The sequence below is a fragment of the Coptis chinensis genome, chromosome 6 (genome assembly GCF_015680905.1).
Source record: "Coptis chinensis isolate HL-2020 chromosome 6, ASM1568090v1, whole genome shotgun sequence".
Taxonomy (NCBI): Eukaryota; Viridiplantae; Streptophyta; class Magnoliopsida; order Ranunculales; family Ranunculaceae; genus Coptis; species Coptis chinensis.
The window spans coordinates 84,958,146-85,102,324 of record NC_141461.1 but is presented as its reverse complement, the minus strand read 5'-3'; the positions used below and the strand labels follow the sequence as shown (position 1 = coordinate 85,102,324).

At 37.2% G+C, this 144,179-nt stretch overlaps 3 protein-coding genes and 1 pseudogene across 4 annotated transcripts; all 4 read right to left on the bottom strand.

Annotated features, from left to right (window-relative positions):
• Positions 1-73,763: 73,763 nt before the first annotated feature.
• Positions 73,764-99,984, bottom strand: LOC147494999 (uncharacterized). The gene is made up of 14 exons (XM_086569494.1): positions 99,656-99,984; positions 98,089-99,191; positions 97,919-97,973; positions 82,788-94,495; positions 82,420-82,695; positions 81,500-82,197; positions 81,294-81,365; positions 80,743-81,204; positions 78,188-78,472; positions 77,193-77,299; positions 75,787-75,826; positions 75,354-75,593; positions 75,095-75,254; positions 73,764-74,046 (listed from the first exon to the last, which is right to left on the bottom strand). Exons 6-9 carry the CDS (start codon positions 81,504-81,506, stop codon positions 78,462-78,464), a joined length of 552 nt encoding a protein of 183 aa, XP_086425620.1. The 5' UTR covers positions 81,507-82,197; positions 82,420-82,695; positions 82,788-94,495; positions 97,919-97,973; positions 98,089-99,191; positions 99,656-99,984; the 3' UTR covers positions 73,764-74,046; positions 75,095-75,254; positions 75,354-75,593; positions 75,787-75,826; positions 77,193-77,299; positions 78,188-78,461.
• A 12,044-nt stretch (positions 99,985-112,028) lies between these two features.
• On the bottom strand, positions 112,029-125,684 carry LOC147494997 (F-box/kelch-repeat protein At3g23880-like). 2 transcript variants are annotated; one of them, XM_086569493.1, is made up of 4 exons: positions 125,436-125,684; positions 116,104-117,222; positions 115,359-115,410; positions 112,029-112,411 (listed from the first exon to the last, which is right to left on the bottom strand). In XM_086569493.1, exons 2-4 carry the CDS (start codon positions 117,211-117,213, stop codon positions 112,407-112,409), a joined length of 1,167 nt encoding a protein of 388 aa, XP_086425619.1. In that variant the 5' UTR covers positions 117,214-117,222; positions 125,436-125,684; the 3' UTR covers positions 112,029-112,406. The 2 variants fall into 2 exon arrangements, with proteins under 2 accessions (XP_086425619.1, XP_086425618.1); XM_086569492.1 differs by lacking the exon at positions 125,436-125,684 and adding an exon at positions 115,776-115,884 and having other exon boundaries at positions 116,104-117,231.
• LOC147494998 (uncharacterized) lies at positions 119,431-120,873 on the bottom strand. Its single transcript, XM_086568296.1, has 3 exons — positions 120,584-120,873; positions 120,230-120,501; positions 119,431-120,179 (listed from the first exon to the last, which is right to left on the bottom strand). Exons 1-3 carry the CDS (start codon positions 120,871-120,873, stop codon positions 119,431-119,433), a joined length of 1,311 nt encoding a protein of 436 aa, XP_086424422.1.
• Positions 125,685-136,734: 11,050 nt separating the features above from the next.
• On the bottom strand, positions 136,735-139,775 carry LOC147494996 (ruBisCO large subunit-binding protein subunit alpha-like; annotated as a pseudogene).
• Between the last annotated feature and the right edge of the window lie 4,404 nt (positions 139,776-144,179).

The window sequence follows — 144,179 nt, the reverse complement described above, 5'->3', positions numbered from 1 at the left end:
AAAAGATTCAATTCTTTCGCCAGCACCCCTAGGAATCCTTTTCGGAAGCATGGAGTATATTTACTGATCTGCTTCTCGAATGTCCCCATCATCAACTTGACACCGCTGTATTAGTCCGTTCATTCTTTAATAGTCTCTCTGACCATCAAAAGGAAACCTTAGATATCTTGAACGGCGGTTGTTTCATTGACAAGGGCGCTACTGAAGCATACAATTTTCTTGAGAAACAAGCTTCATGAAGCACCCATTGGGGAAACACTGATTCTTCTAGATCTTCTAAAGACACTCCTACCAAAGTTACGTCTATGTTCGAGGTCAAACCCGATCCAGAATTAAAAACTCTAATCGAGTCCCTAAACAAAAAGGTCGATGCTCTTTCGGTACAAGTAAATGATCAAAAACCCAAACAAGTCATGGCTGCTAACGCTTCCCCATGTCCTCTTTGCTTAAGTCTTGAGCACGCCGATTCTTATTGTCCTTTGGTATACGAGTGCCCTCCCCAACCTTCTGAAGAGGCTTGTGCTTTCAACATCCCTAATGCACCTTGGCGACAACATCCGAATTTAGCTTGGACACCCCCTGCTCAACAACAAGCTCCTCCGGGTGTCAACAACGTTCCTTTACGACCACCCGCGAACTACAATTCCTATCGTCAAGGAAATCCTCCGCAAGTCCAGCAAGGGCAAAGTAATTTTCCCAACAATGTAAATATAGGGTACCAAAACAACCGCAACCTTGTTCCCGCTAATTAAGGATATGACTACCAAAATCAACCCGTAAATAATAACCGTGAACTAGTTCGTGCTGCTCTGCTGGTACAATCCACAACCGATAAAGCAGCTGAAACTTTTTGACATACATGAATCAACAGAATCAAATCCTAGCTTCTATCCAATGGTCTTCAAATGTTAGTTAGCTCAGGATAAAAGTCAAAAGGGCGTGTTCCCTGGCCAAGCAGTTCTAAACCCTAAGCCTACAAACACTGCCTTTGAACTCAACAATGCACTAGGATCTAGTAATCCAAGCCAGGGTGAGGTAAATGCCATTACCACTCTTCGCTTACGGCGAACCATCGACAATAAAATATTATGCCGGCGAGGAATCGACGGAAACCACGGCTGACATCCTTCCAACTCCTACCTCGCAACCTATAACGGATGAAGTTGTGCCTTCCAATTCTACACCCACGTCCCTAGGGAAAGACGCCACTGATCCTTATGCGCGATTCCGCCCAAAAGCTCCATTCCCTGCCCGTTTGGTAAAGAACAAACCTAACAAACATTTTGATGAGATCCGTAAAACCTTCAAAAATTTGACCATAAACTTACCTTTCCTAGATGCGCTTAAGCATTTACCCAAGCATGCCAAGTTTTTGAAGGACATGTGCACTACCAAAAGACGTACGAATGTTCCTCAACATGCGTTCCTCACTGAGTAGTTTCCCCCGATTACCACTACCAATGGTGTAGTAAAGTACAAGGACCCAGGTCAACCAACTGTACCATGCACCGCCATGACAAAGTATACCGCTACCGCGACTTTTAGACCTAGGTGCCGGTGTTAACCTACTTCCTACTACTTATTTAAGCGGTTAGGTCTTCATGAATTAAAACCTACCAATATGACTCTGCGCAACTTCGCGCGGATCGCTTCCATCAAGTACCCAAAGGGCATAGTAGAGAACGCGTCATAGTTAAGGTCCAAGATTTTTACTACCCAGTTGATTTTGTCATTCTAGATACTGAAGTGGCCTCTGACTCCATTCCTATCATATTGGGACGTCCTTTTCTTGCAACTGCTAACGCTTTCATAAATTATCGGGACGGTTCAATGACATTATCTTTCGGGAACCTTTCTGTCGAACTTAACGTATTCAAATTAATGAAACAATTTCCCGATCCTATAATGGAGGGCGAGATTAGTTTGGTTGATAGTCTGGAACATGATTATTTCACAAACTCTTTTCCCCCAGATGAGATACACCAATTTCATTCTTTTGATAATCCTGAGTTTGACGATGACTCGTACATAAAGGATGTCCACGCATTATTAGAGTCGGTACCACTATTTGATCCTATCTTTGCGTTGCAAACCGATTGAAGAACCGGATTCGCTCTTTTCCATTGAAGAGATAATCCCTAACGAATCCTTGATCCCCAATCCTCCAACTCCGGATTTAAAACCTCTACCCTCTGATTTGAAGTACGTACATCTCGATCTTGATGGTAGTCACCCTATAATAATTTCTGCTCACTTGACTACCGATGAAGAGGCACGTTTGATTCATGTCATTCGTGAACACCGCTCCGCTATCGGATGGTCCTTAGATGATATCAAGGGAATAGACCCTAGCATATGCACGCATCGCATACATCTCGATGACAGCACAAAGACATCACGAGAACCACAACGCCGCCTTAATCCCGCCATGAAGGAAGTGGTGAGAGAGGAAGTTTTACGTTTACTTGATGCGGGTATCATATACCCTATCTCTGATAGTGATTGGGTTAGTCCTGTCCAAGTTGTTCCCATAAAGTCAGGCATTCAAGTTGTACAAAATGAAAATGGTGAGTGCATCTCCACTCGTATTCCATTAAAATGGAGAATTTGCATTGACTATCGCAAACTTAATGCCAAAACACGTAAAGATCACTTCCCTCTCCCATTCATTGACCAGATGCTAGAACGTTTAGCCGGTCATGCTTACTACTGTTTTCTTGATGGCTATTCCGGATACTTCCAAATTGTCATCGATCCCGCCGATCAAGAAAAGACAATTTTCACGTGTCCCTTTGGAACCTTTGCATACAGACGAATGCCTTTCGGTCTTTGTAATGCCCCAGGCACCTTCCAACGCTGCATGCTTCACATTTTCAGTGATATGGTGGAACATTATATGGAAATCTTCATGGACGATTTTTCCATCTACGGAAATTCCTTTGACGACTGCTTATCCAACCTTTCTAAAGTATTAACGCGTTGCGAATAGAAGAATCTGGTACTCAATTGGGAGAAGTGTCATTTCATGGTTACCAAAGGACTTGTTCTAGGTCATATTGTTTCGAAAGACGGGATAGAGGTTGATAAAGCTAAAATTGTTAAAATTGCTTTGCTACCTTTCCCACGTACAGTTCGTGATATCCGTGCCTTTTTCGGTCATCGCTGGGTTTTACAGGAGATTCATTCAGGATTTTTCTAAAGTTGCTCAACCTTTAACCAATCTCCTGCTTAAGGATGCAGTATTCGACTTCAATTTCAATTGCAAACAAGCTTTTGATACTCTAAAAACCGCTTTAACTACCGCTCCTATAATTCAACCCCCTGATTGGTCTCAACCATTCGAACTAATGTGTGACGCTAGCGACTTTGCTATTAGCGCCGTACTAGGCCAACGACGTGGTGACAAACCCATTGTCATTTACTATGCTAGTAAAACTCTTAATGACGCTCAACGTAATTACACAACAACTGAGAAAGAGTTCCTAGCTGTTGTCTATGCCTTGGATAAGTTTTGCCCTTACCTAGTTGGAACATCCACCATCGTATATACTGACCATGCCGCACTTTGGTACTTACTCGCGAAAAAGGACGCAAAACAACGATTGTTCCGCTAGATCCTTCTCTTGCAAGAATTCACCCTGGAAATCAAAGACAAGAAAGGAACCGAAAATGTCATGGCCGACCATTTATCAAGGCTAGTTGGTGATATTGATAGTGATTCTGAAGCCATCTGTGATTCCTTCCCAGACGAATATTTGTACTCTATTTTCTCATCTCCATGGTACGCGGATATCGTTAACTACCTAGTTACAGAGGAAGTTCCTTCCTCTTGGTCACGCCCTAATCATAAAAGTTCTTATCCATCAGAAATATTATTTTTGGAATGACCCTACCTCTTTTTAAGTATTGTTCTCGACCAACTCATTCGTCATTTGCATTCCCGACCGAGCACACCAACGATATTATCCTTTTGCCATGAACAATCTTGCGGAGGTCATTTCATGGAAAGAAAAAACTGCGACCAAGGTATTACAATGTGGTTTTTGGCCTACCCTTTTTCGCGATGCACCGCGAACATTGCATAGCTTGCATTAGTTGTCGACACCTAGGTCAAATTACCAAACGAAATATATGATGCCCTAAATCCTATCTTGATTGTTGAAATTTTTGATGTTTGGGGCATTGATTTTATGTGACCTTTCCCCATTTCTCAAGGTTTTCTATACATTTTAGTCGCTGTAGACTATGTGTCCAAATGGATTGAGGCACTCGCATGCCGCTCAAATGACCATAAGACTGTCGAGAAATTTGTTAAAGAAAACATTTTCTCTCGTTTTGGTGTCCCCAAAGCTATCATTAGTGATGGGGGCACATATTTTTGTAATAAAATTTTTGGGGTTTTAATGAAAAAATATGGAGTTACTCACAAGGTTGCTACTCCATATCACCCACAAACGAGTGGCCAAGTGGAAGTCTCCAATAGAGAGATAAAGTCTATTCTGGAAAATGTCAACCCATCAAGAAAGGACTGGTCTCTTTGCTTATCGGATGCCTTGTGGGCATACCGAACAGCATTTAAGACATGTCTAGGGATGTCTCCTTACCGCATTGTTTTTGGAAAACCTTGTCATCTGCCAGTTGAACTTGAGCATTGTGCCCTTTGGGCCATCAAAAGCCTCAATTACAATATCATCGAGGCAGGCGAGAAGTGAAAACTGCAATTAAATGAGCTTGAAGAGATTCGGAGTGATGCTTATGACCTCTCAAAATCCTACAAAACTAATATGAAAAGAGTGCACGACAAGCACATTTTGCGTAAGGATTTTGAAATTGGCCAAAAAGTTTTACTGTACAACTCCAGATTACACATTTTTCCTGGTAAATTGAAAACACGATGGTCTGGTCCTTTTATTGTGTCAGCTGTGAAACATTATGGGGCAATCTCTTTGCTTAATCCACAAGATAACAGCGAATTTCAAGTCAATGGACAACGCCTAAAATATTACCATGAATTACACTCACCAGATGTTGAACAGACTCTTTTTCAGAATCCGATCTACACAGACTAGATGTTTCGTTTGGCGTACTCAATCTTGTTTCTATAGAGGGTACGCCATTTTGGTAGCCGGGCCATCTTCTATCTTATGATATCCAAAGTTCTTTGAAGTGTGTGGTTGCAAGCGCCGGAACCTTAGTCCACAAAAACTCTATTTCGGAACTGAGTATAAATGTCTTCTGCAACATGAGCAAACGTGCTTTTCGGTAAACGATGGGTACCTAAAATTTCACCTCCTTCCTTCTCTTTCCTTTTCTACTCTCTGCCTCGTGAACTTCAGCTAATCATTTGGTGTAAGTCTCACTCATCACGAATAGGGAATGGTCGTAGTACTTTTGCTTGTAAACGACGTGCGCGAAGGATGGGCTGGTGTATGCATTGTCAAACACCCTTCTGTCTAGGTCTGGATTTTCTATCCGATACTAGCCAGTTAAAGGTATACTTTTGTCTGACACCAGCTGTGCAGGATAATCTTCATCGCCACGTCGTTTCTCCCACAGGTTGGGATTCGTCTTGAGGATCTGAAGTTAAAAGACTCATCTTGTAGATATGTTTATATTGTTGCCTTTTCCCTTTGCATTAAGTTTTGCACATAAGATTCGTGTCCAACCTCGGATGTCGTATACTTGGAACACAAACGGACAATGGATTCCACCAGACCAACCCTAGAATTGGTTACTTTGAGTTCCCTTGGGGCGATTTGAGGATAGCCGTATGTAATAAGGGCAATTTTATTAGACCGTAGCGTGCACGGTCCATGATGGTACCGTCCTGCCCCTAACCCCATAATACATAAAGGTAAAGTCATAGTCTGGCTGGATTGGGTTCGCTCCAGAGCCGACATGACAGTTGTCTATGATTTAAGATGGTGACTCTTCTGGACATCCAATGTTCTTCACGTATATCTCCCTTGTATATAAATAAAACCTTTGTTTATAAATAAAACACTCTCCTTCTTTTCAAAAACTCTTGTGACCTTTGAGAATGACTCATACAATTGGATAGAATTTTTCGTGCCGATCATTTTGATATCTCATTCATCCAATTCGGAGTCCAAATGAGTCGTGGGTAAGCGTTTAGTTTTTTTAGGCTTAAATCGGGTTTTTGGCTTGATTTGGGCTTGGGAAACTTTTTGGCCCAACCAAAATATCGAAATCTCGGGCCCTTTAAACCCGACAAAGCTGACCACACGCGTCACACCATCACCCACTTCGTCTTCCCAAATTTCCGGATCTTGCCCCCTCTCGTTTAAGTCTCGGACAAGACAGGCCCACGCTAAATCCAGGTCTCGCGCGAGACTCTTACAACTCCGACCACAATTCCCTTCCTTCAGCAAGTCCCATTTCTCCCCCTCATCATTAATCAATAGACAGCCTCTCCCTAAGACCAGTGATGGCCGAAAACAGGCGTATTTGTGTGGAGAATTTTTGGAAATTTATTTGAAAATGGGATGTTTGCTCCATTCTTTGATAATGAAATTCACTTTAGAGGATGGGAGTACTTGTTATATGCTAATGGAGGGCTTTGTTCCAAGGATTTGGTGATGAAATTCTACGAAAATGGGAGCTTTAATGGCGACCATTTTTGGGTTACCGTCGAGGGTGTGTGCCACGAAGTCACACCTGTTTTGCTCTCCGGGATCACGGGCATTCCTCTGGTCGACCACGTGCTGACTTAGCAGCAGTCCGTGCACCCACGGACTTATGACCTAATGCTTGACACGCTAATCGAGAGAGTACAACATAGACGGAAAATACGCCAGATAACAATGCTTCGGTCGCGACGGAACCGGTTAGGTCGACTCAATGGTCGGGGACCAACGTCATTGGCACCTCGAAGCCCCTCGGACATCAACAAGACCTTCCTCCACCTTCTCTGGATCCTCCAGGAGCGAAAGGGTAACTTCTGCATTGTTACCTTTCTTTTTGATATTATTACACATGCCACTCTTAGATCAGCCCCTCTTGCTATTCTGGTAACGCAAGTTATGATTACCTTGGGTTTTCTGTCCGCCACCCCGCTACTAATTATACCACAATATGAGAATATGCTTGTCTTCAAGAAATGCATACTGGACCCTTTGGGAACCCACATCACCTAGGGCTGCGAAAGCACACTAAGCGTAGGGCTCATCTCACCCACCCTACTTTGATGAGATCGCCATGAGTAAGATGGCCCAACCCATAGATGCCTTTACGTTGTGAATGATGGTTTGAGAGACATGTACACTCTCCGTGCTCGATGAAACGTACCTTGGGCGAGTTAAGGACAGATATGACCACTCGCCACGAAGTCGATGATGACAAAGCATGGGTGAATTCCAGCAGAGAAATGAGAGCTTCCATGACTGCATTTCAGGACCATATGCTTACTCGCCGTAACCCGGTTCAAATGAATGTTCATGGCGAGCCAAAGATCGATTCGGGCTTTCAGTCTTTGGATACTTGGGTGATATCCAGGAGCAATTAGCCTCCACGGAGAGCTCAGATCTTGCCGCGGCGTCGCGGGACTCCCCGGTTCTTTTTCTGCGGCCCAGAGGATTCTTCTGCAGCTCCTGAGGATCATCAGTAGCTAGTTTATTTTTCCAGTCTTCTATAATATTTATGTCAGATATTTGATTTACATGTTTGCATTTCCAGCTTAATAGTAGGTTATTTCCTAAAAATTTCTACCTGGATATATTAGTTATATCTAATATTATATTATATAAGAAGGAACATATATATATAATATTAGTAATAATAATTTATATAGGTATATATATACATATATATTTTAGATGTCACACTTAACAGCAAACTTTACCGTAAACTAACGTTTTATTAAACGGTCATGAAAACGCACAAAAAACGGTCATGTCAAAAAACGCATTTAAAACGGTCGAAACGTCATGAAATCATCTAAAAAACGGTCAGAAAATGGTCAGAAAACGGCAATTTTCTTTCTATAAATAAGTTCAACACTTCCTCCACATTCACTCATTTCATATTCTTCCCTCTACACTTCTTATTCTAAAAATCGTTTTTAGTCCACTCCAAATTTCAAGCTTCATGGATGTACTAGAAAAGTTTGAGCAGCGGCAAATTGAATATGCTACTCAAGTCTTCATGCTTGTTTGTTTCATTATAGTAATGTTGTTAATGTGGCATATAGTTCTATCTAATATTTAGGTTTGTATTTCATTCCCCGTATCATTATGTTGTGTTTCCATACGGTTGTACGTTCTTACATCTTATTGTGATAGTATATCTACATTTTCCTTGTCCTTCTACTTACGCTAGTTAAAATTAAAAAAAAAAAAAAAAAAAAGAAGAGGCACTCCTTGTCACATGCCCCATTCTTCTCATCCACACTACATCCACTTTTGCGCATATCTTAGAAGATATACGTGGTCTAACTACCCTGTGACACCTCGATTCGTATCTTTTACATTTTTGGATTGGTGCCTATTTATAACAAGGATAGACACCTCAAAAATCTAACTTCCCTTTTTCCAATTTTTTTTTTCTTCACCACTCCATCTTTAATAGCCCTCACTTGAAGTTTCGTGCCCGAGCAAAATTTTATGGAAAATTTCCAAAATGGTCTTTTTCATCCCTTTTTTGACACAGAAATATTACGTCGAGGATGGTACCCGCTTTTACATCATAAGCAGGCTTTTTATTCCAGAGAATTGGTCTTGTTGTTCTATAAAAGCGATTATTTCCAAAACGGGCAATTCTTTGTCCGTGCTAACGGATGCGAGTGTGAATTAACTATGGAAATAATCTCTGAGGTACTTCAAATTCCTATTACAAACCAAGGAGTACACCTTCCGGATTCACCTTTCGACAATATCATGCATCTAATGTTTGCAACTATCCTTTACGGCGAATACAACCGGAAAAACCGTATTGTTTATCAGCGATCTTTGCAAAAGAACCAATTATCTGTGATCCAATGGGTAGCTCATAATGTGCTCGGCACGTCTAAGACTTCCGAAATAACCAAACCCCTCCTCCATCTACTCTGGGTCTTACAGAGTCACTGCAATGATTTTTGCATTATTAAATTTCTCTGGAACGCGATCGCGTGCGGGGAAAAAGGCAGCCCCTTTGCCAACCATTGTGACGCTTATCATGCTACGTTGGGGTTTTTCTAGAACTTCTCCTCATACACCTCTTCGAACAGCTAACATTCTTACCATTCACTCAGTGTGTAGGAACGGATTCTGGAACCCCGACGTTGCAAAGGACCATGTCAGTGCAGAAACCAACGAAGCTTGTTCCGCTGACAACATCGTCACTGAAAATGCATTATGCAACGTATTTAATCCCATGGAAGGCCTTCGTTTAATGCAACAAGGACTGATGACATTATTCAAACGTCAGAACATTATCATCACCAGTCTTCTTGAATTTCAGGACCTACGGACAATAAACGAAGAGGAACAAGCACAATTCTTGCACAGCCACAACCAGTTCTTGGCAAATCACACTCTCATAATCGAAAACCACGCCGAGATTTACCAGACAAAAAGCGAAATGTTACAATGGGCTATTGCACGGATTGACGGCATAGAAAATCTTATAAATGGATCCCTCCCACAAAAGGATCCTCACCGTTACTTGGGCCAATGACACCATTTAAAATTTTGCAATTTTATGTTCTTTGTCATTTTCTTTTTAGTTTCTAATTATAGTGAAATTTTCCTATGGTAATTTGTTTTTACTTAATCATTCTCATCTTATTCTAATATTTATTAATATTTGTCTATAGGTGGCATCTTTCTTTGTACGTCTTCTACTATGGCAGCCCCAAAGATAATTCCAGAACAATCCTTCCATTCGTTGTTGAATTCTCCTGCGTATGGACATCTTTTCAGAGATTTCATCACACGAGTTGGTTGGAACTCCCTTATTCTACACCCGGAGCAAACATATTCCCCAAGTTTGGCAACTTATTTTTACGATCACATGGAAGATCTACCTGCTATATAGGGTTTCCCTTTGAATAGATTTACAATCCGTATTGGTAACACCCGACACTTTTTTTACGAGCCAACAGTTGCTATGGCTCTAGACCTTCTTCCTCTTCAGCCAGACCTCCCCATTCAATACATGATAGAGAATGACTTTAAAGACTATTCTAGGGAAGATTTTGCTGCCCTGTATGGCGATGGCCTTGCCCATGTCAGTGAATGTGCTGAAGCTGGCCGATGGCCAGACTTCACTATTCCACTAGCCAGTATGACCATGAATGTTGGAATTGCCATGTTATTTATTCTTCTGAACATCATGGGGGATTGGCATTTTTCTACTGATCAAAGTCGGCTTGTAAGACATTCCATGCCTTGGCCCAAAGAACATACCGCCTTTGACATTCTGGACCTAGTAATTGAGAATCTTAAGAGGGCTCGGTCTTTTCGGCAAAGACTATATCACCCCCGCCGATTCTGATGTAGGATAGTGAGGACGTACTTCCCGCAGTTTGCGGCCACCTTTCAGGACTGGGTAAAGGTCGACTCTATGTGTCCAACAAACAAGATAATTCGTTCTTTGCGATTTCGGACATGGCGACGCCTTGCAAGGTATCTAAAGAAAGTTTGTTCTTTCCCTAATGATGATAAAATGATAGCTCATCTGGACAATGCAAAGAAGAGGAAGTGGAGCGTAGTCTGGAAAGCTATGATAGATTGGCGTGATGCAAAGGAATGACATTTCTACAGAGACGAAGCAAGGATGGACCATCCCCCAGTTCAAGGTTGGGGCAATGTGAGTTAATGCATGTACATATTTGTTTTACGTTTTGATGTGAAATAAATAAATAACCTAACAGTGTGCTACTCTAACAGTGTGCTTCTACTTTTATGATGTATAATATATAGTGTGTTACAATAAATTTACGTGGAAGATGTCGGTATATTTTTTGCTCAAAGCCTCTTAGGTATACTCTTTCTTCCTCTTAACACTTTGAGGACATAGTGTCCGACTGTTTGGGGGTGGTGAGAACCTTTTGCAAAAATTAGGCATGCATAGTTGTATATAGTTTACTTCATGGACCAAAATATCGCCGATATATTCGATATATCGCCGATATATATCGGTATTTTGGTACGCCGATATCGATATTTCCGACATATATCCACCGAATATAGAACCCTTTTTTTTCCGATATATATCGGAATTTCCGATATAAAACTTTATATTGCCGATATAATCGATATATCCGATATTTCCGATATATATCGGTTAACTTTTTGACCATTTTTTAATATAAATCCGATATTTCCAATATATTTTCGATATATTTCCGATATTTCCGATATTATATGTCCGATATTTCTGATATTTTAAATAGTTTGGAATGGTCACCAAAATAATAGATATATCCGATATATATCAGTTTTTGAGTACACCGATATATTGATCGATATCGATATTTTGGGCCTTGGTTTACTTGATGTCTAAATAAACGTATTTAGTGACAAATTCTCGTTTCCCTTTCTATGATGAAAAATATTTAGAAATTTCACCCTAGCATCAGAATTAGGACTTGTTCTTAGAAACTTAATTTAATACGTATGCAATAGGTTTTACATCTTTTCATGAGCATTCATGCACTGACTATCATTAAATGTACACAACAGTAAGTTTTTGGGACCCACGGTTAGACAACTTAGTTTCCATACCCTGTAAGAATCTAACCAAAAGCCTCAAAAAGTGTGATATATGAGTAATGACACAGAGGAGTAGTTCTTCCTAATAGAGAAGTTCACACGCCTACTTACTTGATCACTACCCAAATCCTAGGCGAATTTAGGCCTTCTTTGGATCGATATAGCAAAAATTTACACGCTTTACCGCTAGTCTAATCAACCTTTCATTAATCCTTTCTACTTCACCAAAAAATCATTACCCATCTATTAACCACAAATAAATAAGCCTACCTAGATGATGAGTATGAGAAATAGGATGAAGTCTTGAGAAAAATGAAGAGAAAAACCTTGTCACAAATCAAAATCGGTTACTGTTTTAAGAAAAGAAAAGAAAAAGAAAAAAAAATAGAAATATGTTTCCAAAAATCAAAAAGAAATATCAAGGTTAGAATTTCCCCCAAAAATCAAATCAAAAGGAAATACAAAAGCTTGAAAAATCCAAGTATGGAAACCCATGTTAGAAGCAGGAAAGAAAATAAGGATTCTCTAGTATAAATATCTCGAAGACCTTATTCTCTCATACTTATCATTTTTGAATTTTCCATTCCAGTTTCTTCTACACCACCTCCTAAGCCCCATAACACCTAATAAAGACCTCTAGCTCAATTAGGAGTAGGATAGTGTGATAATAAGTAGTAGTTGTGACTTCTCGACCTCGCTCCTCATTTGTCATTGAGTATGTGAGGAAACGTGTGCCCACTGCACACTGGAGATAACAAAACTTGAGTGGAAAAATAAGAGAGAAATTATGTTTCGACATATACCTGTGAGAACCTATTTAAGGACACTATCCAAAGGATCCAGAAACGGTCCTGCTCGTACATTTCATTATAAGATCACTGCTGCATGCATGCTCATACGTAGATGTTTTGATTATTGTATGTATATTAACTTGAATTTCGAAAGAATTAAATCCTTGTTTTCCCCGCTAGTGAGATGTCTAGATACCTAAGATTAATTAAGGAAACAAGCCTTTGTTATTGAGTCGTTGTAGTATAAATGAAGTTTGTGAGTATCTTCTCTGAAAAACTCTCACGAGGCTATAACTCGTCCACTAGGGAATTCCTAGTGGTTCAAGGCCTTGTTGCATACGGTCAATGCAACCGCACTCTGCGAAATGAGATTTAGCTTAGGACAACACATTTTTGACCACTTTTAATGTCTCCTCTTTGCTTGAGGATAAGCAAAGTGTTGTTTGGGGGTGGTGTGATAAGCACCTAAAACTGTAATATTAAACCCCAAGAGACATAGCATTTTGGTCAATTATGTGCTTAATAATCATGTAATAATTGTATTTTCGTACTTTTGCAGGTTTCCGCAGTTAACATGAATATAATGATAAAACATGCATCGAAATAGTAATCTTGGAATATTTGAAGTTTCCCACTCAACCCCGGTGAAGCCCAATAAGCCCCGACTAGAGCCGGGTTTCCAAAATAACAAAACCAAAAAATCGGGTCCACATATAAAGAAGCAAAAACTTCCGAAGCTCACATCGGATAAATATGGATGCCGACGTTGGCTAGTGAAACTGCCATAGCGACCCGGGCAACGAACTCTACGCAAAGACAGAAAGTTGTAAAAATGCCAAAATCGGTGCCGCCACTGGACACACTAAGTGGACCCACTATGCGGGTCCAAAGGCATGACAAGTCAGCATAGGCAGGTGGCAAGTAATGGTCACAAATTTGTGCCACCTTGCAATGGGAAAGACACGTACCAATTCAATGTTTGAATTGAATTGGGCTAAAAGACAAAATCAAAACACAAAAAGACAAAACATTAAATGAAAGTTTTGTTTCGTAACAAAACTTAATTTGGATCAAATTGATTCACATGGAGACAAAAGTTTTGAATGTCTCAATTAGCAAACAGACGAAACCCAATTAAAGGCTTCCCGAGACATCAACCTATATATATGTAAGGGGGGGTCTTAAGATATTCTCCTTCAGCATTTTATGCTTTAGCCTATACATTAGTTTTAATTTAACGTCTGTAGTTTCATTCCAGCACTTACATTCCGTCCTTTTCATTTTAGCAGCTTAAATAATGTAAGTCATTTCTTCTTAATAATAGTCATTTCTTTTCTAGTTTAATTCCTGTCCTGCATTTATCTTATATATAAAGCGGATACCAGATTTTCCAATTAGTTCCCGTATTCCCGGTTTTAAACCAAACTTTTAAATGGAAAGGGTACCGGAAAGTTAGACAGCCACTTATTTTTTGTTCTTCATTGAAAGGGTAAATTGGTAAAAACGAAGTGCCGGAATTATAAGCAGAATAATAACCGAAAAACGACGCATTGTTTCGAAAGTACTTTTACCGTTTATCTACAATATAAAAATTAACCTGTTAAGAAAAAAAAACATCTTCTTTCTCCCCAAAAAATAACGAAACTCCATCACTTACTTTTTCAAATTCGTTAATTTCTTATTTTATTCTCACCATTTAGACCCCGCTTTCAGATTTGGCTAAAAAGAGATAAAATGATAAGTACGATGTTCCATGACAATCTTCAAAAATAGGTTTGATTGCATTTTCTTCCCCGCCCCGCCTCTTATGCTTCTTCCTTATTTTTCTTCCACATAATTTTTAATTGTTTGAAAAAATGCCTGAATAACTTTATGTTTAGTTACACTTGAATTTTGCTACTATTAGATTGTTTAATATCAATCGGTTTTGACTAATGCTTCCCAAAATCGGTTTGAGGCTTTTGTATTTTTGTCAAACATAGGTCGCATGAAGAACCGTTTTTGTGTCTTTTGTGTAGTTGGGTTCCACTGCAATTGGTTTGAAGAAGGTGTTGTGCTTCTTTGTTTGAAGAAGGTGTTGTGTCTTAATGAAATTTTTAGGTATGTGGCTCGGGACTCTTACAAGGGTGGAGTAGTTGTTCAAGTAACTAGATGGCTTAGTGTGAAGGATAATGTGAAAAGGAAGTTTACTCAATCATTTTTCCTAGCCCCACAAGACAAAGGCTACTTTGTTCTTAATGATATTTTTTAGGTATGTGGATGAGTATGAAACGGTGGAGTCCGATCAGGTTTCCATTGCGTTAATGGCGTCACCGAAGTATCCACTGTGGAAGTTGAGGTTGTGGAGGCCCCTGTTCATTCAGGTCAAGATGAAGTTCTTCCAATCACCGGAGCCGGCTTCAACAGTTTCGAAGATACTCCAAAGAAGTCTTATGCTTCAATCGTGAGCTTATTAATTTATGTTACTTTTGCTGATAAATTCCTCTTTTTAATCACTTGAATGTAAGTTATTTGATTTAAATGATTGATGTAGGTTAAAGTTATGAAGGAAACTACTCCTCGTCCATGTGCCTACTGAATGTTAGAAAGGTAGCAAAGAAGTCTTGGAAAGATTATTTCAAAATTCGATTCTGTAAACAAGTAATCATATCTTATAGTTTTAGTACTTCACTATAATGTTTTGTGCATACAAGTTCTTTTTTTAATCATATTGTTATTTCGTTTCATATGATCACGAGGACGACATTGCTTTGAAACTGGAACACCCGCTATAGAGGGCCTTATCCCATCGTAAAATTCTCGCTCATTTATAGCATGCGCCTCCCGATTATTTCGCCCGCAGGTTAGTGTGTTGGATATACACCCAAAATGATATTTGATTGCTATTAATAAGCGCCATAACTGCATGATCTAGATTTATGGTTGATTTCTACACCACACATACAGTTACAAGTTTCAAAGTGATTTGGTACAATTATTGAGAACCCAATATCTTCGATTTCGAGTAAATGGCTATTTCTAAATAGAAGTATAATACATATAGGTATTATTAAATGTAGTCAATCGATAATGATAAACAAACCGTTGCATGGTCTCTACGAAGTTACGATTTGTGATATTTGTTTGAGATGAAAATATGATTGGACCATTGAATGTTCCTCTAGAGAACTTCTTTCAATTGGGATTTCGAAGCCCAAATTATTTTAGATTGTTTTTCTCTTTAATGGGTACAACACACAAGGTGTTTGCAGTTTGCTAGCTAAAAAATAGTAATGAAAAAGTTGTAGAGAATTGTGAGGAGTGTCTAATAAGTTTCATGGTTCTGCTTACATAAACCAATGCCATGTTGCTCATATGCATGATTGTACATATTTGTCGATGTTTGGTGAACCTACATACTAGAGTACGTAATGGAAAGGCATGTTTGTGGTTATATCCTTTTAAGTTATTAGTATTGTTTTATTGAATAGTGGTTAAATTTTTGTTTAAGAATCGGAGGATAAAATTTGAGAATGTATATGCTCTTCAACTAGCTTTTGGTTTCAATCCACATGTTGCTTCTTTTTCCATACATGCTAAATTTTTCCCAAACTATGGTTTATCAAAAATCAACTACTTGCCATGTGGCAATGCAATTGCTCTTACCGCATTTATCGAACCAGTTCTCATTTATAGAAATATATATGAATTGTTTTGTCGTGCATCGATTTATTAATGGTTTGCTATGAGTTATACTTATATAAATAATAGGTCTTTTCTCACTTCCTTTGGAGATTCAAAGCGGGATGAATTGGAATGATACTTAAGTGTCTCGCACCATGCATGTAGCAAGGCCAATTTGAGTGAGGAACGCTTTTCATTTAAGGTTTGACATGTGGTGGTGGAGCAATTTAGATGTCACCGAAGTTTATTTCAGCTTTTGAATGTGGTGGTGGAGCAATATACATTACAATCGAGTTGATCCGCAAGTCTGAGGTTAGTAAATGTGCTATGAAAGATGTGCCAATAGAGCTATACTATTTTGTTTTTGGATTAGATTTATGCATTTTCCCTACGATCTTTGGACTGCCCTCTTTTGCAATTCAAGTGAGTATAGTTCTATTGGCCCATCATCGACCCGAGTTCTCGATATTCTCCACGTGCTTACCTATTTCTTTTTCATGTCATGGCTAGAAAGAGACCTTAGCGATTTTACCACAAATCCATGCTAGAAGATCCATGGAAGTTTTAAAAACATGTAGTTAGAATATCAAGTGCTTCAGAGGATTTATAATCCTAGGTTCAAATCAATCGGGAGCAAGAAGACGAAGACAGACTCGAAACCGTCACAATGCATTTAGAGTGGGACCAAGTTTTGCCGAAAGTGCTTAGTTGGCTCCTTTGAAGAGATTGCTAATGATTTCAATATTGCATAAGGTGTATTATGGATAATAACCGAGTTTGCGATCAATCAAAGATAGTTTGCATTTCATCTTTTAATCAATAAGAAAGTACATTTGCACCAATAGTGTCACTATCCATATGATTCTACCAGATAGAATTATATTACAACTAAAAACTGTCCAAACTAACAAAGAATGTGTTGCATGTCTTCAATCCATTCACTTGTGAACATGTACAAGTTCGGATGTAGGACTTATCATCTTTTCAAAATTTCACCTCCTATAAAAACAAGAAAATGTGTACTTCATTTCAAAGAGGAAAAAAAACTAATGAAGCTAATTCTAACCAAGATAGTAGGGGATGAACAAAAGAATCAAGCTCGAGTTACCTCGAGTCTCGGACAATTGACCATAGCATTGGTAGGGTTGACCCAGTTTTCCCATCAAAAAATTCAGCATAAACATCTCGAATTTTCCTTTCGGTGCGACTAGCAATTCAATTTCTTCAAGATGTAGTAGTTTACGATTGATTCTTTCTTAAGTATTGAAAGAATCGAGCACAAAGTATTGAATATGCCAGGATCTAGGAAAAACTTCTTCCAACCGTTTTTATAAAATGTTGGCACTACAAATCACATTCCAATTGACTAGCTAGGTGCCTTTCAAATAATCAAATGATTCCCTATAAGCTTTGACCAATCGGGCATCACATGGAATGTCAAATTGTCGGTCGGTTTCATTATGGGTTGTAGCTCGGGCTTGCGGTCTCCCCTAATTGAAGTAAGTATATACTTTACCTTTACCGCTCGAAAGCAGATTTTCACGAAACCCTCTGTGAAAATCAACCCGCTTGATAATTCTAGACCTAGAGTCGTAAATTACACAAGAATTTGCTTCATGGCACAAAAGTTAAATAGTATTAAAGTCGAATTAAAGCAGAATTTTAGAAAAGTTCGCTCATGACAAATGTACAATTAAAGTATTAGACACATCTTTGGCGGCCTCGCGGTAAGTTTCGATAGATGTATTAAAAGACTTCGATAGAGCAAAACTACAACCATTAGTTTTGGGAAATAAATGGATGATAAATGTAATTCAAAGCCTGTGATTTTCATAGAATAAACAAATGTTGGTATATGATGGAATTTACATATAATCTGCTTATAAAGAGGGTGACATCGGACTAGAGGCGATGATCCCGGATGTTGCAAGCATTTACCAATTTTCGATTCTAACCTTTAATGAAACTTAATTAATTTTCGGGCCGACTATAGTATTCAAAGGTCTTTGGCAATATTAATTGATCAGATAACATCTAGAATGAATTGATCTTTTCAACATGACGAACTACCGAAACGGACATTCCGAGATTTCGAGTATTAGATATTGATTAAGTGCTAATCAAATTCTGATAAACATTCTTTACTTACTATAAGCAATCTTAATTTTTCATATTGAGATTTGTTTTCTCTAACCCTGATAAGTGAGCATATAACATGGTAAAATTCTATAAGAACTATCCGAATGGTGAATGAGTGCAATTCATGTAAAATTGGCATTATGATCTTGGCATGTCAAAGAGTACAGAAACCTATTGGCCTTTGAAAGAGAGAGTCAACCGTCCGTAATAACAGTTCACCCGAAAAGTTGGATGACCACTTTCTTTTTGCTCTTCACGAAAAAGAGTAAATTGGTAATTTAAAGCATTTCCAAGACTATAAAACTCAACGCCTTGAAAAACAAAACAAATAGAGACGCATCTGATTCGCGGTTTCCCAATTAAGAAAAAAAAAAAAAAACCGCCCTTCTTCTCTCGTTCCTAGATATTACCTCCTTTCCAATTCCCAAATTAACTTAAAAATTGAGATTCCTTATGTTCTCTATTTCGAGTTTTCACTTTATACCTTCTTCCCATCAAAACTCGATAAATACTTGCCGTGCAACTTTGGTACAATGTTATTTTCAGAAGGCTAAAGTAAAAGGGTGCATCTACATTGGAATTGAAGACTTCTAACATCCCTATTTTAACGGTACATTTTTCGAAAGGATCACGTGCAACGAAAGGATCCCTATTTTCACCTTTCAATTTTTCGAACGAACTTTTCAAATATTCAGTATTATACATAATATATCCATTCAAATATTTAGTATATCCCTTCTGATTAAGAAATATAGAAATTCAGTATGTTACATAATATATCCATTCAGACAAATTTAATATGTTACTAATTTACATACGTTCATTCTTTTGATTTTCTCCACTCCAATTATCTTTCCTAGCACGTGCAACGCACGTGCCCATTTACTAGTTTACTTAATATATACAGCAAGTTTTATTATTCCTTCAATGACCATGAGCTAATCCCCCCCCTAAGGGGGAGGGTTATGTTGCTCGTGTAAGAATCCGGATTGACTCTTTAATGTTCTAGAATCACTGCTTAGGAATTAGGCATAGATTAGACATCCAGTCCCAAAATGACTCGAGGCTCGCACAAATTTAGAGTGTTTGATGCTCGAACGTCTCGTCTTGGCTTTCTATGGTGTCAGATAGCTCTCCAATTTGTCTAGCTAATGTGGAATCGAGCCAGGAGCTGAAATGATATTCCAGAGATGAAATATTAGTTCAACTCCTTATGCTAGTGCGATGCGGCTCAGAGATATGGGCATGCGCTAGGGATCAATACTTGACGCCGCGTCTCAAACACGAGACGAATAGAGATGTAGTGATATGTTAATATAAACTGTTGAAAAATGATTCTTGCATGAGTATGATTAACCATCTTCCTGTTTCTTTATCTTTGTTTACCTACATCAAAATCACCGTATCAATTTACATTATTTGCATTACCGTTAAATTAATTAAACCAACTAAAAAACCTAAAATCCTACTCACCAAAAGTTGTAATTCCAGTTGTGAACCGTTCCGAGCCCTAAGGTTTGGACGAATCCTTACTCGACCTATCATACCAAACCCACGTGAGTAAGGTAACTTGACTAAAACGGACGACTAAACGGACTTCGGACTTTGGTCTCGGACTTCAGATTGTGGACCTCGGACTTAATCAAGAAAACCAATAAACGTACAATTAAAAGTTTTTATCAATAACCCGTAAAAATTCAACTAGATTACTCTAACTTTATTCTTACGGTATCATCAATTATTTATTTCCTACTCTCACATGTATATTCATGCAATATATAAAGTACGGAATCGTTCCACTCCTAAACTACCGAGACATAATAGAATCCAATTAATCAAACATAAGGAAACAATGGTGAGAGCAATATTTATAGAGGTGAATTTATACTATGAAACTAATTATATGAATTTAACTTATAATAATTTAACTAAGCAATTGAATATGAGTTAAATAAAATATGGAGAATAATAGGGAAGGAATTATGGGGATTTGATTCCACTTTGATTTATTCCTAATATGCTAGTGTTGATTATTGCAATCCTAACCAATTAAGATTAAGTATTTGATCCCTAATTATTCATGGCAATCTCTACCAACTAATAATTAGCATGTGAGGAAGTTCAACCCATTCTTATGGCGAATGAACTAACTTACTAGAGTGAAACTCTTAAACAAATAATAATTCTAACTAACATATCAAGTCTTCATCAAAGCTTCACCAAACCCCTCTAATGGAGGTTCAGCTAAGAATCATGAGGCTATCATAAACATAATAATAAATAGAAGAAGACATCATGAATAACTACTTTATTAAAGATACTAGAATTGAATAAACTAAAACTTTTATTAAAAGGTTCTAATGGAGGCTACAAACTAAACTAATTCACTAAAACTAAACTAAACTAAAAAGGGAGAGAGAGAGAATCCTAATTTAAAACTAAACTAAAGAGGGGAGTAACCAAGTTTTGTTTAACCTTAAATCTCTTTATATAGGAGAGAGTTAGGTTTACAATTTCGTGCATAGGCTTTGGAGCCATGTTTTGGGCCATGAAATCAAGCCCAAAACCTAATTACATTTGTCCAAAAAGAGTTTCTCTGCGCAAAATTACTTCAACACCTTTTTCATCCACTTTTAATACTTTGATTAGGTCAATTCATAGACCATTAGAAAGCTATTTCCGAGGCGATCGTTTCGACATATAATAAGCCCAAATCCGAGGTCTGAGTCCAAAGATACGACCTATGGAAGTTCTATTGACTTTTCTGCTATTTTTCTATCCGCGTTGACTTTGACTTTTCAGCTTTGACTTGGCTTTAAAAAGGTTTTTTCTCCTTGAAACTTGGGCTTTAACCAAAGAACTTCTTTGCAACCAACCTTTGCTCATTTCTCTTGCAAAAGTGACATATTTCTTCACATATTTGACTCCAATACCTGAAATAGACAAAAACACGTAAACAGTACTAACTCTTATTTATTATATACATAATTGGTCTAAATATAATATTATTAAGGGGTTAGAACTACAGCTTTGGACTCTTATCAAACCACCCCCAAACAGCATTTTGCTTGTCCTCAAGCAAATATGTGAAATTAAAATAAGTGACCAAAAATTGAGTTTTAATTAATCTCGTTTCGCCGAGTGCGATTGCATTGACCATATGCAATAAGGCCTTAAACCACTAGGAATTCCCTAATGGACGAGGTATAGTCTCTTGAGAGTTTTCCAAAAAAGATACTTTCAAACTTCATCTAAAATACAACGACTAAGAAATAAAAATTACTGTTTCCTAATTTATTCTCAGATATCTATACATCTCACTAGCAATGAATACAGAATAATTAATTCAAAATCTAAGCTAATACGTGCATAATAAATAATAATCTACGGATAAACATATATATAATGAACTATGCTATGAAATGTAATAACATGTCCATTTATGAAACTTTGGAATAACGTCCTTAAGTAGGTCCTCACATATATGTCAAGACAAAAACACTCTGATTTTTCCACTCAAGTTTCGCTCACTCCAGTGCGCAGTGGGCACACTTTTTCTTACAATCTCAATGACACACAAGGAAGCCGAAGTCGATCAAACACATCTACCACTTACTATCATACTAACCTATTCCTAATTGAGCTAGAGATCTTTATTAGGTGTTGCGGAGATTAGGTGATGGTTTAAGAATGAAGAAAATGGATATTCAAAAAGGACAAGTCTGAGATAATAGAGTCTTCAAAATATGTAACTAGAGAAAATCTTGTTCTTACTTTGCTTCTACACTTTGTTTCCATCCTTAACCATTTTGTTTCCTTTTTCTTTTGGCTTTTGACTCATTTGATTCTATTTTTGGAGTTCTAACTTTTTATTTTCTTTGGAAGGAAATTTCATTTTCTTATTTGAAGCAACTAACAAATTCTTGGTTTCACAGGTCTTTCTCTTTTCTATTCTTCATTTCATCTCTATTCTTAGACTTATTCAAAAATGGGTAGGCTGATTTTTATTTTTATTTTGTTTTGTATAAAAGGGTAAAGGATTTGCAGTTTATGTAAGGCTAAAGAAAGGCTCAGAGGGGCGACTAGTGGAAAATTATTTCATATAGGTTTGAATTTCTGGTTATATCGATCCAAAAGGGGCCTAAATTCTCGCTTAGGATATAGTATAGTGATCAAGCAAGTGGACGTGTGATTTCTCTATTCGGAATTTATTTCTCCCTTGTCTCATTTCTCAAATATTTCACTCATATAAGACTTTAGGCTATATTCTCACTGGATTTGTAGAATAAGTACTCTAGCCTAGATTTCAGAAACTTACTGCTAAACAATCATAGATACTCATGCAATATATTTATAAAAAGATGTAATGATTATTACCTACATATTAACCTAAATTTCTAAAAACTATTCTAATATAAGAGCTAACGTGAAATATCTAGACTATTATCATCATGGAGAAAGAAACAATACAATAGTATAAATACTTATTATTTATATTTTTTTTATTATTATTATTGTTTTTTTTACTATAATACAAGTGCATATCATATATATATTATCCTAATAGGTGCCTTAAATTATGTGTGTTTCTATGCCACCCCCAAATAAAAACATGCTTTGTCATTAAAGTATAGAAATAAGAAGGGTAGAAAATACCATGGAAACGCGTGAAAATTTCAGAGCACCTGCAAAATAAATTTATAACATACTAATATAGGTAAAGAAAAATAGACGTAACTCTATAGGAGTTCCACTCGTTATGGGGATAACAAGAGTTAAATTGCTTGGGACATAAACAAACACTAACAAAAAGTAAAACTTACCTCCAATCCAACATAATTAAATTGGGACATAAGCAAACACTAACAAGAATTAAATTTCTTGGGACATAAGCAAACACTACTAAACTCCTGGAAGTGAGTGCAGAAAAACACAAAAAAACTGAACTGGAGTTGCATTGAGGTGGAGGCGCAGGCGCGCTTATGATAGCCCTATAGAAAGGCGCGGGTGCGCTCTTGCTTGGCTAGAATTCCAGTGTTTTGGGGGCGTGCGCGCTCTGAGTATAGGCAAAATAGGGGGCGTGCACGCTCCGTGTAGTAGAAGTGCTATGAATAGAAAGTGCAAGTAAAAGTGAGAGGCGTGGTGTTAAATTGAGAGATCAATAATGGAAAGACCAAACACCCCACCCCCGAACAAATTTTTGAAAACATGGTTAGAAAGTTTGTTTAAACACGTGGGTCTTTTAAAGTCAGATTCCCCTAGACTTAATGTGGGGTAGTTTTAAGTCAGATTCCCCTAGACTATGCACACTGATAAGCACCCGAAACTATAATATTAAACCCCGAGAGACATAGTGTTTTGGTTAACTATGTGTTTAATAACCATGTAATAATTATATTTTCGTACTTTGCAGGTTTTCGCAGTTAACGTGAATATAATGATAAAACATGCATCGAAGTACGGGAATACTGGAATATTTGAAGTTTCTCACTCAACCCCAGTGAAGCCTAACAAAGCCTGACTAGAGCCGAAGTTTCCAAAGGAACAAAACTAGTGCAGAATGGGGCCACCTGTAAAGAAGCAGCAAACTTCCGAAGCTCACATCTTATAAATCTAGATGCTGACATTGGATAGTGAACTGCCAGAGCGACCAAGGCGATAAACTCTACGCAAAGACAGAAAGTTGTAAAAATGCCAAAATCGGCGCCACCACTGGACACACTAAGTGGACCCACTGTGTGGGCCCAAAGGCATGACGAGTCAGCATAGGCAGGTGGCAAGTGATGGTCACAATTTTGTGCCACCTCGCAATATGAAAGACACGTACCAATTCAATGTTTGAATTAAATTGGGAAAAAAGACAAAACAAAAACGTAAAAGGACAAAACAAGTTATAATAAGACAAAACTTTATAAATACAAAGTTTTGATCTTAACAATTGAATGAAACAAAACCTGTTAATGATGGGTCTTCACGTGAAGGCTCTCCAGCCTATATATATGTGAGGGGGGTCTTCGATATTCCTCCTTCAACATTTTTATGCTTTAGCTTCCGCTCAGTAGTTAGTTAGCTTTCATTCCAGCACTTTACATTCCGTCATTTTCTTTTCCAGCAATTTAAATACTGTAAGTTATTTCTTCTTAATAAAAGTCACTTATTTTCAAGTTTAATTCATGTCCTGCATTTATTTATTTAATGTATACAACAAGTTTAATTATTCCCTCAAAGACCATGAGCTAATCCCCCCCCCCTCAGGGGGAGGGTTATGCTGCTCGTGTGAGAATCCGGATTGACTCGTTAATATTCTAGAATCACTGCTTAGGAATTAGGTGTAGATTAGACATCTGGTCCCAAAATGACTGAGACTGTACAAATTTGGAGTGCTGATGCTCCTGAGCAGTCTCGCGAGAGACCCAAAATATCTCGCGCGCGACTCTTTAGTGTCAGACAGCTCTCCAATTTGTCCAGATGATGTAGAATCGAACCAGGAGCTGAAATGATATTCCAGAGATTAAATATTAGTTCAACTCCTTATGCTAGTGCGATGCGACTCAGAGATGTGCACGTTTAGCTAGGAATCAATACTCGACGTCGTCTTGGATTTGTTTATGAACTCGAGACGAATTAGGGCTGTAGTGATGTGGTAATATAACTGTTAAAAAATGATTCTTGCATGAGTATGATTAACTCTCTCCCTGTTTCTCTATCTTTGTTTATTTACATCGAAATCACCGTTAGTAATTTATATTATTTGCATTACCGTTAATTAAATTAAACCAACTAAAAAACCTAAAATCCTACTCACCAAAAGTTGTAATTCCAGTTGTGAACCTTGCCGAGCCCTAAGGTTTGGACGATCCCTTACTCGACCTATCCTACCAAACCCACGTGAGTAAGGTAACTTGACTAAACGGATGGCTATACAGACTTTGGACTTTGGACTTTGGTCTTCGGACTTCGGACTGTGGACCTCGGACTTAAGTATAAAAACCAATAAACGTGGATTTAACGTTATTATCAAATGGCGCCGCACACGCAAGGACTCTGAACATTTAACGTAATAACTGGAATACATCAAACATAAACCCTCCCCTACCCCTTCATATTTTTGATTTCCATTTCTTTTACGATACTAACGTATTACGTACCTATTTGCCCCAACTTTTTCTACTAACATATACCTGTGAACCAGATCTTGTTTATTTTTATTAGCACAGTCTAAGTATTCCATAGGAACTTGAAGTACTGAACTGACAAAAGAGTCTCGGACGAGACTAAATTAGTAGCGCGCGAGACTAACTTGGAGTATCAATACTCCGGTTTTCAGGTACATGCCACTTTCCTTTTAAGTACTCTTTTGGACTCTCTAGTCCTGTTTATCCCCCCATCCAGTAAGCTCATGAGCTCGGGAGTTAGTTCGATCGTTGTACGAGGAATCGCGGGACGCCAGGTTTCAAATTCTTAAACTCCTCAAACTTTGTCGAAGATATTATTTGGTTGTTTGTTATAACCTGTTTTACCTCGCATGTTTGTGTGTTGGCAAGAGAACTCTTTGCATGTAAATGTGGTTCGTCATTACATCTTCACGTTAACACGAATAATATGATTTGAATATATTTGGATGTATCATAATTTCAAACCACCTGCTTAGAATATTTTTGTATGTGTATGTTACATCAATTCACGTACGCGGTATTCATTTGCATGAGTTTGTTCTTGACATTCCCTTAGCTCACATATAGTTGCACTCATCGATAGCTATAGATTATTGCATGCGTAGGACATATTTATATTCACGTATAAGTAATATAGATTTGCATGCGTAGATTTCCTGTGTAACACTAACATGTGTTAATTGTATGTTTAGTTTTCTATTTTGGCATCTATCATTTTTAATTGCATGTTTCATAATCACGTCTCCATATACATTAATTACATAAACTAAAAAATAAAAAAAATAATAATAAATAAAAAATAAATAAATAAAATCCTAAAATTTCATCATAATCATCTTAATAATACCCCGCATAATACACCATCATAAATCATCATCCTATTCCATAGGAAACTTGAAAGATTTAGGTTGCCTAATTAAGGAACGTGCTAGCACGAACAATCTCCCTCAATTCTGTTAGGTGACCTGGCTGCTGGAATATTAACATATTATCCTAGCTTACCTGCTCAAGTTAGCAACAACTCAGGAAGACGTGTTTCACCTCTTTCTTTCAGTAATTCTAAAGCCTCATGTCATAATTTGTTCCTTATGAGCCTAGAATTAAAACTTGTATTTGTATGAGACTACGGTCCGGTACTAATAAGGAATTAGAATTTACATATCGTCGTCGAAAATACAATAAACAACTACTTATGCTATCTCCTAGACATAGTTCCTCCTCCGTAAACCAACCTCATCAAACATCTCCTTTGCCGTTATCTCCTTTAATTATGGCCCAGGAAAATCCCACAGTTGAGAAACCCCTTTTAGATTTCTATACTGCCTTACAAGAAGAACCTACTTCTTGCATTAAATTCGATGCGATTGTAGGTGATTTTCACATTCCGCCAAACATTTTCGGTTTGTTACCTGTTTACCATGGTCTAGACCATGAAAAACCGTACAATCACCTTCGTCGGATGCAACAAGTAGTCACCACTTTCCGCCATCCGAACGTTACTAACGAACAAGTTTTGCTTAGGTTGTTTCCTTTCACCTTAGCTGATAAAGCTTCAGCTTGGCTCGCAGGCGAAGCGCCACAATCCCTTGACACATTGGCCAAGATCGTACAAGCATTCATGATGAAATTCTATACTCAGAAGAAAACTACAGAAATGCTTCAGAAGATTCAATTCTTTCGCCAACATCCCCAGGAATCCTTTTCGGAAGCATGAAGCAGATTTATTGATCTGCTTCTCGAATGTCCCCATCATCAACTCGACACCGCTGTATTAGTCCGTTCATTCTTTAATGGTCTCTCTGACCATCAAAAGGAAATATTAGATATTATGAACGGCGGTTGTTTCATGGACAAAGGCGCTACTGAAGCATACACTTTCCTTGAGAAATAGGCTTCACGAAGCACCCATTGGGGAAACACTGATTCTTCCAGATCTTCTAAAGACACTCCTACCAAAGTTACGTCTATGTTCAATGTCAAACCCGATCCGTAATTAAAAACTCTGATCGAGTCCCTAAACAAAAAGGTCGATGCTTTTTCGGTTCAAGTAAATGATCAGAAACCCAAACAGGTTATGGCTGCCAACGCTTCCCCATGTCCTCTTTGCTTAAGTCCTAAGCACGCCGATTCTTATTGTCCTTTGGTATATGAGTGCCCTCCCCAATCTTCTGAAGAGGCTTGTGTGTTTAACATCCCTAATGCACCTTGGCGGCAACATTCGAATTTGGCTTTGGCACCCCCTGCCCAACAACAAGCTCCTCCGTGTCAACAACGCTCCTGTACGACCACCCGCAAACTACAATTCCTACCGTCAAGGAAATCCTCCGCAATTCCAGCAAGGGCAAAGTAATTTTCCCAACAACGCAAATATAGGGTACCAAAACAACCGCAACCTTGTTCCCGCTAATCAAGGATAAGGCTACCAAAATCAACCCGTAAACAGTAACCGTGAACTTGTTCCTACTGCTCCACTAGTACAATCCGATGCCGATAAAACAGCTGAAACTTTTCTGACTTACATAAATCAACAGAATCAAATCTTAGCATCTATCCAACAGTCTCTTCAGCTGTTAGCACAGGATAAAAGTCAAAAGGGCGTGTTCCCTGGCCAAGCAGTTCCAAACCCTAAGCCTACAAACACTGCTTTTGAACTCAACAATGCACTAGGATCTAGTAATCCAAGCCAGGGTGAGGTAAATGCTATTACCACTCTTCGTTCTGGCCGAACCATTGACAATCACATACGTATGCCAGACGTTGAATCGATCGAAGCCATGGCTGACGTCCTTCCAACTCCTACCTTGCAACCTATAGCGGACGAAGTTGTTCCTTCCAAATCTACATCCACGTCCCTAGGGAAAGACGCCATTGATCCATATGTGCAATTTCGCCCAAAAGCTCCATTCCCTGCCCGTTTGGCAAAGAACAAACCTGACGAACATTTCGATGAGATCCGTGAAACCTTCAAAAATTTGACCATAAACCTACCTTTTCTAGATACGCTTAAGCATTTGCCCAAGCATGCCAAGTTTTTGAAGGACTTGTGCACCACCAAACGACGTACGAATGTTCCTCAACAAGCCGCCTCCTCAATCGAAAGCGGTTTCCCTCAATTACTACTACCAATGGTGTGGTTAAATACAAAAACCTTGGTCAACCAACTGCATTCATGCACGCCATGACAATATCAAGCATCGCTTTGCACTTTTAGACCTAGGAGCCAGTGTTAACCTACTTCCCTACTATTTATTTAAGCAGTTAGGTCTTCATAAATTAAAACCTACCAATATGACTCTACAACTCGCGGATCGCTCCGTTGTGAAGAGAAAAATCTGGTACTTAATTGGGAGAAGTGTCATTTCATGGTTACCAAAGGACTTGTTCTAGGTCATATTGTTTCAAAAGACGGGATAGAGGTTGATAACGCTAAAATTGTTAAAATTGCTTCGCTACCTTTCCCACGTACAATTCATGATATCTGTGCTTTTTTAGGACACGCTGGGTTTTATAGGAGATTCATTCAGGATTTTTTTAAAGTTGCTCGACCCTTAACCAATCTCCTAGTTAAGGATGCGGTATTCGACTTCAACTACAATTGCAAACAAGCTTTTGAAACTCTAAAAATTGCCCTGACTACCGCTCCTATCATTCAACCCCCTGATTGGTCTTAACCATTCAAACTGATGTGTGACACTAGCGACTTTGCTATTGGCGCTGTACTAGGCCAACAACGTGATGACAAACCCATTGTCATTTACTACGCTAGTAAAACTCTTAATGACGCTCAATGTAATTACACAACAACTAAGAAAGAGTTCCTAGTTGTTGTCTATGCTTTGGATAAGTTTTGCCCTTACCTAGTTGGATCATCCACCATCGTATATACTGACCATGCCGCATTTCGATACTTACTCGCAAAAAAGGACGCGAAACATCGATTGTTCTGCTGGATCCTTCTCTTGCAAGAATTCACCCTGGAAATCAAAGACAAGAAAGGAACCGAAAATGTCATGGCCGACCATTTATCAAGGCTGGTTGGTGACATTGATATTGATTCTGAAGCCATCTGTGATTCCTTCCCAGACGAATATTTGTACTCTATTTTCTCATCTCCATGGTACGCGGATATCGTTAACTACCAAGTTACTGAGGAAGTCCCTTCTTCTTGGTCACGTCTTGATCGTAAAAAGTTCTTAATCACTGTAAAATATTATTTATGGGATGGCCCCTACCTCTTTAAATATTGTTTCGACCAACTCATTCGTCGATGCATTCCCGACTGGGAGCACACCGATGTATTATCCTTTTGCCAGGAACAATCTTGTGAAGGTCATTTCAGTGGGAAGAAAACTGTGGCCAAAGTGTTACAATGTGGTTTTTATTGGCCTACCCTTTTTCGCGATGCACACAAACATTGTATAGCTTGCATTCGTTGTCAGCACCTAGGTCGAATTACCAAATGCAATATGATGCCCCTAAATCCTATCCTGATTGTGGAAATTTTTTATGTTTGGGGCATTGATTTTATGGGACCCATCCCTATTTCTCAAGGTTTTCTCTACATTCTAGTCGTTGTGGACTATGTGTCCAAATGGATTGAGGCACTCTCATGTCGCTCAAATGACCATAAGACTGTCATGAAATTTGTAAAAGAAAATATTTTCTCTCATTTTGGTGTCCCCAGAGCTATCATCAGTGATGGGGGTACACACTTTTATAATAAAATTTTTGGGTTTTTAATAAAGAAATATGGAGTTACTCACAAAGTTGCTACTCCATATCACCCACAAACGAGTGGCCAAGTGGAAGTCTCCAATAGAGAGATAAAGTCCATTATGGAGAAAACTATCAATCCATCAAGAAAAGACTGGTCTCTCTGCTTATCAGATGCCTTGTGGGCATACCGAACAACATTTAAGACACCTATAGGGATGTCTCCTTACCGCATTGTTTTTGGAAAACCTTGTCATCTGCCAGTTGAACTTGAGCATTGTGCCCTTTGGGCTATCAAAAGCCTCAATTACAATATCAACGAGGCAGGCGAGAAGCAAAAACTGCAATTAAATGAGCTTGAGGAGATTCGGAGTGATGCTTATGATCTCTTGAAATCCTACAAAGCTAATATGAAAAGAGTGCACAACAAGCACATTTTGCGTAAGGATTTTAAAATTGGCCAAAATGTTTTACTGTACAACTTTAGATTACACATTTTTCCTGGTAAATTGAAAACACGATGGTCTGGTCCTTTCATTGTGTCAGCTGTGACACATTATGGGGCAATCTCTTTGCTTAATCCACAAGATAACATCGAATTTCAAGTCAATGGACAACGCCTAAAACATTACCACGAATTACGCTCCCCAGATGTTGAACAAACTCTTCTTCAGAATCCGGTCTACATAGACTAGATGTTTCGTTTGGTGTACTCAATATTGTTTCTATAGAGGGTACGCCATTTTGGTAGCCGGGCCATCTTCTATTTTATCATCTCAAAAGTTCTTTGAAGTGTGTGGTTGCAAGCGCCAGAACCTTAGTCCACGAAAACTATATTTCAGAATTGAGTATAAATGACTTCTGTGACATGAGCAAACATGCCTATTGGTAAACAATGGGTACCTAAAATTTCACTTCCTTCCTTATCTTCCCTTTTCTACTCTTTGCCTTACGAACTTCAGCTAATCATTTGGTGTAAGTCTCACTCATCACCAATAGGGAATGGTCGTAGTACTTTTGCTCGTAAACGATGTGCGCGAAAGATGGGATGGTGTATGCATTGTCAAACACCCTTCTGTCCAGGTCTTGACTTCCTATTTGATACTAGGCAGTTTAAGGTATATTTTTGTCTGACACCAGCTGCGCAGGATAATCTTTGTTGCCGCACCGTTTCTTCCACGGGTTGGAATCGTCTTGAGAATTTGACGTTAAAAGACTCACAAACGACTTGAGAATCTGACATTAAAAGACTCGATTCGTCTTGAGGATTTGACATTAAAAGACTCACTTTGTAGATATGTATATATTGTTGCCTTTTATTAACAAATTCCCCGTGCATTAAGTTGTGCACATAGAGATTCATGTTCAACCTCGGATGTTGCATACTTGGAACACAAACAGCCAATGGATTCCACCAGACCAACCCCTAGAATTGGTTACTTTGAGTTCCCTTTGGGGCGGTTTGAGGATAGCCGTATGTAATAAGGGCAATATTATTAGACCGTAGCGTGCGCGGTCCAGATGGTACCGTCTGGCCCCTAACCCCATAATACATAGAGGTAAAGCCACAGTCTGTCTGGATTGGGTTCACTACAGAGCTGACATGACAGTTCCCTATGAATTTAGATGGTGACTCTTCTGGACATCTAGTGTTCTTCAGGAAAATCTCCCTTGTATATAAATAAAAACTTTGATTATAAATAAAACATCCTCCTTATTTTCAAAATCTCTTGTGACCTTTGAGAATGACTCATATAATTGGATAACATTTTTCATGCCGATCATTTCGATAGCTCATTCATCCAATTTGGAGTCCGAACGAGTTGTGGGAGAGCGTTTAGATTTTTTTAGGCTTAAATCGGGCTTAAGGCTTGATTTGGGCTTGGGAAATTTTTTGGGCCCAACCAAATCTTGAATTCTTAGTTCATTTAAACCCGACAAACCCCACCACACGCGTCACCCTTACACCCTTCGTCTTCCCCAAAATCCGGATCTAGTCCCCCTCCACTTTAGTCTCGCACGAGACAGGCCCACGTTATATCCAGGTTTTGCGCCCGACTATTACAGCTCCAAATCCAATTCCTTTCCGTCAGCAAGTCCCATTTCTCCCCCTCATCATAAATCAATAGCCAGCCTCTTCCTAAGAGCACTAATGGCCGAAAATAGGCGAATTTGTGTGGAGAAATTTTTGAACTCTATTAAAAAATGGGATGTTTGCTCCATTCTTTGATAATGAAATTCACTCTAGAGGATGGGAGTACTTGTTATATGCTAATGGTGGGCTATATTCTAAGGATTTGGTGATGAAATTTTACGACAATGGGAGCTTTAATGGCGACCATTTTTGGGTTACCGTCGACGGTGTGCGCCATGAAGTCACACCCATTTTGATCTCCGGGATCACGGGCATTCCTCTGGTCGACCACGTGCTGACTCAGCAGCAGGCCGTGTACCCATGGACTTACGACCTAATGCTCGACACGCTAATTGAGGGCGCTCGGTGCGACGGAACCAGCTGGCTGTGACTCAATGGCTGGGACTGAACGTCATTGGCACCTCGAAGCCCTCGGACATCAACAAGACTTTCCTCCACCTTCTCTGGATCCTCTAGGAGCGAAAGGGTAACTTCTGCATAGTTACCTTTCTTTTTGATATTATTACGCATGCCACTATCAGGTCAGCCCCTCTTGCCGTTCTTGTAACGCAAGTTATGATTAATTTGGGTTCCCTGTCTGCCACCCCGCTACTCCCTATACCACTATATGAGAATATGCTTGTCTTCAAGAAATGCATACTGGCCCCTTGGGAACCCACAACACCAATGGCTGCTGAGCACGCTAACGTAGGCCCATCTCACCCACCTTACTTTGATGAGACTGCTATGAGTAAGATGAGCCATCCTATGGATGCCTTACGTGTTATGAATAGTGGCATGAGAGACATGTACACTCGCCAGGTATCGATGAAACAAGCCTTGGGCGAGTTAAGGACGGATATGACCACTCGCCACGGGTCGCTAATAGACAGCATGGGCGAATTTCAGCAGGAAATGCAAGCTTCAATGAATGCATTTCAGGACCAAATGACTACTCACCAGAACAAGTTCCAGCGAATGCTAATGGCAAACCAGCATCAATTTCAAGCTCAGGTGTTGGATACTCTGGGTGATATCCAGGAGCAGTTAGCCTCCACAGGAGCTCGTCCGCACGATGTCACAGGACTCCTGGTTCTTCTTCTGCAGCTCCTGAGGATTCTCCTACAGCCCCTGAGGATTTTCAGTAGATAGTTTATTTTCACCGTTCTTGTATATTATTTATGTCGGATATTTTATTACGTGTTTGCATTTTTATTTTCGAACCTAGGATGTCTGTTCTTTCCTACATTTTCCAAAATTTCTGCCTTGTCAAATAGTATATTAGTTATATCCAATATTATATTATATAGGTAGAAACATATATAATAATATTAGTAATAATAATTTATATAGATATAAATAAAAATATATATGTATATATTTTTAACGTCACACTTAACGACAAATTTTACCGTAAACTAACGTTTTACAAAACGGTCAGAAAATGGTCATGAAAACGCACCAAAAACGGTCATGAAACCGCATCTAAAAACTGTCAGAAAACGGCTCAATTTTCTTCTATAAATAAGTTCAACACATACTTCACATTTCACTCCTTTCATCTTCTCCCCTCTCCACTTCTTATTTTAAAAATCATTTTTTGATCACTCCAAGTTTCAAGATTCATGGATGCACTAGAAAAGTTTGAGCAGCAGCAGATTGAATATGCTACTCAAGTTTTCATGCTCAGTTGTTTTATTATAGTAATGTTGTTAATGTGGCATATAGTTCTATCTAATATTTAGGTTTGTATTTTATTTCCCGTATCATTATGATGTGTTTCCACACCTCTGTACGTTCTTACATCTTATTGTAATATTATATTTACATCTTCCTTTGCCTTCTACTTACGCTATTTATTTACGTCAAAAAAAAAAAAAAAAAAAAAAAAAAAAAAAAGCACTCCTTGTCACATGCCCCATTCTTCTCATCCACACTAGATCAACGTTTGTGCCATATTTTAGAAGATACACGTGGTCTAACTACCCTGTGACACCTCGATCCATATTTTCTACATCTTCGGATTGGTGCCTATCTATAACAAGAATAGACACCTCTAAACACCAACTTCCCTTTTTCCACTGAATTTTCTTCACCACTCCATCTTTAATGGCCCTCACTCGAATTTTCATGCCCGAGCAAAATTTTATGGAAAATTTCCAAAACGGTCTTTTTCATCCATTTTTTGACACATAAATTTTACGTCGAGGATGGTACCCTCTTTTACATCATAAGCAGGCATTTTTTTTTCCAGAGAATTGGTCCTGTTGTTCTATAAACATGGTTATTTCCAAAACAGGCAATTCTTTGCCCGTGCAAACGGATGCGAGCATGAATTGACTATGGAAATTATCTCCGAGGTACTTCAAATTCCCATTACAAACCAAGGGGTACACCTTCAGGATTCACCATTTGACAATATCAGGCATCTGATGTTTGCAACTATCCTTCACGGCGAATACAACCGGAAAAACCGTGTTGTTTATCAGCGATCCTTGCAAAGAAAGCAATTATCTGTGATCCAATGGCTAGCTTATAATGTGCTCGGCACATCTAAAACTTCTAAAATAACAAAATCCCTCCTCCATCTACTCTGGGTATTGTAGACTAATTGCAATGATTTTTGCATTATTAAATTTCTCTGGAACGCTATCGCACGTGCCAAGAAAAAGGCAGTTCCTTTGCCAACCATTGTGACACTTATCATGATGCATTGGGTTTTTTCTAGTACTTCTCCTAATACACCTCTCAGAACAGCTAACATTCTTACCATTCACTCAGTTTGTAGGAACGGACTCTGGAATCCCGATGTTGCAAAGAACCATGTCAGTACAGAAACTGAAGAAGCTTGTTCCGCTGACAACATCTTCACTGAAAATGCATTAAGCAATGTATTTAATCCTATGGAAGGCCTTCGCTTAATTCAACAAGGACTGATGACATTATACAAACGTGAGAACATTATCATCACCAGTCTCCTTAAATTTCACGACCTGCGGACAATACAAGAAGAGGAACAAGCACAATTCTTGCACTGCCAGAACCTGTTCTCGGCAAATCACACTCTCATAATGGAGAACCACGCCGAGATTTACCAGACACAGAGTGAAATGTTGCAACGAGCTGTTGCAAGGATTGACGACATCGAAGATCTTATAAATGGATTCCTCTCACAAAAGGATCCTCGCCGTTACTTGGGCCCATGACACAATTTAAATTTTGCAATTTTATGTTCTTTGTCATTTTCTTTTTAGTTTTTAAATATAGTGCAATTTCCTTATGGTAATTTGTTTTTACTTAATGATATCCATAAAAACAGTTAAACACTAATATTAATGTTAACAACAATAATACGTAATATTACCATTTTTATATTATCAATTATATTTCCTTACTCTCTCAAATAGATTCATGCAATATAGATAAGAGTACGGATTCATTCCACTCTTAACTCTCAAGACTTAAACAAATTCAATTGAACAAACACAAAGAACAATGGTGAGAGTAATGATTTGAATAAGAAATTAACTTATTATGATGATACTACGAATTTATACTAAATTAACTAACAATATAATGATGTGAATTTTCTATACTACCATTCCCAACATAAGAACAATAAGAACATGTCATTATGGAATGAATAACAACTACTTATTAATCTAATGAACAATAAGAACAATGACTCAAAATGAATTTAAATTGAATTTAAAACAACTAAATATAACTAAGAATTGAATCAATAATCTAAATTAAAATGAAGAACTAATACTTTATTCTAAAAACTAAATATGATTATAAACTAACTAATTGAATGTAAAAACTAGATCTAGATCTGAAAAAACTATCTCTAATGGCTACCTTCTAACCTAACTACCTGTGACTTAAGAGTTAAGTCTTATCTTTTGTAAAGGAGGAGACCAGATCCACATTTTCGTGCATGGGCTGAGGAGTCATGTTTTGGGCCGGAAAATCGAGCCCAAAGCCCAATTTCTTCAGTCCACAGAGCCCGTTTCAGCTGGCTTTCACTTCAGTAGAATTTTCGTCCACTTTTGCTCCTCTGGTTGGTTCAAATCTTAGACCATTGGAAAGCTCTTTCCGAGCCGGTCGTTTTGACATAAGGTAGGCCCAATTCTGAGGCCTGAGTTCAAAGATATGGTCTTCGGAAGTTCTACTAACTTGTGCACTGTTTCTGCCCGCGTTGACTTTTCAGCTTTTGACCGAGCTTTACAAAGGCTTTGTCTCCTTGAATCTTGGCCTTTACTCACAGAACTTCTTAGCAACCAACCCTTTCTCCTTTATCTCGCCAAAGTGGCACATTTCTACACATAATTGACTTCAATGTCTGAAATACATAAAAACACGTAATCAGCAATAACTCTTATTTATTACTCGCATAATTGGTCTAAAAGTATGATTGTGAAGGGGTTAAAACTACAGTTTTGGGCTCTTATCAAACCACCCCCAAACAGCATTTTGCTTGTCCTCAAGCAAATATGAGAAATTAGAATAAGTGACCAAAAATGGAGTTCTAACTACTCGCTTTACTGAAAGTGCGATTGCATTGACCATATGCAACAAGGCCTTAAACCACTAGGATTTCCCTAGTGGACGAGTTATAGCCTCGTGAGAGTTTTCTAGAGAAGGTACTCACAAACTTCATCTATACTACAACGACTAAGAAATAAAACTATTGTTTCCTTATTTATGTCTCAATGATCTATACATCTCACTAGTATTTAAACAATAATGATCATTCTAAAACTTAAACTAATACATGCATAACAATCAAATCATCTTAAGAAAAACAAATATACAATGAACTATGATATGAATGCAATGGCAGGTCCGTTTCTGAAACTTTTAGGTAGCGTACCTAAGTAGGTTCTCACAAGGAATGTGTCAAAACACATAACACTCTGATTTTTCCACTCAAGTTTGCTAACTCCAAATAGGTAATGCGAGTAGGCACGCTTTTCTTTCTCAATCTCAATGACAATCCAAGGAAGTCGAGGTCGATCAAACACATCTACCACTTACTATCACACCAACCTATTCCTAATTGAGCTAGAGGTCTTTATTAGGTGATACGGGGCGTAGGTGTTGGTTAAAGAAGGAAGGAAATGGATATTCAAAAAAACAAGTCTGAGAAAGTAGGGTCTTCATATTATGTAACTAGAGAAAACCTTGTTTTTTTGCTTCTACACTTTATTTCCATCCTTAGCCTTTTTATTTTAGCTTTTTGACTCCTTTTATTCTATTTTTGGAGTTTTTATTTTATTTTTCTTTTCTTTCCTTTTCTTTGGATGAAAACTTATTTTCTTTTCTGAAGCAACTAACTAATTTTTGTTTACACATATTTTTCTCTTCTCTTTTCTTCACTCATCATATTTCTCAGACTTATCCAGATAGGTAGGCTAATTTTATTATATATATATATATATATATATATATATATATATTATATATATATATATATATATATATATATATATATATATATATATATATATATATATATTTTTTTTTTTTTTGTTTTATTGGATAAAGAATTTTTGGTTTGTGAAAAGGATAATGAAAGGCTCAGTGGGGGCGACTAGCGGATAATAAATTTCATATAAGTGTGAATTTCTGGCTATATCGATCCAAAGAGGGCCTAAATTCTCACTTAGGATATGGTATGGTGATCAAGTAAGTGGATGTGTGATTTCTCTACTCGGAATTTACTTTTCCCTTGTGTCATCACTCAGATATTTCACTCTTATGAGGCTTTTAGGCTAGATGCTCACAGGATATGTATTAAGTACTCTAACCTAGGTCTCAGAAAAATACTGCCAAGTACCATCAAAGATGCTCATGCAAGATGTTCGTGAAAAGATGCAATGACTATTACCAACGTATTAATCTATGTTTCAAAAATTAAATCCTAATTCAAGTACTACGTGAGATTTCTAGAGTAATATCATCATGGAGAAGGGAACAATACCATTATCACTAAGTGCCTAATATAAACAATATTTATGATTTTTAATATTTTTATATAAGGAAAAGTGCGTAATTTACATCCTAAAAGTGTCTAATTTTTGCAAATGTTTCTATCCCACCCCCAAACAATCAAACGCTTTGTCCTTAAAGTGTAAAGAGATAAGGAAAGAATTTACCATAGAAACGCGGGCAAAAAAATTGGCGCACTGTAATGTAAATATTGTAAAGATGATATGATAACATGAAGCACAATTAAATTGTTACGTACTGACTAACACAAACTCTACTGGAGTAAACATGACAGGCAACGGGTGGCAACAAGATTTGAAATGAAATACCAAAATACGCCACCCCCAAACAAAATTGGATAACTCTTTTTAAGTTTGAAAATTTTTGTTTGGCCTATACTCCAGAAAGTTGGTATTGTACGAAAACTTGGGTCTTTTAAAGTCAAATTCCCTAGACTTAATGTGATATATATGTATTAACATGCAGTTTCCCATATATCAATAATCTAAATAATTGTGGATCTTTCCATAAATAGTTAACACGGAATGCACCATCAAACAGAATTAAGCACCAAGACTTCCTATGACGTGGTTTAGTGGAATGAGAGCGAAGCCTGATAGATTTAGAACCTAATCGAGCATACAGTTTCTTCTTTTTCTTTGAACGAAAAGGTGTCCAAGTGAATGATCGTGAGAAAATGGATGGTTGTGGAAGATATGTAGGGTATGGATAAGTTTTAGATTAAAGGAATAGAAAAAATGAGTGCGTGGTTTTAGCATAAAACTTATTGGTGGCATGGGTTGGTATTATCACACATCTGAAAATGAAGGTATCAGGTGTCTCTTTAGGTAGTTCTTGAGAGGGTGGATCATCACATGCTCTTAGAAACTCGTCAAATTCCTCATCTAGGTTGTTCGCATCAATATAATTATGGTATTCATCTCCATCTTTGAGGAATTTATCTATCTCGTCTATCGTGAGGTTTACTCCATCTCTTGTAGGGTCGGAAGGCAGGGTGGAAAATTCTTTCTCTAGTTCAGTTATGTTCAAGGAGTCAAAATTGTGAACTTTGTCTTCTTCCATAAGAGGGGTATCTACTAGTGTAGGGACGAGATCGTCGGAAGCACTAATGTGATATACAAAACTCTCAATAGACTTAACTTCACCTTCTAAAGGAAAACCTAGTTGACTCTGCTTTTGTCTAAACATGTTAACTTCCACAGAAAGATTCCCAAAAGAAAGAGTCATTGAGCCATCCCAACAATTAATTTGGGTATTGGCGGTTGCCAAGAAAGGACGCCCTAAAATGATGGGAACGGAATCATGAGAAACTTCTGTGTCGAGAATAACAAAGTCGGCTAGATAGTAAAAATCCTGAACTTTAACGAGAATGTTTTCAACTACACCCTTAGGATACTTAATAGAACGATCGGCTAACTGCAAAGTCATTTTGGTTGGTTGAAGTTTTGTTAGACCTAGTTGTTTATATAAATAAAAAGGGAGTAAGTTAACACTTGCTCCCAGGTCTAATAAAGCAATTGTTATGAAGGTATCACCTAAGGTGCATTGTACAGTAGGACGACCAGGGTCCTTGTACTTAACAATTCCGTTATGTTCAGATAAAGAGGGATATTGTTCAGTTAATAATGCTTCGTGGGGGTATGTTGGTTTTCCTCTTCATGGTGCACAACTCTTTTAGAAACTTAGCATGTCCAGGTAGACTTTTTATAGCATCTAGAAAAGGTAAGTTTATAGTCAAATTTTTAAACACTTTCCTAATCTCATCAAAATTCTCGTCCTTTTTAAAAACAATTAGTCTCTGAGGATATGGTGCTTTATCGCTATTTTTAGCCATATTATTAGTCTTTGCTTTATCTCTATCCATTTTCCATCTAGGTGTCCATATTGGAACTTCTATAGGTGTAGGGTATTCAATTTCTATTATTGGGTCTTGTAAGGTTTTCCCTTTTGGTTGTGGTTTAATTGGTACTTCTACAGTTGTAGGGTCTTCAGTTTCTATTACAGTATTTGGTATGGTTTCATTTTCAGCTTCTGTTTGCGGGTGGTCTTCAGGCATAGTTACTTTATTATCAACTACTTTCCCGCGACGGTAGTAGCGATCGATCAGTAGGTCCCCTTGGTTTATATTACCATTATAGTGAATACTATTTATTTCAAAGGCGGTGTTTGTTGACTTAGGATTAGGCAATCGCTGACCTGAAACACTTTGTTTGGTTATTATTTTGGTTAGGAGACATGTCAATAACCTTTTGGCACAAAGACTGCATCATTTGTTTCATCATATTAGAGTTTTGATCATGCTGATCTTTCATAAAGTTGGAGTTTTGTTGCATAATTTGATTTTGTTTTTCCAACAAGGTCACTACTACTTTGTCTATAGATGGTTGAATAGGAATTAAGGCTAGTTGAGAGTTCATGTCTTGATGTTGATAGTTCTGGGTCATGGGTACTAAACCTCTATTCTGGTCACCTAAGTTCCCTGGCCTTGTCCTTGATGTTGAGTTAACTGGTTGAAGTGTGATGGTTGTGGTGGTGGTTGTGCATAGACAAGAGGACAATAGAAGTCGGAATGCTCAAGAATAAAACAGACATTACAACGAGTAGAGTTAATTTTCATGACAGGAGTGGGTTGTTGTTTAACAGAGACGGTATCTACCTTTTTAGTGAGGGCATCGATAAGAGTTTTAAGCTCGAATCAGGTTTAACCTCAAAAGAAGAAGGAGTAGGGCACAGGTGGCGCTCAGGCAAAAGTTAGAATTCCAGGCGTGTGAGCGCAGGTCCGCTCCAAGTTGGCCTTGGTAGGGTGCAGGTGGCACTCAGACAAAAGTTGGAATTCCAGGCGTGTGAGCGCAGGTGGCGCTCAACGTTTGCTTGCCCAGGGCGCGGGTCGCGCTCATATTTGGCCTTGTATGGGCGCAGGTCACGCTCTCCAAAAAATATGAAATCTTTACATTTGATTTTTAAGACATCTATCAAGTAGCCTGTAAAATTTCAGATCAATCGGAGCTATGAAAATCCGTCTACTTCCCTCCAAAGTTTGTGAAATAGTTTTCGGACACAATACAAACAACCGAATGGTTAGCCAATCAAAACAAAGAAAAAAATCTCCAAAATTTTACTGGAGACTCCTAACAGATCATGAGTATTCCTGTAAAAATTTTAGAACAATTGGAGTTCTACAAACCCTCCTTATAGGCTGTTGTTCCAGACATTAAGTGTTTGCAACACTGCAGAAATACACTGGAAACACTCCACTAGTTAGGAGGTCAAAACAAATAAAAAACTCATCAATGTTTTACTGAAAACTCCTGACTTAGGATTGATACTCCTGTAAAAATTTTAATTTTTTTGGAACTGCCTAAGTAACCTTACTCGTCTGTTTTTCAAGAACTTACGGTTTGAAAACTGAAATGCAGCACTGTAAAGATCATATTTTTTCACAAAGTAAAACAATTAGGAAAATTCTGAAAATATTCCAGTAAATCAATAACACCTTAAATATTATACCTGAAAAGTTTCAGAATTTTCAAAAATTTAAAAATACCTTTACCGCAGTGTTTTCCTCTGTGCATCCGCAGCCCATATGCCTAAAATAGTGAACATTTCCGAAAATTCAAGAAATAAGAATGAAAAATTAAAAGGGTGGGTGGGTAGAGAATGGGGGATTGCCCCTTGAATTCAAGCAATTGAATTCTTGTCTTGAACGAGATTAATATGGCAGCGGCGCCATTTGATATCCATAAAAACAGTTAAACACTAATATTAATGTTAACAACACTAATACGTAATATTACCATTTTTATGTTATCAATTATATTTTCTTACTCTCTCAAATAGATTCATGCAATATAGATAAGAGTACGGATTCGTTCCACTCTTAACTCTCAAGACTTAAACAAATTCAATTGAACAAACACAAAGAACAATAGTGAGAGTAATGATTTGAATATATAAGAAATTAACTTATTATGATGATACTACGAATTTATACTAAATTAACTAACAATATAATGATGTAAATTTTTTATACTACCATTCCCAACATAAGAACAATAAGAACATGTCATTATGGAATGAATAACAACTACTTATTAATCTAATGAACAATAAGAACAATGATTCAAAATGAATTTAAATTAAATTTAAAACAACTAAATATAATTAAGAATTGAATCAATAATCTAAATTGAAATGAAAGAACTAATACTTTATTCTAAAAACTAAATATGATTCTAAACTAACTAATTGAATGTAAAAACTAGATCTAGATCTAAAAAAACTATCTCTAATGGCTACCTTCTAACCTAACTAACTATGACTTAAGAGTTAAGTCTTGTCTTTTGTAAAGGAGGAGACCAGATCCACATTTTCGTGTATGGGCTAAGGAGTCATGTTTTGGGCTGGAAAATCGAGCCCAAAGCCCAATTTCTTCAGTCCACAGAGCCCGTTTCAGCTGGCTTTGACTTCAGCAGACTTTTCATCCACTTTTGCTCCTTTGATTAGGTCAATGCTTGGACCATTGGAAAGCTCTTTCTGAGCCGGTCGTTTTGACATAAGGTAGGCCCAATTCCGAGGCCTGAGTCCAAAGATATGGTCTTCGAAAGTTCTACTGACTTATTCACTGTTTCTTCCCGCTTTGACTTTTCAGCTTTTGACCGGGTTTACAAAGGCTTGTCTCCTTGAATCTTGGCCTTTAATCACAAAACTTTTTAGCAACCAACCCTTGCTCCTTTATCTCGCCAAAGTGGCACATTTCTGCACATAATAGACTTCAATGCCTGAAATACATAAAAATACATAATCAACATTAACTCTTATTTATTACTCGCATAATTGGTTTAAAAGTATGATTGTTAAGGGGTTAAAACTACAGTTTTGGGCTCTTATCACTTAATCATTCTCATTATATTCTAATATTTTTTTTTATCTTTGTCTAACAGGTAGCATCTTTCTTCACACATCTTCTACAATGGAAGCTCCAAAGATGATTCCAGAACAATCTTTCCATTCGTTGCTGAATTCTCCTGGATATGGATATCTTTTCAGAGACTTCATCACTCGAGTCAGTTGGAACTCCGTTATTCTACACCCAGAGTAGACATACTCCCCAGGTTTGGCAACTTATTTTTACGATCATATGGAAGATCTACCTGCTGTATAGGGTTTCCCTTTGAACGAATTTACAATCCGTATTGGTAACACCCGACACTCTTTTTACGAGCCAACAGTTGCTATGGCTCTAGACTTTCCTCCTTTTTAGCCAGACATCCCCATCCAATACATGATAGAAAACAACTTTAACGACTATTCTTGGGAAAAATTTGCCGCCCGTTATGGCGATGGCCTTGCCCAGGTCAGTGAACGTGCAGAAACTGGCCGATGGTCAGACATCATTATTCCACTAGCCAGTATGACCATGAATGTTGGTACTGCCATGTTATTTATTCTTCTGAACATTATGGGGGATTGACATTTTTCTACTACCTCCAAATCAGCTTGTAAGACGTTCCATGCACTGGCCCATCAACATACCGCCTTCAACATCACAGGCCTAGTAATTGAGAACCTTAAGAGGGCTCGGTCCTTTCGGCAGCACTATATCACCTTGCCAGTCACAGCATGCAGGATAGTGAGGACGTACTTTCCACAGTTTGTGGCCACTTTTCAGGACTGGGTAAAGGTCGACTCTATGTGTCCAACAAACAAGATAATTCGTTCTTTGCAATTTCGAACATGGCGGCGTCCTGCAAGGTATCTAAAGAAAGTGTGTTCCTTCCCTGATGATGATAAAGTGATAGCTCATCTGGACACTGCAAAGAAGAGGAAGTGGAGCGAAGTCTGGAAAGCTATGATAGATTAGCGTGACGCAAAGGAATGGCATTTCTACAGAGATGAAGCAAGGATGGACCATCCCCCAGTTCGTATTTGGGGAAATGTGAGTTGATGCATGTACATATTTGTTTTATGTTTTGATGTGAAATAAATAAATAACCTAACAGTGTGCCAATCTAACAGTGTGCTTTCACTTTTATAATGTATAATATATAGTGTGTTACAATAACACTTTTTTGAAAGCCTCTCGTGTATACTCTTTCTTCCTCTTAACACTTTGAGGACACAAAATATGGGGGGTGGTGAGAACCTTTCGCAAAAATTAAGCATGCATAGTTGTATATAGTTTACTTTATGTCTACATAAACGTATTTAGTGACAAATTCTCGTTTCCTTTTCTGTGATGAAAAAAATATATTTAGAAATCTCACCCTAGCATTAGCATTAGGACTTGTTCTTAGAAACATAATTTAGTACATATGCAATAGTTTTTACATCTTTTCATGAGCATTCATGCACTGACTATTATTAAATGTACACAACAGTAAGTTTTTGAGACCCACGGTTAGACAACTTAGTTTCCATATCCTGTAAGACTCTAACCAAAAAGCCTCAAAATATGTGATATATGAGTAATGACACAGAGGAGTAGTTTTTCCAAATAGAGAAGTTCACACGTCTACTTACTTGATCACTACCCAAATCCTAGGCGAGAATTTAGGCCTTCTTTGGATCGATATAGCAAAAAATTTACACTTGTAAAAATTTTTACCGCTAGTCGCCCCACTGAACCTTTCATTAACCCTTTCTATTTCACCAAAAATTCATTACCCATCTATTAACCACAAATAAATAAGCCTACCTAGATGATGAGTATGAGAAATAGGATGAAGTGCGGAAAAATGAAGAGAAAAACTTGTCACAAATCAAAATCAGTTACCTGTTTCACAAGAAAAGAAAAAGAAAAATAGAAATATGTTTCCAAAAATCAAAAGAAATATCAAGGTTAGAATTCCCCCCAAAATCAAATCAAAAGGGAATACAAAAGCTTGAAAAAGGCAAGTATGGAAACCCATGTTAGAAGCAGGAAAAAAAAAGATTTCCCTAGTATAAATATCTCGAAGACCTTATTCTCTCATACTTATCATTTTTTTTTGAATTTTCCATTCCATTTTCTTCTACACTGCCTCCTAAGCCCCATAACACCTAACAAAGACCTCTAGCTCAATTAGGAGTAGGATAGTGTGATAATAAGTAGTAGTTGTGACTTCTCGACCTTGACTCTTCTGATTGTCATTAAGTATGTGAGGAAACGTGTGCTCACTACACACTGGAGATAGCAAAACTTGAGTGGAAAAATAAGAGAGAAATTGTGTTTCGACACATACCTGTGAGAACCTACTTAAGGACGCTATCCAAAGGATCCGTAAACGCCCCCGCCAGATATTTCATTATAAGATCACTGCATGCATGCTCATACGTAGATGTTTTGATTATTGTATGTATATTAACTTGAATTTCGAAAGAATTAATTCCTTGTTTTCCCCGCTAGTGAGATATATAGATATCTGAGATTAATTAAGGAAACGAGCCTTTGTTACTTAGTCGTTGTAGTATAAAGTTTGTGAGTATCTTCTCTGAAAAATTCTCACGAGGCTATAATTTGTCCACTAGGGAATTCCTAGTGGTTCAAGGCCTTGTTGTATACGGTCAATGCAATCGCACTCTACGAAATGAGACTTAGCTTAGGACACTTATCATTTTAATATCTCTTCTTTGCTTGAGGACAAGCAAAGTGCTGGTTGGGGGTGGTGTGATAAGCACCCAAAACTATAATATTAAACCCCAAGAGACAGTTTTTTGGTCAACTATGTGTTTAAAAACCATGTAATAATTACATTTTCGTACTTTGCAGGTTTCCGCAGTTAATGTGAATATAATGATAAAACATGCATCGAAGTACAGGAATACTAGAATATTTAAAGTTTCCCACTCAACTCCAGTGAAGCCCAACAAAGCCTGGCTAGAGCTGAAGTTTCCAAAAACAAAACCAGTGCAGAATGAGGACACCTGTAAAGAAGTAACAAACTTCTGAAGCTCACGTCTTATAAATCTAGATGCCAACATTGGCTAGTGAACTGCCAGAGCGACCAGGGCGACGAATTCTACGCAAAGATAGAAAGTTGTAAAAATGCCAAAATTGGCGCTACCACTAGACACACTAAGTGGACCCACTGTGCGGGCCCAAAGGCATGACGAGTCAGCATAGGCAGGTGGCAAGTGATGGTCACAATTTTGTGCCACCTCGCAATATGAAAGACACGTACAAATTCAATATTTGAATTGAATTGGGGAAAAAGACAAAACAAAAACATAAAAGGACAAAACAAATTATAATAAGACAAAACTTTATAAATACAAAGTTTTGATCTTAACAATTGAATGAAACAAAACCTGTTAATGATGGGTCTTCACGTGAAGGGTCTCCAGTCTATATATATGTGAGGGGGGTCTTCGATATTCCTCCTTCATCATTTTTATGCTTTAGCTTCCGCTCAGTAGTTAGTTAGCTTTCATTCCAACACTTTACATTCCGTCATTTTCTTTTCCAGCAATTTAAATACTGTAAGTTATTTCTTCTTAATAAAAGTCACTTCTTTTCAAGTTTAATTCATGTCCTACATTTATTTATTTAATGTATACAACAAGTTTAATTATTCCCTCAATGACCATGAGCTAATCCCCCCCCCCTTTAGGAGGAGGGTTATGCTGCTCGTGTGAGAATCTGGATTGACTCGTTAATATTCTAGAATCACTACTTAGGAATTAGGTGTAGATTAGACATCCGGTCCTAAAATGACTGAGACTGTACAAATTTGGAGTGCTGATGCTCCAGAACAGTCTCGCAAGAGACCCAAAATGTCTCGCGGCGCGACTTCTCAGTGTCATACAAATTTCCAATTTGTCCAGCTGATGTAGAATCGAACCAGGAGCTTAAATGATATTCCGGAGATGAAATATTAGTTCAACTCCTTATGCTAGTGCGATGCGACTCAGAGATGTGCGCGTTTCGCTAGGGATCAATACTCGACGTCGTCTCAGACTTGTCTATGAACTCGAGACGAATTAGGGCTATAGTGATGTGGTAATATAACTGTTAAAAAATAATTCTTGCATGAGTATGATTAACTCTCTCCCTGTTTCTCTATCTTTGTTTATTTATATCAAAATCACTATTAGTAATTTACATTATTTGCATTACCGTTAATTAAATTAAACCAACTAAAAAACCTAAAATCCTACTCACAAAAAGTTGTAATTCCAATTGTGAACCTTGCCGAGCCCTAAGGTTTGGACGATCCCTTACTCGACCTATCCTACCAAACCCACGTGAGTAAGGTAACTTGACTAAACGAACGACTATACGGACTTTAGACTTTGGACTTTGGTCTTCGGACTGTGGACCTCGGACTTAAGTATAAAAACCAATAAACGTGGATTTAACGTTTTATCACACACCCCCAAACAAGCAAGAACTGGGTGGCACAAAATGGATGATGTGTGGTCAACTATAAACTAATAGTCGAAAGAGTTGGGGTCTAGCCATAAAAACATGATACTAAATGCACCCCCAAACAGAATGAAGTTGTATAATTGGAAGCAATCATGTAGAAGAATAAAAGAAAACTTATGTAACCCATCAAAGAACATATGCAAACCATCATGTTGTAGCTGTGTTAAAGAGTTAGAATGACCCAAAAGATAAATTAGTGATACTTTAGGTGAGAAAGGAATGAAATATGGATCTTGATGCCTTTCATGTGGCTCAGATGAGAAAAAATAAGGCAAACTAGGTTTCACACTACACTCGGTCAAAGCTTGGCTCTCAACTACAGGAATGGTGTACTCATGGGATTGTGTGCTAGGCAAACACTCTTCATCGTGAGGTTGAAAAAATTATAGAGGGTCTCTGAGGCAATTGGCTCAAGTGAAAATCTGAGGTTCCTCTAAAAAGGTAGGTGAATAGATGGTTTAGTTGTGGTAGATGGTTGAATTTTAGGTGGTAACTCAGGTGGATGGTGGTCGGTTGGTGGTTCATCAGTTGGTGGATCCTCACACGCTCTTAAGAATTATACATCTGGCTTGGCTAAATCCACAAAGTTGTGGTTCATAGCTTTATCTTTAAGAAATTCATCTATTTCTTCCATTGTTATTTCCTCAGTTGCCAAACTAAATTGAGATTCATATCGCTCTAAAGATGTTACTTCCTCTTTTTCTTGCATATTAACTTGTTCATGCCTAAGATTAGAATTGTTAATCTCTATTTCTTCACCCTCTTCCTCTAAAACACTATAAGTATCCTCCATTGCATCATTCGAATGTGTTGAGGAATCGTCTAGCCAAGTGCGGTTAGCAAACACAAAGGCCTGGGACATGCCCAACAGGAGGGTCCATATTAAGAGAATGTCAATAGTTATCAAATTCTTCCTCCATCACATCTTTATAAATATCTTCTAATGTGTCATCATTATATTCATCTTTAGATGGATCAGTGGGAGGTTCCTTGGACGCATCTCTCAAATTTGAGTAGTCATCCAAAACTAGTCCTAAAGTGTCGTCTTCAAGAATTTCCTCATCCAAGTGGGGTGTGAAGTCAACATAATGGTTAATGGGAGGTCATGGGAAGGTAATGATTCAGGAAATTCAGGGTGGGTCTTAACTAGGTCAATTGGTGTGGTTATGGGAATAGGTTGTTCTACTTGTGTGTCGATCTCTGGCAAGGTTGAAAATTTTGTGTTAGGTGAGGGGATCATGGAAATCATTTGGGCTAGATTCTGAAGCATAGTTTGGGTTTTAACATTTTTTTCTCGAAACATTTTTGCATGGTTGGCTATTTTTTCCCTAAATGTTTATTGTGCGTTAGTCATTTGTTGAGAAATTTGGTCTGGGAAGGGTTGCGAACTAGATGGTTGGGTAATATCTAGTATGGTGAAAATGTCTGGCGTATGTGAGGTTAGCATCAAACTTGTCCGTTCTAGGTCCTGAAGTATTATTTTGTTTTTGGCCATTATTTCATCGAATGTTGTTAGCGGAGGGGAAACTTGGTTGTGTGGTTCTGTTTGGTATGGTGTTTGATAGTCATAGTTATTAGCAAATGGATATGATATGAGTCCTTCTTGGGATATGGCGTTTGAGTGACTTTGGTTGACTTCGTACTGTGATGGGTTAGGTTAAGGCTGAATAAATATAGGACATGAATGGGCAGTGTGTGCTGGATCTGAACAAATTGTGCACAGAAAAGTGTTTGGTTCGTTGTACACACTCATTACAGAACTAGAAGTAGACGATACTGGTTGACTCCATGTATTGCTTGGATGACTAGAAAACTCTTGATTGTATGGGTTACTATAAAAATTTGAAAATTGAGACTCATAATTATTATTATATCCTATAGTAAGCTCAAACTCTTGATATGATGGGCAATGAGAAGCCTGATGGTAAGGACTACCACAGCATGAACATGGTGAAGGGTTTGCATAATAATCACATGATTGTTGGTCGACATATTGATATGCCATATTGGTTTTAAAAAAAAATATTCTAGGACAATTAATATGCAAATGAAACTCTAACTATAAATTTCTAGATAGGCGTGTGGTTGATGTTTACGATATATAACGTTAGATGGTTTACTCTTACCGGACCTTAATCTTATGCAAGGCTAAGGCCAATATGAACGAAATATGAACAACAGTCAAATAACAACCTGATATACTAGAATTAAAACACCTCTGACAGAAGAAATGAGGAGTGGAAGAAGGAGTACCTGAATGCCTCCTTGCTACGCGTATGAATAACGTCTTGTATACGCAATCCCAGTGTATTTAAGAAGATGAAAACACTGAATATATATAAAAATATGAACAAAATGAGAGCTGGTGACTCACCTAGGAAAATCGGGCTTCCTTTATAACGGGTGCAGGCGTGCTTGGAACAGGCCTATAAAGGCGCGAGCGCACTCTTGCTTGACACGAAGTCTAGTAACTTGAGGGCAGGCGCGCTCAAATGATAGGGTTAATAGGGAGCGGGTGCATGCTCCAAAAACTTTAAAATTTTTACAGTAGTTTGCTTAGACATCCAGTAAGTCGCTTATAAAATATTAGAACAATCGGAGTTATGAAAGTCCTTCTACTGCCTTGCAAAGTTTGGGAAACAATTTTCGGACACAACACAAACAACCGAATGGTTAGCCAATCAAAACAGAGACAAAAATCGCCAAAATGTTATTGGAGAATCCTGACAGATCATGCGTGTTCCTGTAAAACATATAGAGCAATTGGAGTTCTACAAACCCTCCTTATCGGTTGTTGTTCTAGAAATTAAGTGTTACAAAACTCCAGAAACACACTGGAAATAATCAACTAGTTAGATGGTCAAAACAAATAAAAAATCTTCAAACTTTTACTGTAAACTTCTGACTTATGATAGATACTCCTGTAAAAATCTTAGAATTTTTAGACCTGCCTAAGTAACCTTACTCGTCAGTGTTTTCCGACCCATACGTTGTGAAAGCTGAAATATAGCAGTGTAAAGATGGTAATAGTTCACTAGGTAAAACAACTAGGACAAATCTGAAAATATTCCAGTAAATCAACAACACCTTAAATATTAGGTTTGAAAATTTTCAAAATTTTCGGAAATTTAAAAATATCTTTACTGCCGTGTTCTTCACTGTGAATCCGCAGACACAAGGGAGGGCGGGCGCACTCTGAACAAGGCAAAATGGAGGGCGTGTGCCCCTGTGCTTAAAACAGTGAACAATAACAAAAATGCAAGTAATAGGAATGAAAAATTAAAATGGTGGGTGGGTTGAGAATGGGGGATTGCCCCTTGGATTCAAGCAATTGAATTCTTGTCCTGAAAGAAGTTAAGATGGCAGCGACGCCATTTTATAACCCGTAAAAACTCAACTAGATTACTCTAACTTTGTTATTACGGTATCAATTATTTATTTCCTACTCTCACATGTATATTCATGCAATATATAGAGTACGGAATCGTTCTACTCCTAAACTACCAAGACATAATAGAATCTAATTAATCAAACACAAGGAAACAATGGTGAGAGCAATATTTATAGAGGTGAATTTATACTATGAAACTAATTATATGAATTTAACTTATAATAATTTAACTAAGCAATTGAATATGACTTGAATAAAATATAGAGAAGAATAGATAAGGAATTAGGGAGATTTGATTCCACTTTGATTTATTCCTAATATGCTAGTGCAGATTTATATTATTGTAATCATAACCAATTAAGATTAAGTATTTGATCCCTAATTATTCATGGCAATCTCTGCCAACTAATAATTAGCATGTGAGGAAGTTCAATCCATTCTCATGGCGAATCAACTAACCTACTAGAGTAAAACTCTTAAACAAACAATAATTCTAACTAACATATCAAGTCTTCATCAAAGCTTCACCAAACCCCTCTAATGGAGATTTAGCTAAGAATCATGAGGCTATCATAAACATAATAATAAATAGAATAGGACATCATAAAGAACTACTTTATTAAAGATACTAGAATTGAACCTGGCACATCAAGTGATGAAAGAGATGACCATCAGTTGCTCAGGATAAGGTGGTGGGTTTTAAACCTGGCACAGCTACTGAACCAGAGTTGGCTGCCATGTCATATGCTGAGGATAATGCTGTAGAAGTTGAACCTGGCAAAGCTATAGATACTCATGAAGTTGATAGTGAAGTAAGTTATTGTCTATTACTTGTTAAATATTGCATTATACTAGTGTACTTGAGTTGCATAATAGGAGACTGTAAAAATGCAACAAGTTATCATTTTGGTTTCAGGAAACTGAGTTCGTCAATGAAATTGAGTTTGACAAAGAAAAAAGGAAGGGCCAAAAGAAGAAAGCTGCTCCGCAAGCTAGTGCTCAGACTGCCTCTGCCAAGAAAACATGTCTTGCGACTAGCGGGAGAGAGGTCATAGAGGGTGACCAAGGCCCTTTGAAGAAGAAACCTACATCTAGAAGGAAAAAGTTGCATGTTACATACTCGTGTTGGCACTCAGTTGAGGAGGAGCACTAGAATGATGGGTTCGGATGATGTTGTGCTTCTTTAACCAGCTACTGATGAGGATGTTAACATGTCTGTTGGTCAGAATGATGTTGGCCTTGTTGAACCTGGCACATCAAGTGATGAAGGAGATGACACGTCATTTGCTCAGGATATATGGTAGGTTTTGAACCTAGCACAGCTACTGAACCCTCATTGGTTGCCATGTCATATGCTGAGGAGAATGCTGATGAAGTTGATAGTGAAGTAAGTTGTTGCCTATTAATTGTTAAATATTGTATTGTACTAGTGTACTTGAGTTGCATAATAGGAGACTGTATAGACGCTTTAAGTTATCATTTTGGTTTCAGGAAAGTGAGTATGTCGGTGAAATTGAGTCTGACATAGAGAAGAAGAAAGTTGCTCCATAAGCTAGTGCTCAGACTGCCTCTACCAAGGAAGTAAATTATGAGGATGGTGATGAGGATAGTCCTATTGATTCTGAGGTAGAGAAGAAAACAGCTGGTAGTGAAGGTACTCTTGATACTGAACAAAAGAAGGTCGATATTACTCATGGTAGTGGTCAGAATGACTCTATTAGTGATATTGAGTCTGAGCCAGAAAAGAAGACGGCTGCAACTGAAGCTAGTGATGACGAGAGTGCTAAAGATATTACGTACGATAGTCCTCCTAGGGTGCGTATCATAGGGGGTGCATAAAAGAAAAAGCTAGGTGGGTGTCGAAGGTGAAGAGTAGTGATGAATCCGATAGTGAGGAAGACGAGGACAGTAAAGGAGGAGGTACAAATAATGAAGACTAAGATTAGGGTAGTGATGAAAAGAAAAAAGCAAGGGTAGTCACTCTGTCATATTGAATTGTTCTTAACATTTATTTATTTATTTTTGCAACTACTAGACAAGTTTCCCTTTAATTTAATATGGATGTGTGAGACATCATAATGGCTGAAGAAGACATTATACTGGACACTGCGAGAGGAGTAGCTTGAACCCTTGGTGATAAAAAAAAGGTAGCCAAGAAGAACCACGGTGAAAGGATATTTTACTCAAGATGGGTATATATCACAATTTTACAATGTGAGAGGTACTGGAAATTCTGAATAAATTCTCATAAGATACCAGTAACAGGTATTTGTGGTAATGGATATTTTCTAAGGATGGCTAACTAGTATATAGCCATCTTGAATAAAATATTCTTTACCAGAAATACCGCGGATGACATATTCTTCGGTTACCGAATGTGTATTCTTCTTGAACTTACATGTAACAAGTATGTTTTGGTTACCGATGAATGTATTTGTCGTAAAGGATATTTTCTCAGGATGGCTAACAGGGTATATAGACATCCTGAGTGAAATATCATTTACCAAAAATACATGTGACAGGTATTCTTTAGAAGTTACCTGTAACAAGTATTCTTCAGAAGTTACCAATAACAGGTATTTGTGGTAAAGGATATTTTCTCAGGATGGCTAACAGTGTATATAGCCATCCTGAGCAAAATATCATTTACCAGAAATACCTGTGACAGGTATTCTTTAGAAGTTACCAATAACAGGTATTCTTCAGAAGTTACTAGGAAAAGGTACTCTTCAGAAGTTACCAGTGACATGCATTTCTGGTAAATAATATTTTAGTCAGGATGGCTATATTCTTCAGAAGTTACCTGTTCTCAAAATTTATTCGGAATTTTCAATACCTGTTAAAATTGTCATGCTAACAATTGTGATATATAGCCATCCTGAGAATTTATTCTTGAAGACCCACTTTTCTCAGGCTGGCTAACAATTATGAATAATTTATTTCGAATGGTTCCAATTATTTCCAATAATCTGTGTTTTTCTGAAATCCAATTCGATAGTTTTCCGAATTTGACAGGGATATTTTTTTTTATTATCAAAAAGTTTATATCCGATTTTTCCCAAAAATAATTGGATAGGAATTGGATGTGTTTTCAAAATCTGATCTGATTATTTTCATAATTTTGAACATATATTACATGTCAATTTCATATATAGTTGCTAAAGCATAACCACAATGGACCTAACCACAAATTATATCTGAATATTTATGATTTTTTGCTGATTTTCCAAAATTTTCTAATTCGGAAAAAAAATTGTTCCATCCGGAAAAAAAAATGGATCAGAATCGGATATTGCAATCCGAAATAAATTTGATATTTTTCTAAAAGCCCTTCTTTCAATCCAATCCGAAGTCACCCCTAGGCGAGACACATAGAAATCGTATAGAAAATGTAGATCACGCTAAATTCAAACTATAAAAAGGTTATTCAATTAGTACTATAAAAAGGTTATTCAAGTAGTACTATAAAAAGGTTATTCAAACTATACAGTTGTTTCGAAACATGTCCATTTGTAGTACTTAGTAAATTTAGTATAGTGGTGGTGGATTGTCTTGGTTAGGGGTGCAAACGGAGAGGTACTGGGATTCGAATATGCATGTATCTGAATCCAAAAATTTATCCCGATATCCAAATCCGACGGATGCGATTATAAATCCTATCCAAATCGGATATCAGATAAATATACGATCGGAAAATGAATATTAATTAAAATTTTATTTGCTTTGAATAATTCATTTTACCACTATAAAACTAGTATAAATATATATTTTTGTCATTTATTATTATTATTTTGTTATTATAGTTTTATATTATTAGTTTATAATTTTATATAATATGTTATACAATAATAAATTAATTATATATATAATAAATTAATAACTATTAGTTTTTTAAATCGGATGGAATATTATGGGATGCAACTTACCACGTGACAAATGTTTTTGGGGGGAAAGTGTTTGCCAAAAATAAGCCGAACGAAAAATATCTAAACCACTTTTATATTTAAATATATTTTGATCGGTCTATCATATCTCATTTGATTCATCTCTCTTCAAACCTAATCTCAAAATCTCAAAACCAAAACTCGAATTAGAAAGAACGGCCGACATTCCCAAATAATTTCCGTTCTATTTAAAGAGGGGTACTATTTATTAAAAAGGTATGTTTTTTTTATCTCTACTTGCATCTTACTCTTTATTTATTTGTTCGACAGAGATGACATAGTCCAAACCATGTATTTTAACTCGAAGTATATATATATTGTTTGCTCTATATTGTTTGTCCTCAAAATGGTTTAAAGCTTCAGAATTTAAATTGAGTTTTTCCTTGAGCAAACATTATAATCAACACATATCTGTATTGTTTCCTTGAACAGACAGTAAAGCCTGAAAATTAAACTATATTAGAGTTATTTGTTGTTTGTTGAGTTATTTGTTGAACACAACTGTTTGTTGGCAGACTCATAAAGCTATCTGGGACACTAATTTGCTTTTCTAATAAAGTATATTAGGGTCAGAAAACATTTTAAGTTAGGCCTTTTGCTGTTTCTAATAAGTTATCTAAGCAATCTTGTTTCAATACTTTTAGGATGAAGAAGAAGATTACATAGAGGAAGGGGATTACAGAGAAGAAGGTCAAAGCGGTGTCAACAATTGGGAAGGCGAAGGGGGGCCAGAACAGTGACACTGTAGGAAAATGTAAAAGAAATGTGAAGCCGAAGATCAATGTAAAGATAACAGCACGCAATTGTACAAAAAGTCTGCAGTCCTTGTTCTTAGATTTCAGTCAGGACGAGGTAAAATATTTTAGGCAGTCGCCATTTGGTTTTCTGCTAGATATAGAAGAAGATATGGTTATGTAAGACAATCTCATTGTGTTTGTTTTTTCAAGGACGGTTGCTGTAACGCCCGTATTTTTAAATACGTATTTTTCTATTTATTAATTAATTTAATTATTTATTTTAAAAATTTGTCAGATTGGATTCGGGACATGTGGGCCTGATTTTCTGGGCCCGAGTCTGTGTTGGGCTTGGGTTTGGACCCAAGTATATAAACACATTGTTCTAGAGAATAGGGTTCTTGAAGAATAAAAATATATTAAAAATGGAGGCAGAGCTAAAAACCCGTTTGCTGGAGCGTTGGAGCGCGACGACTCGGACTCGGAGGAAATTCGTCGAGCTGTTCATTAAGGTGAGTAGCTATTTTTGCTATCTCACCGAATTTATGGTTTTTCGTGTATCAGTGTATACTGTCTAAGATTTATGCCTAGTGATATTGCTTATTATCTTGTTTTATTCTACGTCGGCATGTCGTATTATTAAACTTCGTTAAATATCGAAAATGGTGTTTGAACCGTCGAAACCGCGATAATCGCGGTGGTGGTGGCTATGTTGTTTTGGAACTGTTATTTGAGTTATTTGTTGGTTGAGGTCGGGGAGTTAAGGATGAAGGTTGGGCTGTGATGGTATAGTTGTGTAGTGGTGTTGGGACTGTCGAAGCTTGGTATTCGGCAGTAATGGCATCGCCTATACTGATGCGGTTTGAAACCTTGTCCTTGTGATTCTAAATTTCGTCGACTTGTATGGATTGTTTGGTTGTGTGTGTAGGGCGGTCGAGTGGGGGCAGTGAAGCTTTGAAGGAGGCTTTAATGGCGCCGAACGCCATTACTGTGATACTGAGGGTTGGGTTTTTGATGTGTGATTTTCATTGTTTTGAACTATTTTGGGTTATTGTTGTTTGGGGTTTGATGAATGGTGGTAGTGGGGTTGTTGAATGGTGGTGGAAGCCATTAATGGCGGCGGTAAGGTTTTTAGATCTAGATTTGATGAAGTTAGGATTGAATGAATTGAGGATTTCGCTTTCATTAAAGTTAGTGGGTTTTTCGCAGGGATTAAAACCGTGGGGTCAAAATGGGTGGTCGATATGATTAGAGCTTGGTGGTGGCTGGATTTGGTGGTGGTGGAGAACTGTTGGAGGAAGGAGATGACCGAATTTGGGCTTGGGCCTGGGTCAGTTTCTTTGGGCCTAAACCTTTTGTTTGGTTGGGCCAAAATTCTAATTTTATGTGGGCCGGATTCTATTTTTAGATGGGGCCAGTTCTAATTTTTAAGTGGTTGGGCCTTAGCTAGTTTAGAGTGTTTTGTTTGGGCCCGATTTAATTAAGATTTGTGGACCAGTTTAATTCAAAGTTTTTGGGCCGGTTTCAGTTCAATTTTTGGACCGAACCATTTAACTGTTTTGGGCCAGTTTCTAATATTGCTTGGGGCCAGTCCATAAGACTTAAAATAGAGATCCAAATGGGTCTTTCAACTTTTAGACTTTCGGGTTTTAAGGTTTGGGCTTGGCCAGTTGGGTTCGAACCATTACCTTAGCAATGACATGAACTTTGACCTTAACCATGAACCATGGCAATGACTCTGAACCTGTTGAACATGGAAATGCCAGTTTGACTTTGATCATGACGTGTCGACGTTGACCATTGACGGTTGACTTTGACCATGATATATTGACTTTAACTTCGACCATGATGCGTTGACTTTGATCGTTGACTTTGACCTTTGACCGTTGACTGTGGAATGTTGACTTTTTCAGTTTTTCACACATTTGATTATATGGACAAATATAGTAATAAAATATTGTCGGAAATTGTATAACTTGGTTGGTCATTATCTAATTTAGATTTGACGTGAGTAGTGTGTAAAACATATATATATTGGGCTTTGATTGTGGACTGTGGACTGTCTAATTGTGCTACGTTTTATGTTGTATATTGTATGGACAAATCCAATGCTAAAATGCTGTGGAAGCTTGTATAATTTGGTTGTCATTATCTAAGAAAGATTTGACATTGATGTTGTGTATTTTTGACACGTGACGATATTGAGATGTTAGGAGACATTATATTCCTAATACGCTATAATAAAAATGTTATGCGATACGTTTGGAGAAACGGTGATATTATATGATATGTTGGGATGTATATATTAAATGCAATATTTTTGGAGAAATAAAAGTAAACGCTCCATTATTTTATTTATGAGATGCTAGTATAGTATTTGTGGATATTTGCCCACAGGATTGTGGCTTAGTGCAATAATATATTGGCACGTGAAAGTATGAAAGTGGTTATGAGATATAATTGAGATATTTCTATATATTGTGGCTTAGTGCAATAATGTAATTGACCTGCACGTGATATAGTGGAATGATTATGAGTCATAGATGTATGACACTTGAATAAACTACGAATCGAAAATTCTAGAACCTAGCTACCACAACTCATGTGATTGGCCCTTCCGGGCGCTTCGCTTAATCTGAATGGCCTTCGGCGTAAAGTAATGTGATTGGCCCTTCCGGCGTTTCAGTAATCTGAATGGCCTTCGGGCGTAAATAATGTGATTGGCCCTCCCGGCGTTTCAAGAAAAGCCGAATGGCCCTCCCGGGCGTAAATTTAATAGTGGCTTGATTATTCCGTTCGCAAAATAGAACGAGACGCGCCGATATTTTATGCGAATAGTGGCATTACTTATATAATGGCTTCCGTGTGAGGATTTACGGTGTCGCGCATCCCGCTTCGGGTGGTGGTTACGCACGGAGTGGTACATTATATAAGGGGAGGCATGTGGATGTACATGTTCGGCGTTGGGTAGCGATTGTGGTAGCCAGGGAAACTAGGTAAGACATAGATACGACGTGATTTTAGGGACACGCAAAGAAAGCCTTAATTAATATAATTATGGTAATGTATTGGTTAATGATGTATCTTTAGATAGATGATTGTATATGCTTGGCTGGTTATAGTTTAGTTAGAACCTAAGGCGCCTCGTGGAGGAACTAAATGCCTTTTTATTATGCGTATGATTTGTTGTGTGGTTAGTGGGAAGTTAAGGCACCTCAGTGGAGGAACTACCTACCTTACTTATTATACTTAAGGATGTTGTATTAGTCGTTGAAAGTTAAGGCGCCTCGGTGGAGGAACTAACTGCCTTATAGATTGTGTAAATATATGTATAAGTATATGTTGTGTTTTAGAGCTACTCACACCAGCATTTTTATAATACTGACCTGATTTGCATGTTTGCTTATCGGGTGTGTTCATTAAATGAACACAGTTGATAAGTCTTTACAGGTTTAGTGTTGAAGAAGATTGGTTGCTGCTCGTGGTTTGCGTTAGCGTCGCATTTCAAGATAGGTTTTGTTTTCCTTTGAGGTGATATAGATTTTCAGTCTAGACAATGTTTTTGTATTTTCATTTGTAAATTTTTATAATGAAGAGGACACTTGTTTAAGTTTAAAAATTTTTATTGGTTTTTAATTATCCGCATATTTAAACTGTTTATGGGTTTTTGGAAGTTGAGAGTGCGTCACACCTCGGAGATCGAAGAGTCGGGAACAAATAATGTTTTTCCGAATTCTGTCGAAATTCGGAGTGTGACAGTTGCTAAGCTAACGTACAAGTTAAAAGGATAATATTTGACATTTAAAAAATTAGATTTCACCCTACTTACGGGCCTCTCTACAGCTTATCCTCCCGAAGAATATTTTGAAATGGATGAGTTGGATCCATCTGAATTCCGCCAAAAGTATTTCCCCTGCTTGGAGAAAATGTGGAAGACGTTCAAAGGTGCAGTTAAATTGTAGGAGATTTTGGCGGCAAAGAAGGAAGCCAAGGCAGACCCTAGCTTACTAGAGGACGTTTATCGGTTGAATAGGTTGTATGTGCTTGGGGCATTTCTGATCCCGGTTGGACACAAAGGAGTGAGTGTCATACATATTGATCTTGCAAGCAATACGGAAAAGTTTGATCAGTTCCCTTGGGGATGGGTTGCTTTCGATACGTTCAAGCAAAGCGCCGACGAATTATGTGATAAAATGGAGGACCACTTTAGGGAAAAGCCGAATGAACTCTTCACTGCGTGTCTACATGGTTGTGATATGGCTTTTACACTTTGGATTTACCTACACTTGCCCAAGTTGGGCCCGCGAAGGGTGGATGATAAGAACTTCCCATGGTTCCTTGGTTGGTCAGAATTCCCTGGGAAAAACACGAGGAAGAATACATGGGAGTCAAAGTTGGTCAATAAGAAACTGTTTCTCATAAATGTGTTGAAGGTACCATAAGATGTGAAAGCTCGTCCCGCTATTAGAGCTACATTGGAGGTCAGTTTTAAAGTGTTCTTAGTAGTACATGATGTCTTGTCACTCTTATATTATGACGCATGCCTCTGATTGTATGTCTAACTCTTCTTTGATGGTTTGTAACTCTTATTTGATATAGTCTCCCTCCTATTTGTTGTCTTCTCACTCCTATTGGATGTCTCCTCACTCTTATTTGATCATATGTAACTGTATTGCGTTTTTACAGGAAGAACCTTAACTTTAAAATCATGGATGTCCTCTTTGAAAGCCGCCAAAAACTCTGGTTTGACCAGATTATGGTGGACCCTTCTGTGAAAAGAAAATGTTCCATTGGAACAGGGGACACAGGGCAGGATAGTGGTGAGGAAGACTTTGAAATAGGGCATAGTGGTGAGGATGACATTGAAAAACAGTCAGCTCATAAGAGAGCTAGATGTGTTCTTAAGCAAGACAAAAAACCAGCAATAGCTGAGGTGTCCTTGAAGAAGAACGCAGAAGTAGTGAAAATTGTACCCCCCTCAAAGAAGAAGGCAAAAGCAAAGTAAAGTCGCCCCCAATCGAGAAGAAAGTAGTAGCACTAAAAGTTGTGCCCCCTTCAAAGAAGTCACCCTCGAAGAAGAAGGTAGAAGGAGTAAAAGTCGCCCCCTCCGAGAACAAAGCATAAGCTGTAAAAGTTGTGCCCCCTTCAAAGAAGTCACCCTCAAAGAAGAAGGCCAAAGATGTAAAAGTCGTGGGCAAAGATAAATGCTCTACTCCTACTTTCAAAAATAAACCAACAGAAAGGGTGCTTCATACAACACCTATATCGAGGAGTTGTCCCGGAAGAAAGGATAGCAAGCGACATGTAACTTTTGAGGAAAGTCTTCCCGATGGCAGCCCATTGCTAATGTCACTGAAGAAGAGTCTCTATCGAGTCCTTTACTACGTTTGCGTGACTTGCCCGAAGATGAAGCTTATATTAGTTGGAGCCAGACACAGATGTTATATGTTGTTCTAGATAACACCATTCCTTCTTCGGACCATGCTAGTGTTATTGGAGGGACCATCAATGGACGGGTATGATTTCCGTTGTTTCATTTACATGCTTAATTTGATATATAAGCTGTGATACTATACGTAATAAATGTCACTTAAAAATTGTTTATTTTCAGACCCTGGACAAAAATGATGTTGAAGCCCAGCAAAGTGTTATGGACACTTTGGAAGAGGAGAAGCTGAGATCTCCATGCAAAGTAGCTGATCTCCAGTCAATGTCCTCGTCATATGGCAACAGTGACATACTGAATGGTAGCCATAATGCAGCAAAGACAGATGATGGGAATGTAAAAGAAACTTGTGCTAAATCAAAGGTTAAAATTTAAATAGCATTTCCTTGTGCTATTAAAATTTAAACTTGTGCTGTTAAATAGTGTTTTTTATATTTTATTTGCAATGTAGATGAGTTCTATGATTGAAAATTTTTACGCTGGTATCGGTGAGTAGTGAACAGGACGAGAATGTGGAGGATGGTGAGCAGTCCAATGACGATGAGGATGAGGGGACAAAACTTTGTGTCTCTTTCCACAGCGCATGCCGACATGGTAAGAAGGCAACCGCGTAAATTTGACACACTGAATTGTCCATAACTTGAAAAGGAAGTTGCCCGTTTATGCCAACCCTTGATTCGGAGCGTTTTCAGCAAAGGCTTATTACTGGATAGGTCACCGGGGATTGCAAATAGGAGAAGGCTCCCCAATGACTATTTGAAGTTGACTACTACTACTCAGCGGGTAACGCATTATTGGAAACTTCATGATCTTCCTAGTACAAACCCAACACAGGTTGTTAGACAGTACAACTACCGAGATGAGGTAGATCTGTCTGTCTTCTACACCTTGTATAAGAATGGTTGGCTCAATGATATCGTATGTCTCTCTCACTGATCTTCTACTTACGCAGTTGTTTGGAAATATATTGCCTAAATATTTGTACTAATTCTATGTTGGTCTGTAGGCTGTCGATATGTACATGGAATTGTTGCGGCGTTGGTACATGGACATGGTACATGAACCAAAGTATCACATTATATCTACATCATTCTTTTCGGTAATCTTCACAACTTACAGTATTGTGTTTACGGACATGTTATATAGGATCTTCATAATCTTATCTACTGTCTTCCACTAGGTATATGGTGTCATATAAAAGCTTCCCCAAGCAAGTTAACAAGTTAAAATTGTTAAGGACATAAAAAGGTTGACCCACTAAGAAGTTCGTTTATGAGAAACCCTGCAAGACGCCCTTAACTAATAAATTTTCCTTTCCATGACTACAGCGTTGTATGTACTTTTCCAAAAATAGTTTGGCAGCGACCCTTGACGATGATAAAATTGTTTTGGAAACCAAGATCAAAGAAGTCACACATTCTGTATTGGGAGGCTCTTTACACACAGGCAACATGACAAGGGTTTTCCTTTCATTTGTTAAAGACATAGCGAACAAGTAGTGTTTGATGATGACGGTTAATATTGCCAACATCCATTGGATTCTCGTTGTAGTCAACTTCAGAGACTGGTCTGTTTAGATCTTTGATTCTTTGGAGGCTGCTGAGAGTGGTGAGGAGTAGGAGCTTGAACCCAGGCCAACTTTGGAGAATGTACTCTCCGTATTGCCTTACGGGATGTTGGCTTTCAACAAAGACTCTATCGATCACTCCAAATTGTGTACCAAATGGAAGTTTGTATTCGCTGATTGCTACAAACAAAATGATGATAACAGCTGTGGGGCCTATACATTGACCTTTGCTGATTGTATTCTCAGGAATAGGTCACCAGATTTTGACCCTAGGCGCAAAGTATACATCAAACATAGAATTACAAAGGATTTATTGGAGTGTTGAATTACTGCTGCAGAGTATGTTAAGATGGCTGCTGGTTGTTGTCAAGTGGACTTCATGACGACGGAGAGGGTACTGTAAAGGATGGTGGTGACGATACTGAAAAGGAAGTGGATGAAACCCAAAATAATGATAAGGTGTAAACCAAGAGTATGACACATATTCAAAATGTCAAATATAATTTTATTTGCTTTTTCACTTAAACACTTAGCTTAAACATGATCATGGGGGCAGCTTATATAATCTCTTCCAAGACCTTATCTAGTTTTGTGAACAACTTTTTACTGTACACTTACTAACGTTTTAATTTAGGCTTATATATAACACTATATAAGTTGTGCAAGACCCTATATAACATGGTACGTACACGGACGTCTGATCTTGTGTCATATATAAGCTTCCCTCGAACAAGTTCATAAGAGGAAATTTAAAAGTTATTGAAGACTCGATATAAGTTGTTCAAGAGACTATATAACCTGGTATGTTCACCCACGTCTGATAGTGTCTTGAGCATCTTATATAGTGTCTTGTCACTGCTAATTTAGTGTCATATTTAAGCTTCCCACGAACAAGTTGATAATTAAGTAGAAATTAAAAGTTATTGAAGCCACTATATAAGTTCTTCAAGACACTATATAAGTTGTTCAAGATCCTATATACGTTCCCTCATGAACGTGTCTCTTCACGGAAATGTCCATTGAAGAGAAAGCCTTAAGTTGTGAATAGTCTTGAGTATGTATACAGCTTTATTGTGAAGTCGATGGCACTGTACTAACGGCCTATGCTACTAATCTAGATTTGTCAGAATGTATTTGAAGGTACTGTCCTCAAACAATATTGTCGACGACCAGTTCACAAAAGGAATGCACAGAAGGAGTCCTAGTGGAACAAATTTAGTGTACTAGAAGAAGAAGTGGAAAAACTATACCAAAAAAAGATTCAGCATACTTTTCAGAAGAATGCGCTAATTGGCAGAAACTCTACTGTATGCACTCGAGGTGAACTTACGGATGATCCAGTGAAAAGGACCACTACCGCCTATGTCACAGCACAGTACTGGTGGCAGCATGATCAACCAAACGTGGAAGTTGTTGCACCAATTATTAAAGTCAGATGTTTTGGCCGAGGCTTACACATTAGTCTAAGGAGCTTCTACTTGCTTTATGACAAACAATGGCTAAATGATGAGGTTTGAAAACAAATTATTACCCTATAGTAATCCGTCAACGCCCATACGTACACACAATGGCAAACTTCTTTTACTTTATTTATTTATTCTTGTTATATTTTTTTTCCCGCAGGTTCTTTCTATTTACATGGAACTTTTGAATAAGTGGAATAATGAAACGGTGGATCCAGATTTCTAGACACATTATGTCAGATACATTATCATCCCTGACACGCTTGTCCCAGTAATTTATTAGACATTCCCAACCATCGTCCTTCTTCATTTTTTCTGATATAGTGATGCAAATTACTTATGTGTCTATTAACTTAGGTTTTAGATGGAGGCGCTATATGGAACCCTGCAAGGCACCCTCAGTGATAGGAGTCTAACCATAACAGAAAAGCTTACAAAAACTGGTTCAGTAATATCGTGGAGCCTAAGCATGACCTTCAAAGACTTCATTCAAGAAAACAGTCACATCCCTCACGTGGCAAAATCAAAGGGATTGATGATGGCTTTGAACGTGGGAAACAACCAACACTGGATCCTTGTTGTCTTCAACTTTAAAAATTGGACGTGTTTTGTGTACGATTTATTGGTTTCTAATGTGATCAACCCTTCCCCAACTATAGATAAGTTGTGTGCTTTGCTCCAGCACGGTCTCCTATTGCACGACCCAAATTGTATACACCCTACGTTCTTGCAGCGGAAATGGCAAATAGAACATATTGATTGTATAAAACAAACTGATGGGTGGAATTGCAGAGTGTTTGTACTTGCATATGCAGACCAATTAATCAGAGGTGATCACCTCCAATTCGGGAGACATATAGATTGCATCCGCAATACCGTGGCAAAGGACCTAGTTGATTGTGGTATTACTGAACATGAGTTCCTCGACATCGACAAAAATATGAAATACTCTGTATAGCTTTTAGCTGCGGGGACTTCCGTCTTTTTCGGAGACTTGTTTGTTATAATGTAATTTTGGTCAATTGTCTACTAATCAGGCTACTGTGATGTGCCATATAATGTTAATCTTAATATTTGTTAGTGATAAAACATAGAAACATTGTATGATATAAATATAATAATATATCATTGTCTTAAGATTTACCTAAATCATTATACCTACCTACCAACATAATCTCAAATATCTCAAAAATGTCATATGTAATAATATTCGAAGCATTACAAATATACTATAAAAACAGATTTCCTCGAGTACTTATCTACTGTCATCGAAGGCTTATATAGTGTCCTATGTAAACAAGTTAGTAAACTATATAAAAGTTGTTAAGGACACTGTATAAGCTTTCCATGACACTATATACGCTTTACACGAACATGCTTCATGGACATGCCTTATCTTAGGAAGCTTATATAGTGTCTTGGAAAGAAATTAAGGACACGATATAAGCTTATCAAGAACTTATCCAGCAACCAACTATAAGAATTCATATTTGATACCATGAGAAAACGATCTCTTACTGCATCTTCAAAAATTCTCGTCCAAAAACTCCTTCCATCCGCCCCAACTCGACTCCCAACCATACCTTGACATACTCATAAGGCATTCGTTTGGCACAAAATCTGACATTACTTTATGAACTTGGTTCTATCCAACCTTTGGGATTTCTTTGATTATCAAATCCTCAGTTTTTGTTAAATTATACCACACCATTTGCCTTCCACAGTTGAAAACTGCAACACCATTATCTAGTAGGTCCACAAAATGGGGTCGACGGATGCCTTCATCATACAAATTGTCCAACTTAAACCTCTGACCTTCATCCCAACAGTTGTCAATTAAAAGTCGAAGCTCCAATTCATGTGTAAGATACCCCAATAAAGGAGAACATAACTGCAATTGTTCCTTGAAATTGGAAAACCTTGAAACTATTCTAGCGGAACCCTGTCAACGGTAGTGCAATCTTATTCCATCTCTCGGTGACAATATTTGATAAGCACCCAAAAGTGTATTATGAAACCCCATTGAGACATATAATTTTGGTTCATTATGTGTTTAATAATCATGAAATAAATATGTTTTCATACTTTTGCGGTGTTTGCAAAGAAACATGGAAATATTGGTTAAACCTGCGCATAAAGCACGAGGAATCCGGCGATATATGAATTTTCTCAAATCCACGTGAAGCATCATACTTCCAAAGCTCCTACCTCTCGAACCGGGACTCGAATCGACAAGAGAGCTGCTCGCACAATCGTATGCATGAACTCTACGATAGGCGGAAGTTGTAAAACTGCCCAAAATACCGGACCGCCATCGATCGCGCACATGGACCCACTATGTGGGCCCACAAAAAATGGATGAGTCATCAATCATGGAGCATGTCAAGACAAAGATAACAAATTATTGGTGCAAAGTTGACACCTTGCATGTAATAAATTAGATTAGGTGTTAATAGTGAGAAAAAAGGCAAGGTGTCACTTTGTTTTAATGTGGTAGATAAAAATGAATCAATGTGGTTTGATAATTCACGTGGGAGGAAATGAGATTTCTCTCAAATGGAGAAGAAATTAGACAAAGGTGGGGGATACTCCATTTACTCCCTTGACTTATTTTCCTCACATGGCATTATTTTAGTTCCTTAGTGAAAATGAGAAGTTAGTTTTAGTTTTTATTTTGCAAAAAGCTTGTAATAGTTTTAATGGAGGAACACTTGTTCTTCTAGTAATATAATAGAAGTGAGTTTGGTTGTTGTTAATTCTTCTCTCTCTCTCTTTCTCTTTGGAGTTTTTATTAGTTCATAAGTTCTTGTCCCAAGGATCATGAGCTAACTTCCCTTTTGGGGAGTTAATCCAACTCATGTGAGGGAAAAACATTGGTTGTGAGTTTGGTAGGTTTTTAGGATGAACAACTAACACTACATCCTATCCCAAAATGATAGTTGGTGTAGTGTCTAGTTAGAAATCAAACAATGAGCTTAGAGATAAGTCATTGTTTGGTTTCACTTGCTAGCATGTATGAGCTCTTAAGTGAGCCATGCATGCTAGGGATCAATTCTATTTTTCCATTAGGGACTTGTCTATGAGTCTAGGAAGAATCAAAACCTTTTTCAAACAAACAACTAATGATAGTTTCACATGAGGAGGATTAACTCTCCACCTTTCTTTTTAGTAATTTGTATTTTGTTTAAGTGCATGATTTCAAACTTAAATGTTTTGCTTTAATGTTTGTTAGGAAGAAACCTAGTATTATAACCTTACTCCTTAGTTCCCTTATTGTAACACCCAATTTGTAGTTGTTCTATACTTTAGGTAGTTCGAATCCTTATTCTAACTCTACTCAACGAAGATCGTGAGTAAGGAACCTTGATTTCTTTTGCTTCAATTTAGAGAGTTCTAAACTCTAAGTGGTCGTAAAAAGCTAATATCAAATGGCGCCGTTCTAAAGCCATAGAACTTGGGCTACAAAGCTTAAAAGTTGCATCAAGAGGGAACCCCCATTCTCTTTCTTTCTTTCCTTCTAGTTCGTATTACGTTTTTCTTCATTTTTTTTCGTATTTTTGCCTCGCGATTGACCTGTAATCCAAAAAAAATTTCGTTCCACTTTCAGGTACCAAAAGTTAGGACTGGGAAACATCATTTCAGCAAATTATAAGACTTCTGTGAAAATTCGAAGTCATTCTGAAAAAAGACCATGATGCTGGGTGGAGTCGCGTCTTGTAGTGGACCCGCCTTCCTCGGGTGAATTTCTTCTGTTATTGCTCATTTTCGGCCACCAGCATCTCCTGATCCACCTTGATCCATTTCCAGGCCTAATTATTTGGCCCTGTACCTAAAACATTCAATATTCCTTTGGGATTAATCGCGTTGACGGATCGAAACGTTCGTTTTCAATTCTTTGGCGAAAACGCGGGAAGCTACAGGTTCCAATTTTCAGTATTATTGTAAATTTTTTTTATGTTTTTCTGCATGTATGCCATGTATATAGTATTAGGTAATATTTATGGATCATTATTTAAGTTTTAGCCTCGAATTATGTATGAATCGAAATTAGTGATACCTGGTAAATATTTATATACGATTACTTGGACATGATCTACATATTAATGTATATTTACATATTAATGGTACTGTTTTGCATGGGTATATGTCTTTCTACGTATAAATGTTTCTTGTTACATGTTTGATATTTCTCTACGTATACGTACACGGTCTTGTATATTAAGTCGATTTTGTCAAGAAAGAGGAGAACATTCCAACGAGGGTTAAAATCTTAGTTGGGTAAGTTGTTTCTAAACCTACGGGTAAAGTCGCTCTCTATAGGACATTCGCAATCTCAATGAGTATTGTCGAAATCGATTTATTATGCAATACAAGAGTCGTATTTTAGTTTGGGTATAATACTTTGCATGTTTAGTTTTGTCATCTATTCTGCGTATGTATACTGTATTCGTATGCTAAGGTATTTAGATAATGCATGAGTGATTCAAATTCACCTTCTTCGTTGATATACATTTACGTAATATCGATTTACAAATTAAGCGATATATATATCGTTATTACTGATGTATATTTGCCTGTACGTATGGAAATATTTATCGATGACACAAGCTTGCCTATTCGTATAGCTATACGTATGAGTAGAGTATCTTCACATGCTACTGCACCTAGTATTGTATGAGTAGACCGTATTTGTATGTTTGTATTTTAAACCTTGCATAAATCTTAAAAAAAAAAATTAATTAATTAATTAATTAAATTAAATTAAATTAAAATTAATACCACCTTTGCATAAATTTTAATTTCATAAATCTTAATCATATTCCAATGGTGTCTAGGAATCTTGAAAGATTGAGGTTACTTAATTAGAACCGTGCTTGCACGGAAATCCTCCCTCATATCTCTCTTGTGACTGGGTTGTTGGTTTATGCACACGTATTCCTAGCTTCCCCGCTACGCTTAGCGGCCGGCTTAGGCATATGTTGTTCACCCCTAATGCTTAAGATAATAATAAAATTCGTGGTCCTACTAAATTCCTTACGTAAGTTAGATCTAATTTTATGCTTGCATGAGATTAAGGTCCGGTTCCACTAAAGAAATTGAACATACCTATCGCCGAAAAAAAATCGATAAGCAATTGCGTGTAAGTTCTCACATAAAAATTGTTCTTCTTCTCGCTAATTACCTTCATCACAATCCTTCGCCGCCATCAACTTCATTATGGCCGACGATCCTCCACCACCAGAGAAGCCCTCTCGGATTTCTATCTTTGCATTACGGGAAGGACCTTCTTCCCGCATCAAACTTGAGGACATTGTCGGTGATTTTCAGATCCCACCAAACGTTTTCAGTTTGTTACCAATATATCATGGTTTGGAGCACGAAAACCCGTCAATCATCTTCGTGAACTTCAACAAGTGGCAACAACATTTCATCATCCAGCGATCTCTAAGGAACAACTCTTGCTTCGATCGTTTCCATTCACTTTAGCGGAAAAAGCGTCAATCAAGGCTAGCGGGACAACAATCACAATCCATAGACACATGGAATAAACTAGTTCAAGCTTTCATGCTTCAGTTTTACACTCGAGAAGAAAACAACCTGAAATGCTTGAAAAATTCAATTCTTCCGCAAAATCCTCATGAATCATTTACGGAAGCATGGAGTCGTTTTTCTTGATCTTACGTTAGAATGTCCTCACCACCAACTAGAAAAAGTCGTCCTTGTTCGTTCATTCTTTAATGGTGCATCTGATCATCAAAAAAGAAACTCTTGATATAATGAACGGAGGTTGCTTCATGGACAAAGGAGCTCTTGAAGCTTATACTTTTCTTGAAAAACAAGCGAAAAAGGTACACACCGGGGTAACACCGAGCCGTCTAGATCATCAAAGGATAATTGCTACAAAAGCCACATCTATTTTTGAGGTAAAAACCTGATCCTGAAATAAAAAATTTGATAGAATCCCTAACTAAAAAGTAGATGCACTTGCGGTTCAAGTAAACGATCAACTACCAAAACCGGTCATGAACGTTGACACCGCCCTTGTGTCCTTTGTCTTAGTCCCGATCATCCCGATGCATATTGTCCCTTGTTATATGTTTCCCCTAACAAGCGAGGGAGGCATGTGCATTCAACATTCCCAATGCGCACCATGGAGACAACATCCTAATTTCGCTTGGCAAAATAACCAACAAATGGGGCTCCTCCTCGTTTCGCTTAATCCAATTTCGACCTACCAATAATTTTATTCCATACCGCCAAGGAAATAATCAACAATACCAACAAGGTCAATTTCAAAATAATTCCAATGCTAATTATCCAAGACCAACCAAAGCCTTGTTCCAAATTTAATCCAAATCCCAACTATAATCAACAACTTCTAAGCAATAATCGAGAACTACTACCAAGGCCGACAACCTCAAGCCAACCATTACGGATAGAACAAATGAGACTTTATTGGCTTACATGAACCAACAATCCTCAAATTTTAACGCCTATCCAACAATCACTTCAAAGAATCGGCGCAAGAAAAGAGTCGAAAAGGCGTGTTTCTGCGCAAGCGGTTCAAACCCTAAACCAAAGAACACGACCTTTGAACTCACCAATGCCCCCGCATACAAGCACAACCAACCAAGGTGAGGTGCATGCCATCACTACTTTTACGATCCGAAAAACTATAGACAATCGATAATGCATGCGGATGATCAACAAAAGAAAAAGAAGGGTTCAAAGGATTCTAGTTCTAATAATGAACCTACGGAAGATTCCCCGATACAACAAAGTCAACACCTCCAGAATGTAGGAAACAAGCAAGTAGACCCCTTCGCTAAATTTCGACCTAAGGCACCGCTTTCTGCGACGCAAGTAAAGAATAAACTCGATGACAATTTTGCTTTGAAATTCGGAGACTTTTCAAAATTTAACAATCAACTTACCTTTTCTCGATGCCTTAAAATTACTACCAAAACATGCAAGATCAACTAATAGAGCAATAGCCATTAAAACCTTCCTGGGATGATAGTCAATTAAAATACTCTCTTTGGGAAGGTTCTAAATGATGGTAATCCTATACCCAACTAAACCCAACAATTATGAATGGGATTATTGCCTTATTTATGGTCCGCTTATTTATTCTATATGGAAAGTTAGAATGTACAAGTTAGATTCTAGAAAATAGAAATAGTACTATCGAAATGGTTCATCAACACTATATAAGCGTTCAAGACACATTATAAGCTGCTCAAGGCAATATATATGCAGGAATTTTCTTAACATTTAGGATGATCCGTTTACAGATATGTTATATAGTGTCTTGACTTAGCTTACATAGTGTCTTGAATAGCCTATTTAGTGTCATGTCCACGACCATGCTAATAAGCGTTAATGAACGTAGTTCAAGGCACTATATAAGTTATTCAAGAGAGTAAATCAGCTGTTCAAGAGAAGGCCTGATATATATATGATGTCCGTTAACGGGTAATCCGTTTAAGAGAAGGCCTGATATATATATGATGTCCGTTTGCATTATACGCTACTCAAACATGTCCGTTTAATACATAAATCAGTTCTAGCAAGGACAAGTCAATGTAATCATTTACGGCCCCGAACCATTTACAAGTACCAAAATCCAACTCTTGCAACTACCAAAATAAATACTGGCCCAAATAAATAAGAGATAAAAAGGGGGCACCCATTATTCCCACAAATTCCATCTATTACTTGCACGAAATTCACATAAAAAATTGCGATAAATGATACTTTGAATTCAAGATCATCATTTACAGTAAGAAGACAATAATTTCGCTGTTTTAGTCACCTTATTTACAATCTCAATAAGAAATGTCTCAACAATACTAACCACACAACAATTGAGCAACTACACAAGTTAGAATCATTAAAATCGCAATAGTATCGCCAAAATCGTCTGCCAATTTACTTTTTGCATGCACCTAATATAGGATACTCGAAAGACTATTTAATATTGTCAATAGCTTATATCGTGCTATATACACTTATATAGTAGTATCTTCAAGAGAAACTATAAACAGTTGAAGCCACATCAGATAATTGCAAAATTAAAGATAAAGCAGTTGAAGCCATAACCAATTACATGTTCAAAAGTACCCACAAAATCCCATTCTTGCAACAACCAAAATATCAATAACAAACAGTTGGAATTCCAAAAGGGAAGAAGGGCAAAAAATGTCAACTGCTTTATCTTGTGTCCTAAATGGCGACAAAGTCAGAACTGTTACTATCATAGCTTGCGACGTTTGTCAACTGCTTCGGGGTTCGCAGGACGGTGCTCGGATTACGTGCGACCCGCGCCCTCCCAATTAGCTCGGATAAGAGCCTAAAACTGTAGTTTTAACCCCTTAACAATAATACTTTTAGACCAATTATGCGAGTAATAAATAAGAGTTAATGCTGATTACGTACTTTTATGTATTTCAGACATTGAAGTCAATTATGTGCAGAAATGTGTCACTTTGGTGAGATAAAGGAGAAAGGGTTGGTTGTTAAGAAGTTTTGTGATTAAAGGCCAAGATTCAAGGAGAAAAAGCCTTTGTAAAGCCCGGTCAAAGCTGAAAAGTCAAAGTTAACGTGGGCAGAAACAGCACACAAAAGTCAGCATAACTTCGAAGACCGTATTTTTGGGCTCAGACCTCGGAATCGGGCCTACCTTATGTCAAAACGACCGGCTTGGAATCAACTTTCCAATGGTCTAAGCTTTGACCCAATCATAGGAGCAAAAGTGGATAAAAAGTTTATGGAAGTCAAATCCAGCTAAAAAGGCCTATGTAGACTGAAGAAATTGGGTTTTGGGCTCAATTTTCCGGCCCGAAACATGGCTCCTAAGCCCATGCACGAAAATGTGGATCTGGTCTCCTCCATTTGAACACAGAAGACTTAACTCTTAAGCAAATCTTTAGTTTTAGATAGAAAGTAGCCATTAGAGAATAGTTGAGATCTATATTTAGTCTACTACTAAAAAAAAGGCTTTTAATGATAACTAAAAGCTATCATTATACGCTTGTGATGACGGCTTTTGGGTGAGAAAAAAACCGTCATTACTGGGGGCGTCATAAAAAGTCTACCAAAACCGTCATTAAATTTATGACGGTTACTAGAAAGCTGTCTTAAAAGGTCATGCTCTAATGACATTTTTTCATCTGAAAATGTCATAATATGGGTAAGTTATTGTGTCATGTTCTCTCTACCCGTCATGATTTCTTAGCAAAAAACGTCAAGAAATGACAGTATTTCTTGACTGATTTTCTTCAACCGTCATAACATTATATTTTTTTTCCAAAAAGAAAATAATGATTTGAATTTTTCAATATATATATATATATATATATATATAGATAGATAGATAGATAGATACACCTATAGATAATTTATAGTAGAAAGCATTTAAACCTGTAAACAATGAACTCCATTATAGAAACTTGAACCATAACATAATTCATATAAAATTCAAAAACTTTCTCAATTATATAATCTCTTATGCAAAAAGTTGTATGTTAATTATATAATTTACATGATCCAACAAACTCTCATAAACTAATTAAATTTGAACAGATCATACAAATATTCTAATAAACTATATATCGATCTAAATGAGTCTTCTGCCAAGCTTTGATTCTTTCGTTTCTCAACCATACATTGTTCACTCTCTCCTTTGCAAAAAGAAGTAATGCAAAGATATGAACATTCTCTACATCAACCAGAGTGCACTTCTATTTCCCTGTAATAGAAAAATCACCTTTTAGTCTATAATAAGCAATAGAAAAATATACAGCTAACCATATCTTTTAAGCTAAAGGACAAGTGAAGGATGTGCACAGTTCTTTTTTATACGGCTATGTTATAAGGGTAGTCATTAGTAAGCAAAATGAATTAGTCTAAAAAATGCAGGCATAGGTTAAACAACGAACTATCCCACAGTTGCTTAATTCACAATAGTAATATATATATGCACCAACTCTTCACACACTCACATACACACAACTTGACCACCACCTGCACACACGCACTAAAATACACACACACTAGCATCCTAACATATATCTGACCACTACCAACATCACCACTACCAGAAGCACTCACATATACCGCACCACTACCGAAGCACCACCACATGTCCACACATTACACGCCACCAGTCCACACACTAACTAGTAGCACTCACAGCACCACTGCACCTGCACACACTCACACACTAGCTAGCAGCAACACCGGGAAGTAGTAGTAGCAGCAGCAGTACCTGCAACACTAGTCCACTGCACTACTAGCTAGTCACACCACTGCACTTAAAAAATTAAACTAAACTTAAAAAAATTCAGCAAGATTCTAATTTAGATTAAACTATTTACATTATTCGAAATATATCAAGAGCTCCCAACACTTTCAGAGTTAGATTGTCCCAGCAAAACCAGTCCACATCTCAATTTTTACCAATGGTACGTGTTACTCGGAACAAGATAACCATACAAATATACAATTAAGTTAATGTGAAACTTTTATTGATGAACAAAAATTTGAGAAAACAGTCATAGCACTACACTCCTAGTATGGCTCCATGAATTGCAAATCCTAAATTCACGAAGACAATCTAACTAAACCCAAGTTGATATGACACCACTTGATACAACAATATAATCAACAACAATGGACTGAAAACCCAATGGATGAGCCATCACTTAATCATATAGGAAAGCAAAATTATTTAAACTTCATGAAATAAAACAAAGAAAAAAAAGTTTTACAAGTACAGGATAAGTTTTTGGGCAAACCTTGACTTTTCTCTCATGTTGTCTAAAGGCATCAATTGTGTTGCACATCCTGGATGTTGACTAAAAAGCAATATTCCTTCTCTAATGCTATTTAACAAGTACCTAGGTTTCCTGAGTTAGCCTCCTCATGGGCGCTAAATGGATAGTAACTATAGTAATCCTACAGTGAAAAGTAGAGAGATAAGTAACTCAGTGCATGGGAGATAGATAGATAGAGAGAGAGAGAGAGAGAGAGAGACAAACAGACATATAGACTTACCCAGGGTTCTTAACTTCTTTATAAACTTTCTCAGCCATCATGCCCGCTACCTCGAAAGACACCATAACCATAGACTAATAAACATCTTATCTATCTGGCTGTAGTCATATCCTAACGTATAAAAATCTTTACTTGCATTGCTCTCAGAAACAAGACCTTGAGACCTGTTCTTGGGAGGACCATATCACTTAATAAAACTTGATGCACTTCCCTGACCAAATGCAATTTGAACAGGTGCTGCTACAAGATATCAAGAAAAGAACCAGGAAAAATAAACAGTTATCAAGCCTGAAGACTTCCTAAAGCTATGTAACAAAGATACTCCATCTATAAATAAGCCTTTGTAAACGACTCGGCAAAAAAAAACATGCTACAAATTGGTTGCACAAAGAAGAACCCTCGCAATGTAACTTGAAAAGTTAGAAAAACGTACATTTATTCTCAACATTAGGCCTTCCTCGCCCAGAACCATCCTACAAGACATAAACAGCTAGTAATTTGCTGACAGTGAGAAGGATCTTTGCACCAGTATAAGCTAGTCCTTATATACTCTCATCGTATAGATCTTTGTCTTGGATCATGAAGTTGGCCCAGCCAAGATGGACCAACTCCATTGAAATATAGAGAGGAATAGGTATCATAACATGTACCCACCAAAGCAACAATTAAAACTTTTAAATCAAACTTTGTTGGATTGTGACAAATCCAAAGTTTTGCCAAATGTGGAAGGGAACAAGTTGGACCATATACACTTCACATTTTCTTCTTGTTACTAAATGAAGATCCAATGTAACAATCTTCTTACTTATGCAAATTACATTAAGTGTCTATTCTTCTCACCAATCATATATATTTAGATAATGAGTTTCGAGATGTATTACTGATGAGACGTACATCTCGACATCCAAAAATTAAAGAACAATAATAAAGAATCCCACTTGTCATGTGTTCTGGTTCTATACACTTAGTTACCACATGCTAAGACACAACTAATCCAACTTAGATTTTCTACTACATAACTTTGACTTCAAAAATAATACTTTGATTAGAAAAAATTATTCTAAAATCTAAACATATCCAGTATCATGAAAAAGTATACAAGTTATACTTCAACTGTATAGCTTTTAAAAAAAAAAAAAAAACAATGCATAGGAAAACCAAAGCTTTCTACACAATTTCACATAGGAGTCACACTTTCACAGCCAACTTTAAATATATGTATAGTTAATCTTTCCGTGAAGTTTCTACTACAAAGTCACTTATATCAAAAATTAGAAAATAGCAACTTATTTAACATCAACTAATCATAAGATTGAATAAATTAAGTGCACCTTTCAATAAATTGAATAGACAAATTAACTTAATTTCAATTAAAATCGATACAGTATCAAGGTGTCAACCAAAATTCAAGCAAAAAAATCAAACAAACGAAAAGATGATCATAAAAGACGCACCTGTGAGTCGAAACGAAATCGAAACTAAGCAGCATAAACTCTAGAAACGGAGACCAAAAGCATGATATTTCAGTTGATATTTAGTTCTCCTATAACTTTATATTAGGATGTGTAGTGCACAATGTTCATGTTTCAATAAAAGTCAAGAAGCAAAAGATAAAGACTTTATGTCGGCTGATTAAGTATGTTCATAAAGATCACCCAAGCCCAGTTTTTAGTCAAGAATCCCCATCTATGGGGGGAAGAATATATATCCTTTGCACAGGAATCAAGCAGCCTTCTGTTAGGAACTTGATCCCGAAGCTATGACCAAAAAAAAATCCTACAAGTTGTGTTGTCATTTAAAGGCCTTATAATAATACTTAAACATGAAAAAAATGATAACCTGAGTGTAATTCAAAGGATTCTTTTGCACATCAGTAATGCTCAATTCAATGTCCTTCCTTGAGTCACGAATCAGTTGAGCCTTTGCCTTTTCACCCAGCATAAACTCTAGAAAGAAGCAAAAAAGAGAAGAAAAAAAATCAAAATCAATCATATGGGTATTCTTAAGCAATTGATGTAACAAAAAAAGATAACTTTATAGTTATGGTTACATTCAATATATAGATATAAGCATAATCATATATTTCCATTTGTTCTAGTTTGAATCAGACAAAAGGACTCTTAATTTCTAATAAAATGAAAGCAGTACCAAGTAAATTCAAAATAAAAAATTGCACCTTTGAAGCAAGAAAATTAAAATCGAATTGGCATCAACCCTAGTTTAGCAATGGAACCCCTAGAATACGGAAAACATAATTCAAAAGTGAAAGTTGAAGATTTGAATGAGTACTTACTAAATCGGCAGTGAGAGAGATACAAAAGGCTCATCTAGGTTTTCGAGAGAAGTGGAGAGAAACTGGTTTGAAGAAGAGAGCCAGAAAGGTTTTGCTATGTGTGGGAATGTAAAATTCTTTTGTTTTCTTTTCTGGCGACACCTCTATGCGTCTTGACTCATGACGCTTCAATCTTCAGTGGGCTTGACTCAAAAAAAAACACACACACACACACACACGGGTCCAAATGACGCAACCAACCCATTCTACTAACGATTACGGTTAACCTAAACCGCGTCATAAATATTCTTGACGCTTGTCTTAATGACATCATAAAATAGGCAAAACTGGTCAAACTTGACAGTTTTAAAAAACCCGTCATAAAATCACCATATTTTCATGACGCTTGTATTAGACATGACATAATGTTGCAACAACTGTCATAAAAATATCATCAGAACACTTATTTTGACTATTTTTAACAAAGTCGTCAAGATAGAAAAAAAAACAGCCATCATAATAAGTCCTTTTTTTAGTAGTTCTCGTTGTCTTCACCGCTTACCAAACCAAAAGCAACAGGGAAAACATGATTATCACCGTCAACAACAATGGCTGAAATCAAACATCCTCTTGATCTCCCCCTCAAATGTGTGCCGTCTATTTCTATGTGTAGCCTACATGTGTCACGGAAGCTCCTCACAGTAATCCCATAGCTCCAGAAGTAACACTTGAAGCGATTTGTGTTTCCCACTCTTTACAGCTCTGTAAAGCTGAAGCGATCAACCTTCCTTAATTCTTTACTGTAGCTATTGAGAAGTTGATAGGACTAGCCGAAACTACCTTGAATCTGTAGACATTACAATTATAGTTAATACAACTTCTTCCTATGGGAATACAATAATGTATGTAAATACAGTGCTGAGCTGAATCACAGTCTATTAGGTCTATTAGGTGTACAACTTATATAGTGTCTTTCATAGCTTATATGCTGTCTGTCACAGTGTATATAGTGTTGTGCACAACTTTATAAGTTACATTTTTAAGCTTTCTTTCACATCGTATATAGTGTCTATCACAGCTTATATAGCGTCTCAAACAACTTGTATCGTGTCTGGAACAACTTTATAAGCTACAAATTTAATCTTTCATTCAATTCTTATATAGTGTCTTTCACAGCTTATCCAGTGTCTTGCAATTCTTACAACATCTTCCTATGAAAATACAATGACATATCTTAATATAGTGTTCAACTGAATCACAGTTTATTAAGTTTATTAGGTCTACAGCGTATATAGTGTCTTTCACAGCGTATACAGTGTCTCAAAGCTGCCTATATGACACTATATAAGTTGTCCGTTTACCAGAGAGCCTGAAAAGGCATTTCAAATAGGAACATAAGTTGACCGTCTTGCAACGCACGCACCTCTTCAAGAGCCTTTTCCCTTCCCCGCCACGCAGTTCTGTAACTGATATCTATCGAAGTCTACTTTTTAACCATTGCTCTCATGTGCGTTGCCTTATATGTTCTGTCATTCTGCAAAAGGTCTTTACATGACATGGCAACATAACTGCTTGACACCTCATGGTTAAACTCACCAACCCTTTGGCAACCACATGTGTGAAAGTTATATAAGGTTCTCACACCCCATATATATGAACCTTTCGTGCTGCAGTACACGTGAAATGGGCATGTGGAAGTCAAACTATTCATTTCAACCCCTTTACATCCAAACTACACCCTATTCCAGTCCGTTTTCAATCTTAATAGTTCAAAGTTATGTTTAATTGCAAAAGTCTTCATGTGAAAAATAAACAAACTCCTTTCAGGAAACTCCACGCCCATAGTCAATAAATTTGGATCTGGAGCTACCCACTCAATAGGCAGTGCATCTTCTATGTGACCTTCGTCGACCCCAACCTTCTTGTAGCGTTAGGATTTCTCTCTTCTTTCCTTCAAGCGGTCAGCTCGTTCACTACTGCACCGATTCTCTTCTGTCAGCTGCGCTCTTTCTCCATTACCCATACCCCTTCCAAATACCAGTAAAACGACTGGTGGTTTGTCAAATATGTCATTATTAGTACCACCAGTGATATTCGGATTGTGGCCGCCACCATTGTCCTATGGATATACTCAAAAAGAAGCATTATTGGACCAAATGGGCACACTCCAGGAGCAGTATGCGGAGTTCCGAAGACGTGCTGGTATAATACTTCACCGTAACGTCCTGCACATATCGTCTGACCACCACTGCTTTCTTCCCCCGCCGCAACACCAGTAACACCACTAACCTTTCCTGCATGACCACCACTCTTTTCTACCCCTGCCACGAACACACCATCAACTCCATTAACTTTTTCAGCATGACAGCCACTTTCCACACCATATACGACTCCAGCCATGCATTTCGAAGCATGCAGTAACACAACCTGGGCTATCACTACCACTAAATTTTCCATAAACTAGACCATCATTTTCAAGCATACAAACACTGTCCATAACATCATCTATATATGTATCCTTCGCATTCTTAGAGTTCATACCTATAGGACCCAGTGGGTTCATATCTCTATCCATTCTTGATGTACCTGCCACATCCATAGACACATGACCTACCCCTTCTAAGTCACTGTGCAATTCCAGTGAAGCACGTTTTCTACCAACCCAGTTATAATAACTCTGTGTGTTGGTATGTTCAAAATAATAAGCCTCAAAGTGCTTGGAAGTTGCTCAACATTGAACACGGTTGCCTTCACATTGAGCAGTTCAGATTCGTCGGTTCCAATACAACTACTTTGGACAAGAACCGTTTTTGCCACTCCCGAAATATCTAGACTACTTGCGAACATGACAATTGACTAGTTAATGCACAACAATTTACTCATTGGTATATTACGTCTCTTGAGGGACATGTTATATAGTATCTTAAGCGGATTATATACTAGGGCAACTTCCTAAACATACTGCCCTTCACAACTTATATAGCCTCGGTCGTTCAACAATTTAATTAGTGTAACTTAATTAACAAGCTGGTACATGCACCATATAAGCCATTAAAGACACTATATAAGCTTCACAAACATATCAGGTTCTCTCTTAAGAGACATGTCATATAGTACCTGACTCATCAATAGGCTCATCACTATCACTTAATTCATCATCACTTGGGTCATCACTATCACTAGATTCATAATCACTTAGACCATCATCCCCGGCCAAAAGACTAATGTCTTCACGCCAACTAGAACTATCCATAAGTTCATCCCAATTTGTCCCTTCCCAATTCGATCTACTTCGACCCACATCAATATTTCTCCAACTCACCACTTGCTTAATAAGAGAAGTAAAGCCCCCATGTGTGAGGCTACTTTCTCCTAGGCCTACCGACACATGACTTTTCCCTTCAGACTCACTCGGCTCTTTTCCAGGAGCACATTCGCTACCCAAACCATTTACAACAACTCTGTCAGTTAGTATATCAGGAATAATAAGCGTAGAAACGCTTCGAACTTGATCGGGTTTGGAAAGACAAGATTTATGGCGTTCCCGCACGTGTTGAGAAAACAGAACATCTACTCCAGCTGCGAACAACAAAGTGTTCTACTTTAGTACCATTTTAGTCACCTCTTTTAACGCAAAACAATGCAGGAGTTCACAATAACACACTTACCGCCACAAGTGTCAGGTACTAGGGATGCTTCAACAAACTGATTTTGAAGCGTCTCGCCTACAACAATGTTAACTGCATAAGAATTTAGTTAATTTCACAAGTCAGTTTGATATACATGTCAATATTATACAATATCACATCCTCCAAGTGATTTCGTAAATCCAATACACGGTAAGCGGCACCTTAGAAAGTGTCCTCTTACTTACCTCTCATTCAGTCACAATAATTTAGAACACCATAATAACACAGTTACCACCATAAATTCAGGTACACGGGATGCTTCGAAAAATTGAGTTACGAGTGTCTCACCTCCAACAATGCTAACTGCACAAGAATTTAGTCAATTGAACATATCCGTTTACTAAACATGTCAGTATTTTACCATCGCAATCGACAAACCACAGACACATTGTTTATGAAAGACCTTATATAGTGATTCCGTAAATCAAATATACTGTCTGCAAATTCTTAGATAGTTTCCTCGATCTTCTTTACCCGTCCTACAGTTACAATAATTTAGAAAACCACAATAACACACTTAGCTCCATAAGTGTCAGGTACACGGGATGCTTCCAAAAACTAAGTTTCAAGCCTCTCACCACCAACAATGCTAACTGTACAAGAATTTAGTCAGTTGCACAGGTCCATTCACTAAACATGTCAGTATTTTACCATCGCAACCGACAAACCACAGAAACATTGTTTTTGAAAGACCTTATATAGTGATTCTGTAAATCAAATATATTGTCTGCGAATTCTTAGATAGTTTCCTCAATATTTTTTAACCGTCCTATAGTTACGATAATTTAGAAAACCACAATAACACACTTACCTCCATAAGTGTCAGGTACACGAGATGCTTCCAAAAACTGAGTTTCAAGCGTCTCACCTCCAACAATGCTAACTGCATAAGAATTTAGTCAATTGCACAGGTCCGTTTACTAAACATGTCAGTATTTTACAATCGCAATCGACAAACCACAGAAACATTGTTTTTGAAAGACCTTATATAGTACGTGATTTCTTAAATCAAATTTACTGTCTGCGAGTCCTTATATAATGTCCTATATCTTTTTTACCCATCCTACAGTTATGATAAGTTAGAAAACCACAATAACACACTTACCACCATAAGTGTCAGGTACACGGGATGCTTTACCTATCTGAGTTCGAGACCAATCACCTCTAATAATACTAACTGCAAAACAATTTAGTTATTGCAAGAGTGTTTTCAAAAGCTAATATAAGGTATTCATGTGCTTACAAACGGTTGTTGTCATGCTATTTCACAGTTCTGTAAAACTCTTACTGCCAACTTCTCCAAATTTTGTTTTAGGCAACAATGATGCTTCAGCAACGACCGTTTCAGCGACATGGTAAGGTACTATAACACCTACACAAACTTTTCGTCGACCATAAATTAGATTCCAAAACACCCATATATGTTACTTAAAACTTGTTCATATTGTTAGTAACAACCAAAAACGCACTTACCATCAACTTCTTTGGTAACAGGCAATTGGAATGATTCAGCATAATCGTTGTCCACAACTTCAAATCGTCCAAGCCAATATGCACAAATATATATGTTTCAAGTACTACTTTGTAAGAAACACCATATTATGAGGCTTTCTCTAAAACAGACTAGCCGTTTATGGACATATTATATAGTGTCGTAATAACCTTATATACTATCATGCACAACATATATAGAGTCATATATAAGCTACCCACGAACAATTTAATAAGCATAAATTCAGAAGTTGGTTAATACACTCTATAAGAGCTCTTAAATCCACTATATTAGCTTACCAACAAACTTGTCCATTTAAGAGAAAACATGCCTAGTTAACAGTTAACAATTGACGGGCGTATATATCTTGTTTTACTTGCTTTCAAACTAAAGTTCAACACTTACCAACACCTCCAACTAACCTAGTATCGGGCACAACGGATGGTTCGCCCAATTCGGTTTCATGTAATTGAGATGGTTCATAAATATCTGCAAAATGATTTGGTCAATCAGAATATTAGTTTCGAGTGAATCCATTAAATAAATAACAATGAGGATCAACATACCTTCTTGTAGCGCCTCGATTTTTCCCGACAATTGAATATTCAAATAAAAGAGCTCGATCTAAATATCCAACCATCTAATAAACCAAGACGGGAGCGGATTTGACTCACACGAGTCCAAACTAGAACTAAAATATAAAACCCCCTCTGAACATCGTGTTCTAAAAAAAATTCGACAGAGTTTCCTCTATAATTCTAACATTTCATAAATTTAAAACCTGTTCTAACCTGAAAATCAAATAATATACTTTCATTTCATATATTAAAACCTCAGCCGTAAATCCAACTACTAAAATATGTATTGATTCATGGCACTGGCTACTTAACCATCTCGACAAATGCCAGTTAAATCAAGTAGTTGCAACACCCCGAAACCGATCTGTTACCCAAGATCACTGAACGCTAATTATCGTCATAACTTCTAATTAATTCCTGCATTCTAATATGACTTGATAATTAAAGACAAATAAAGAAATACCTAAATTATTACAAAACAACTTAACAAAATTGATTGAACCTAATGTGCTTAATTGTAAGCTTTCTAGATGATCGCCTTAGCCATAATGCTCAGAGTGCGCGTTAGATTTTTCTTTAAAATCTTGTATACCTGTTGCCTTGTCTTACGAAGCACCTATTCATCCCTATGGAGAAACTCCAATACTACACGTTAGATACATAGTCAATATATAAGAATCAACTTGAAATAAAAATTTAATACCAAAGATAAGGTTTACTTACCTTTCAGCTGCACCGCAAATCTTACCGTTTTCTTGTGAAATACTTGTAAGTGTATCAATTATCGGCATTTTATGGAACATGTTAGCAAGCAATGTTAATCAATATTACCAACAGATTTAAATCATGCTCAACACGTACGAATATAATTTAACCAGAATTTATCAATAATAAAATAGGTTAAACACTCGACTTCCTTGTACAAAGGGTAGGGTTTTTCCTATGGAAGCGGCTGAGCCAGGTGGCTGCCTACGTACCCATTTAGGGATCAAGCCAATCGTAGTTCTCCTATTCGGGTAAGGATCTATGGGATAGATTAAGCCATTTCCGATGAGGAAGGCGATATAGGTTCCTCACCCTTGTTCTAACCATGTAACTTCCCCTCACCGATTCTCAACCTCGAATCGGTATTCTACATGCACGTCACTTCACTTCTAATCTTCGAGGTTTCCCTCAATACTCAATCAAACAAACAACTCTCGATACCAAAAAAGAATATTAACGCATGTCTATTCTAACTAGCCACACTACCATTACGTGAGAAAATTAAGTCAAACAATAAATTTAAGAGTGGCCTGGCTTGTGAATATATGATAACTTTGCATAGAATTGACCATTTAACACGCAAAAAGGTAAATGTTTACAAGGCATTTAGTGTACTCCAAAAATCAGCAAACTACATCATGAATTCTACTAAAGAAAAAATGACAAAAGTAAAAGATATGAAGTCATGATTAACATATGAAAATTTAATCAAATAGATAGAAGGGAAACCAAATGATACCCGACGTCAGGAGCTAGAAAAATTTCCAATGTAGTGGCATGGTCCTCCCTCCTTTGCCCTTTATTCCTTAATTACCCATGTGAAACCAAGAAACAAACAACCCTTTAATTTCTACTGGATGTCCCTTCTCTTAGTAGCTAGTGTTTGTTGGAAATAAGGCCGGGTCAAACTTGATATGGATAAACGCCCACCAAGATAAGGATAAACCACTGGGATAAGGATAACCACCAGGTATTGGGATGAGTATAGGACTCTATCCTTAGCCAATTTTGGATAAGTATGGAACTCTATCCTAGCCGAATTTGAGGAGGTGGGAGAGCTCTATAAGTATAACCCCCCCCCCCCCCCTCACATATTGATCATCCCAAAAAACGAGCAAATCTCTCTCTCCCTTTAATGGTGGCCTCCAACGTTTTCTAAAGAAGAAGCTAGTTTTTCGTAGAGATTCCATAGGTGGTAACCTCCATTGCTAGCCATTGTCAGTTCTTAGTTCTTGGTTCGTGAACAAAGGTTGCTTCTAGTTCGTGGTTAGAACTTGACTCTAGCTAAGTTGAGAAGAATAAGATCTTGAGTGTGCCAAGAACATCAGCTTCTCCGGTAGATCAAAGCTTGGAACTTCGAATTGAAAGTTGTGACCAAGGTACGATCTTCTATTTCCACTGCGCTACTTTATGCATGTGATATAGCGTAATTGTACATATCATAGGAATCATGCATGAGATATCGGTAAAAACCCTACATTGGCATCGAGCCAGTTTTTCCATGGTTTGCATGCTTTTGTTTGTAGTTTTGATCTTGTGATCTACTAATTTTTTTTGAAAAACTGCATTTTTTTTCAAAATCTTTTAATTAATATTTAAATAATCAGGTTGTTTAAAATTAATTAGAAATTGCTTAAAAAAAATTTTGCAAAATAAATTATTTATGGGAAATAATTTGGCTATTTTTAATTAAAATTTTAGTGGAAATTTTTTTTTCCTTAGAAATTTTTACATGGAAATTTATTTTCTGGGATTATTTCTCTAGAAATTTTAGGATTTTTCACATGTATTTTATCACGATTAAAAATTGACATTAGGATGTTTATTTTTACCATGCAGTAATTATTTAAATCTGGATTTTTACTATTGTATATAAATAAAATTGTCTGTTTTCTATCAACGGTCATATGAAAACTAAGGCACAATGCCTAAGTCGCATAGACCCTAGACTTGTAGGAAAACTGAACCAGATCTTGGGAGACAGGCTTCCAAGAAACGCATGATTGCAAAGCAATATAGGAGAGCTTTGAAGCGTACTATCTTGAAATCTGATAGGATAATGATAGAGCCACCATCACCAGAATATACACCAAAGAGCCCTAGTCCTATTCAGAATAGGAATGAGACTCGACCACTTAAATCTCTCCTACATCGGTTATGGGACGATGCTAAGGAACCAAATCCATATAATGTGTCATCAAGGTTTATTTTCCCACCTCACAGGGAAAAAGAGGAAATGGCTAGTATTTTTAAAATAGTTGATAGTGACTATGAGGATGAGGATGAGGATGACCCCCCTAGGCACCCGGGACGTTTCTATGTTCATGGTTGACTGGCTCTGTTTAGTTCCACATTGTTTTTGAAAGATAGAAAACTCCTTTTTGTCAAAACAATTTTATTAAATGGAAATTTAAGTAGTAGATTTTTTGCATATTCTATGTTATTGATTAGTCAAATGCATTAATTTTATTTAATGGCTAGAATCATGCTAGTAGATTATCATGATCATCTCATATGTAAAAATGTGGATTACTTAGATTTATTTTATGAGATGATTCTTTTTTGTAGTATCTTATTTTTTTTTGGAATTCAAACTTGATAGAATGGCACCCGATGGAAAATCCCCGTTTACCATGCTACCTGAAAAGGACTTGTTAAACGATAAGAATTACGAACTTTGGTCTAGGAAAGTTAGGCTAATTCTGACAGATAGGAAGGTCATTGACGTAATAACTGAGACAGAAGCTAAGAAGGCTACAAATGAGCTTTGACAAATTTATCAAGCTGCCTCATACCTCTATGACACAATATTACACAGTGATGAGGAACATGGTTGCTGAGTTAGCCCAAGCAGGACAGGTTCTGTCAAATGAACAGCAAATTCAAGTTGTCATTAGGTCTTTACCTAAAACTTGGGAACAATTTCGTCTTATCTTGACGCATGACGACAGTATCACAAACTTTGCACAGGTGCAAAGAAAATGTGAGCTTGAGGAACAAAGGCTTCTCAATGAAAAGCCTGTTGTTCAAACTGAAGCAAATGTTGTCAACTCCAAAAAGAGGAAGGCTCCTTGGAACAAGAAAAGTGGAAAAGGGAAAGGCAAGGAAAAGGCCAAGCCTGACCCATAGCAAAAGAAACCTAGGAAGTTGATAGACATGACTAGTGTTGAATGCTTCCGTTGTCATCAAATGGGACACTATGCTAGGGAATGTCCTTCTCCTGAGGTAAGTTTTACTTTAAGTACTGTCAATGTGTTAATGTCATGTTGTCTAATTCATCACAATATTAGATTATAGATTCAACAGCGACAGACCACATAAGTCGGGATAGGTCCCTGTTTGAAGATTTCTGGAAACTTCCACAAGGAACTCGGAGAGTCCACATGGGAAACCAAAGTGTAGCTGATGTTTTGGGCACAAGCACTTGTAGGTTGGATTTTGCGAGTGGGAGATCCATCCTTATTGCAGAAGTACTCTTTGTACCCTCAATTAGGAGAAATCTTTTATCAGTTTTGAAATTATTTCAAGAATCCTATGTGTTTAATTTTTTCCAAAACTTGCTTGAGATATTTTTGAATAACAGTTTGATAGGTCATGCTTATTTAATGGATTCTTTTATGACATTACACTTAGCACAAACTGAAGTTTTTATGTCTAAAATGGTTGGTTGTCAATTGTGGCATGCTAGACAAGGACATATTGAACACAGTAGGATAGACTGCTTAGCAAGGGGAGGGTTGTTAGGTAACTTAACCTCTGTTAAAATGGAAACCTGTGAAAGTTGTCTTGCTGGAAAGGCCACCAAGAAACCTTTTAGGAAAGCCCAAAGAGCAACTTATCATTTACAACTTATTCACTTAAACATATGTGGACCAATGAATATAACAGCAAGGCATGGGGCTTTGTATTTCATTACCTTCACAGATGACTATACACGTTATGGGACCGTGTACTTGATGTCTCACAAATCAAACGCCTTGGACTATTTTAAAAAGTACAAGAACCTTATCGAGAATCAACTTGATAGGACAATAAAGGCCTTAAGAACTGACTACAGACGTGAGTATCTTTTTGATGAGTTTAAGGAACTCTGTGAAAATAAGGGTATAGCTAGACAGCTAATTATTCCTTATACCCCTCAGCAGAATGGTGTCTCTGAGAGAAGGAATAGAACCATGCTGGACATGGTTAGGTCTATGATGGCTCAGGTTAACTTGCCCATCTCATTTTAGGGTGATGCATTGTTAACGGCTTCGCACATACGTAACCTAGTTCCTTCAAAATCTATTGACAAAACACCCTATGAACTATGGACTGGTAGACAACCCATTTTGAACTACCTTAGACCATGGGGGTGTGCAGCCTTTATCACTTCTCAAAACTGAGAATTTGGGAAGTTGAGTGCTCCTAGAAAGAAGTGTGTCTTTATAAGATACAGTGAGACTTCTAAGGGGTACGGTATATCTTCCTAAGGGAGGATACTCAAGGGCATGTCACAGAAATAGAAGCACATAATGTCAGATTCTTAAAGGATCAATACCCAATGAAGGGTGAGGTTGATAAGGATCTGCGACTTTACGAAGTTGACAACCTTATAACTGCTGTTGAACAAGGCAAAGATAAAACTTTCATCAACCCTGATTCCAGTGACAATGGCATTGGTCAACTGATTGGTTAATCCCAATCTCGTAAGAGTGTTAGAGGCCATATCTCCAAACATCGGTTTGAGATTGAAGGGGAGAAAAATATGACCAATGCACTTACAGAAATATCTGATGAACCTAAAACGTTCAAGGAGGCTATTTCTGGGTCCAATACAAGTAAGTGGATAGAAGCTATGAAGGAAGAATTGGAGTCGATGAAGAAAAACAAAGTATGGGACTTAGTTGATCTACCTCCAAACAAGAGATCTATTGGGAACAAGTGGGTTCTCAAGATCAAGAAAAATGTGGAAAGGAATATAGACAAATTCAAAGCTAGGCTTGTTGCAAAAGGTTACACCCAAAAAGAAGGAATAGACTATGAGGACACCTTCTCACCAGTAGTGAGATTTGCCTCCATACGTCTCCTCTTGTCAATGGTTGCCCGCTTAGATTTAGAGCTTTACCAGATGGATGTCAAAACTGCTTTTCTCAATGGAGAATTGCAAGAGGAAATCTATATGGATCAACCCACTGGTTTTTCAATCAAGGGTCAGGAACACAAAGTGTGTATGGCTAAACAGATCCATATATGGTTTAAAACAAGCCTCTAGACGGTGGAATCTGAGATTCCATAAAGCTATGCTTCAAGACAAATTCAAAATGGTAAATGAGGACCATTGCGTATATGTCAAGACATCTAAAAATGGTTTTGTAATTCTATCTTTATATGTGGATGACATTTTGTTAGTAGATAACAACAAGGCATTGATAAATTCCACTAAGGAGTGGTTGTCATTAAACTTCGAAATGAAGGACATGGGTGAACCTAGTTATGTCTTAGGAGTTAAAATAACTCGGGATCGGCCCAAACGCTTGTTGTCTTTGTCTTAGGAGACATACATCAAGAAAGTTTTGGAAAGATTCAACATGACTGATTGCAAGAAAATAGATATCCCAGTAAGTCTAGGAGAGTCTTTGAGTTCTAAAATGTCTCCCAAGTATCCTACTGAAACTCAGGCTATGAAAAGTGTACCATACTCAAGCGCAGTCGGAAGCCTTATGTATGAAATATTGTGTACAAGGCCAGACATCTGCTATGCAGTTGGGTTAGTATCAAGGTTCCAAACAAATCCTGGGGTCGCACACTGGAAGGCTGTCAAGAAGATAATGAGGTATCTCAAAGGCACCGTGAACTACTCGCTTGTCTACCAAGGGAAAGATCTTAAGCTGATTGGGTACTCCGATGCCGACTGGGCTAGAGACCTTGATGAGAGGAAGTCAACTTCAGGATATACCTACATAATGAATGGAGGTGCTATATCCTGGAGCAGCAAGATGCAAACTTCCATAACACTTTTAATTATGGAAGCTGAGTATATTGCATGTTGCTCTACCACACAGGAGGCTGTGTGGCTCAGACGATTCATCAAACACTTGTCAGTGTTATCAAGAGCTGCTGAACCAGTTCACATCTGGACTGACAGCATGGCTACTCTTGCATATGTTAAAGATCCAAAGTACCATGGAAGAACCAAGCATATAGAGTTAAAGTACCACTACGTACAACAAATGATACTGAAGAAGAAAGTGGTTCTACAACATATATCCACTGATCAGATGGTTGTGGATCCATTGACCAAACCTATTTCAAAGGAACTCTTCCTTGCACATGTAAAAATGCTTGGGTTAAAGAGGATGTGATTATGCTAAGAACACTTTGATGGTTTAATTAATAAACGTGCATTCTTTCTAGATCGATTGCATTCTCATTATACTATTTATAATCTCATATGTATGTTAGTAGGGTTAACTGGTTCACTCACATGAATAGTCACTTCCATTTTAAACAATGGGAGTTTAGCTTGACAAGTCACTAAACCTTATGGGAAGGGTGGACCTAGTGCCGAGTCATGCCCCTTCTTATAATCAGATAAGAAGAAACAGGTTTCATAAGGAAGATTCTATCTAAACCTACAAACGGTTGTTGCCAAGTGGGAACAAAGTATCCTTGGAATTGTCATTAGGGATGACAACACTTGCATGGTATGAGTGGACATACAGATATCTATTGTTGAGTAAACAAATTAGATACTCTTGCCATGACATGTTTTCACACAATATGTGTATAGTTGACCACCTAAGAGCGAGAAAATAAATATCCCTAAAAAATTCTTGCTATGTAAGCTCAATTGATAGGTTTTTTTGTTTAAGACATATCGAATGGTACCCTCCTTGAACTTTTGACCTTGTCAAGAAAATAAGAGGACTACTCGTAACTTTGGTTTGCTCCCCACAAGCTCTTACTAAAAGGCTGACTGGATGCATACTAGGAAGTTGGTAGAACTCTGACGACAATGACTTGCATGCAAAAGGTAAAAGAACTGAAGGTTTATCACACAATCACTGGGATTCTACCTGGCCAGGACAATTGATGATAATTGTGAATCATGTGATACGTTTTTGACTTTATGGTGTGGACTCATAAGGATGAGTGCTATTTGTCAAAGTGATGAAACAAATAGATCTTGGGGTATACACACACTCTCCGGATATTAGGTTTCCGGATTCGTCTTCTTTAAGATCACTTTCATGGTAGATCACTATGTCGTGTTTTGCATTGCGACTTGCTACTTCACAGATATCATGATACGTGTGCTAGGGTCACACGAACCATTTGTCGTGTGAGACACACGAATGGTTGAGCATTCTACTTAAAGGCTTCTCTTAGAAACCTTCTTCGCCATTATGGGCGAGTGGGAGATGTTGGAAATAAGGCCGGGTCAGACCTGATATGGATAAACACCTACCAAGATAAAGATAAACCACCGGGATAAGGATAACCACCAGGTATTGGGATGAGTATAGGACTCTATCTTTAGCCGATTTTGGATAAGTATGGGACTCTATCCTAGCCGAATTTGAGGAGGTGGGAAAGCTCTATAAATAGAACCCCCCCCCCCCTTCACATATTGATCATCCCAAAAAACGAGCAAATCTCTCTCCCCCTTTAATGGTGGCCTCCAACGTTTTCTAAAAAGAAGCTAATTTTTCGTGGAGATTCCATTGGTGGTAACCTCCATTGCTAGCCATTGTCAGTTCTTGGTTCTTGGTTCGTGAACAAAGGTTGCTTCCCGTTCGTAGTTGGAACTTGACTTTAGCTAAGTTGAGAAGAAGAAAATCTTGAGTGTGCCAAGAACATCAGCTTCTCCGGTAGATCAAAGCTTGGAACTTCGAATTGAAAGATGTGACCAAGGTACAATCTTCTGTTTCCACTGCGCTACTTTATGCATGTGATATAGCGTAATTGTACATATCGTAGAAATCATGCATGAGATATCGGTAAAAACCCTATAGTGTTGATTTTTGCTAGTTGTATAAAGTGGTAACGGTTAAGAAAGTTTTTTTTTTTTTTTTTTTTTTAAGGTGAGGCGTCCAATTTCTTTTTCTCTGTTTTCCCCCAAAAGATCTCGTATTCTAGAAAGAGCGAGCAAGAGAGAGAGTGAGAGTCCCCCTCATCACTTACGTGTCTATCCCATAGTTAAAGGTTAAAGCCTTATCAGAGCATGCCCAACTCACCCGATATATCTAGGCCCAAACAATAAAGCATGCCCAAATAATATAACGTCCCATCCTAATAACAAGCACAATACCATAAACAAGCCCAATATAAACATAACCATCAATGAAAAGCTCATAATCATCAAAGTCCGCCAATAATAAATGTTAAAACCCCGCCAATGACCTAATAATTGGCCAGTTCCATTTTAATAGTATAAATAGTAAATCCCCTAGATAATAACTACACATCAACTAATTGTGTAAACCACTTAACAATTTATTCGTGTCAAATACAACTACGCCAGTCCACATCAAAATCAATTATAACAAGACAAGTCGAACGCGTAATTTCTTACATAGATATTGAAATAGAATGAAAAAATTACCAGAATACCCATTACTAAAATCCGGGTTATTACACTTCTCTTATCCTATTCTCATAAACAGGTGATGAGCATGATTGTGGGACATCCTCCTCCATCATATCTTCGTTCTCTTGTCTGAATATCAACAAACTACCTTCTCCAACTCTTTTCTTCCTATGCACGTCCATCATCTCGATGAAATCGTTATCATCTTCAATTGTGCAAGCGTGTCCGGAAACTAGGTAGCTAAATCGAAGAGGTTTGATCTTCATTACTTGTTCCAAAAATTCTTTAAAGTCACCAAAACATATGTTCATACTGCAAGACCTAAGCTTGGTTGATCCACCTACATATGTCACAACTCCACTGCCAAGAGTTCTAACATTACCCCAATGTCCCTTCTGGTATGCTATTGTACTGTCGTTTGCACCCACTTTATTGCCGTTGGAGCCCATTGTAGTGTTTGTTATTGCCAATTAGTATGGTTGTCTTATTTTCTACTTCCATTTATCAAATACTAAAACTTCCATTTAAAAATCTTTCTAATATTCAAAAAATGACAACCAGAGACAAAAAGATAAACCAATTACTGTCTGTTGAAGAGAAAGCCTTAAGTTGTGAATAGTCTTGAGTATGTATACAACTTTTGTGTGAAGTCGATGGCACTGTACTAACGTTCCATGCTACTAAACTGGGTTTTTTTGAATGTGTTCAATGGTACTGTACTCTAATTACTCTAATTACTTTTTTAGAAACAAAAAGATGAACCAATTACTTTACAAGTTAAAACAGTCATAAATCAAAATAAATACTCTAGTGTGGAAACTTTACTTAAAGTTTCAAACTTTACTCCACAAACACTCTAAAAACTAACTTTTAACTTGGGATGTTAATGTTATACATAAATGAAACGGCCCTAAATGAAACACATTTATGACTAAATACATCATTAATGAGCCTATATATCACAAACATTAAAGAATCGGGAGCCCATAAAGTAAATAATTTAAAGCAGACATTATTAATGTTAGAATTTAAAGCGTACCGAGAAGCTTCAAAAGACACCTCGACTGAATCTTCTAAGAATCTGTTGGTGGAAAAACATTGTGCACTTGGGATGCGTGCAATCAATTTCGAAATAAATGATGAAGAAGAATAACAAAGACAACCAGTGTTCAGTCTGAACAAGGCCGAGATATTCCCGCGAGATATTTCTTCTCTCCCATACATTTAATACATGCAATGAGGTGTCATTTAGGACGCATACAATTGGAATTTCAATTCGTAGCTATAAGGGCAAATATGACAATCTATGTGGGCCCCAAAAGTAGGTTCCACCGTTCCACATCCTATTTTGGAATGAATTACTTGGGGGGTCCGATTTTGATACAAAACTTAACTCAGGGTCGATTCGGTAAGCTGCCCATCTTTATTGCTACCATCATCCTAGAATAGTAGACTTGTATTAATGATATGTGCGATAGTATGAAGTGTGTTCACCCAATTTTGGACGTAAAATGACTAAGTAAACATAGATGGTTCAGCTGTCACACCCACCCAAATAATTTCCATTTGAAGTGATCGATCTCTAGCTAACTTCATAAACAATGTCTAATTGTATGCAACTAATGCAAGTAGAAGAAAACAAAGAACCCTATTTTTTATAATCATTGAATGAGAAAAATATGTCTAATTGGTGTACTGTACGTGAACACATCTCCTAGGCTTTGACTGAAGCTCTAATTTTTCGTAACATTTGGATCACCATTAAATCTTCAACCTGCAAAACAGGCCACCAAAAATTCAGTATTCCAAACCCACCCTTAGGTTAACATGTTGACGTTAACAAATTAAAAATTAAAACTTAAATAAAAATCGCAAATTTGCAACTGAAGTTTCAGGTAAAAACACTTCAGGAGATGCAAATGGAGGCCAAAAGAAAGCCATTTAGGAGAAAATAAGAATATACAATCCCTAATGGCACTGAGATGCAAGCAATGGCAATGTGTATGTGTTATCTGAGGAAAGATAGTACTGTCTCATTTGGCAGAACATATACACGCAAAGATACGAATTGAAGCTGCCCTCCTCATCCCTCCTGCCTCCATCCTTTGTGTGTGAGAGAGAGAGAGACTCTCTTCTCCTTGTCCTATCCAAAGTTTTGAGGTCAAATAATCTTGTTGAATGCTGAAATGTTTTAAAATGAACACCACCTAAGAGTCCTTGTAAGTAAAAGCCTACTGAACTTAATGGGAATTTTCATCATGGCAGCTTAAAATGAACCGTGATAGTTCGAAGCAGATTTTGCTCCTAAACCCCCGAACCCTGACCCATCTCCTCCCACCGTTACACAATTCAGGCATAAAGGAATGCATTTCCTGAGAACGTGCTCACTATTCATATCAACTTGTTCAATTTCTCCTACACATTACTACTCACTTCTAAACCTGGTGCCAAACACAAAAACCAGTAAATGCTGCCTGTCGGGGGATTTTGGCTCACTTGGAGGCACACTAAGGATACTTACATAATCCCACAGGCAAAAAAGAACAGACTTCACAGGAAAGTGTGCAGAGTGGAAATATTTCACAATGGCTTAATCTCGTCCATGGCAAATCCAGGGTTTCCAATCTAGGTGGGCTGCTACTACTAATTTACATTACTATTTTCTTTTTTGATTGAATTCTATACTATACTATTACTACTATTTTTTTTTCTTGGCAAACTTGGGGTGAGCTACAGCCCCCTTTGATCCACCCCTGTCGACGACATGCCTTTGAGCAAGGAAATAATGACGTGTTCCTGCCTTCCTGATGCAGATGCAGAACATAATTGGAGCTTTTAGATGCTTGGAAATGAGGATTTTAGTTTATGGAAAGGTTACTTAACAAGTTCTATTAATCAGAGTGTGTTTTCAGGGTCAATATAGCAATATAAAAATAGGATAAATAATATGGACGAAAATAAGGATTTAATTAAGTTTAGTAAGTTATTTATTAGGTTTAGGAAACTAGGGTTTCTTGATGAGTTATGTTTTCTTAGGCTATAAATAATTGTAATCTCCTCATTAGAGGATGGTTTTGGGTTATTAAAAATATTGATTAGAGAGTTCAGAGCTCTTTATTTTGTATTCTTGTTTGTGAGCTATTTTAGATCTAATACTACCTCATTTGGTATCGAGAGCCAGATACGTTCTTGCATCATGGCCTGTGAAAGAAGAAAACATGGTGGAATAGTACGAGAATCTGCTCTAGAACGCGTGATGAAGCGAGATCAATTGGCCGAACTTACACGACGGGTTCATGTGCTCACTCGACAGGTGACAACTCTGCAGCAGCAGTCAGAGCACCGTCAATCTCCATCCCCTGTTATTGCGGATGATTGGGAAGACAAAGATAAAGAACATTCTTTTGTTGACTTTGATTGCGAGGAATTTCTTTATGCTGCTACAACTTATGATTCCAAAAGATTGGGTTCCGAGTTGAAGATAAAAAGTTCTAAAACTTCAAACTTTGTTTATGGGGTTGAAAAAAATTCTATCTTTATTCTTGAAGTTGAAGAAAAATTGGATTTTATCGATTGGGATTTACCCCCTATGTTTGATGAGGAGTCTGTTGAAGATGCGATGTATTATCAAATTGATTCTAGTTATGATTCAACTGTTGATACAAGGATTACAGTATCATCACAACTACCAGATTTTGAAAAAAAGATTGTTATGGAGCAGTTATCATCTCTTGTTTATGTTGATCCTTTTTTGTTGTGTGCGAAGGTCTCCTCTAGATCGAGATTGGTATATGAGTCTTCTTTTGATTCGTTTTGTGAAAATTCTGTTTCAAAGTGAATATGGAGAAAAACAGTATCTATAATACTACTATTGCTCAATCAAACTCGAGACGAGTTTCCTCTCACAAAAGATTTTGAATTGTTATGGGGTTATCATCTCTTGTTTATGTTGAGAAACAGATTGGTATAATTCTTTTGATTCGTTTTAAAGGAAAAGTGTCAATCAAAGTGAATATGGAGAAGAAACAGTATCTATAATACTACTATTGCTCAATCAAACTCGAGAACGAGTTTCCTCCAACAGTGGGAGAATGATGCAGATGCAAAACATAATTGGAGCTTTTAGATGCTTGGAAATGGAGATTTTAGTTTATGGAAAGGTTACTTAACAAGTTCTATTAATCAGAGTGTGTTTTCAGGGTCAATATAGCAATATAAAAGTAGGATAAATAATATGGACGAAAATAAGGATTTAATTAAGTTTAGTAAGTTATTTATTAGGTTTAGGAAACTAGGGTTTCATGATGAGTTATGTTTTCTTAGGCTATAAATAATTGTAATCACCTCATTAGAGGATAGTTTTGGGTTATTAAAAATATTGATTAGAGAGTTGAGAGCTCTTTATTTTGTGTTCTTGTTTTTGAGCTATTTTAGATCTAAGCACCACGCTAATTAATACTACATCACTTCCTAGGAATGGAAAAAACATTAGTACACTCTGAAAACTGATCCTTCGTTCGTTTCAGAAATCTAGTGTTTTCCCTTCTTTCTTTCTCTAACTTCTTGTTTGAATATGTAAAAAGTAATTGTGTTGTAGCAACAACTCTAGCTCGACACCCAAACCAGAATATGCAGATTCTGGATTTGGCGCCTAATCCGAAAAACCCACAAAACAGAACAAGAAATGGAAATGAACAGATAAACAAAACTGAAACCAGACACAAGGAAAACAACAAACTTTCAAAAAGTTAAAATAAAACAAAAACTCACTCCTAATATATCTAACTCTGTCCAAAATTTAAAATAACACTGAATACAAAGGAGAGAGAAATTACTTTGCTCATACATAAAAATTACATTATCTGCAAAAGTGCAAAGCAGAGATATGTCTAATAACACATGACTAAGCTGGTGGACAAAACAGCTAGAAGTCACGGTGAAACACCGAGATTTTTAAATGCCTAAGTATAACAGGAATACACATTATGAACCAAAGTGACTCTCTCAGCTCTTACTAAAAGAACTGCAAATTTCTTTCAAACAGGACCTTCAGCCAACCACACAATTATTTGTATAAAGCCAAAATAATATATGTTTAAACAAACATAAATCCAAGCTTAGACACAGGGTATATTTAATAAAATTATAACGTATATAAGTAAAATAACATGCAAATCTAATGGACAAGAACAGTTACCAAGCTTGAGCACAGCGAAATCCAAAGCTGATGGCTGACAATTTTCAGCCAAGTCCTACACAGCCCCAGGGCATAAATGTGAGCACTAGAGATTAGAGCATTTAAGATGGTAGACAAAAACTAAGATCTGATCCAGAGCAAAAATGCTTAATAAGAAAAAAATCACTCACCCTATTAGTTCAAACATTTGCGCGTTTGATAGAGACTAGGCTTTCCATGTAGACAGCAGCCTCTAGAATATTAGTCAAAATGTCTTGGCACGGAAGGTTCTCTAATTCTTGGGCAATAGGATCCCACAAGCACAGCATTGGTTCTCCAGTAACACTGTCCCTCTTCCACCATACTATCTTTCCATCCACAAAAGCCCCACAAGGAAAGAAGTGGTACTCTAACACTATCGTATACAGTTTTGTCCAAGACTCTTTTACACCATATTCATTCAATACCCATACTTCAAAGTGCCAAGGAACCTTTCCCAATGAAAAACCCAGCGAAACCATGCAAGCAATTTTTCGTTTAACAGGGCTAACATCATCAGATAAGAATCATTATCAATATGAAAAACATCCGGCACTGACATAGTTCCAAAAGCCTTAGTGGTGAAATCAAATGAAAGGATTGAGTTATTAGACAATCCATTTTCTCTCCCCATCCAACAATAAATTCCATTCTGGAAGGGTGCTCTAGGATGCTTGTCCACAACAGCAAAAGGCAATACACAGTCAATCGGTCTCCAAGAATCCGTATATAAGCTGTCCAACTCAACCCGACTCCTTTGTGAATTATAGTAATCTTCTACAATAACTCTTACCACTTTGTAATCATCAGTTTTAACATCATAACCAAATCCAAAAAATATATCCACGCCGCCATTCATAAGCTCCAGAAGTGGGACAAGCGATTTTGGAAGAAGTATGAATTGTTTTGTTGCAGGGTTCCATAGATAAATATCTTGGTTGGCATGATCTAGAAAAACTATTCCTTGACAAGAAGCTATTATTGTTGAAAATTGAAGTGACTCGTTAAAACGGTATGGTAACTCTAAATATTTGAACAGTTGGTAGTTGTTACCAGAGAGTAAACAAAAGTTAAGTAAGTAACATGGAACGTTAATGTCCATTACATTATTAGCATCCAAAATGATGAGATGATTATCAGTATTATCCTGATTTGAACACTTATAAAGAAAATGACAGTCTTCGTTCGATTATACCATGATTTGAACTGACTTGAATAAACTGGTAGCCAAAGTATGTAAAACAACACAACAGCTCTGCCATCAATGTTTGAAAACCGATTTTTGTTAAAATGGTTCAACCAGGTTCAACCATGGTTACGGTCAGACCGATTGATGTTTATTTGCAAATTTTTAATAATTACAATAATAAAATGAATAAATACATGTTTTAATTCAATATTAATTGGTATTATATATCAAAATAAATTTATTATACAAAGAAATACATAGTAGTATGTTGGTTTGGAGTTTGGATTATCTTGTTTAGGTGTTGGGTTCAACTCCCACATTATCAATTTTTCAAAAAAAAAAAAAAAAAAAAAAATTATATAAGGGTGATCCGGTTTTAGAGCTGAACCGGTTCAACCGGTTCGCCAGTTCAACCACGGTAGACCGAGGGTCCAACCATAAACTCAAGTTTTAACTGAACCGAACCGAAAATTTACCGGTTCCGGTCGTACCCCGGTTCAACCACCGGTCCGGTCCGGTTTTCTAAACACTGCTTGCCATAACTATGCCTTTCTGAAACCAAGACAGACTGCATATAATCCCTAGTCTATTTTTCAGGTGCTACAAAGATTTGTTGAAGACTTGAAGGCAAATGAAAAAAATTTGATGGGCCGTAGAATTCACGCTTAACAACAAAATTGTACCATTTGCGGGAAGTTCATAAGAAAACGATATCCGTTTTGGACGTTGCAAATCCGACCCGAACCCAAAGTACTGCAGGCTGAATCCGTGTTTATTGCATTGATTTCTGAAATCTGAGTGTACTTTGTGTGTTATAATTATTTTTGCACTCGAGTAAGATTGTGTAAAATTAATGTAGTTACGTTGATACGAGCACTAACATGCATATTTGTTTTCTCGGCTGATTAATAACTTATTTGACTACCCAATGTATTAGCAAAAGAGTTACATGGTATGGTATGAACAATTGAATAGGACCATATTGAAAATCCGATATATATCATATACAAAATGTGTCAATATATCCATATCGGATATCTCAAAAACTGAAATATATTAGTGATATTTCATAAATATAAGTGATATTTTGGTCTTTGCATTGAAGTATAATATATTCTCTTTGCAGCCCTTTAAATTTGAAATAAGTGGTCCGCCTGCGTATATGTACCGCATTGATGCAGCACACACATACCGTCTGCGTATACTAACTTTAGCCTTTATTAGTAATCAAAACACAAATTTTCTTTTACGATATTTACTAATATTCAAAATCAAACAAGAAATATTCATAAAACTAGAAAATAGACCAGTGTATATACTATTCGGCCTTTCGTATGTATACGTTGTTTGAATTGTACACACACTCAAACGCGACTCATTCAAGTACCTTATTCACATGCATGTTGGAATACACTTCGAGCAAGGTTTAATTTCTTTTCACTCCTAAATACTAGAATACTTGTTCACAATTTATTGGAATTTACCACACTAGGAAACTTGTGAGAAGGATTTGATTGGTGGTTATTTTGACTACTCCACTATGTTTTTTGAAGTTCAAATTACTAAAACTTGCAAAAACCAATTTACTTAATACAAAGGAGATAGAGAGAAAGAAGGGGGGAGAGTTAATTCAACTCATGTTAAACTAGTTCCATAATTAAGAAGTTTGCATCATGCTGTCTCTAACCTATTTTGGGTTCATAGACAAACCCAAAACAAGTTAAGACGTCGATCCCTAACAACACGAACCTATCTCGAAGCCCATCTTGCTAGCATAAGAGATTGAACTGATATTTCATCTCTGAAATACTTTTTCAATCCCTGGTTCTATTCTACACAAGCCGCTCAAATTTCAGAACCTGGATGCACCAAAGGGTCGCGCGCACAACTAGGCCTAGCGTCATCTGGGTCGCACATGCGACCTTAATTGGAGCTCTAGACTCCAATCTTGGACGACCATTGTCATTTTGTGATAGGATGTTAAATACAACATAAGTTCCTAAGCAATGATCCAGATCTCCTCAACCGGAGTTTGATCTTCACATGAGCGTCATTAACCCCTCCACCAGAGAGGGTTTTAGCTCATGATCATTAGAATCTGCAGAGATTTAATTCAAAGAATTATAAAAGAGAATAGAAGATTCTAATTTACAATTAAGAGATTTTATTAGTAGTGTGGATTTGAAATATATTACAACTTGAAATTACAAAAACTAGAAAGTAAGAAAAGGAAAATAGAAATTTGCTTGAAACCAAAAAAATGGAACACAACTAAGTTCTATAATAGAGTAAGTAAAACACTTTCTAATGAGGTGTCATTGTCTATGAAGACTCTCTAACTGTCTTAAGCATAAGAGAGTTTTCTTTCTTTCCCTCCCCCACGTGAATATCAATCATCCCATTTAATGCCCTTTTTTATTTTTTTCCTCAATCAAGACTTTTTGCACATATAATTACAACTCTTACCATCCAACTAGTCAAGACTTTATTCACACAAAAGTCTTTCATAGTTTTATTGCAATTTGACTTTGAAAACACATGATGATAGCTTGACGTATAAGCTTGATCATGAGCAACCAAGTCTATGGGTCTGCATAGTGAGCGTAGTGCTCTATCCAGTGGCGGGTCCGAAAGTTGATTTATGCAAAATCTGGCATTAGATAGAGCTTGTCGCACTGATCGTTTTGATGGTTCACTTGCCGGAGTTAGAGTCCAGGTTCAGAATATATGTTTGTCGGAAGTTCGATGTTTTTTTTGTACGTTAACCCTATTCTGACATAGAATTGTATTGTCTGAGTCCCAGGATTTGGCCAAGCTTCGTGGACCTTTGCATGAGCTAAATCAGAATATTTCATGTAGACACACTATTCCGTGCTTAAATACTAACTTTATCTTCATTTTTACATTCATCGCGAAAACCTGTAGAAACACGAAAACACAATTAATTCATGATTATTAAATACATAATTAACCAATATGTTATATCTCTACGGGGTTTTATATTACAGTTTTGGGTGCTTATTATATACGCACCGACTCTTTTAAAAACTTGTTCAGCAATCATAACTATACATATATAAATTTTCTAACAAATCGTGATTCCTGTTTTCATTGCTAACCTGTTTTAATTTCCTAATAAATTGTTTTAATCAAGTATTAAAAACCCGTTTTCATTTCTCAACAATTGTTTTAATTAAGTTTTACAACTCATAACTATACATATAGAAATTTTCTAACAAATCGTGATTAATGTTTTCATCGCTAACCCGTTTTAATTTTCTAACAAATTGGTTTAATCAAGGCTTAAAAACTTAAAAACCCTTTTTAATTTATCAACAAATTGGTTTAATTAAGTTTTAAAAACCCGTTGTAATTTAGAAGTGTGATTTCCGTTTTTAATAGGAATTATTTTAATCAAGTCTTAAAAACCCATTTTAATTTCTCAATAAATTGTTTTAATTAAGTTTTAAAAACCCGTGTTTTAATTGGGGCAGAGGCCCCATTTTAATTTAGAAGTGTGATTCCCGTTTTTAATAGTTTTTAATAGGAGAAGGATTCATCCTTTAATTAGAAGTGCTAGAATTTCTCTTTTCATTAAGAGATAAATTCCCGTTTTAATAGGAGTTGATGAGGTGGAATTTTAAGAAAGCTAGAAAAACACCCCTTGTGGAAGCTTTAATATTAACTAGAAAGTAGACCCGCGCGTACTCAGTGACTCTTTTAAAAACTTGCTCAACAATCATAACTATACATAAAGAAATTTTCTAACAAATCGTGATTCATATTTTCGTCGCTAATTCGTTTTAATTTCCTTACAAATTTTTTTAATCAAGTCTTAAAACCCGTTTTAATTTCTCAACAATTGTTTGGGGAATTTTGACTTAAACGGATGAGTAGCGGTTTGACTAAACCCCCATTTTTAAAATCATTTGAGTTTGCCCCCAACAAATAGCGAGGCGTTGGTATTTTAGCTATTGACCATTTTACCCTTATGAAATATTGCCCCCACATTAACACGTTAAACCTAGCTTTGCGAAAACCCCCAAACGTTGTCATTATTTAATTCTTGGTTTCTCTCTCTCAGTTTTTTACACCTTAAAACCGTGGACCGTGTCTGGTGAAGAGGCTTGGAATGAAGACATTTTTAAGACTAAGGTCCGTTTCTCGATGAACCGAAATCTTTTCAAACCTAGTGCAGCTCCGTGGGTGGTTAAGAGCAGAGCAAGGGGAAATGCTTGTAGTCTATGACTACTCGGTTAGTTATTTATTTCGGTCATATTCTTTTTCACCATCAAGAAAAGCGGTATCCAATCTTTATTTGGCACCATCGATACAACATAATCAAATCACCGCATCAGCCATCATTTATCTGCATCGAGGAATGGGATGATCGGGTCATTCACGAAATATAACCGTCATTGTAGCTCTTGATCAAGATATGAATCCGCGACTTGGTTGCTTTTAATGAGGGAAGAAATGAATGCGGTCCCATTTTAATTATCAATCGAATAGAATAGATTATGTGGGATCTTTAATTACATGTCACTGAATACATGGAATCAGGTGAAGCAACTCCCTCGGCAGATATTTACAGTTTGGGGGGGGTCGTGGTGCTTGAGGTAAAGTGAGGCCAAATGGTGATTGACTTTAAAGCGTCCCGAAGTCTTATCTTGGTGAAGAAGGTTCGTGAATTCAAACTTAAATTTGGCCACTAGTAGAACTAGCGTAACCGAGATTAGTTGTTTAAGATTTCGGTTCATCAGTATTCTTGCGAAAACCCCCAAACGCCTCTCTCCTTTTAAAATGCGGTGTGGCTTTCGGTCCATTATGTAAAATATAAGAAAGAGAGAGTGCAAGAATTAAATAATGGCAACGTTTGGGGGTTTTCAAAGCTAAGGTTTAACGTGGTTAATGTGAGGGGCAATATTTCATAAGGGTAAAATGGTCAATAGCTAAAATACCAACGCGTCAAAATTGACAGAGTGGGGGCAAATCAAATGATTTTAAAATGGGGGTTTATTTCAAAAATTTTTTAATCATCTGGGGGTTAAGTCAAAATTCCCCTTGTTTTAATTAAGTTTTAAAAACCAGTTTTTAATTAGGGGAGGGATCTTGTTTTAACTTAAAAGTGTGATTCCCATTTTTAATAGGAGAAGGATTCCTGTTTTAATTAGAAGTGCTAGATTATTTATTTATTATTATTATTATTTTCCAATAAGGGAGGAATTTCTATTATAACAGGAGAAGGATTCATGTTTCTATTAGAAATGCTAGAATTTCTGTAACGCCCGTATTTAAAATACGTATTTAGTTATTAATTTATTAATTAAATTATTTATTTAAAAATCGGCTAGATTGGATTTGGGATACGCGGGCCTGATTTTTGGGCCCGAGTCTGTGTTGGGCTTGGGTTTCAAACCCAAGTATATATTCGTATTGTTCTGAAGAATGGGGTTTTGAGAGAATAAAAAAATAATAAAAATGGAGGCAGAGCTAGAGCTCGTTTGCTAGAACGTGGAGCGCGATGACTCGGACTCGGAGGAATTTCGTCGAGCTGTTCATTATTGTGAGTAGATATTTTATAGAATTTTTTTTATTAAAGTCTCGTTACTGTCGGTTTCTTTTTGGTTGAAATACTGTGATACTGTGTGGGGGTGTCGATATATTTTTTTTATTGAACTGTTGCGGCTTAGGCTGTGGAAGCTCTATTCAAGCTTTAAACAGGCGCAAATGGCGTCAGCCCCGCAGAAATCGTGCAACATAGTTTTAACGTTTTGTTGGTTGGGGTTTTTAAACTCCTTTTGTTATGAAGTGTTGGTTAAACTGTTGGTGGTGGTTGGAGGTTGTCATGGGTGCTGTCGAAGCTTTTAGAGGGCGTTAATGGCGGCCCAAATAAAATCGCCAGTCTATGATTTTGGATCTTGATGTTGTATGTTGGGTTTTTGTTTTTGATTGGGTGATTGAGTGTTTCGATAGGTGTTAAGGGGTGCTGTTAAAGCTTGCACTGTCCATTAATGGCGGCTTGCCCAAACACTGCAAGTAATATAGTTTGAACTATGTTTGGTCGATTTTGGTGGTTGAACTCTTGTGCTATTACTTTGTATTGCTTGGTTTGATGTTGGATTGGGTGGGGGCTGTCGAGTGGAGCTTGAAGAACCATTAATGGCGGCCCGAAATTATTTCCAGATCTAGTTTTGGAGAATATGGGGGTTTAAGAGTTAGGGTTTTAGCTTTTAGTAAAGTGGTAGGGGTTGTCGCGGGGATCAAAACCGTGGGCTTGGAATGGGTGGTCGAGTGGAGGTCGACGGTGGTCGATCCGGAGGTGGCAATTGGAGAAGATGACGGCTTGGGCTTGGGCCTGGGTCGGTTTCAGTTCTTGGGCCCTAGCTTGTTTTGTTTGGGCCAGACCAATTTGGCTTAGTCTATGGGCCAGTTTCATTTGTTGTTGGACCCGATTCTATTTTGTTTTGATTGGGTCGGTTTCAGTTCAATTCGTTGGGCCGAACCCATTTGTGTTTTGGACCAGTTTAATTAGTTTTCTTTGAGCCGGTTTCTAATTTATGTGGGCTGGTCCTTATGTCCCCATTTGGGTCAGGTGGAATAAATAAGTTGGTTTTAAACTTTTGGGTTCTAAGGTTTGGGCTTGGCCAGTTGGGTCCGAACCATTACCTTAGTCATGAGCCCATGAGACATGCACTTTTGACCTTAGCCATGAACCATGGCTATGACCCTGAACCTGTCGAACATGGAAACGACAGTTTGACTTTGACAATGACGTGTTGACTTTGACCTTTGACCATTGACTATGAAATGTTGACTTTTTCCAGTTTTTCACACATTTGATTATATGGACAAATATAGTAATAAAATATTGTCGAAAATTGTATAACTTGGTTGGTCATTATCTAATTAAGATTTGACGTGAGTAGTGTGTAGTGCAATATAATATTGGCACGTAACTAGAGGAGAATTCTGATAATAAGAATTTGATATATATGTTGTTACGAGTATTAAATTATATACGGACTTAGATTTATGGACTTGAGTATTGGGCTTTGATGGTGGGCTTTTGACTGTTTAATTGTGCTACGTTGTATGTTGTAAATTGTATGGACAAATCAAATGCTAAAATATTGTGGAAGCTTGTATAAATTTGGTGGTCATTATCTAATTAAGATTTGACGTTGATATTGTGACATTATATAATATGTTGGGATATATATATTAAATGCAATAGTTTTGGAGAAATAAATGTATAAACGCTCTATTATTATATATGTGAGATGCTACTATGAGGTAGTATAGTATTGGTGAATATTTTCCCACGGGATTGTGGCTTAGTGCAATAATATATTGGCACGTGAAAGAATGAAAGTGGTTATGAGATATAATTGAGATATTTCTAAATATTTTGGCTTAGTGCAATAATATATTTGACCTGCACGTGATATAGTGGAATGATTATGAGTCATAAATGTATGACACCTGAATAATTTACGTAACGAAAATCCTAGAACCTGACTACCACAACTCATGTGATTTGCCCTATGTGGGCGTATGTGATATGATTGGCCCTTGTGTAGGGTGTATATATAAGATGTTGATTGACCCATGTGTTGGGCAATCGTAGCCGAATAGTGGCTTGATTATTCCGTTTGCAAAATAGAACGAGACGCGCGATATTTTATGCCGAATAGTGGCAGTACTTACATAATGGTTTTCGTGTGAGGGTTACCTGGTATGCGGCATCCCACTCAGGGTAGGTACGCACGGAGTGGTTCAATATGTAAGGGGAGGCATGTGGATGTACATGTTCGGCGTTGGGTAGTGATTGTGGTAGTCAGGGAAACTAGGTAAGACATAGATACGACGTGATTTTAGGGACACACAAAGAAAGCCTTAATTAATATAATTATGCAGGTAATGTGTTAATAATATATCTTGAAATATATGATTGTAGATGGTTTTGCATAAGTGTGGGTCAAACTAATTGCTTGGGCAGAGACGACCCACTCTGTATTTGAGCATGAAATGCGGTACGGATATAATATGTTTGGTTGGTTATTTGTTTAGTTAGAACCTAAGGCGCCTCGATGGAGGAACTACATGCCTTATTTATTATGAGTATAGTTTGTTGTGTGGTTAGTGGGAAGTTAAGGCGCCTCAGTAGAGGAACTACCTGCCTTAATTATTGTACTTAAGGATGTTGTATTAGTTGTTGGAAGTTAAGGCACCTCGGGGAAGGAACTAACTGTCTTATGGATTGTGTATCTATATATATAAATATATGTTGTATTTTAGAGCTACTCACACCAGCATTTTTATAATGCTGACCCGATTTGCATGTTTGCTTATCGGGTGTGTTCATTAAATAAACATAGTTGATAAGTTTTGACAGGTTTAGTGTTGAAGAAGATTAGTTGCTGCTTGTGGTTTGCGTTAGCGTTACATATCAGGATATGTTTTGTTTTCCTTTGAAGTGATATAGATTTTCAGTTGAGATAAGGTTATTTGCATTTTCATTTGTTAATTTATGTAATGAAGATGAATTTTGTTTAAGTTTAAAATTCTTATTGGTTTTTAATTATCCACATATTTAAACTGTTTATGGGTTTTTGGGAGTGGAGAGTGCGTCACACCTCGAAGATCGAAGAGTCGGGAACAAATAATGTTTTTCCAAATTATATCGAAATTCGGGGTGTGACAATTTCCCTTTTCAATATAGGAGAGGAATTTCCGTTTTAATAGGAGTTGATGACGTTGAATTTTAAAAGAGCTAGAAAAATACCCTTGCTTGTAGGAGCTTTAATATTAACTAGAAAGTAGACTCGTGCATACGCACTGACTCTTTTAAAAAGTTGCTCAACAATCATAACTGTACATATAGAAATTTTCTAACGAATCAATTTCCTAACAAATTGTTTTAATCAAGTCTTAAAAACCCGTTTTAATTTCTCAACAAATTGTTTTAATTAAGTTTTAAAAACTTATTTTTTAATTGGGGGAGGGAAATCATTTTAATTTATAAGTGTGATTCCCGTTTTTAATAGAAGAAGGATTCCCGTTCTAATTAATTAGAAGTGCTGGATTTTTCTTTTCAATAGGGGAGGAATTCCCATTATAATAGGAGAAGGATTTCTGTTTTAATTATAAATATTAGAATTTCTCTTTTCAATAGGAGAGGAATAACCCGTTTTAGTTGGAGTTGATGATGTGGAATTTTAAGAAAGTTAGAACAATACCCTTTTGTGGGGGCTTTAATATTAATATACTAGAAAATAGACCCGTGCATACGCACCGGCTCTTTTAAAAACTTGTTCAACAATCATAACTATACATATAGAAATTTTCTAACAAATCGCAATTCCTGTTTTTGTCGCTAAGAGCATCATCAACGCATTGCCAAATCCCATTTCTAATGTAACAGATGGAAATGATTTTGGCAATTTCAACGCGTTGCCAAAACACAATTTGTATTATAACAATTGTCAAATTCCAAACCAAATTCTTGAAAAAAAATAGAAATGAGCCGACGGGACAAGTTGTCCCATCCAACAGTGGAACGAGACAAGTTTTGATGTCCAACATTTTTTCTTTTTTTTAATAAAAAATTAAAACGGCTCGATTTTATACCGTTGGAATTAACGGATATATTTAGTTCTGTTGGTCTGGGCCTATATATATTACATACTTGCTTAACTAATTTTTCACCAATTCACTCATCTTTCTTTTTTTATTTTCACCAAAATCACAAAATGTCTTCACAAAGGTCTAGAGGTAGAGGAAATATAGGTGGTAGAAATAGTGAAAACCAAAGCCAAGAAAATAGCCAACATACCTATGTTCAAGGTCGTTCAAAAAAATTCACAGCCGTAGAAGATGAAATTTTATGTCATAGTTGGATTTTTATTTCAGAAGATGTAGTTGTTGGAACAGGCCAAAATAGACATTTTTTTTTTTTTTTTGAGAAAATTGCTGATGAAATGAACAAGCGTATGAGCCAGCTTGGTCATGTAGGGCAACCACGAACTGTTGATCGGTTCAAGCTCATTTTCACATAATGGTTTGGTGCCACAGAAATGGAGGGAAATGATGAACGGGACAACTTTTGCCGTTTACTAAAAAACATTTTGTCTGGATGGGACAACTTGTGCCGTGCGAAATCAAAACAAGAAATTTTGAAATTTTGCGCTGGCACGTAACATTTATTTGACCATTTCTATCGCTAAAAAGTGCTGACGCATCACAACCGATTTTAATAATGCGTTGATGATACTCTAACCCGTTTTAATTTCCTAACAAATTGTTTTAATTAAGTTTTAAAAACTCATTTTAATTTCTCAACAAATTGTTTTAATAAAGTTTAAAAAAATCGTTTTTTAATTGGGGGGAGTGGGGGGGATTCGGTTTTAATTTAGAAGTGTGATTCCCGTTTTTAATAAGAGAATGACTCTTGTTTTAATTAGAAGTGCTAAATTTTTCTTTTTCAATAGGGGATGAATTTCTACTATAATTATAATAGAAGAAGGATTCCCGTTTTAATTGGAAGTGCTAGAATTTTTTGTTGTCAATAGGAGATAAATTCTCGTTTTAATAGGAGTTGATGACGTGAAATTTTAAAATACCACTTGTGGGAGTTTTAATATTAACTAGAAAGTAGACCTGTGCATCCGCACAAACAAACTCATTTAAAAACTTGCTCAACACTCATAATTATACATATATAAATTTTCTAAGTGATTTTTGTTTTCGTCTCGTAATCCGTTTTAATTTCTTAACAAATTGTTTTAATCAAGTCTTAAAAATCCGTTTTAATTTCTCAACAAATTGTTTTAATTATGTTTTAAAAACCCATTTTTTCATTGGGGGTGAGATATTGTTTTAATTTAGAAGTATGATTCATGTTTTTAATAGGAGAAAGATTCCCGTTGTAGAAGTGTTAGATTTTTTTTAATAGGAGAGGAATTCTTATTATAATAGGAGTAGGATTCCCATTTTAATTAAAAGTGTTAGAATTTATCTTTTCAATAGAAAAGGAATTCCCATCCGTTTTAATAGGAGTTGATGACGTGGAATTTTAAGAGATCTAGAAAAATACCCCTTGTGGGAGCTTTAATATTAAAACTAGAAAGTAGACCCGTGCATACACACCGGCTCTTTTAAAAACTTACTCAACAACAATATATATATATATATATATATATATATATATATATATATATATATATATATATATATATATATATAATAATTTTTCTAACAAATCGTAACTCCTTTTTCATCGCTAACCGGTGTAATTTCTTAACAAATTGTTTTAATCAAGTCTTAAAAACCTGTTTTAATTTCTCAACAAATTGTTTTAATTAAGTTTAAAAAGCCCATTTTAATTTCAAAATAAATTGTTTTAATTAAGTTTTAAAAACCCGTTTTTTAATTGGGGAGAGATCTCATTTTAATGTAGAAGTGTGATTCGATCTCGTTTTTAATAGGAGAAGGATTCCTGTTTTAATTACAAGTGTTAGAATTTTCTTTTCAATAGGAGAGGAATTCTTATTATAATATATAAGATAAGAATTTCTGTTTTAATTAGAAGTGTTAGAATTTCTATTTTTAATAGGAGAGGAATTCCCGTTTTAATAGGAGTTGATGACGTGGAATTTTAAAAGAGCTAGAAAAATACCCCTTGTGGGAGCTTTAATATTAATATATAGATATATATATATAGATACTTAATATATTGATTGATTAATTACTAATTGAAGATACTCACTGATTTTTTTATTTCATTTTAAAAAAAAATTGATTGAATTATAAAATTTATCAAAGTTTGGTGGAAATCCATCATGAAAACAAATAAGTCTAATAATAATTTACGAATCAAATCAGCCATAATCTTTTCTCCACATTATTACAATTGAAATCAAAGCAAAACTTTTAATGAAATTATTCAATCGTGCATTTGAATATACCAATTCATTCAATTTTATGAAAAATGATTAAAATTTTGAATTTGTCAACATTAAAAAGAAACATTGATTCAATGAAACATAAAATAAAACTAAACTAATTAAAATTAAACATTTGTTTTTATAAAACAGTAAAAATCTTAAGTGATGCCTATTAAAATTTCAAATGGTGCCCATTTGGTCTTAGGATTCGTTTGGTTTTGTTTTGGGGATACGCAGTCTTGGTAACTTTTATGAAAACCCTTATTTTATCTCTAAATAAATAAGAATTACGTCACACGATAATGAATACGCCCATAGTGGTGTACTGTTGTGATCAATATTAGCAAATTAAATTAATAATTCCTGATCATCTGATAATTGAATACCTGGATGTTGCAACTAACAATACAGGGCAACCCTGTATAACGTTTTAACTACAATAACCATGAACAACGTATTACTGATGTCTAAAACTAAAACACTAAGTGGGTGTTTGGTTCTCATTTTTTCAAAAAATTATTTTTTTTTAAAAAGCATTTTTATGAAAAAGTATTTATTCTAAAAACAGTTTTTCAATCAACATGTTTGGTTGTGATTTTTCTTAAAAGCTATTTTATGAAAACAGATTTCGCACTATGTTTCTCGATATATTTTGGCATATTGTGACATAAATCACTAAAGTCTAAAACATCCGGAGAGTTCATTTGCCTTTAGCACCCAAAGTGTTTCCTTAAAAGAAAAATAGTTTTTTAACTTGAAAAACAAGTTTTACCTAATTATCATAAAACAACTTTTTGGGATCAAAAAGTGTTTTTTGGATGAAAAACTTTTTTTTTTTTAAATAGAAACCAAACACATTTATTTTTTCAAAAAATGTTTTTTCACTAATAAACACTTTTTGGCAATAAATAAATAGGATCCAAACACCCCCTAAACCTTCTCTACCAGAACTGAATGGCTAAAATAATTATTTCTTTCAGAATCGTCAAAAATGGAAGCAACAAATTTGGGATACAAAACCAAAACCACGCATGCCCTTTAGGCGGTTAGCGTACCTCTCCTGTGGCTAAAATTAAGTTGGGACTGTAAGCGCAGGAGGTATGCTCATCTGTTTAGTTCTCTAGTAGGTCCATATATGCATGGTTACTCTTGAAGTTTAAGGGACTGCTTCCGCGTACTTACTTATTATTAGCCACCCATGTTCAAAGGTCATTCCATCACTACAAGATTTGTATACAAGTTGATAAATACAAATAACACATGAGGAAGCACATCTCTGAGGGATTTGATCGAAGCCCAATTTTTCATAACATCGCCCATCATCATTACATCTTCAACCTGCAGAACAGGCCACAATCAGATTGAGTGAAATACTTGATAAACATATACAAATTACAGCATCTAAAATCTCAAGTAGAATAACTTTTTCATTTTGGATAACCAAGTAAAATCACTTTAGCACATGCAGATGGAGGTCAAAACAAAGCAAAGTAAAATCAAGAACGGCACTGAGATGCAAACCATGGCGAGGTGCTTATGTAATTTGAGGGAGAATGTCACCGTCTTATTTGACATAACATGCCCATACATATAAGAAGGTGTTGCGCGAGGTGACTTTAAGGGACTAAAACCAAGTGTTGCGCGAGTAGCAATTCAAGGGAAAATGGTAGATGGAGCTTATCTAACTGTCGGGATCTAGGAACATAAATGTGAAATACAACCACTCGTTACATCACTTGGCACAGGGTCAAGTCGAATTTATTGAGATGACATGGTAACTGACATTGAATTTGCTTTCAACCTGAAACCTGTTCAACTAACAAGCTCTGATCAGATGTGATATATGTCGAATACAACGGATGTTACATAGCTTTGGACCAGCAGAGACCCAGACAAAGCTTTTCCAAACCTGACTCAAACTTCTTCATCCTTCCAGCTTGGGAAGACCAACCATTTCATAAGATTTTGGGGAAGGAAGACCAAGAGCAGTGCTAAGAAGCACACAGGCACACTCTGTTTTATTACCAAAAACTGTGATAACTCTTGATGCTCTTGATCCACCTTCCCAAACTATACTTTTCAGCAGTCAATGACAGGTAAGGCAATTCTAGGCCTAAGGTTGAGCCTAGAGCCTAGAGCCTAGGCGGGAGTCTAGCATATTAGACTTTTGAGGCAGATTTTGGCCAACAATGTTGTGTTGTAGCTTGAGGAAGATTTTGGCTGCTGAAGAAGATGCCTGAGTATCTAACCTTATTTTTACGATATCTCTATATTTATGTGCACTTCATCAATTTAGTAAATAGTAAGTCATCTAGGCATCTATGTCACATACTCACATACAAGGGTGGGTGCAGGTCATACTTTTTGGGTGTGCTAGCTGACTAGTCCCACATAAGCAGCCACCCTCACTTGTCAACCTTCTGCTTATAGGACATTTGACTGCTCAGCTTAAACCAAGCCAAGCGCCTCCCTCACTTGTCAACCTTCTGCTTATTCTTAACACAGTTTACAGCCAAATCAACATGTCCATAATCAGCCATTACTAAGCTACTTCTGTCATCCAGGACTGCCAACAAATAACAATGTGACTAAAACTACTTACATTTCCAGAGTTCTCAAACATCACTTGTACCGGAGAAGCAAAAAAATGATTCGCGTATGACATTGGTACATATGTCCTATAAGGGGAAAGGAAAGCATTTTATGCCTGAGAACATGCTCAATGTTCATCTCATCTTAATCAGTTGCTCGCAAAGGAGACCATTGTTTACTTCTAAACCTAGTGCCAAACACTAGCCGCGGTCCGAAAGAAAGTCAGGATGGGGCTTCACTTCCAACGCCTCTATCTTTGCCTTAAAACATCTTATCCCACTCTATGCAGCTATAACTTTCTTTGCAAAGCTAAAAGGGGTGGTCGCGATCTAAACAACTCTCACAGCATAAGGCAATGATTAAAGCTGTCAAACTCTCATCACGAAAGATAGTGATCAAAACAGTGAAGTGCCCACTGTACAAATATCTCACAAAGTCTTACTCTGGTCTATTTACAGAAGCAAGGAAATGACATGTCCCTGGAGTAAGAAATGACATAAGTAGACTCTAAATGCAATGAGGGAAGTCCAATCAACACCCAAACCACTATATAATATATATATATATATATATATAATATTCCATCTCTGGATTCCTAAGCTAGAATACCAATAAAAGGGAATAAGAAAAGGAAACTAAACAGCAAAACCTAAAATAGACCAACTAGATAGACACGGACCAAACAACAAACTACCAAATGAGTACATCAAAACAATAACTGGCGCTAATATATCTAACCCTAAACACAGGAATTAAAATACTACTGAATATAGACCATATATGACATCATTTACACACAAAAATTAAATTATCCCACAAAGCAGAAATACGTCCAGCAGCAACACATGACTAACCCAAGGGACGAAACAGAAGCCGAACAAGGAGAACTTTAAAATGCCTAACTACACCAAGAGTACCCATTATGACCACAGTAACTGGCTCCCTCGTATATGAAAGATACAGTTCCTTTCTAGCAAAGAGATTCCCCAAGACAAAATGTTTCCTAATAACTCCTTGACTATATCAGAGTGCTGACCCGATTTGGTCGTTTTGACCGCACAATATAGGTTCAAACATACAAAACCTAACACACACAATTTTAGAAAAATACAACAACTTCATCAAAGTAAAACCAAGCCAAACAAGACGTTCAGCCCAAAAAAAACCTAAAGACAAATCCTATGTTTGGAACCGACATAAGTCTAAGCAAAGAAAAAACAGAGATATATACTGATGCATGGGCATGGAATTAATAGTATTTAGTTTGGTTTAGCTAGTTTATATTTTTATTTGTTATGTTAGTAGTAGTTTCCTATTAGGACTATAATTAGAATTAGAAGTAGGGTCTTATTATAAATAGGCTTGGAAGCCTCATTGGGTAAATAGACTAAACAAAATCAAACTGCCCTTCTTGAGAAGGCATTCCACCCAACTCGGTTGTTTTTGTTTATTGATTGATTGTTTAATTGAGAGATTCAATTAAAGGAATTTCGTTTTTCCTTAAAACCCTAATTTTTGGGTGTTTATCGATTCTTATTCATTGGTGTTATTGATTTGAAGTAGTATACATCATATACTAAGCCAAACTTGATGTTAGGAACAGAAATAAAACAAAGCAAAGAAAACGTTAATATTTTATAAACGTATGACAGACAAGTAAAATGACAAGCAGATCTAAAGGACAAACAAATACCTTGCTTGAGCAAAGCCAAATCAATAGCTGACGGCTGATTTTCCGTCAAGTCCTACACAGTTCCAAAATCTCAAGTAAGATATCCAGATGAGAACTCTGAAAGGATTAAGCGGAAGCTATGTACACCATCAAACACATAAGAGCATATAGTGGATTTGGGAAATTAGAAGGTTTTGAAAGCCAGAAAAAGTTAGATCAAAGAGAAGAAATGTCTAATAGGAAAGATACCCAAGAAGGGAGGAAACTGGAAAATCCTTGATGAGGACTCAAAAAAATTAATAACTCCAAATAGATAAAAACACAAAACTGGAAAATCCTTGATGAGGACTCAAAAAAATTAATAACTCCAAATAGATAAAAACACAATCATTCTGGATTCTACAAATCCGCCTGAGAGTGTTTTGCTTTTTCTGTTACCAGGTATGAACTGATTTAGAATTAGTTCAAAGCAATTCCCGTTTTGCACTCCAAAGAGCTTCCTTTGATCTTCTTTCTCCATGTACACAAAACATTTTCCACCAGCCACCTTTGTTAGCAATTAGAAGACAACTAATAAGTTATGGAATGAAAAGTAGAACGTCTTCTTATTCATCCATGTTTTTCGCATATAGTACAAGAAACTCATGATGGGATATTGGTTAATGTCTAAATAAACAGAGAATTTTATCTAGAAATCAAGCCCATTTTCTTAATTAAAAGAAAAAAAAACAAACAAAGAGTTTAAAGAAATGATATAGAAACTTACCACGGAACTCGCACGAACTGTGCTTTTGATTGAAACTAGGGTCGCGTTGTAGACAACAACCTCGGTTACAAAACTTACCGGATCCAATGGGAAATACTTTAATTCTTGGACAACAAGATCGTAAAAGCACAAACGTCCTCCATTACTCCCATACCCAATTATCTCCCCATTCATCAAAACTGCACACGGATAAGCAAAAAGCTCTAACTCTATTGTATTTAGTTTCGTCCAAGACTCCATTACATCATATTCATTCAACACCCATATTTTACAGTGCCATGTGTACGGATCATTTGAATAAAACACCCACTCAATGCAAGCAATGTTTTCTCTTAACAAGGCCAACCTCAAATAACCAGCGGAGTCAACACCGAAAACATCTGGCACTATCATAGTTTTAAACACCTCAGTGGTAAAGTCGAATGAAAGAATTGCATTTCGTTCTGATTCATCTTCTCCCAACCAACAATAAATTCCATTCCGTAACGGTGCTTTAGGATGTGAGAATACATGAGGGAAAGGCACTACAGTGTCAATAGGTCTCCAAGAATCCGTACTTAAGCTATACAGATCAACTCGACATGTCATCAGATTCAGAAAAATAACTTTGACAACTTTGTAATCGTTGGTTTTAGCATCATAACCAAAACCAAAATACAAGTCCAGCCTGCTGTCAGGAACCAATTCTGATGGCTCCGGAAGAATTCGGAATTCTTTCAAAGCAGGGTTCCACAATGAAACATTCTCGGAGAGGTCGGGTCGAAGACAAATTATGCCGTTACAAGAAGCAATGATTTTTGGGGACTCAAGAGCATTGTCAAAATGGTGGGGTAAATCTAAGACTTTGGCCACTTTATAGTTGTTACCAGTACCAGAGAGTAAGGAGAATCTAAGTGAGTAACAAGGTGTGTCATCACATTGAGAGGGATCCAAAATGAGAAGTTGATGGTGATCATTATTATTATTATTATTATCCTGATGCTGGGTGATAAAGGGGGAGCTTTCGATTAAAGAGCACCATGATTTGCACACAGACTTGAATCGTAAAAGAGATGCCACCGGTAGCCAAAGTAAAATCGTAAACACCACATCTTCTGGCAGCACTTCCATAACAAACAACTGTCCTTTCTATAACTAGTATACTGCATAGCAGTGGGGGCGTGAGCGTAGCATAGCACTTCGTTGGACTAAAATACGATCTTATCTTATTATTTAACTAGTATACTGCATGGCAGTGGGGAGTGAGTGAGCTGCTCTTGGAGGGAGAGAGTTGGGTGATGGGGGGAGAGAGAGGTGGACGAAGAAGAAAGGTATTTGGCGAAATAAGAGAATATGAGGACAGACAGATTTAAACCAACCAAGTTGGTTTTGTCTCGCAAGATAGCCCCTTCCTTAAAATTGTAAAGCTTCACTTGATTATAAATTTTCTTTTCAAAAAAAAAATATCACCACAGTTGGACTAAAATTAAAAGACTTTGAAAAAATTCAAAGTATTCAGATAAAGATTAGGCAAACCATGTAACCATGTTTAGTTAAAAGATTGAAATACTATGTTCTATTATTAATAGGAAAGTGATTGACAATTTCAAAGCTATGAATGTTTTAAAAGAAAAGGCCAATGCTAACTCCGAATCCATTGAAATGTTACTAAGTGAAATGGCAAGAGAGAAACCGAGGTGATTTTCACATAGGGATCTCAGATTACATCAAATTTCTTTTTTAAAGTAGGCTATGGTTACTATGGAACTGTCTATGCAGTTTCCTAATTGCAGGCAAGTAGCAGTTAAGGTTCTGACAGAGAGTGAATTTAATATTTTTTATTCGTAAATGAAAAAATTCAATTGGATTCACATCATTACTCTCTTTTTTTTTTTTTTTTTTTTTTTGGACTATGTCATGAATAATCTATAATTCAAGTAGCCTTTCAAAATATTATATTTTCTGATATAGTTTCCAAACTATGTTAGAACAATATACTTAAAAGTCCCACCTATTAAATTTAAGAATTCCAAAAAACATATTAACAAAATAAGTCTAAAACAACCAAGCATCAGACTAAAATCAAATTAGTTGTACATCAATCTCGTTTTTTCTCAATTTATATTTTTTTTTAGTCTCTTATGTAATTTTAACACTAAATCATATCTCCACGTTATACCTGTAAAACATCATCCAAAAATATAATACATACAATAAACTAAGATGTATAACACTATTCAAAATTTTGACAGAGTCTCCTCTGTAATTTCAATATTAAATCATATCTCCACGTTATACCTGTAAAACACCATCCAAAAACATAATACATACAACAAACTAAGATATACAACATCATCCAAATTTTTGATAGAGCTTCCTCTGTAATTTCAACATTAAATCATATCTCCACGTCATACCTGCTTTCAACTTTTACAAAAAACTAAGATGTACAACACTATCTAAAAACAAAAGTACATAACAATTTACATCCTACAAATTCAAAAAGATAATACATACAACAAAATACACGTAAGACTTTACAAATTATTTCATTACAGAGCTCTCACTCTGCAGAATTTGCACCTAAACATATGTAGCAAGTGTCAAAAATGTTCTTCATGGTTGGTATTTGCCGAGTCCCTACACAGATTTAAAACAAAAAACAAAAAAACATTAACTTTATTAAAGTAATAAAAAAAAGCATTCTTCAAGGTAATGACATAGACATTACTTCAAAAGTAAAAACAAGATAATTGTCAGCTTAACCGCAAATATAAAATTGAACTTAAGCAAATATAATATACATTTTGCTTATCTAACTAGATAACAAGAAACATTGTAGGTGCAAACTATCAAAGTTGGTAAAACTTTTGGGTGATGATACCAGAGGTCTGGGGTTCGAACCCCACCACACCAATGAGTTACTGTACTCGTTTAAAAATAGGCTTGCCAATAAAAAAAAATATAATAAAAAACATTAGGAAACACATTAGTAAGTGTAAAACTATGGAAAACCAATATGTGCCACCTCCCACTTAAGATCAGAAACATATTTTGTCTAACTTTAGGCATTAGTTTAAAGGTACATATAGATGAATCAACTATGAGATGCAATCACGAATTAACATACCGAGAATATAAACAAAATCTCAAGATAAGTGTAGTTTCAACTAATGCTTGTAGTTGACATGTGGAGCAAACGACTCTCCTCTTGCAATCGGCCTTTAAGACCAGCACATCTTCCAATTCTTTGCAATCTATCTAAAGTGAACATAGGGCTAAATGCTAGATCACACAACTTTCTAGTACGTGACAAAGCAACAAATGTCAAACCGAGGCTTTTTCTTTTCAACCAATATCTACCACCACCTGATCAAGAGTGAGCCCCTGACTTTTATGAATTGTTATAGCCCAACACAAAACTAGAGGAATCTGAGTTCTTTGGCATGAAGTATCATTTGTCTTCCAATGAGTTGTTTGTGGAGCAATTGGGATTATATTAGAATCTGGACGAAACTTAGGACCACGGTAGTTATCAAAGTCAATCATGACCGCAAGAGGAATATCTTCTGGTGATTTGCAGCCATTTGCATAGACAATGTCCACAATAATGCCCATTGCACCATTAACCAGACCATTGTGTGTGGCAAGGTTTGATCGAAGCATAACACGTGCACCAACTGATAAACACAAAACTTTTTCCAAGCCTTTCACATCATCAGACAAAGCCCTAGAAGCAGTATCACAATTATTTTTTGATACAATTCGAGCAACAGGTTTTCCAAGCTCAATTAGTCGATTGAGATTGTAATCATGTGCAGCTTGCTTGGTCGGAAATAGACGCAAAGCATATTTGAAGGTGTTAATTTCTTCCGCACTGAGCGAGGAAAAGTCTCTAGTCAAAAATAATTTCCAGTCATCGATCGTGGATGTTCCATCACTGAGTCTCATCAATGCTTCCCGGAACAATGCTTGCATATCCCCTGCTTGTCGAAATATATGAGACAACCGAACACATTTATCAAAAAAAGTGTACATAAGTCCACCATATAGTTGTTGAGGACTCCCACCTCCTTTATACAATGCCCTATCGCGATCTGGGGAGGTAACTGACGCATATCACCAACAAGGAGAATAGAGACATTACCAAATGGCTCATTAGGCCCAAAAATATCTCGACAACGACGGTCAATATTTGCAAGCATAGATGTCCCGACCATACTATATTCATCAATAATGATGAGTTTGGTGTCTTTAAAGTCCTCTTGCATACGCTGACATTGATCACCTTCAAAAGATTTAAATTTTTTTGAAACATTTCGTTCAGTTCTGATGGCGAGTTCATGATGTATGGTTGCACCTCCAATATTAAAAGCAGCGACTCCAGTTGGAGCCATGACACGTACTGCTTTGGCTGATCTAAAAAATTCAGTAATTGAATGCACAATTGCATTTATGAGAGTGGACTTCCCCGTGCCTGCACCACCACAAACTATCATACGAATGCATGCTCGACATTCTAGTGCTCGAATAACCATCATGTGCCACTCTTTGTTCAAGAGACAGTTCATCAAGGGTTACAATAAGAGGTTCAATGTTAACTTCTTCTCCACCGCGCAAAGTATGCACAAATTTTCTTTCACTCTCCATGTTTGGATATCGATACAAACCTTCAGCCCAATTGTGTGAAGTATCAAAGTCTCGCCTTCCTAATTCGATATTCTCCCCAGGGACAAACAAGGGCCCCATTGCTGCTGCCATCATCCATTCATCTCGAAACATGTCTTCCATATCATTCTCTATCTCAATATCATCTTCGAATTCTTCATCAACGTGTTCGGGGAAGAATTATTGATTGGTGTTCTCGAAGCCCAAGTCCATGTACCTTTTCGACCATAGTATGAAATCCCCTTTGCTTCTTCCGAGTCCGAAAAAGGGTGATGAATCAAGACTTGTTGACGACAAAATGATTCCCATTTTTCAGTGTTTGGTAGGATGTCACCATCCAGTTGTGGAACCAAACCCACAATTGCACTAGCTCGAGAAGTGTGCCAACCCTTCCGATTAAAGTAGTGTCTTTTCGCCATATCGAGGAGGGATGTATTTTCATAGCAAGGAGGTTGTTGCATATATCTTCCTACAAAGCTTGGGTCTGTTCCAACAATCTCTTCATCTTCGCCCCTCTTCTCGACATAAAGTTGATGCTAACATGCTCTTTTCACTTACATTTAAAAGGACAAACTTCCTTGATGATCGTACTAATGGATACCCCATTAACAAATGACTTACTTCTTGGGCAGAAATATCTCTTTCGGATACACTTTTCATAAGCAATCGCTTGAAAGCAGATTTTGCATTTTGACATGGACGACGAAGATCTTCAACAATTTCTCGTAAAGTTTCTGTCAAACTCTTTGATGCAGGCTCAGATTTTGAAGCATACTTAGCAATGTAATTTACTACAGATTGCACCGAAAGGACGGGCGACCAATCAATGTTTGCACGCCATGTCTGCAGAATTTTTCTATTATGGGAGCAGACTAACTCATCATTCCGACGCCCAATAAACCGGAACATATTACTGTTAGGTGGTTCTTCAACAATCTCTGACTGATCAAGTACATCAAATGGATATCTAAAGCGGCATCCCATCTGTTTCGTTGTTTTATTTAAACGTAAGCAATGGCTTCCACATATGCTGTGTCGCATGACCCAATTAACCAATAAAGCATAGTCATCTTCGTCTGTATCAAGATTCAACTCGAGTGGCAAAGTACGCGCACAAGGATGCTCTTGCATATTTCTATCCATGGTAGGATTTGGATTTACAGTGGAAGCAAGCCTATCAAAATATTCAATGACATTTGATCTAACCTCAGCGCTTGTACCTATCCCACTAACATCTGGAGCACCTCTTAACCAAAGAAATCCATGAATATGACCACTGCCACGATTCTGCCACTCAAACCGGTACCAATGATCAACCACAGAAAACTCGATACTTAAATATTCTTGAAAGAAATTGGATACCCTGGCCTGAAAGAACCTTGCGACAACACTTGGATTTTCATTAACCAACCTTGCACGTCCCCTCCTTTTTTCTAAAGGAGACAACCTGTAAGCTATATAATCCAACATGTCATACCTGTAAAGATCCTCAAATAATTCCTAATCCATAGCCAATATATATTAAAATGATGTACAACATCATCATTCAACATTAAAATGAAACAACCTTTCAAGTGCATTAGATGGATCTAAAATGTGAAATAGTTCTGGTCATTGCATGTCAGCAGCACTGAGTGTGAAGAATATCGTTGGTGGACCTAACTGTTTCACCATGGCTGTTAACTCTTTCAACCTTGTAAACCAAAAGCACGAAAGTACCAACGGATATTCCTTGCAAAGTAAGAAATGCGACTGACTAGTTGTTTGTCACCAAATGAAATCATATCTCGAATATCTTGTATTGACAACTCTGCATCTCCTGGATTCTTTCTCACGAAAACATCACCCAATGCAAGTGCACGCCACCTTGATAAAGAGTTCCATGCAAAGTACCGAAATCTTGAATCTTTGGCAAAACGACCATCATCGTACTTCATCAAATATTGAAAGTATTGCAAAGGGTTTACTTTCCTTTGACGAGCTTGCCTCAAATCAGCATTGCCACAAGGAAACAAAGTTGGAAAAGCCATAACAATGTATCCGGGAGTTGAAAACTCATTAATGATCTCTGTAGTGAAAGGCATATGCACATGTGTCTGATCTGCATTTGGAACTTGCAATGCCCTTAAAAGACATGCTTGTTGATTAGGTTGTGGCAGAATAGCAATAGTACCAGCAGCATGAAAATCATCAATGTGGAAATCTTGGTCCAATAGCTCAGGTGGTCTTTGAGACTCATCTACCTGCATATGCACTGCTTTGTCTCCATTGTTAAGATCTCCCAAATTTTCTCCTGCACTTGGGATGTCTTCCGGTATCCCATTTACTGGAAGTCTTTCTAGAGTTCCATCATCAATAATTATATCACTATAGTGTCGATGATATTTTTTCAACCAAACCAATGCTTCACGTACAAACTCGCGACGAACACGAAACTCCTTGCTTGTATGTGGCCCGCCCCTATTAACAACTAGTATTGCAGATAAATCAGCAGGCTTGTATGGCAAAACAGTTGCAATTGCATTGACATCTTGTGCAAAGTTTATCACATTACCACCATATTCGTATTGTTGACCTTTAACACGATATACAGACATCATTGGGTGCACCTTAGCAATAAGAATTCTTTCTAAATCTGTCAAACGAGCCAATTCTAGAGGCACAATACTAGGATGCATTGAGTTATCCACACTGAACATGCTTGCTTGGTGGTTCCCTCGCTTATCTGACTTGCAAGAAGAACATATACCTGTAGAAAAATTCAAATCAGAGAATCTTCTTTGGCATCTAAAGTCTAGACAACTTAACCATAGACTTGCAAGAAGAATAAATACCTGCAGATATCTTCAAATCAGGGAATCTTCATTTGCATTCTGGACAACTCAACCATACAATATCGTTACATGATTTTCGGAAAACTTGCGCATTGGTAAGAGGTAAGCAATCATTCACAATTTGTTTTTGAATAATCACTTCACATCTATTGTTATCTCCAATACTCGATTGTACATGGGATTGTGGTTGTGGAACTCGTCCATGTCTAGCAACTATCCGGCGGGAAAGAGCAACTATTTTGCAAGAAAATCTTTGGTGAGCAATTTTGCGAAGAGCTGCCTTTCTATAAAACACACGTAGTGCATTATGAACAGCCCGTTCAACAGGGTCTTGAATTTCAACTATTAGTCTTCGACGAGCTCTACGTAAAGCCAGCTTGAAATGATGTACCTCTGCCATTTCATTTTGGTTGGACAAATTACGTCGGGAGGTATCAATATCTCGACACAAAGAAGCGCTGCTTTCGGTTAATGCGATTTGCCCGTGCTTTCGCTTTCGAGAGAGGTGTCAATATCGAATAACAAAGACGTTGCTCATTTGTTAGTTTTGAGCGTGCTCTTTTATGTCTAGCAGAATTTTCACCTCTTCTAATTTCCACTCTCTGACTTTGTAACAGACTTTGTTCTTGACCTGGTATCCTATTTTCATCTAAATCATCAACCCTCTCCCCAATCCCATGCAAATAATTTGTATCACGATTTTTCAACACTGCGATTACCTCCGAAGTTCCTTTGTCGATCCGATATCCTCATACTAAGTCTAGAATTTTCAAGTTGAGCTGCCACCCTTATATTACGTATCCATTGCCTAAGCGGGCAATTTTCATCTAGATCATCCACCCTCTCCTTTGCGAAGAGATTTCTTCATTATCTCCAACCCTTTGATTACCTCTAGAGGATTACGGCCGATCATGTATCCTTTGAATATGAATAGAATTCCCTGGGTTGAGCTCCATCTCTCGATTACCTCTAAAGGATTCGGTGATCATGTTTCCTTTGAAAAGGATTAATCCGCATAATAAAGGAGACAAAAAAGAATGCGTCTATATCGAATTGCACGCCTTCGAAAGTGGTTGGATATGAAATTTCATCCACTAGACAGTTTAATCTCGATATATGCTGAAAATTGGGAAAAAGAGTTACGTGGTCGACGATTATGAAAGACGCAATTTGTAGTAGTTGGTAGTGGAGACGTCGATTCGGTTTTAACTATATAAAATCGACCAAAAAACCTATCAACTCGGTGCCGACTACGACGACTATAGAATCGACCAAAAAACCTATCAATTTGGTGTACTTGTACTGGTAAACCTATCAATTCAGATTCAGAATAATAACTTTGACAACTTTGTAATCGTTGGTTTTAGCATCATAACCAAAACCAAAATACAAGTCCAGCCTGCTGTCAGGAACCAATTCTGATGGCTCCGGAAGAATTCGGAATTCTTTCAAAGCAGGGTTCCACAATGAAACATTCTCGGAAAGGTCGGGTCGAAGACAAATTATGCCGTTACAAGAAGCAATGATTTTTGGGGACTCAAGAGCATTGTCAAAATGGTGGGGGTAAATCTAAGACTTTGGCCACTTTATAGTTGTTACCAGTACCAGAGAGTAAGGAGAATCTAAGTGAGTAACAAGGTGTGTCATCACATTGAGAGGGATCCAAAATGAGAAGTTGATGGTGATCATTATTATTATTATTATTATCCTGATGCTTGGGTGATAAAGGGGAGCTTTCGATTAAAGAGCACCATGATTTGCACACAGGACTTGAATCGTAAAAGAGATGCCACCGGTAGCCAAAGTAAAATCGTAAACACCACATCTTCTGGCAGCACTTCCATAACAAACAGCTGTCCTTTCTATAATCAATTCAACACCACATAATACAAATAAATACTAGAAGAATCTGCGTTGTTGTATTTGTGTAAACCGATATTACAACACTCAATAATCTCACTAGTCGCTCTTCGTCTCTTTTCTTCTTTTTCATCTTTCTTCTCTCCCACTTCTTTTCGCCTTCCCTCGTTCGTTGATCTTGCATCCGATCCTACGCTCCCAATCTTTCCAGCTGTCTTTTAGGGTTCCGCAGCTTTTGCTCTGATTCCCGTCTCGACTCTTTGTTCTCGCATTCCGGCTTGGCCCAAAGGCCCGTCCATGTCCTTTATCCCTAAAGGCCCATCTCCTTTCAGGGTACCGCGGACCTGATTCTGTGCTAACCGGTTTCCTTTCCTTATGTCAGCCTGGGGCCGCAGACCTGCCACCTCATATGTCACGAATTAGGATGACACAAATGCCCTACCGGTGCGGCCCATAATAAATCTTGTTTGGTGCCGGACCCGAAGCCCTTTCACCCTATGCTCCACGGCCTCTTTGCCTTTTTGATTCTCGAGAGGATAACAGCTGTTCCCACTTCACAGTCACGGATCTCATCGGGTGCGGCACGCGTCCCTTTCCCATGGGCACGTGTACTGAGTGCACACATCTCTGCCTCTTCAATTTTTGCTATCCACGTGTCGTTCATCCCTTGGTTCCTTTTCCCGACTCCTCGATTTCAGCTCCTTTAAAATTACCCACATGCCCCTAGCTCTTCATATCCCGCTCAATCACCTTCCCTTTTCTTTCACTCATACTCCATTCTTCCCATTTTCCTGCTCAAGACAGACGCCTCCTCCACTCTTTCTTCTCGCATTTTCACTGCCTCCTTCCTCTTTCGGTGGTCTTTCTTTTTGCCTCCGGTCACGCACGTTTCCAGATTACGCTACCCTTTGATCGTCTCCGCTTCGTAACTTAGGTTCATTATTCTCTTCCCTCTTCCTTTCCTTTCGTTTCATGCTCTTTGAATGATTCTCTGCACCCTTTAGCATCATCTTGCACATCCACTTGGATCTTTCCCCTTCTATTGCCACTCAATCTTTTCAACTATTTTCCACCATGTCCGAATCTAAACGATCGAGTGCGTCCGTCTGCCGCCAGATCTGCTAGATCAAACGCCCCTGATGGTAGATCTAGGTCTTCTAAAACAGCCCCCGGACTTTCTTTGAGTCCCCCCGACATAGGCTCCATTAGCCCCGTGGTCCCCTGCCGGGGAGGTTGCCCAACCCCCCTCCTCCTTCTCACTACCGCAGACCCAACTTAGAAGGCATCAAGGCCAGCTATGGCATTCATGAGGACGTGATTCTGGAGAACGTGTCAGGGCGTCACTCACTTCCCCCATCTCGTAGAATCGCGACTAGGATATCTAGTTGCTACAGTAGGCCAAATATGGCCGGCTTGCGTTTTCCTTTATCTCGGTTGGATGTGGAGGTATGTAACCATTTCAACAAACCGCTGTGTCAAGGCATCGGCAACTTCTGGCGAGTCATGTATGCCGCAAAAATACTATAACAAATCCCATTCCCCTCAAATCCAACTCCGCGATATAATCTCTCATTATTATTTAAAGAAAAGCACCAAGTTCGAGAGTATGGGCTATCAGTCTTTCTGTGTTCGTCCACGGAAGAAGTCCTTTGTCCTACGCCTCACTTCCTCTGACAAAATGTGGCATCACTATCCTCTGTATGTTTCTGGTAGTTTCCTTTCAGCGGATCTAGCTTCGAAGTCACACTGAAGCATTATCACTTCCTTTCGAGTGGTATGTGCACATGGTCCGCTATTGCAACTTACTTTCAATCCTATTTTTGATGTGTTCGGTTTTCTTGTTGCAGGTTGGAACCCCGACTCTCGGTTTCAGATATACACCGGTGTTACCTCTAAGATATTCCAAAGACTCTGCGAACTAGGAAGTTCCCAGTGCTCCATTTTAGGCATCGATCCTGATAAGGGTACCCCCCCTCCTTCTGGACCCTTCCCTGAAGGATTTTGGAAACTATCAGGGCCCCTTTTATTGCTTTCCTCCGCCCAAGGAACGGTTACCCAAGCCATCATCGCCCAAGGCTAGGAAAAGAGGTTACACAACAATACTTATCGATCCCAGGCTACTATCAAGTGTGCGGCAACCTCATATTCTTCACTCGCCGACTGGGAAGATGAATTAGAAGGCATCACCCGCAACCCACACCCCTCTCTCCCTCCATGGATGTCACTAAGCTGAAACTCTGGGACAGCGACTTTGATGGCGAGGACTCTGCCGCGAAAGGCCCTCCTGCCAAGAAATGCAAAACGGCCGCCCCCGTGGCCCCTTATGTTCCCCCAACCACTGCTTCCGGGGCCGTGACTCCCGCACCCGAACGTTGCCCTGGTAAGAAGCCTCCACCCGCGGGGCCTCCTACAGTTTAGCGACCGGAGTTCAAGGCTAGGGACCGGATGGTTACCACCCGTGACTCCGCTCTGGAGAACCCCGTGGTGGTCGCCTCCTTGTTATTCATCCCCCATCTTCCCAAGGATCAGGCCTACGGTGACTCGGGCACCTTCGCCTCCCACCGTACCTCCATCTACACTGGATGGGAGAAGGTGTGATTTCTGCCATGTTTGTCCTTCTGTTTTCTTACTTGTACTTATCTAACTGTCCCTATTTGTTTAGCTGAGTTTGGACGTAGGATATGTCATCCACGGCTTGACTAACACCCTCGATACCCTAGACGCGGTAAAGAAAGAGATTCACGGTCCAGACGGGTGGGTGCCACGCTTTGCTCGGTTAGAGAAAGAGCGCGATGATGCTTGCCTAGCTGCTCTGAAATCTTAAAAGGACCAAGAGACTACTGAAGAGGCCTTCCGCAGCCAGGCCGCTGACTTTGCAACCAAACTGGAAAATATGGTAGCCACAATGGAAGTCACTACCCAACAAACTCTAGAACAGTCCTTGAAGGCCGCCTCAGAACATTTCCGCAAACTGGCAGCCAAGAAAATCGACAGGGAGCTCAGGCAGCAGCTGGACGTGCTCATCGGTGGGTAGGCTCCAACCCTTGTCGCCTTCTGTTCTTCCTCCGGCCTCCGCGACTGGAGGTGCTCCCCTACCTGACGAGGAAGCCCCCACAGAACCTTCCCCCGTGTCCGCGCCAGCAGATGCCATGGTTGAAATATCCGAAGGCTCACCATAAAAGAAGATGGTTGAAGAGCATTAGACCATGGCTTCCCTGTAATTTTTGTTTCGTTGTACTTATCTGTGTACTCTAAGTCTCGTATTTCTGGGTGATCCGCAGCGGGCAATCAAACATCTTACTATTTGCTTAACTGTTCCTTGCGATGCAACAGAATGCCAACATCTTTATCTACTTGTTTACATCTCCCCTTATTCTTCTTGTGAATCATCTATACCACTACATCTAAATGCACTAATTTGCTAAGATCACGCGTTCCTTTCTCTCTTATCTGACCACTTGCTGTGGAGCTGTGGTCCCCACCTCCCCGTTGTCTTCACGTTGGAGGACTCATCCCCCCCAAGTTGAATTTGGACCTCATCGTCCGCGAAGGGCTCATCCCCCACAAGTTGAATTTGGACCTCATTGTTTGCGAGGGGCTCATCCCCCCTGCTGTCTTTACGTTGGAGGGCTCATCCCCCCCAAGTTGAATTTGAACCTCATCGTTCGCGAGGGGCTCATCCCCTCCGCTGTCTTTGCGTTGGAGGGCTCATCCCCCACTGTCTTTGCGTTGGAGGGCTCATCCCCCCTAAGTTGAATTCAGACATCATCTCCTCCACTGTCTTTGCGTTAGAGGGCTCATCCCCCCCCCCAAGTTGAATTCGGACCTCATCGTCAGAGGGCGAGACTATCTCCCCCCCCTCCTGTTGTATTTTGCGTTGGAGGGCTCATCCCCCCAAGTTGAATCGGACTCATCGCCGTCCAGGGGAACATCCACCTATTTGCGTTGGGGCATTAGCGGGGCTTTCGGCCCCCCAAGTTGAATTCGGACTTCATCGTCCAAAGGGCTCATCCCCGATGTTTTTTTTCGCGTTGGAGGGCTCATCCCCCTCAAGTTGAATTTGGACCTCATCATCCGCGAGGGGCTCATCCTGTCACACCCCGAATTTCGACAGAATTCGGAAAAACAATATTTGTTCCCGACTCTTTGATTTTCAAGGTGTGATGCACTCTCATAAACAAAAGTCCTCTTCATAACCAAAAACTTACAAATAAGATTAAATTACAAATCTCCTTTCAACAACTCTTTAATTATAATTATAACTGAAAATACAAAATAACATTTGTCTCAACTAAAATCTATTACACCTTAAGGAAAACAAAACATATCCCGAATCGCGGACGCTAATGCAAACCACAAGCAAAGAACTAACCTTCTTCAACATTAATCATGCCAAGACTTATCAACTATGTTCATTTAATGAACATACCCGATAAACAAACATGCAAATCGGGTCATCATTATAAACAATCTTTGGTGTGAGTAGCCCTAAAATACAACATATACTTATATATATATACACTTAAATCCATAAGGCAGTTAGTTCCTCCACGGAAGCCTTTAACTTCCCACTAACCACACAACAAACCATCGCGATAATAAATAAGGCATGTAGTTCCTCCATTGAGGCCTTTAGCTTCCCAACCATAATACAAAGGCATTTAGTTCCTCGAGATTTTAGGTTCTAACTAAACTAAAACCAGCCAAGCATATTCTATACTTACCGTGTATTTCATGCTCAATTCTGAGTAGGTAGGTCGATCTCGCACAAGTAATTAGTTTGACCCACTTACGCAAAACTATATACACTCATATATTTAAAGATATATCATTAACCAATATATTACCATAATTATATTATTTAAGGCTTTCTTTGCGTGTCCCTAAAATCCGTCGATCTATGTCTATGTCTTACCTAGTTTCCCTGGCTACCACAATCGCTACCAAGCGCCCGAACATGTACATCCACATGCCTCCCCTTCACATAATGAACCACTCGTGCGTAGCTACCTAAAGCGGGATATCGCATACCAGGTAACCCTCACACGAAAGCCATTATGTGAGCACTACCACTATTCGGCATAAAATATCGCGCGTCTCGTTCTAATTGCAAACGAAATAATTAAGCCACTATTCGGCTACGGCAGAAGGGCCATTCAGATTCACTGAAATGCCAGAAGGGCGAGTCAAATTACTTACGCCCGAAGGGCCATTCAGATTCACTGAAACACCAGAAGGGCCAATCATATCACATACGCCCATCACAAGGGCCAAATCACATGAGTTGTGGTAGCTAGGTTCTAGGATTTTCGTTACGTAATTTATTTAAGTATCATACATTTATATCTCAGAATAATTCTTGTTCTATCTCATGCCAGTATACTTAATTGTACTGAAGCTCATCGTTTCTCGTTATAATACAATCCACATTATCACATGCCAATACTATTCATTGCACGATATACAAGTATCTCTATATCAAATCTCGAAACTTATTATTTCACGTGCCAATCATTTATTGCACTACACCATATGAAATATCTCAACCCTTCATAAATACTACAATTCATTTAAGTAGCAACTCATAATAGTAATCAATCCTGTAATGTATTCGTTCAATATATTTATGTGAACTCAATTCACCATCAAAGCCCAATACTAAAGTCCATGAATCTAAGTCCGTATATAATTTAATTCTCATAAAAACGTATATATCTATGTCTTATAAGAATTCCCCTCTTGTTACGTGTCCATATGTGTATGCTTTACACACTACTCACGTCAATCTTAATTAGATAATGACAAACAAATTTATACAAGCTTCAATAGCATTTTAGCATTTGATTTGTCCATACAATTTACAACATAAAACGTAGCACAATTATACAGTCAAAAGTCCACAATCAAAGCCCGAAACCAAAACCCAAAAGTCTAAATATTTAAAGACCCCATTGGATCTATTTTAAGTTATATGGACCGGCCCCAAAACATATTTGAAACTGGCCCAAAGAAAGCTAATAGGTTTCGGCCTAAGCCAAAAAAAAAAATTAAACTTAAACTGGCCCAAAACTTTAATTGGTTCGACCCACAAACCACTAAAATGAACTGGCCCCTAAACAAACTAAACTAATCTTTAGCCCAAAGCCCAACCAAACAAAAGAAACTGGTCCGGCCCCAAACAAAACAACTTAAACTAATGTGGACAGGCCCAAATAACTAATTGGTTCGGCCCAAGGCCCAACCACAACAATAGTTCATCTTCCTCATCTCCCTCAGCTCCAGCAGCTCCACCAACCACCAAATCGGCCACCACAATCTCTCATCTCCATCCCATTTCAACCCAGAGGTTGGACTCCTGAAGAAAACCCCTAAAACTTTAATACACCAAGAAACTCCAAATTTTAAGTTTCGAAAAACATTCCCCCAACCATAGATCTGGATTCTCGACGCCATTGATGCGTCTTCAAGCTTTAACAGCTCCCATTAATAGCCCTCACACACATCCCCTACAATCCATTCTCAGACAACCAAAATCACTACAAAATAAATTGTATTGAACCCTTCCTCCACAGCGCTGCCATTAACGCCTGTCTGGCGAAGCTTCGACAGCACCCATTCCCCAGCACCAAATCATCCCCAATCAATAATAACCAACATCAAACATACAACCCCCGACATCAAACCCATTCAAAACCACAACAAAAGAATAGATCAAACAACACAGCAGGACGTTTTCTTTATCTTGGGCTCGGGACGCAGTTAACGAGCCCATTAAGCTTCAGCAGTCAAATATTGATTTCAGAGTTTTCAACATAGTTTAACAATTCAACAGAGTTTACAATAAAACATGGCGTAAATAAAAGCAGGATAATGGCGGTAACAACAATAGACGAAACCTTAGACAGAGAAATATGTCGATATACACCGATACACGGAAAAATATAGATTCGGTGAAATAGCAAAAATAACTACTCACCTTAATCAAAAGCTCCCCGAATCCCTCCTAGTCCGAATCGTTGCGTTCAACACTCTAGAAATCAAACTTTTATCTCCGCCTCTATTTTCTTTTTTTTTAATCCCAAAAACCCTATTCTCTAGAAAAATATGACTATATATACTTAGGTTTGAAACCTAAGCCCAACACAGACTCAGGCTCAGAAATCAGGCCCACATATCCCAAATCCAATCCAACAAATTTTAAATAAAAAATAAATTAATAAATAAATGCATATTACAAATACGGGCGTTACAGCTATACACATCTCAAAAGAATCTCGTCCTGAGATTCGGAACTAAAGGTAAGCTATACGAACAAATAACGTTGGTTATTAACTATTTTTAAATAATTCCAGAATATATGTCCTCATGCCATTATAAAATCTATTACAGTTTAACTGTCTATATTAAAACAAATTATTACTGTCACTTAAACACCAGATAAATATATCATTTCTCATAGCATGTAGTTTCTTGACACATAGCAACCTCTACGAAAAATAATATTCTACTTAAACTAATCAATAATGTGGGGTAAGTTCATTCCTGCATAAAACATTAGGGAGTTTTCTCATTATCATGCATCAAAAAATTAGTGTCCTAACACACTTAAAACAAAAGGTCACTCATGTCATTGAAACTACACTAAAAAAATCTCAAATATATTAATTAAGCGTACTCCTTTATCGTATGAGTCAAATCGAAAAGGAAACATCTTATTAAAAATACAAACAATAATATGAATCAATAACGCATTTAAAACACTCTTATCCAATTTTATATCAATTTCTTCTCATACATATATCAAAATTTATTTTCTTTTACTAGTAAACTATTTTTTTTTCTTACTAAACAAACAAATCAAGTTTCTCTTTTTATCATGGATGACAATCTAAGCAACAGACATACTACGCATTTCATAAGAAAAATTGAAACAACAAAATGCATATAATTCGTAGTTTGTTTCATGACTGCTCACTATGATAAACTATGGATCTAAAAGTATAAGAAAACTTCGACACACTAACACATTTTTGTCATGCAAGAATAAAATTAATAATCAGCAAAAATTATAGAGAACGAATGAATTACACTAATTATTATGCATGTGAAATTTATTGAAATGTCACAGGATAGTAACAACACTACTAAAAAAAGGGCTTATAAGCTCAGCTAAAAGGTGAGATGTTAGAGTTTTTATCTCGGTTTTCTAGGAAAAAACAACCGAGGTAAAATCCACTGAGGTAATAGAGTTTTATAAAACCGAGATAATAAGCTACTAAATTATCTTAGAAGTCTGACATCTTATCTAAATATATTATCTCGGTTTTCTAAATAAAACCGATATTATATAGAATAAAACCGAGATAAATTGTTGATTGAAACCAATTAGTATAGAAGAAAACTGAGATGTTTTTTATTGAAACCGAGATAATATCAAAAATAACCGTGATAAATTCTTTTGGAAAGAGAGATTCTTGAACAACCTTTTATCTCACCCTATGTCAGTTTTTGTTGGTATTGCTCATGACAATTAACCAGCAAATAAAAGCACCTGTCCCAAACCACCACATTTTCTTTCATATTCATAAACATCAACACCAATTAACAAAACAACCCAACATAAGTAAATTCTTTGAATAACTTATTTCATTAAGAGAAGAAAGAACAATGTCGAACATGAATTTAACTTTCAAAGAGTACTAGTGATCAATCAATTATATATAGAAACTCAAATATTGTATCAACTACTATTCTTCGAACTATAATAAGATATTTTTTTAACCTTTCTCTATATATTAGGAAAGGAGCGGATGCTTCCTGCTGAATTTCCTTATTATAGATGGTTCTGCTAAATTTCCTACTAAAAAAAATTTGAGAATCCACAAGTCCTAAAAGTATTCACGCCGGTCATCACTGTGAAAAATTATAGGCTCCAAGACTCTTCGTCAACTTAGTAAGTGGAGATGAATATCCAAGATGATCCCGATCCATAAGAGAAACATCATTTCTAACAAACTCATCATGTGCTAACTGAAAGAATGACCAATGTTTAGTTCCATCATTTGTACAACGGACTTATGCTAGAGGACTCTTGATCAATCTTTCCTTTGAAAATATATCGACAGAAATCCCGAGGGAATCGGGTTATTGATGTCAATAAGAATATCTCCACGCTTGGCAACCGAGGACTCAACTTGAGGTGCATCTTTAGTGGAGGCCCCTACTGAACGTAATTATTTGATTGCTCAAGGACATAATTACTATGTGTGTCACTGGAAGCTATCTCACCCCAATAAAGCTCTAGTTGGATAGATGCAGGGTCCTCGATCACATTGCTTAGAAGTTACTTCTAAGCAATAAAACCACACAATAAGAGAGAATATAAACAAAATAAGAAGGGCAAAAAAAGGAAGGATTGAACAAGTATAAAAATGTTGCAGCAGTGATCTTACCAGAAAAATGTTGCAGCAGTGACCTATCCTTTTCATATTTATCTATTTTCCAAATGGTACATATAAAAGAATCAGAGGGGGTGGACAACCCAACTTTACAAAAGAAGATAGAAAAATGTGAAGTAAAAATGAAAGCATATATTAAAAAGCTGCAAATCCACTCATAACACTATTAGTTATCGTCATTATACAATATACAAAGGAATGAGGTCATGTAAATGTTAATCCTTGGTGCACACTCAAAACCACAAGACAAATGTCATCAAACATAAATGTCATCAGACATTTGTAACCAAGGCTCTATCATAGAAAGTATATATAATGAGATAAAAAAAAAAATACCTTCAAGACAAATGTCACCAGACCACACTACACTACATCCATTACTAGCTTGATTTTAAAGTCGACATGAAACGCTTTATTGGGAGCAAAATTCTCCTTAGTGAACCCTCATTGTAGAACAATTTAAGGCTTTCATTGCAAACTTCCTTTTCATTGAGTTACCTTTCTAAACCATAAGCAAGAGAATCATCAAGATATCCGTCCCGGATAACCACAAAATTTATCCATTTCGATAGCGGCAAAGAGTCCCACGAAGATCCCCAAATGTGTTGACCAACCCTTGTACCTAAAACATTGCCAATATTATATAGACAGGAGATACAAAGAACCAATTAGATAAGCTGAAAAATCCAAAATGACTTATAGCAAATGTAAGTGTGAATGTGTATCCAATAAAAGAAGCCACTGTTCCAGCAGAAAACTCACCCTGCGACAATATTCTTTTAGTATTTTTGGTAAAAGAAGTACATGGCTATTTAACATCAAAGTCTTATGCGAGCAAAACAAGCCAACCAAAACAATATGAAAGTACTTAATGGAACTAGTAAGATCTTCTTTGTATAAAATACATTTTTTTTTATTAAGCATTAATTACTCTTACGAAGCTTTGACTGGCCGTTGCATATTTCCTATATCAGAGAATACGACTACCAAAGTCTGACACGTTGTCCATTTGAACATTGAGAATCATATCCAAATAAACATACTCCAAAAAGAGGTCACGATCACGTGGAAATGCTTATCGCTTTCACTTTGCTTCCGCCAAGACGAAGATAAAGTTAACAACTTAAACATAAACTACAATTCTAGTCCGCGACTTCATTTTGCGGATCTGAAAATTCCAAGCAAATGGTAGGCCAAAATCTGCCAAGTTTAAATGAGCCCATCAAAGGTTCCAGTACTTTTGGTCTATAGAATGATAGCATGACTAAAACTCTAGTATTTCGGTAGAGCAATCATATTCGACAAGAAGGCAACATGTCCACAACTCCATATGACAATGTAAATTCGATTACCGAATGTTGACATTTGACGCTTTTCACCACCAAAGGATCTAACCCGAAGAGAACAAGTCAGAAAGCCAATCCACATATTAAGTTTATCCTTGATAAAGTACATTGAATTGGCTACTCAAGATCCACTCACTCAGCCGGAGTATTTTGGACACTTCGCATGCGGATGGCTGAAAATGTTTCACTTTCGCACAATCAGATATATGCGCTTGGGCCATTCCATGAGCTTTGAAAGGCGGGTATAGTTGACCACTTGTATATGGCTTGTGATTTTAATTCACGGTTAGTCAACGGTTGTAAGAAAACCATGATAATGTAAAACCATAATTTTCGGTATGAAGTTTCTTTGCTACAATGTAATATGATCGCAAGTCTGCAGTGCAAGTCATCTCAACTGCAGTTTTCCCGATTGGCAAACCACCGTACCTCTTTGGCGAAACACAATAAGAATCTCGGTGGTAACTTCACTTCAAGAAACCCGAATCATACCGTAAGCCCTTGGAAACAGCTGCTGCAGATGCCTTGGCGGCAGGGCTTCTCAACCACAATGGCTTGTGTAGTCGAACCATCCACGCCACGTCCGCGATTCTCGCAAAGCACACCTTGTCACCTTTTGCCGGGTCAATTACCCTGCACTAAATTAAGTTCTCGTTACTTATCCGTCATTGCATTATATCCAATCTCCCATTCTCCTGCTTTTATTTTCTCAACAACTACCTCTCCTTCATGGCGCCGGCATTGTGGGCTATTAAATGCAGGAGCTACAAGTGCCTTTTGCACAATGTCCGCACTCTAGCCGTTCATCAACATCATCAAATTTTTCCTTAATTGCAGGAACAAACATTGATAGGTGAACCAATGCAAAGACCACCACCGTGAACGATCCCTTCCTCTATGGCGGCAAAAGTTGCATTCTTTGCATCCTCAATCCGAGCTTACGATCCTCAAGCTCGGTTTCCAGAGCGGCACCCACCTTTATAAGCGCAACTCCACCGACAACTTGGCAATTCTCTTGGCCGGCTTTCGAGAATCATACACGTAATCTGCCTCGGACAACTCCCTTTTTATCCGAGCTATTCTAGCGTGGATCTCATCTTTTGACGCAAAGATTCCGCAATTATTGTGGTTGAATCCTTGCGATGGTCACCTTTCTCACAATTCAAGATGCTCAACTTCAGTATTTTCTATCATCAAGCCCGGATCAGCGGCTTGGAACTTCAACTCTGTTAGAATGGCAATATCTTGAAGAAGAGCCTTTCGCCCCACCAAAAAACCCGGTGCTTTTATTGCAGCTACATTGATGATACCTCGAAGCTTGTTCACAACAAGGGTAGCCAAAGCCTCCCGGTGACATCTTCAGCAATAATAAGTAGTGGAGATCGCGAATTGGGTTGTCTTCTCCAACAAAGGAATTATATCTTTTATCGATGAAATCTTTTGATCATCGTCACCAAAACCTTTGCATTTTCAAACTCAAAGAATCAACTTCTCGGATTTGTCACAAATTGTGGGGAGATATACCCTCTGTCAATCTCCATTCCTTCTTCGACATCAACTGTTGTCGGGGATGATGAAGACTCAATAGACAAAACACCATCAGCCCTAACCTTATCGATAGCATCGTCAATCATGATACTAATATCCTCATCATTTCAGCAGAGATAGTGGCGGAGCTTTTACGTCATCACGACCTTCGATGGACCTTGCTTTCTTCTCTAGCTCGCCACTAGACCCTGTATATAGTCTTTATCAATTCCTTTCTTAATCGAGACGGGATTTGCACCAGATGTAACACTCAACAACCCTAATTTAATGATTTCTCGTGCAAGAACAGATGTTGTCGTTGTCCCATCACCAGCAGAGTCATTTGTTTTACTTGCAACCTTTTGTCGAAGGAGTAGTTGTGTTACATACAATGCTAAATAAAACTACCAATAATACATATAGCATACATGTTGAACACAATAACTAAATTTTAAAGTTCGATCATCACGGACAAAGCCAAACACCAGTCGGTCAAATCATTATTATGCTCATAATCGCTTTATGCCTCCTCATCGCTCATCCTACTATAGTGAGAAACACGAACATTAGTTCAGAAAATATATAGTGTTCGGTGATCATCGGTGCTTTCATGATCATAAACTATAATGAGTAGAAAAGTTAAAAAGGGCAACACACAAGATGAAGGAATTTGCGGGAGCAAAGTTGGTATATATCCGAGATGCCCAACATTACTACCAGAAAAATGTGAATCGTTATGATGACAAGTGCTCACCCTAAATAGAGGGTGACGGTGACAACCCGTGAAGCGGAAAATACAAATGTTACGATTGAGTCTCTCTCTCCCACAGGAAATTCTAACTCCATCAAAGTAAGTACATATAAAATTGGAATTGTGGAACTTTTCAATAATTCCAAATTGTAAAACTCATTAAATATTAGTTTTAATCTCAATTCCTCAACAAAAACAAAAAAAAAAAGTCACGGAATTATAATTTCAGTTACTATTCATAGTAAAATCTCGAACAGACCTATATGTTTTTTCTCTTAATCCTATATTTGCAAAAAAACACTCAGCTCTTAAACCAAGCACTGCAAAACAAGCATTTTCTTCAACTTTTTAAATGTGAAAAGAGCCATTTCTACTTTCGGATAGAATATTAATGATGGCTAATGATTTCAAGTTTCAAAGTGGGGAGAGCATAATCAACTGTAAGATGGTTTTACGTTCATAAAAACGAAGGGTGGTATCTTTGATGAAATCATTTGTCCAAAGCGAAACACTATATAATTTCTCTACAAATTTGATTACACACATCAATGCCTCCTGCATAAAACCAAAAAAAAAAAATCAAAAGAAAGGAGAAGGGCCAAAATATATGCGCTTAATAACAACCACTAGCGATCTTTGAAACAAAATAATTATGTGTAATGCGTTTTGGGAAAAGGGGAAATATAGGAGATAAGATTTTAACAAGACAACTAGAAAATCGGAGGGTGATTTAGACATAACAAATCATGATGCCAACAAACGAGCATCTAAAGAAAGAATATCCTACCTCCCTTATGAGAGCTGCACCAAAGCATTTTCCATAGGATCGCAAAGTTCAATTGCCCGAGCAATTGTTACCCCATTCATTCACCACTTTTGGTCTACCATATTCATCCAACACAACATTCCTTCCTTCAAAATATACAAGAAAGATAGCGAAACAAGAATTTTGATACCAATGAATGGTATTACTAAAAGAAGTCAGATATCCGTATAGAACTTAGTGGACATAGGCAAACCAAACTAAAACATTTTCTATAAGGTCCCGTTCTCATTATATACCTCTTAAGCATATATCTATCACAAAACAGGAACAATCGGATATAAATGGTATACCTCTAGGACCAAAGGGTAACACCAACGGCATCGGCAAGCTTATCAATTCCGGCTGAAGAGTGTCCTTGAAGCGACCAAAAGCAATTTCCTTAGCATTTGCACGCATAACAAACTGGTTGCTTTTCTCATGCATAAATGGTCTACAATTGAGCTTACGCCTCGATTTGTCCTATTACTAAGGCTTCCCGAGTTGGGAATTGGAGGATGGATGAAGTGGTGAGGGCATTAGCGCCATCTTCTTCTTTTTTTTAACAAAAGCAAATCAAGTTGAGGCGGGGACTGACCGGAACCTCCTCGGATCCAATTTGTTTTAACAAGGAATGAATAGTCGATGGAAAAACTGCAAATCGGGTTTATAAAGGTTAGGCACTAACTTATTTATACATGAATTTTCAAAAATGACTAGTTTTGAACACTATATAATCTCCTAGCTTAATCTAAGATAATTTTAGTACACGAAAACCCATAAGAGTTGTTAAAGCTGGCGTGGAGTTGAAATGGGTAGTGGAACTTGAATTGTTTCGAAGTCGTTGGTGCGAGAGGTGAAGAGGGCAAAATACACGAGATAGTGGAGAGCGAGATAATTTTGGATTAAAAATACCACGAAGAGATATATAGTGGAGATCGAGGGAGATAGTTGGGATTAAAAATAAACGAAGAGATAGCAGAGAGGCGAGATACTTGGGATTAGAATGGCGGTTGCCATTATCGTGAGTTTCGTGAATGATATTCCCGATCGAGATAGAGAAATCTTAGAGCGGGGAGTTCAATTTTTTGGACTTCTATTTTTTTGGGATTTCTGTTTTTCTTTAATTTATTCCGAGATATTTGGTATAATAGCTATTATATCATTTTAGAACGAGATATTTGGTATAATAGCTATTATATCATTTTAGTCTTAGATATTTGGTTTAATATCAATTATATCAGTTCAATGTGAGATAAATTAAATTTCCTATTATATCGGGTTTTAGAATGGTGAGATAAATGAAATTTCCTATTATATCCGTTCCACAATGGTGAGATAAATGAAATTTTCTATTATATCGGTTCCTATCCACCGAGTGGTAAAATCCATATATTTTATCTCGGTTAAGTAAGGGCGAGATAACAGATTTATAATTTCGAGTTAGTACCTAAATTTACAGGGACATATTATCTCATTTCGAGGACATATTATCTCTTATCAGCAGAACTGAGATAAGGCTAATTTTAGAACCGAGATAAAAACCCTTTTTTTTAGTAGTGCAACCTCAAACAATAAACTTTATATTTACTTTAGTCATGCTCTCAGAAACCCTTTGATTCCATTATTTTATTGTATCTATAAATATTATTTCTTTGCATTCAAGAATGCAACTGGATCAAATATAACACTTATTCTAAAAAAATAATTTTTCATATCCATCCATCAAAATTATATAGACTGAAACAAAACAATTAAAGATAAATACTCGAATATGCAAAATCAATGTGAAACCATATTAATCAATCATGTCAAAATTTATAGGCATGAAACACACTTATAAGGCAAAATAAAAATTTGTTTGTTGTTGAAATAAGATCATCATTATATTAAGACATCCTCTACCTAAATTCCAATATAGTTTAAAAATAACAATTATCACAATTATTTTAATTAATCATGAATAACATGACATTAGGAAAACAACTTTACACATGTCATGTTGGTGGAACAATATTATCATCATATACACACGATAATAGTTCATCTATATACCATAATATAAAAAAGTGTGTATTCACAAGTTTGCGTATACACATATCAAAAGGAATACACGTATATTTTATTTATTTTTCTTTCTATTTCTAACTAATCACATCTAACAAATTAATATCTTATACTTTAAAATATTATTCATCCATTAAAGTGTACGAGTGAGGCAAGATAGTTCCTCCAACACAGAGGCAATTAGTTCTTTACTTAGTACGTCACAAAGTCATCAGTTAATGCAGCACATTCAATATATATTAAAATATCTCCTTGTTTCTTGAATAATAACATAACATTTAAATACAAAGTTCACAAACATGTTGTTGTACTTAATCCATACTCCATGTGAAAATGAACACCAACAATATTATAGCAGCACACATCATTTTGATCAAATTCGTTAATAATTAACATACGACAGATGTAACTACTCCTCATATGATAAGGAAAATAAGAATCATTTCATATCCACTCCACAAGTAACTAATATAAATATACGCATTACACATACAATCAAATCAAGAAATATATTGACTCGCTTTATTTCTGTATCTCTTTTATTTTCTTTGTAAAAATAAAACGACTGGCGGAAATAGTTTTAAAAATAATACTTCCTAAACACTACCCATAAACCACGATCCGAGAATCACTTAGACTCACCTAAGTCTAAGCTAACCAAATGCTCTGATATCAAACTGTCACACCCCGAATTTCGATAGAATTTGAAAAACAATATTTGTTCCCGACTCTTCGATTTTCGAGGTGTGAAGCACTCTCCACTTCCAAAAAACCCATCATCTATTCAATTATGCGGATAAATCAAAACCAATAAAATTTTTAAATAAACAAAAGTCTTCTTCATAACCAAAAACTTACAAATAAGATTAAATTACAAATCTCCTTTCAACAACTCTTTAATTATAATTACAACTAAAAATACAAAATAACATTTGTCTCAACTAAAATCTATTACACCGTAAGGGAAAACAAAACATATCCTGAATGCGACACTAATGCAAACCACAAGCAGCAACCAACCTTCTTCAACATTAATCCTACCAAGACTTATCAACTATGTTTATTTAATGAACACACCCGATAAGCAAACATGCAAATCGGGTCAGCATTATAAACAATGCTGGTGTGAGTAGCCCTAAAATATAACATATACTTATACATATATATACACAATCTATAAGGAAGTTAGTTCCTCCACTGAGGTGCATTAACTTCCAACGAATAATACAGCATACTTAAATACAGTAATTAAGGCAGGTAGTTCCTCTACTGAGATGTCTTAACTTCCCACTAAACACACAACAAACCATACGCATAATAAATAAGGCATGTAGTTCCTCCATTAAGGCGCCTTAGCTTCCCAACCATAATACAAAGGCATTTACTTCCTCCACCGATACGCTTTAGGTTCTAACTAAACTAAAAACCAGCCAAGCATATTATATACTTACCGCATTTCATGCTCAATTACAGAGTGGGTTGTCTCTGCACAAGTAATTAGTTTGACCCACCATTCTGCAAAACTATATACACTCATATATTTAAAGATATATCATTAACCAACATATTACCATAATTATATTATTTAAGGCTTTCTTTGCGTGTCCCTAAAATCACGTCGTATCTATGTCTTACCTAGTTTCCCTAGCTACCATAATCGTTACCCAACGCTGAACATGTACATCCACATGCCTCCCCTCACATAATGAACCACTCCGTGCGTAGCTACCCTAAGCGGGATATCGCATACCAGGTAACCCTCACACGAAAGTCATTATGTGAGTACTGCCACTATTCGGCAAAAAATATCGCGCGTCTCGTTCTAATTTTGCGAACGAAATAATTTAGCCACTATTCGGCTACGCCAGGAGAGCCATTCAGATTCACTGAAATGCCAGAAGGGCCAGTCAAATTACTTAAGCCCGAAGGGTCATTCAGATTCACTGAAACGCCAAAAGGGCCAATCATATCACATACGCCCATCACAAGGGCCAAATCACATGAGTTGTGGTAGCTAGGTTCTAGGATTTTCATTACGTAATTTATTCAAGTATCATACATTTATATCTCAGAATAATTCTTGTTATATCTCATGCCAGTATACTTAATTGTACTAAAGCTTAACGTTTCTCATTATAATACAATCCACATTATCACGTGCCAATACTATTCATTGCACGATATCCAAATATCTCTATATCAAATCTCGAAACTTATTATTTCACGTGCAAATCATATATTGCACTACACCATATGGAATATCTCAAGCCTACATAAATACTACAATTCATTTAAGTAGCAACTCATAATAGTAATCAATCCTGTAATGTATTCCTTCAATATATTTATGTGAACTCAATTCACCATCATAGCCCAATACTAAAGTCCATGAATCTAAGTCCATATATAATTTAATTCTCATAAAAACGTATATATCTAAGTCTTATAAGAATTCCCCTCTTATTACATGTCCATATTTAATTTGTATGCTTTACACACTACTCACATCAATCTTAATTAGATAATGACAAACAAATTTATACAAACTTCTATAGCATTTTAGCATTTGATTTGTCCATACAATTTACAACATAAAACGTAGCACAATTATACAATCAGAAGTCCACAATCAAAGCACAAAACCAAAACTCAAAAGTCTAAATATTTAAAGACCCCATTGGATCTATTTTAAGTTATATGGATCGGCCCCAAAACAAACTTGAAACTGGCCCAAAGAAAGCTAATAGGTTTCGGCACAAGCCAACAAAAAATGAAATTTAAACT

Bases quoted from the DNA above. Each gene is read 5' to 3' on its own strand.
- LOC147494999 (XM_086569494.1), bottom strand. The intron at 81,205-81,293 runs GTAAGTGTGTTA...TGTTGTTCGCAG, and splicing joins AGTACCTGACACTTGTGGCG to CTGGAGTAGATGTTCTGTTT.
- LOC147494997 (XM_086569492.1), bottom strand. From the start codon at position 117,213: ATGGAAGTGCTGCCAGAAGATGTGGTGTTTACGATTTTACTTTGGCTA. The intron at 115,885-116,103 runs GTAAGTTTCTAT...TTGCTAACAAAG, and splicing joins CAGTTCGTGCGAGTTCCGTG to GTGGCTGGTGGAAAATGTTT. The intron at 115,411-115,775 runs GTAACAGAAAAA...GGAACTGTGTAG, and splicing joins TCTAAATCAGTTCATACCTG to GACTTGACGGAAAATCAGCC.
- LOC147494998 (XM_086568296.1), bottom strand. From the start codon at position 120,873: ATGGAAGACATGTTTCGAGATGAATGGATGATGGCAGCAGCAATGGGG. The intron at 120,502-120,583 runs GTATGATAGTTT...TGAATTTTTTAG, and splicing joins AGAATGTCGAGCATGCATTC to ATCAGCCAAAGCAGTACGTG. The intron at 120,180-120,229 runs GTAATGTCTCTA...TTACCTCCCCAG, and splicing joins TGGGCCTAATGAGCCATTTG to ATCGCGATAGGGCATTGTAT.